Source organism: Primulina eburnea, chromosome 8 (genome assembly GCF_022965805.1).
Source record: "Primulina eburnea isolate SZY01 chromosome 8, ASM2296580v1, whole genome shotgun sequence".
Lineage (NCBI taxonomy): Eukaryota > Viridiplantae > Streptophyta > Magnoliopsida > Lamiales > Gesneriaceae > Primulina > Primulina eburnea.
In genome coordinates, this window is record NC_133108.1 from 44,285,612 (window position 1) to 44,426,994 (window position 141,383).

General features: G+C 34.7%; 18 protein-coding genes, 2 long non-coding RNA genes and 1 pseudogene across 49 annotated transcripts in view; 11 read left to right on the plus strand and 10 right to left on the minus strand.

Moving 5' to 3' along the window:
- The first annotated feature begins 6,388 nt into the window (after positions 1–6,388).
- LOC140840183 (sulfate transporter 3.1-like) lies at positions 6,389–10,713 on the plus strand. The gene is given in 13 exon segments (XM_073207355.1): positions 6,389–6,819; positions 6,911–7,118; positions 7,207–7,378; positions 7,467–7,532; positions 8,432–8,545; positions 8,872–8,988; positions 9,097–9,223; positions 9,313–9,552; positions 9,555–9,598; positions 9,672–9,862; positions 9,973–10,058; positions 10,134–10,210; positions 10,326–10,713. Coding segments are annotated over 13 exon segments (1,986 nt in total). The 5' UTR covers positions 6,389–6,464; the 3' UTR covers positions 10,515–10,713.
- Positions 10,714–10,880: 167 nt separating this feature from the next.
- On the minus strand, positions 10,881–15,299 carry LOC140840182 (protein NETWORKED 1D). The gene is given in 4 exon segments (XM_073207354.1): positions 10,881–12,078; positions 12,184–13,909; positions 13,911–14,766; positions 14,854–15,299. Coding segments are annotated over 4 exon segments (3,795 nt in total). The 5' UTR covers positions 14,948–15,299; the 3' UTR covers positions 10,881–10,959.
- A 10,245-nt stretch (positions 15,300–25,544) lies between these two features.
- Positions 25,545–29,293, plus strand: LOC140840184 (type I inositol polyphosphate 5-phosphatase 4-like). The gene is made up of 10 exons (XM_073207356.1): positions 25,545–26,192; positions 26,302–26,389; positions 26,716–26,784; positions 26,920–27,007; positions 27,111–27,215; positions 27,289–27,913; positions 28,007–28,200; positions 28,333–28,441; positions 28,538–28,686; positions 28,766–29,293. The coding sequence occupies exons 1-10, from the start codon at positions 26,163–26,165 to the stop codon at positions 28,998–29,000; spliced, it is 1,692 nt and encodes a 563-aa protein (XP_073063457.1). The 5' UTR covers positions 25,545–26,162; the 3' UTR covers positions 29,001–29,293.
- Positions 29,294–32,316: 3,023 nt separating this feature from the next.
- LOC140840185 (vicilin Cor a 11.0101-like) lies at positions 32,317–34,770 on the minus strand. The gene is made up of 6 exons (XM_073207358.1): positions 33,964–34,770; positions 33,673–33,848; positions 33,506–33,586; positions 33,138–33,407; positions 32,713–33,040; positions 32,317–32,635 (listed from the first exon to the last, which is right to left on the minus strand). The coding sequence occupies exons 1-6, from the start codon at positions 34,604–34,606 to the stop codon at positions 32,481–32,483; spliced, it is 1,653 nt and encodes a 550-aa protein (XP_073063459.1). The 5' UTR covers positions 34,607–34,770; the 3' UTR covers positions 32,317–32,480.
- A 5,163-nt stretch (positions 34,771–39,933) lies between these two features.
- Positions 39,934–40,486, minus strand: LOC140838073 (uncharacterized). The gene is made up of 2 exons (XR_012119530.1): positions 40,382–40,486; positions 39,934–40,267 (listed from the first exon to the last, which is right to left on the minus strand). It is a non-coding gene; the product is annotated as an uncharacterized lncRNA (long non-coding RNA).
- Positions 40,487–41,411: 925 nt separating this feature from the next.
- Positions 41,412–43,851, minus strand: LOC140840186 (2-methyl-6-phytyl-1,4-hydroquinone methyltransferase, chloroplastic-like; annotated as a pseudogene).
- Positions 43,852–45,370: 1,519 nt separating this feature from the next.
- On the plus strand, positions 45,371–47,267 carry LOC140838074 (ammonium transporter 2 member 5-like). The gene is made up of 2 exons (XM_073204162.1): positions 45,371–45,976; positions 46,330–47,267. Exons 1-2 carry the CDS (start codon positions 45,371–45,373, stop codon positions 47,164–47,166), a joined length of 1,443 nt encoding a protein of 480 aa, XP_073060263.1. The 3' UTR covers positions 47,167–47,267.
- A 4,181-nt stretch (positions 47,268–51,448) lies between these two features.
- LOC140840187 (uncharacterized) lies at positions 51,449–55,035 on the plus strand. The gene is made up of 4 exons (XM_073207359.1): positions 51,449–51,930; positions 52,012–53,349; positions 53,418–53,610; positions 54,338–55,035. The coding sequence occupies exons 1-4, from the start codon at positions 51,802–51,804 to the stop codon at positions 54,925–54,927; spliced, it is 2,250 nt and encodes a 749-aa protein (XP_073063460.1). The 5' UTR covers positions 51,449–51,801; the 3' UTR covers positions 54,928–55,035.
- Positions 55,036–58,732: 3,697 nt separating this feature from the next.
- Positions 58,733–61,683, minus strand: LOC140838075 (beta-carotene isomerase D27, chloroplastic). The gene is made up of 7 exons (XM_073204163.1): positions 61,268–61,683; positions 60,891–61,030; positions 60,279–60,371; positions 60,129–60,190; positions 59,935–60,041; positions 59,141–59,233; positions 58,733–58,987 (listed from the first exon to the last, which is right to left on the minus strand). Exons 1-7 carry the CDS (start codon positions 61,497–61,499, stop codon positions 58,947–58,949), a joined length of 768 nt encoding a protein of 255 aa, XP_073060264.1. The 5' UTR covers positions 61,500–61,683; the 3' UTR covers positions 58,733–58,946.
- Positions 61,684–62,726: 1,043 nt separating this feature from the next.
- LOC140840188 (uncharacterized) lies at positions 62,727–70,141 on the minus strand. Its single transcript, XR_012119871.1, has 4 exons — positions 69,876–70,141; positions 64,461–64,593; positions 63,930–64,322; positions 62,727–63,608 (listed from the first exon to the last, which is right to left on the minus strand). It is a non-coding gene; the product is annotated as an uncharacterized lncRNA (long non-coding RNA).
- Positions 70,142–70,943: 802 nt separating this feature from the next.
- Positions 70,944–73,507, plus strand: LOC140840191 (V-type proton ATPase subunit F-like). 2 transcript variants are annotated; one of them, XM_073207367.1, is made up of 5 exons: positions 70,944–71,057; positions 71,240–71,341; positions 71,818–71,899; positions 72,541–72,623; positions 72,994–73,507. In XM_073207367.1, exons 2-5 carry the CDS (start codon positions 71,279–71,281, stop codon positions 73,156–73,158), a joined length of 393 nt encoding a protein of 130 aa, XP_073063468.1. In that variant the 5' UTR covers positions 70,944–71,057; positions 71,240–71,278; the 3' UTR covers positions 73,159–73,507. The 2 variants fall into 2 exon arrangements, with proteins under 2 accessions (XP_073063468.1, XP_073063467.1); XM_073207366.1 differs by lacking the exon at positions 70,944–71,057 and having other exon boundaries at positions 71,167–71,341.
- A 1,592-nt stretch (positions 73,508–75,099) lies between these two features.
- On the minus strand, positions 75,100–76,295 carry LOC140840189 (auxin-induced protein 22D-like). The gene is made up of 3 exons (XM_073207360.1): positions 75,904–76,295; positions 75,627–75,823; positions 75,100–75,492 (listed from the first exon to the last, which is right to left on the minus strand). Exons 1-3 carry the CDS (start codon positions 76,104–76,106, stop codon positions 75,320–75,322), a joined length of 573 nt encoding a protein of 190 aa, XP_073063461.1. The 5' UTR covers positions 76,107–76,295; the 3' UTR covers positions 75,100–75,319.
- A 5,437-nt stretch (positions 76,296–81,732) lies between these two features.
- LOC140840190 (auxin-responsive protein IAA16-like) lies at positions 81,733–88,599 on the plus strand. Of its 4 annotated transcripts, none has more exons than XM_073207363.1 (5): positions 81,733–82,294; positions 86,740–86,971; positions 87,371–87,507; positions 87,610–87,675; positions 88,349–88,599. In XM_073207363.1, coding segments are annotated over exons 1-5 (678 nt in total). In that variant the 5' UTR covers positions 81,733–82,052; the 3' UTR covers positions 88,350–88,599. The 4 variants fall into 4 exon arrangements, with proteins under 4 accessions (XP_073063464.1, XP_073063466.1, XP_073063462.1 ...); XM_073207361.1 differs by having other exon boundaries at positions 81,742–82,294; positions 87,610–87,671; positions 88,247–88,599; XM_073207362.1 differs by having other exon boundaries at positions 81,745–82,294; positions 86,740–86,972; positions 87,390–87,507; positions 87,610–87,671; positions 88,247–88,599.
- Positions 88,600–93,828: 5,229 nt separating this feature from the next.
- On the plus strand, positions 93,829–105,629 carry LOC140840193 (U3 small nucleolar RNA-associated protein 18 homolog). 7 transcript variants are annotated; one of them, XM_073207378.1, is made up of 3 exons: positions 100,745–100,786; positions 101,737–101,766; positions 103,710–105,629. In XM_073207378.1, the coding sequence occupies exon 3, from the start codon at positions 103,738–103,740 to the stop codon at positions 105,448–105,450; it is 1,713 nt and encodes a 570-aa protein (XP_073063479.1). In that variant the 5' UTR covers positions 100,745–100,786; positions 101,737–101,766; positions 103,710–103,737; the 3' UTR covers positions 105,451–105,629. The 7 variants fall into 7 exon arrangements, with proteins under 7 accessions (XP_073063475.1, XP_073063476.1, XP_073063482.1 ...); XM_073207374.1 differs by lacking the exons at positions 100,745–100,786; positions 101,737–101,766 and adding an exon at positions 93,829–93,992; XM_073207375.1 differs by lacking the exons at positions 100,745–100,786; positions 101,737–101,766 and adding an exon at positions 95,319–95,424.
- Positions 105,630–105,724: 95 nt separating this feature from the next.
- Positions 105,725–111,789, minus strand: LOC140840192 (probable galacturonosyltransferase 6). Of its 5 annotated transcripts, none has more exons than XM_073207368.1 (10): positions 111,413–111,789; positions 111,288–111,322; positions 110,785–110,826; positions 110,542–110,689; positions 110,382–110,446; positions 109,495–109,727; positions 108,488–108,845; positions 107,201–107,722; positions 106,727–106,959; positions 105,725–106,055 (listed from the first exon to the last, which is right to left on the minus strand). In XM_073207368.1, the coding sequence occupies exons 1-10, from the start codon at positions 111,522–111,524 to the stop codon at positions 105,731–105,733; spliced, it is 2,073 nt and encodes a 690-aa protein (XP_073063469.1). In that variant the 5' UTR covers positions 111,525–111,789; the 3' UTR covers positions 105,725–105,730. The 5 variants fall into 5 exon arrangements, with proteins under 5 accessions (XP_073063469.1, XP_073063473.1, XP_073063472.1 ...); XM_073207371.1 differs by having other exon boundaries at positions 105,902–106,055; positions 106,660–106,959; positions 111,413–111,786; XM_073207370.1 differs by having other exon boundaries at positions 105,905–106,055; positions 106,681–106,959; positions 111,413–111,786.
- Positions 111,790–119,094: 7,305 nt separating this feature from the next.
- LOC140840195 (E3 ubiquitin protein ligase DRIP2-like) lies at positions 119,095–124,671 on the plus strand. Of its 2 annotated transcripts, none has more exons than XM_073207382.1 (8): positions 119,095–119,276; positions 119,418–119,665; positions 120,482–120,581; positions 121,339–121,666; positions 121,788–122,227; positions 122,326–122,379; positions 123,732–123,804; positions 124,274–124,671. In XM_073207382.1, exons 2-8 carry the CDS (start codon positions 119,551–119,553, stop codon positions 124,442–124,444), a joined length of 1,281 nt encoding a protein of 426 aa, XP_073063483.1. In that variant the 5' UTR covers positions 119,095–119,276; positions 119,418–119,550; the 3' UTR covers positions 124,445–124,671. The 2 variants fall into 2 exon arrangements, with proteins under 2 accessions (XP_073063483.1, XP_073063484.1); XM_073207383.1 differs by having other exon boundaries at positions 119,096–119,276; positions 119,424–119,665.
- Positions 124,672–124,902: 231 nt separating this feature from the next.
- LOC140840196 (PRA1 family protein F2-like) lies at positions 124,903–125,780 on the minus strand. The gene has a single exon (XM_073207384.1). It carries the CDS (start codon positions 125,576–125,578, stop codon positions 125,030–125,032), a length of 549 nt encoding a protein of 182 aa, XP_073063485.1. The 5' UTR covers positions 125,579–125,780; the 3' UTR covers positions 124,903–125,029.
- A 991-nt stretch (positions 125,781–126,771) lies between these two features.
- On the plus strand, positions 126,772–130,842 carry LOC140840197 (uncharacterized). Of its 5 annotated transcripts, XM_073207390.1 has the most exons (4): positions 126,772–128,612; positions 128,706–129,516; positions 129,585–129,639; positions 130,223–130,842. In XM_073207390.1, exons 1-2 carry the CDS (start codon positions 126,822–126,824, stop codon positions 129,438–129,440), a joined length of 2,526 nt encoding a protein of 841 aa, XP_073063491.1. In that variant the 5' UTR covers positions 126,772–126,821; the 3' UTR covers positions 129,441–129,516; positions 129,585–129,639; positions 130,223–130,842. The 5 variants fall into 5 exon arrangements, with proteins under 5 accessions (XP_073063491.1, XP_073063489.1, XP_073063488.1 ...); XM_073207388.1 differs by having other exon boundaries at positions 126,772–129,516; positions 129,577–129,639; positions 130,176–130,842; XM_073207387.1 differs by having other exon boundaries at positions 126,772–129,516; positions 129,577–129,639.
- Positions 130,843–131,278: 436 nt separating this feature from the next.
- Positions 131,279–135,855, plus strand: LOC140840198 (uncharacterized). Of its 11 annotated transcripts, none has more exons than XR_012119874.1 (6): positions 131,279–131,419; positions 132,149–132,619; positions 133,119–133,409; positions 134,718–134,915; positions 135,181–135,275; positions 135,838–135,855. XR_012119874.1 is itself a non-coding variant. In XM_073207397.1 (6 exons), the coding sequence occupies exons 2-5, from the start codon at positions 132,179–132,181 to the stop codon at positions 135,264–135,266; spliced, it is 1,053 nt and encodes a 350-aa protein (XP_073063498.1). In that variant the 5' UTR covers positions 131,279–131,419; positions 132,149–132,178; the 3' UTR covers positions 135,267–135,275; positions 135,838–135,853. The 11 variants fall into 11 exon arrangements, 8 of the variants coding, with proteins under 8 accessions (XP_073063498.1, XP_073063496.1, XP_073063497.1 ...); XR_012119872.1 differs by lacking the exon at positions 135,838–135,855 and adding an exon at positions 135,350–135,822; XR_012119873.1 differs by lacking the exon at positions 135,838–135,855 and adding an exon at positions 135,583–135,820.
- A 1,595-nt stretch (positions 135,856–137,450) lies between these two features.
- LOC140840199 (probable WRKY transcription factor 21) lies at positions 137,451–140,124 on the plus strand. Its single transcript, XM_073207400.1, has 3 exons — positions 137,451–138,840; positions 139,030–139,155; positions 139,728–140,124. The coding sequence occupies exons 1-3, from the start codon at positions 138,080–138,082 to the stop codon at positions 139,885–139,887; spliced, it is 1,047 nt and encodes a 348-aa protein (XP_073063501.1). The 5' UTR covers positions 137,451–138,079; the 3' UTR covers positions 139,888–140,124.
- A 1,134-nt stretch (positions 140,125–141,258) lies between these two features.
- The window catches only part of LOC140839321 (ethylene-responsive transcription factor 4-like), a 465-nt gene continuing 340 nt past the window's right edge, over positions 141,259–141,383 (minus strand). The window contains exon 1 of the mRNA XM_073205955.1: positions 141,259–141,383. This exon is cut by the window's right edge and continues 340 nt beyond it. Within this exon, the coding sequence (XP_073062056.1) occupies positions 141,259–141,383 (125 nt within the window).

The window sequence follows — 141,383 nt, forward strand, 5'->3', positions numbered from 1 at the left end:
TCACTCAATCGATCTCTTTTCCTCTTTTGCACAAAAGGGAATTATGTAATTGATATTCGAGCATGAAGGGTCAAATTAATTCAATAAAACATTATATTATATGTAAATATTTGGATGTAAAGAGAGTTAAAGGATGTACATTTACTAATTGACAGTATTAGGAATATAAACAGCCATTTTATACTATAAATTAGTAATTGAATTCTTTTACAAATTTAGCAATTAAAGGATTTTTTTAACATGGCAATTAGAGTTCATTACACAAAAATGTCACAATCAATAAAAATAAAATAATTTAAAAGTTAATAATTCCACATTGCATTTAGCAAACTAATGGAAATTGTAATTTAGTACTGAAAAGTTTCATTAATCACGCTCGCACTAATTTAGTACTGAAAAGTTTCATTAACCACGCTCGCACTTTTCACTTATTTTATCAATTTATTTTACTGCATAAATAGTTGAAAATAACTACCAGGGTAATATAAATATATAATAATGTTTATTTTAAAATTATATTGACAGGTTTTATCCGGTAAAATGTTCAACTTGAGTAGGTGTTTTCCCGACTGAAAAGTTAAACATCGAAATAATATCTTCAATAAATTATTAAGGTTAATTGAGACACAAATGATGGGAGTGCACACGTAATTATTCACAAAGTCTTAGAAAGCCAAGATGGATAGTTATAGGTGGTTTTTAGTTATTTTACATATTTTTCATATCAATTATAGTTAGTTGTCTCAAATCGATTGGATAAAATACTTATGGATTTGGACAATCCTCTCCACTTGAGCTAGCTTTTGGGGTTGAATTATGTCCAAGTTTCAATCTTAACATGGTATCAGAGTTCAGGTTCCATCGTTATATGTTGGACTGCCCATAATTGAGTCACCCGTTATGCCTATAATTGGTTGAATTTTAAAATTCACGCTCCAGATATTCATTCATGGGCATGAGAGGGTTGTGATAGTTGTCCTACATCTCCACATCGGTTGGATAAAATACTTGTAAGTTGTATATATAGTCTTGGACAATCATCCCTCCTTGAGCTAACTTTTGGGGTTGAGTTAGATCAAAGTCTCAATCTTAACATGATATCAGAGCTCAGGTTCCACCGTTATGTGTTGGACTGCCCATAGTTGAGTCACTCGTTCTGCCCATTATTGGGTTATTTTTAAACTTCATGCTCCAAATATTCACTGGGCATGAGGGGGATGTGTTAGTTGTCTCACATTTCCACATCGATTGGATAAAATATCTGAGAGTTGTATATATGATCTTGGACAATCCTCCCTCTTGAGCTAGCTTTTGGGGTTGAGTTAGGTCCAAGTCCCAATCTTAACATGGTATCAGAGCTCAGTTGGACTGTCTATAATTGGACCACTCGTTCTACCTATAGTTGGGTCATTTGTGAACTTCACTCTCCAGATGTTCATTCATAGGCGTGAGGAGGGTGTGTTAGTTGTCACACATCGGTTGGATAAAATACCTGAGAGTTACATATATGGACTCAGACAATCCTCCCCATTTGAGCTAACTTTTGAGGTTAAGTTATATCTAATTTCCAATATTAATAACTATTATGATTAGTGAAAGTGGAAAAAAAACACATAAACAAATTTCCAAATAAAAAATTATAGCATGAAAAATACATCTAATTAACCAAGAAGGCTGGCCAACTTAGTAATATTTCAAATTTTTGGCTCTGTTACATCTATTAGATTGTTTTTACCAAAAATATTTGCGAATCACTCCGTTCTACTCGTGCTTCATGTTTAATTTTCGTTCAGTCGGCACTGAGGCTCTCTTCTTTTAGAATGAGAAAAAATATCGCGTATTTTGAAAATATATAGATTTCATACCTCATATCATTGATTTAGCAGATATGTACGAATGTCAAATTAATAGAAAAATCGCTTCTTCGTAATAAAAAAACGTCAAATATAATTTACTAAATCCAATTGTGAATTGACTACGTTTCATAATAAGCAATCATTTCAAAATGAGACTAGAAATTGATGCGCTTTCGTCTTCGATATTGAACTCATTCAATGTAATAATCATTTTTTTATTCACGTTTTCTATAAAAAGTCAAGTCTTACAACTTAAATTATTTAACCTTTTTGTGAGTTTAAGACACTAAATTCTTTGGTTAGGTGCTAACATGCCGTACACAAATTGAATATATATATATATATATATATATATATATATATATATATATATATATATATATATATATATATATATATATATATATAAGACACTAAATTCTTTGGTTAGGTGCTAAGATGCCGCACATATAAATCTTGTACATACAAATATACAATACATAAATGTATTTTTTGTGTTAGAGTGACAACAGTTAAAAATATAATATAATTGTAAATTTATACAATATATATGTATTTTCATGCAAATAATAATTGTAAATTTGCAAGGCACCAAAAAGTATGGTATAATATATACATGATGTAGAGTATTATAAATAAGATTGGGAATTAAATCATAGCAACAATTTTAAAATTTAATCGATACTTTTTAGGTACTATTTGATTTTTGGTGTCCTTTTTGTCAAAGTATGCCCGTGATTTTTTTTTTTTTTTTTATCTATACATAACATTCTTTTCTTGTTGATTTTTCTCCTGAATTGCCAAACACCACCGTTCGAACTTGAATTTTTTTTTATAAAACGAATTCATTATATATTACATAATTTATTTTACTTATAATTAATTGAAAATATTAAATATTAATTCAAAATCGATTTTTTTAAAAGAAAACAAATAACAAGTAAAGTCATTTTTGGATTCTTTTACTTTGTTAACAAGCTGTTCTTACGTGCAATTTTTATTATTTTTTGCCTTTATAAATATAAAGAAACCGATTATTTTATTTAAGTTCGGAAAATGCGTAAGTAGTATGGTCCCATTTAATAAAATAGTCAACAAATTAGAGCTCTTCGTAGAATTCTTTTTCGGGACCTTGCTAAGCAAGTGGTACATATAGTCAACTTACTTTTGTATTTCAAATTGGGCAAAGGTTTTGTGTCTCTTTCTCCTGCTTTATACTTTATTTTATTTAAAGATACATAGTAACACAATTTTATAGAAACTATTGATATTCGATTTTGTAAATTTTACATAAAAAATTCTTCATCCCTTGTAGAACTCAACTCATCATCATGTTATAATTTTTTTTAAGTGTAGTTATTTAAGGATCAAACACTTGTTGATATATAAATAACTATCGTTAGTATTAATAGAGCTAGAGCAATTCAAACACTACTGTTTTAGTTATTTACTCGTCCGAGACAATTATTGTTTTTCAATAATCATGGTTACAATAATTGCATAACTTATAACTCGTATGAATCAAACATATTGTAGGATTAAATATAAGTTGTTTTTAATATTATATATATATATATATATAGTTGATAGTAGTAATACATTATATCTTTTGTTTTACCAAAATATTTATTGTTTTTATCAAAAATATATATTCGATAATATTTTAAAATAGCCCAAAAATCACGGTTAGTTCTTTTTTCTCATCATCATGAGCAAAAGTTGCTCCTAAAAAACTAAGACAAAAATTTGTGTGAGACGGTCTCACGAGTCGTATTTTGTGAGACGGGTCTCTTATTTGAGTCATCCATGAAAAATTATTACTTTTTATGATAAGGGTATTATTTTTTATTGTGAATATCGGTAGGATTGACACGTCTCACAGATAAAGATTTGTGAGTCCGTCTCACAAGAAACCTACTCAAAAATTGATTTTGGAGTTTACAATATAATTAAGATTGTGGTGAATTTCTCCATATATAAGAGAAGCCAAGGAGAAATCGTTTTCCTAAAACAGGAAACCTCAAATAGATGAATGTTTAAATTACTATATATTATTGTATTCCCAGAAATATCCCTAATTTTGAGTCGATTTCGTAAATTCCCCTTCAAATTCGTTATTTCCAGAAATATAACATTTCTTAAAAACTATTTTATGTATTTATTAATTTTTATGTATAAATATTACATAGATTTTAGTATCAAATATGTATCCACTATTCAAAAGCGCGGAATCGGGAACGCCATGCCACACAATCGCGGTGCCGTAAACAAGCACTTTCAATTTTGACCCTTAGTTGACCGCTCATTCCCACGTGATTATTAAAGAATCGGAAATTTTTTAATCATAATTTTATCGTGTTGTGGTCATTTCACAAATTCAAATATTTTAAACATCATGCAAATATATAAGGTAAACTAATTAAGACAAGAAGATAAAATAAATATTTTGATACATGATAAATTGTTACCTTCATAATATCATGTCCTTGATTTTAACACAAAACTCTTATAAAACTGTCTGATTGATTAATTTTATGATACATATCATCTACATGACGTGACATATTAAAATACATTATTTTTATGTCAAAAATATTATTTTTAACTTCAAATATAGATTAAATCGATTCTTCTCACAAATAAAACTTCTCAGACGTACACTTTATTTAATTATTTTGGTAAATCAATTCTCCAAAACTAATTATTAATGATTTGTTATTTACATGAATTGTACGTGGCCCATCAGTTTCAACACATAATAATTTTCAAATATTGCGACCCAAATGAAAGACTAGTTACGTGTTTTTTCGAGTAAAAAATGATTTCAAATTGCTTGCCCAATCACACGATGGCGAGTCAAAATAAAAATAATTATTTTTAGAAAGGAAATAAATAGTAAGAACCCAACAGAAATAAAGGTTGAACTGGAACGGTTTGATATTCCGAAAGGTCAGATATTGAAGGATTGTTATCTGTCCCGACGACCTGCACTGATATTTAGTGTGTGGAATAAATAATAGTCATTAATCAAAATTAGCTGGGATACAAACTAAACAAAATTCGTGAACCGTATTGAAGACTATTAATATAGAGTAGGTATTTTGTGAGACAGTTTCACAAATCTTTACATATGAGACAGATCAACCCTACCGATATTCACAATAAAAAAATAATACTCTTAGCATAAAAAGTAATATTTTAAAAGACATGTTTTACAAATACGACCCGTGAGACCGTCTAACACAAGTTTTTGCCATAAATATGCGACTCTCACATTAATGCGTGAGGATATTCACGTATAGTTTATATTGATATAACATTTCGACCAAAAAAGTTCGTAAGAATCGTCTTGTTTTATATATAGTAAAAGATAATGACGAACGCGATCCCTACTAATCTAATTGGGGCATATGGTAGGAAGCCCAATCAAAAGTAGTTAGTATTCTGTAGTAAACGTGTTTGATAATGTGACACGTTTTGGAGAATCCACCCAATTGACTGCCTACAGTTAAACCCACAATAGAAAGAAGACTGCCCACCTTGCTACAATAATTAACTAAATTAGATTTAAGCTTTTAATTAATCTTCGAATCTGGTCGACATTTAGTTCAAATTAATATGATTAATGATAAAGTAGTTGAATCTCTAAGTGGGATAATTATTCACTTTCAATTTACGAATATTTTATATCAATCATAAAATAATTATTAAATGATAAGAATTGAAGGAGATTCCAAATTATCCAAATCCATATTCTATATATAGATCACGTTTGTTTTTATGTAGTCACTTGTATAAATTAAATACAATTTACTTATATATACTTGGCCAAAGAATATTTAAATTTGATTCGATTAAGCTCGATTTGATGAGACCCCAATCCAATTAAATTATTTGTTATTATTTCACATGTTAAATTGTGTGCCATTACCATTTTTAATTAGAAATATTTCGACCTTAATAATATTTTTGAAGTTGGATGTATTGGGATTGGATTTTAAAAGTTATTATGTGATGTACGTGTGTGGAATCATTTGGTATTGTCTAATAATGATCACATCAAAATGTGAATATTTAATTATTGGCCAAAAAAATAGAGAGAAAATAATGTTTTTAGTGATTTTTTTCCAATTTAATTGGTTGATTATTTTTTTCCAAAAATATTTTATTAAACTGGTTTATCGAAAGAGGCATTATATTGGAGGGGAAATTAATAATGGAAGGCAAGAATTTTCCTTTCTACTAATGTTGTTGGAGGCTAGAAGTTCATTCCTTTCTCCTAAGAGGGGAATCTCCTGGCCCAAGCCCAAGAATAAAAACCTTCCCAGGCGAAGCGGCTCTTGCTCACCCGACACGATCGTACGAGGTCACAATTCACCCAACACGATCATCCGGGGTGAACAAGAATTGGGGATCGGATGCGGCTTGTTCTTAAATATATTATATTATTTTATTTTATTTTATTGTCCCTGCCAAGTAGACACTCCGAAGACACTTATTCCCCCTCCACTATAAATTCACGTCCATGCACCCTTCACTCCACAACTCTCAGATTCTTAAAAATCCCTCTTACAAGTGAATTTTTTTGAACATTTTGCTAAACCTAAAATGGTTAGGGCCGAGTATACTTATCCGTCACCGAACGACGACTATATCCTCGACCCAGTAGGGAGACACCGTGCCGCGGTTCCTCCACCACAACCATTCATAAAGTCGTTAAAGAACACTCTAAAAGAAACGTTTTTCCCCGATGACCCCCTCCGCCAATTCAAAAACCAGCCACCGAGGAAGAAGTTTGCATTAGGGTTACAGTACATCTTTCCAGTATTTGAGTGGGGCCCCCGTTACACATTGGACTTGTTTAAATCTGATCTCATTGCCGGAATAACCATAGCCAGCCTCGCCATCCCTCAAGGGATTAGTTACGCCAAGCTTGCTAACTTGCCTCCAATTCTTGGCCTTTGTGAGCAAAAGTTTATAAATTTTTTTGACTAGAAAATGTTATTATATAAATAAATTTCGTAGCTAACATTTTTTTGACGATTTGTTATTAGATTCAAGCTTTGTTCCGCCATTAATTTATGCTGTAATGGGGAGTTCAAGAGATTTAGCAGTGGGGACTGTGGCCGTCGGATCACTGCTCACAGCCTCTATGTTGAGCGCTGTGGTGAATCCGAACGAGAATCCTACACTCTATCTTCATCTTGCTTTTACTGCTACTCTCTTCGCCGGGCTTTTTGAAGCTTCTTTAGGTGTTTTCAGGTAATGGGATCCTTACCAAATCGTGTTTCAGACAATATTTTGGATCAATGATATAAATTTACTCATGTTTTGCGTACAATTGTTGCAGATTAGGTTTTATCGTGGACTTCCTGTCGCATGCAACGATAGTAGGGTTCATGGGCGGAGCCGCGACGGTGGTGAGCCTCCAGCAGTTGAAAGGGATACTTGGATTATCCCATTTCACTCATTCTACGGATATTATCGACGTTATACGCTCTGTTTTTACCCAGATTCATCAGGTTCTTCTTGTTTATTTATCTTTTTTCTTGAATTTACAGTTGAAATAATCTGTTTATTTAATAGTTTGCTGTATCTGATAATTTGCAGTGGAAATGGGAGAGTGCTGTTCTTGGATTTGTTTTCCTTTTCTACCTCTTGTTATCCAGATACTTCGTAAGTTCATCTCAATGCTACTATATTCGGTGTCGTATTAATATCTCATACAAGAACTGTATATTAATCTTCAAGATTATTTATTTATTTAAAAAAAAAGCATTTCATAGCTTATCCAGTCATGCATACGATATCCAATTTTTATTCAAATTATCGCCAATGTTAAATAATTAAATATATTTAAATTTAAGTCATAATTTTTTTTGAAGGTTAATTTAATTCAAAGTTGAGTACTATATTATATTTGCATGTATATATTTACGTATTGAATTATTTATACTTTTATATTAGTAGAACTTTTACATCTTTCTAGAAGAAGGAATATTTATATATACATGTTTAATTCTTGGAAGGGAATTTTGTTTTCTATGCTCTGTCGTCATCTAAATCCCACTTAGCTATGTAAGAATGCTTTTGTTTATTAAAATATTATTCCTTTCAAGTATTTTCTCCAATCTGGACTTGAATATTTTCAAATTCAGCCAACTCCATAATAAGGAAAGATAAAAGTAGATGCCATTGGGTGGGCGGCTTTGCATTGAGTGCAAAATCAATATTACCTTTATTAATAAATACCTTTTGAGCCTCAAAATATGTATAATAATTAATTACTTGTGAATGTGTACATATAATTACAAACGTCAAACTTGAAACTTGGACAATTTTGTATAACGTCAAATTAATGGTTTGAATATCTTTGTCTGACTTAATTCAATTCTTATAATCAAGTGTCGGACACTTGTACTTTATTCTCTCTCTCTCTCTATATATATATATATATATATATATATATATATATATAGTTTAATTGTGTTTTAAATATTGTAATTAACAGATATAAATTTATTTTGCCAATTAATATTAATGATGTTTTATTGAATTTGGTAATTGAAATACAGAGCAAAAAGAAGCCAAATCTATTCTGGATTTCAGCAATGGCTCCATTGACGTCCGTGATATTGGGAAGCCTTCTTGTATACCTTACCCATGCTGAGAAGCATGGGGTCCAAGTGGTGAGCTAGCCTCACCCTTCCCTTTCATCACTTAATAGTATCGAATTTAATATCCCAATTTTCGGTGCAATCGAGTTAATCCAGTCGTAACTAGTATTGAATCAGTTCTAAAATCCGGTTTAGCCTTACCTGATCATGTGAGTTCGAATTTGGCTTTCTTGAGCTTGCTTCGACTTGAATATTATATACAACCTAATCCATCCTTTATATTTCATTGTGTTATTTGTAATAATCATTGAATTGCTCATGCGTGTCTTCATTGGGCATGTTTAGACAATAATATTTAAATCTGATCTTGCATCGTTCTGAAATAATTTAACTTACAGATTGGACATTTGAAGAAAGGAATAAATCCACCATCCATAATGAATCTAAACTTCGACTCACAGTATCTGCCAACAACTATCAAAACAGGAATAGTCACCGGCATCATCGCCCTCGCCGTAAGTCCTTTTCGCTCCCACATATATAAATAATCTCCCACCCTTTATTGTGTAGCACATGTATATCATTAAAGCTGTAATTAATGTATAATATCTTAATTTGGACAGGAGGGAATAGCAGTGGGTAGAAGCTTTGCAATGTTCAAGAATTACAACATTGATGGAAACAAAGAGATGATTGCTTTTGGAATGATGAATATTGCTGGTTCTTGCACTTCTTGTTACCTCACTACAGGTTTGGGATTTGAATATATTAGAATTTCTAATTAAAATACTAATACAGAAGGAAAATGAGTAACATATTTGTCTGTTGATTGATTTCAGGCCCGTTTTCCCGCTCCGCCGTCAACTTCAACGCCGGATGTAGAACAGCAGTTTCGAACATTGTAATGGCATTTGCAGTCATGTTAACGTTGCTGTTCCTTATCCCATTGTTCCATTATACGCCGATAGTGGTCCTTTCCTCAATCATAATCGCTGCCATGCTTGGCCTCATTGACTATGAAGCGGCCATCCATCTATGGAAGATCGACAAATTCGACTTTGTCGTGTGCATGAGTGCATACTTGGCGTAGTCTTCGCCAGTATCGAAATTGGCTTAGTCATGGCGGTAAGTACGTTAAATTGCACCCCATTCAAAGTTTCGAATACGACGACGTTAATACGTGTAGTTGGATTTGCAGATTGGACTGTCTATTTTGAGAGTACTTCTATTTGTTGCAAGACCAAAGACATTGGTTCTTGGTAATATTCCCAACTCCAAGGTTTACAGAAATGTGGATCAGTATTCCAATACCAGCAGAGTTCCCGGAGTTCTAATTCTTGAAATTGATGCTCCCATTTATTTTGCCAATGCAAGCTACTTGAGAGAAAGGTAACAACAGTACACACAGAAAAAAAAATAAAAGAAACTGTTGTTTGGGTCATTAATTCATCACAATCATCAATCAATTGTGAACTCAAATCATGGTTTTCTTGTTCCAGAATTTCGAGATGGATAGATGATGAGGAAGACCGAATAAAGTCGTTGGGAGAAACGGGATTGCAGTATATTATACTCGATATGAGTGGTGAGTGTTAGAGATATCTAAATTTAGATATATAGGCTTAACATATCAACCAATCGAATTTCTTGAACTTGGCAGCTGTTGGAAACATCGATACAAGTGGAATCAGCATGCTTGACGAGCTAAAGAAGATCATCGATCGAAGAGGGCTCCAGGTAAATTCAAATCAGCTTTGTGTTATCCATTGCTTGTCAAGAAATTACTAATAACTTGGAACAATTTTCAAGATTATTTCAGTTCTTGATTGGAATTTGGTGTGATATTGAGCAGCTAGCACTGGCCAATCCAGGAGCCGAGGTGATGAAGAAGCTAAACAAGTCGAAGTTCCTCGAAACTATAGGCCAGGATTGGATCTTTCTAACTGTGGGAGAAGCTGTTGGGGCATGCAATTACATGCTTCACACTTGCAAGCAAATCATGGCTCCAGATCAACCAGAAAGTTATAGCAGCAATGTATAGGGTATTTATGTGTGTGTGTATATATATATAAGTATGCCCGAGAAACAGCATGCAGTTTATATTTGAGATTTAAACTGTGGAAGCAATTTTGTCCACCAAAATAATCTATGTAGCATAAAAAAAAATAATGTACCGATTACTTGTACAGCTTCAGTGCTTTCCAAAATAAAAAGTTGAAGAAAAATGGTTCTATGCGCTACTGTTGTATCATTTTCACTTGAACCAAAACGCAAAGTATGCAAATTTCAAGTGTAATTTTCACACAAGTTTTAGTGTAAGAAATGTTCCTGGCGGCTAACACTGCATAAAAATCTACTGTAAAGAATGTAAACCGTAAATATGCTGTTCTAGGCCAAGAGCATAAAAGTACCTAAAAGAGGGGTAGCATATACAGATATGATATACGTAGAGCTGTCGAAATATTAAGAGCAGGAATAAAAAGCTCTCAATCTTGAAATGTCTGAGGCTGGGAACACGCACAAAATTGTGTTTTTTTCTGCCTATGGCTCGCTCTTCCTCCTCCATATAGATAGTCTCGCAAAAGAACTCTTCTTTTTGTCTCAGAAACTTCGGTTTTTTCTTCCTTCTCATGGTCGAGTTTATGTAAAACGAACTGTAACTTCTGTATCTCCAGCTGCAACCTTGCAATTTTTTCAGACATTCTTTGTGCCTGCTGCGGCAATCTCCTCCTCCTTGTACTTGCTTCAACTTCGGAAAATGTGCAATTTTCTACGTTTTTAGTCAATCTTGCATTAAGATCAAAGAGCTTCATTATGGTTGTATCGGCTTCTTCAAGCTGTCCTTTCAACGATTCAGATTCAATAACATCTTTGCCCCGTTTCCCCTTCTCTGTAACCTCGAGTTTCCTCTTCAAATCTTGAACTGTAATTCGGAGATTGGCCAGTTTCTGGATATCTGCATCCAGCCTAGCTAAAATTTTCCTCTTGTTCGTTCCTTGAAGGGGATCTTCGTGTTGCTTTGGGATCTCTAACTTGTCCACACTTAACTCCTTCTCAACCAGCGAATCTGAATCAGGAATCAAAACCTCACCTTTCCACTTCCTCATTGATTTAACGTGGTTGATATCAGTCTTATCGAGTGCAGAAGAAGAAGAAGAAACTTTCTTCAATTTTCCAACCATAAGACCAATTGTGCCATTTGGATCAGAAGTTTCCCATAATTCGACTATTTCATTTTCTATGCCAACCGGTTCTTCTCTCTTTCTGATACCGTGAGAAGAATCATCAGAAATTTGATCGAGGACAATGTCTTTTGTCAAAAGAACATTATGATCTGCCTCAGAGATTTCAGATGTAGGCTTGGAATTTCTCTTATATTTCCCACCCTTGGATTTTAACAATTCAACTTGCTTCGTCAAAGCTTCCAGCTTGAAATGTAGATTCGTGTTCTCCTGAACCATTAGTTCCTTCATCTCAACTAATGCCTTTCCAAAAGCTTGAAGCCTAGCACGCACATCCTGCAAGTCAGCAAGCGTGTCTGTCGCTGGGGTTTTCTTTTCTTTGTTCAGATTAATGCTACGGGGAACACTTGTAAATTGAGCACCCTGAATCAAACAAATAAGATAAGAACATAACAGATGTTAAAGCCAGTACTTGTGGACAAAGCAGAGGGAGAAAACTATGTAGAAATCTTAAAATGTACGCAGTACTTGTAATTCCTCGTTTTCGGGGTTCTGAAACTTAATATGTACGTCAGTCTGGTTCTCCAGAGACGATGTGCATTCTTTCAAGGATACAATTTCAGAAGCAATGCACGAAAGTTGAGCTTTGAGAAATTCGTTTTCATTAAAGTAGCCAAGATTTGCTTCATGGAGCTCATGAAACTTCTGCTCATGAAGAAGCTGAGTGACCATAGAGCACTGTAATTGACCAAATACTGACGCAGCCCGAGTCTCAAGCTCGTTTATCTCATTTTTTTTGTTTTGAAGCTCAGAATGCAAATCACCCTCTCGGCCTTTTCTCTTGTTCTTCTCTTGATGCAATTCATGGAGCTCAAGTTCCAGTTCAACAATCCTATTCTTTAGGGAATCTAGACTCTTTTTAATGTCAGTGGATTCTATTCTGAGATCTTTGACTTTTTTTTCCAACTCTAGTTTCTCTTTCTCAGCTGTAATAATCTTCTTTTCTGCTTTCTGAAGTTCTAGCCCCATCTGATGCAGCACGGTTTTCCCATTTTCAATCTCATCCATAAATTGACAGAGAGATTCTTTCATTTTCTTAACGTTATTCAACAGCATGTTGGCATAAAGCTGGTCTTGTTCAGTTTCATCCTTGCATGGATGATCCTCAACAGTGTCAACAAACTTCAATAACCGAAAAGTACTGGCCCTCAGATGATTAACTTGATCAGTTAAAGATTTGATCTCCACTTCTTGATGAAACTGGAATTCCTCCAACTTCGAGATCTTCTTTTCTGAGAGAATGGATTCTTCCACCAGTTTCTGATTGTTCATCAGCAAGTCCCGCTTACTTTCTTCCAGCTCTCGGACCGTTATCCGTAAGACGAATATCTCTAATTCATCATGTATGCCCTTGTCTAGAACTTGAGCAAGTTCTATCTTTCTCCATCGACATTCTTCATTCAAGAGTCCCCTCTCAGCTTCAACACCACATAACTGTGTATGACTCGTTTGAAGGTAACCCGAAAGTTCTTTTCTATTTGCATCCAAAGAAATCTGCAACTCTAGAACTTTGCGGCAATTCGATTCTCTCTCTTTCTTAAGAGTTATGCATCTATGTTCCAGTTCACTACGAATTTTCACAAGTTCTTCTAGTTTTGCCTGCTTGTTTTCCATCTGGTGCTTCAAACCATCCTTTTCATTGATCAGATCGGCTTTTTCATTTACGAGCAACTGGCAGGAATCTTCCAAGATTTTTGATTTAGCCTTTGAAGCTTCAAGCTGATGGCGTGACCCCGAAAGGGATTTAACTAGAACACTGTAGTTTTCCGAGAGGTTTACGAGATTCCCATTTGTTTCCTTAAGTTGAGTCATGAGTGTGGCTCTCTCATCAACAAGAGTGGATTTTTCATTCATAAGAAATTCACAGAACTGTTCCAATGCTTCTACTTTCCCTCCAGCAGCCTCTAGTTCTATATTCAAATCTGACAAGGAGCACTCCAAAATGGAATTTTTCTCAAGAATCTGCTTGTTCTCTTTCTCGATCTTTCGAACTTCATCTTCCAAGCTCCGGACACTGGTCTCTGCAACGGACAAAAGTTGAGCCTTATTCTGTAGCTTAGAAGCCATGGACCGAATTTCTTCCTGAAAAGCTGTTTTAGCCTCCAAAAAGCTCAATCTCTCTTCTTGAACACAAGCCCAGAGTCTTCCCAGTTCCTTCTGTTTCTCAGTAAGCTCTTGTTCTCGATTCATCTCACATCAAAGAATCCAACTCAAAATGAAGAGATTGATTCGATCTTTCTAGCACGACGCATTGTTCTTTTGCACCCTTTAACTTGGATTCTCCATTCTCTATTTCGGAATTGAGACGTTTAGCCTCCACCTGTGCTGATACAAGTGCCTGTTCTAGGCTAGAAATTTTATCCGCTAATTGCTGATATTGCAAAGCTGCAGCTTCTTTTTCCTCGGTCAACTTGGAAATGGTCTGTTCAAGAATTTCGACACCCTGTTCTGCATTTTCTGCACGGTCTCTAAGTACTCGAAAATGCTCCCAAGTTTGAGTATCTTCAGATTCACTTGCATGATCCGGTTCTGGCAATTCTTGATCCTCGACATAAATGTTCCTATTGTTCTGAACCACCCCCTCAAAATTAAGACATTTTCTCACCCGATCAATCGAACCAAATGGATCATTCAATTTCAAAACCTTATTTCTTGTGACATAATCCGATTCACCGGTAAAGTCGCCCTTAGAAAAGATTGAGCCTAGATCCTCATTCTGCATATCACTATCAGCTTCACTTATCATGCATAATGGGGTTGACATCTCAGGTGTTCTAGGATCTGTCCCTGAAACAGAACTCGCATGCGAATCATCAGAAAACGTCAAGGAAACTTGATTCGGAAACGCTTCTGCCATCGTCCTGTGGGCATGCTGAATCACTCCAGTGGCATGATCGTATCTTTCTGCCAAAGCACGATATGCCCTGTAGAATTCCTCGACCAATTTCATGAGCTCGGGCCGTTTCTTATAATACATCTCCGCCCTTCTTGCAAACGAATCGGCGTCCTCTTCAATCAGCTTTATCATAGCTTTGACCTTGGCATCCATATCTACAACAGCACAAAGAAATACTATGTTCTAAACGCATGGAATTTAAGATATCACATATGCGCATAATTAACTATCAGAAGCTACACCTGTGAGATTGTCTTTGAGCCACTTTGAATTCTTCGGGCTAATGTGGCTATCCCACCACCAAGAATACATTCTCCTCGAATCCGTATGCGCCATCTTGACGAGTCACAGACGCGCAATGGCACCGGCTAAGCAAATTTGAAGCTGATCCGGAACTGAATGATACCGATTTCAAGAAACCACTTCAATATAATTAAGAGAGAATATAGAGTTCAAGCTGTCTCTGTTTCTGCAACTAGTGGAAAGAAAATTTATAAGGGATCATGATATTACAATTAAAAACACACAACTTTCGACATGCTTTCAACCAGTAACTGCTCCATAATCTAAATTTCTCAGAATTCACCGGAAGAAGTAAACAAAAATCCCATAATTCAAGAATCCTAAATCATTTAATGATCAAACAAAAATTCTGAACCTCGGATAATCAAAATTTCCCCCAAAAAAAAACTACATACGTCCAGAGACATACAAACTGAGAATCAACTTGAACTAGAAGTTAAAGAATTTATTTTGATAAAAATAAAATGTACTCAGAAATAGAAAAAGAAACGTGAACTTCGGAAGAGGAAAAAGGCACCCCCGCCCACCTCAGCTTCTCCTCGGCCTTTCTACTTTAAAGTGAACCCACTCCATCAACGTTTCAGATCTTTCACTTTGTCCCTCTTTAGCTTTATCTAGATTCTCTATTTATTATTTTTCTGCAGAAAATAATTTTCTTTCATTGTTTGTTGCTGTTGTGTGCTGTGATGTGATGACTTTGCATGAGTAATTGATGAACTGTTCTTTAGAATAGATTTATATATAAAAAAAAAAAAAAAACAAGAAAATGACAAATTTTAGGGACCTTCGAAGTTACTATATTTGTATGCTAATTTCATTTTCCCTATAACGTTTCGATAAACACATGGGTTTAGTTGAATTTTCCTTGAGAGTTCTCCTCATAATAAATCCACTAATTTGGATACAGGATCTTTATTGGATTACCGTATAGCATCTCATTACCGGAGAAATTCGGAGACGGTGGACTTTCTTCACTTTAATTTTTATAGAATTTATAAATATAAATATTTGTGTATCATATAACCACGAAATATATCTCCCATTAAAATTTTATGTCCCATTAAAATTTTCCATAAAATTTTCGAATTTTAATTAATACTTTGCATCCTTTTATGAAAGAATATTGATGAGCATTCAGCCATAGCATAGGGCTATCTATGTATCCCATTTTTTGTAAGTTTGCATGCACGTCTTCGGATAACGATGTGACACTAGGCAAAAATAAGAGGATGACACATTGATAGGCAAATAGCCGTGAAAATAATTTATTTTAATAAAAAAAAAAGTGAATCCATATAAAATTAATGAACTTTCACGTAAAATTAAATATATCTATTTTTTTTAAAAAAAAATTACATAGATATTTTATTTTTTTAAATATCACTAACGTGAAAACTCCTATAAACAGTCTTACAAATTAATTTTATAAAATAGATATCTCATTTGACCTAACTGATGAAAAATATTATGTTTTATGTCAAAAATATTAATTTTATTGTAATATAAATCCGATCTATTTTCGATTGATACATTCGATGAAGTTTTTGGTCAAAAGAGTTTTTATCTCAAATATGTTAGTTGAGAATATTAATGAACATTATATATTTTTAAAATAACAATAAATTTGTTTTTTTTTTTAAATTATAATCTCAAAATATGACCTATATTCAATTTGTCAAATGATCCAGGTCCTTTTATCAATTATTATCATCCATTTAATTTTATGAAAAAGCACAATTAACCATACTGTCTCCAAAGTCCAAACGTCATAATAACTAATAAGGATAACAACGGCTCTCTGGTACGTGTTGCTAAAATGGACGCTCATTAATTTTATAATTAAAATAACAAAACTAGTAAATCTTAAAAAGAATATATATAAATTTTGATTTTATTTATAAAATTTTATCAAAGAATTATTTACACTAAAAGAAACGGAGCAGAGATAAAATTGTAAAAGAAAATGGTAATTAATATTATTTTATTATAAAAATATAGATTATTTTAATTAATAAAGAAATGAATAAAAGCTTTTGCCTGTGAATTGGATAATAATACTTTTCCCTTATTAAAAGCATTAATTAATTTTTCCTATACTTTTAAAAAGTGGTAGGTGCCCTCCACCCGACGAAATTATTGCTTCCCCTCAAAATAATAATGGTTTTTTTTATTGCACAGACAAATAAATTAATATTATTTAATATAATTATTAAAACTCGTACATACTTTTAATTTCAAATAAATATACAATGTTAATAAAAAAAATCCGTAGTACTATGCACATGACAATATTTTTAAAAGCATTAGTAGGTTAAATAAAACATAAGTTTATGTTCGTCAACATTTATAAAAACAGATTAGGTAATATATTAAAATATTTTTCAAACAAATTTTAATTACCTAATTTTTTTATTAAATCACTCATAAAAAAAAAATAAAAAATCATGTCTTATTTTGTGTGTAATTTATATCTTTTTCAATTTGTTAAGCTATGTTATATAAATTTAATTAAAAAATTAAAAAATCATGTCTTATTTTGTGTGTAATTTATATCTTTTTTCAATTTGTTAAGCAATGTTATATAAAGTTTAATTAATTTAACTTTTGATTTCAAGAACATAACATATCGATAAAACATTTGAAATATAACGCATCATCACCGATTGGACCAATATGATATAAATTAAATGACAGTGGACTCATGATACATATAAACTATGACCATATCTAGAATAACCTAGGAGGCGAAACAAAAGGGAAGGTCATTCAATCTTGAAAAGGTCTCTCATGATACGATTTTACGAATTTTTATCTGTAAGACGGGTCAACCTTACCGATATTCATAATAAAAGTAACACTTCTAGCATAAAAAGTAATTTTTTTCATGGATTACTCAAATAAGAGATCTGTCTCACAAAATACGACCCGTAACACCGTCTCACACAAGTTTTTACCTTGAATCTTTAATCAAAAATTTCAATTACCTAATAAAATTAAGCAAAAACTTGTGTGAGACAGTCTCACGGGTCGTATTTGTTAGACGGATGGATATCTTATTTGGATCATCCATGAAAAAGTATCACTTTTTATGTTAAGAGTATTAGTTTTTATTGTGAATATTGGTAGGGTTGACCCGTCTTACCGATTAAGATTCGTGAGACGGTCTCACATGAGACACACTCATAAAATCCTATGTTTTTATTATTCTGAAAAAGATAACAAAAATATTTGAGTTGGCCTCATGACTGTCGCCGCATGTGCCTCAATGATGCTACCAACTTTTAATATTGTAATTACACCACAGTTTAAGTTCCGAAATCATCTCCAATCAAAGCGGAACAAAAAATTTATATATATAATGTTTTTGCTTTGTACTCTTAATTTCATCGTATCCCTCGCTCAATATTGTAGATGAAAGTGTGATACATATACATACCGTAATCTTGTGACATATTGTTATAAGGTAGAAATTTTTTTGGGGGATAAAGAAAAGGTTTTAACGGATTTCGAACTCGAGACTCGTCTAACCTATCTTATTTTTAGGGAAATATGTTACCATATCCCCGTAGGCTTTTGGTGGCATAAATTTTATGTGGAACGCGACGGCTTCGATGCTACTCTCGGGGTATAACACCAAATAAATTGAGGAATACATAGGTGAAAAGTATGAGATCCAGTGATTGACTAGATCTAGTCAAAAGGAATTCAATGCAAAGTAGTCATGTTTTCACTTTTTGGCATTCATTGTGACTTGTGAGGTGGAATGAAAATTCATGTGTTAGGTTTCGATTAAAGTTGAGTATTGGGATGAAAACCATTTTGTTAAAAAATCAGTACAAATCCCAAAATTGTTACTTTTATATATTTTAATTTAATTTCCAAGTTGTAAAATTAAGATCAATATAGATACAGACTCGGAAATATATTCAAAACTCGTTTTGACAGAATATTTGACGTGTGTAAACAATAGATAGCACTTTGATAATTATAAAGGAAATTATTTTATTCTCGATTCGTATAACGCATTATAATATATTTTGGCAACTATGAATTTTTAGCTTCGAGTTAAATTAATTGAAAGCAAAAACCTAGATTAAGTGGACTTGGGATTGAATACTTGAAAATCCGGACAAAAAAACCCAATTCTTCATTGGCCCACACACAGAACAAAAGGACCATGGAGCAAAATATGGCCCATTCAAAAAAAAAAGAACGATTTGGTCATGTTATCGAATCTGTCAATCGCTATGATTTGCTGTTCTCGGGCTGAACTCGGTCGTTTTAAAGAAGGAAAAATAAAAATAAAAATAAAAGAGAGCACGAATTAAATAATATCCTAATCAATTGAAGAAATGGATATCTTGTGACAATGATCCCCACATTAGAGTCAAGAAGGATCACATATAATATACAATACACACATATTTTTTTAAGACAAAAACTTGTGTGAGACGGTCTCACGGGTCGTATTTTATGAGACAGATCTCTTATTTGGGTCATCCATAAAAATTATTATTTTTATGCTAAGAGTATTGTTTTTTATTGTGAATATCGATAGAGTTGACCCATCTCACTGAGACCTGCTCTTTTTTTAAAGATTGAATTTATACAAACATTATTGATTTGTTTGATGGTGCGATAATCACCAGAAATTAGATGAAAGGTACACAATGAATTAAAGTATAGGACTCCTTTTCAAAATTGCTTGTGCCGATTTTTTTAATTCATAAAGATAGCGACAATAAACTCAGATTTTATTATAAGAAAACAAAGATCTTTATTACCATGAAGTGAAACTTATTTTGTTCTTGTATGCCTTCATTTTCGATTTAAAACGATTCAATCTTGTGTTACGATTAATTTGATGTATCGAACACCAGCTCAAATTAGCAACACCAAGAATTTATTTACTTAATAACAATATTTATATATTTGCACCACTTTCGAATAATTCTCCCAATTAATGTCCAGAAATTGAAGACCGTGATTTCTTGCCAAAAAAAGCCACACAAACTGCCTATGATTTGATTTTGCAATTATGTTTAAAAATAATTACTTATATCTATCGTAAATACATGCAATAACTCACGTGAGCACTCGTCCTAATTGGAATTCTCTTCAAAATTACGAGTATAATTAGAGGCAATTATACAATTATCTTACTCCATATAAACAAATTAATTCTAAAATATTTCTGATAGGTAAAAAAAAACTTGAAATTTTACACAGAACCAGATTACTCCATATTCTCTCTTGATAGATCTTACTTTAGACTACTTCATTTGTTCATTCACAGATATATTGGCTTCATAATATTTTGTGAAAAAACGGGTTTCATAGAGACTTCGTCGAGACATCAGATTGATCATCTAATAATATGTCCTCTTTTTTATTTTATTATTCTTTAAAATGGATATCTGATTATCAGTTTGTTTTTATCAATATACAATCATCGTTAATTGGGGTTTTACAATGCCGACATTATTTATAAAAATCAACATTCTATATATCTATGTCGTTCTTTTATGAAGCATGTATGCATATCCTTCCGACATTAATTCATGTTAGTCCCTGTCCTTGAATTGTGAATTGAACAAGTTGAAGAATCAAAGTGGTCCTGGAGTTAATGTTGTTCCTCTTCAGTACCATTCGTCAAAGAGATGTCATTGTAATATTTAAATTTTAGCAACGAAGGTTGTATATATATTGGAGTACGTACTCTCATCCGATCAAATAATAATAATAATAATAATAATAATAATAATAATAATAATAATAATAATAATAATTTATTACATGTTGCTTTACTATTGTCTAGTTTCTATGTGACTCATATTTGATAACTAAATTGAAATATTTTTAATGATTATTATTTTGATTGTCCATTCTAAGAAACATTTATTCTAATGTCCAAATATTTAATTAAGAGGTAATAAATTGAAATATAAAATAACTTGCAAGCTGAATATAGTACTTGGGGTTAAATTTGGCTTGTAAAAAGAATTTCCGCCATAATTAAGTTCAACGTACCCAAATCCGATAATTTCATGTTTGAGTTTATTCAATTCAAGAAATTGATATCTTCGCTCGGGACAAGGTGCGTGGATAAGGGTTCACATATTAAACCAAATTAAATAATTTTCACATAGCAATATAGTCAAATGGCATACTAATTATAATATATATGTCCATAATAACAAGTACAATTTTGAAAAATTGATTTTATATACCTTTTCACGACTAATATTAAAAAATTGCTTGAATAGACTTTCCGAAATTAAATCTTTTGTGGAAAATGAAAGGTACACAATGAATTCAAATTCAGGGACGTTTCATTTTCCAATTTGCTTGTTTATTCGTATATACACCATTTTTTTTAATGGAATGTTACTTTCAGCAACTCATTTCTTTTTTCATAAAGATAGCAATCACAGCCTCAGATTGTATGATGAACAGCGAGACAGACGACGACTCTCATATATATATATATATATATATATATATATATATATATATATGTATGTATGTATATACAAACTACAAATATCTGCAGAAACCTTGGACCACAGTTAGCTGCTATGACCATGTATTCTAGTTGGATCTTTGGACGTCGAAACCCTAATATGACGTCAATAACTGTGCACATATTTCGGAGGTATATTAAAGAAAGATATTCTAAATTTCACAATAAAGAAGGTATATTATTCCTCACACATTCTAACAACCCAAAAAAAAATTATTATTGTTATTATTATGTAAATTGTAATGCTAACAGATGATATGTTTGTACCCGTGTGTACCATTTTTTAGAAGGCAAAAATTTATGTGAGACGATTTCATTGGTCGTATTTTGTGAGACGGATCTCTTATTTGAGTTATCCATAAAAAAATATTACTTTTTATTATAAGAATCACTAGCATTGACCATTCTCATAGATAAAGATTAGTGAGACCGTGTCACAATAGACCCACGGTTTTGATAAATCTCTATAATAATGATTTGAGGGGTCATTAGAAGATCGTGGATCCATTATATGTCTTAATTTCCTTGACCATGAAATTTCATTTTTTTAAAACGTTAAAAGAAAGTGATTTCTTGCCAAAAATAGCTAGCCACGTCGTGAACTGCCTATAATTTAATATTTTGTACCTTTATTTCACGTCATCTTGAGAACTCGCATGCAGTGTACACATATTAATTAAAATAATAATCACAACAATAATCCACTCAAAAAAAATACTTACAGAAATAATTGTTATTTATATTGTCCAATTAGTGAATTCCAATAACCTTTTAAATAATAATGTTTGAATTCTGATTGGTGAAATCATTCCTTATTCCAAAGAATTTTTTTATGAATTCGTTATTATACAATTCCTTGTTCGTCTACAATCTACATGTACTAACATGTCTAAATCCCAATGAACATGACAATAAAAATTAAAGAAGATGGGACATTCCGGCCTAAGTTTAGTTATCAAATGTTATATATGCTTCTATATTTCTCTATAGAATTTTTCGGTTTCCTAATTAATCCGAATTTTAATATTAATGGTAGCAAAAATTTTCGAAAGAAACTCGAGTTCGATGTCAGAAGATAGTATCTTACGACTTTAGTAATATCATGATCTACGTATGAATCAATTAATAATAATATCATTTGGCAAATTCAACTCGTATCTTACCACTTTAATATACTATACTTTAATTAAGTTGTCGACGACCTATTAATATTCAATTTCCACTTGTTACAATTGGACATGGGTGAGTCCACAAAGTTTTCTTAAAATAATATTCCAAAAATAGAAACAATAAATGTAATCAAAACCCCAATGCCTATTAACTTCATATTACATCGAGGTCGTTTTTCTTCTATTTCAATACCATTGGATCATATATATCATTCATATATATAGATAGATGATTTAAGGATTAATATTTGATTATATGAATGGAAAAAAAATACTATAAATATAACATAGAATAATCTCCGTTAACTTACAACTTGCAAAGTAATTAATTAATGCATAAATAAAAACTAAAGAAAAGGACAGAGTGGGGATTTGACAGGCAATACGTAAACCATACAAGGATATTGGGGAAGGGTGGGGAAACGTAAGGCAATAAAGACAGTGACAAGATCTTTGGCTGGTTAAGTCAATGAATTTGATTTTTTTGTTCATTATGTGAAAATTTTAATTACCTTATTTTTACACCCTTTGGGTGAAATATTTCACATCAAATTTAAAATATCAGAGGATAAATTTTAATTTATATTTTATTTTACCCTTCTCTTGGTTACAATAATATGATGTTATTTGATGTTACAAGGACGATCGAGTATGGGTCAAGCGGTGAAGTGCGAGCTTTTTTGCAAAGTTTACGTGCATTGATGGCGGAGACCCATTCCAAATACATATCAATATATCATACCACGTGTGATCTTTTTATAATTTTGGTCACTTTTTTGATCAATTACGGGTAAAATTAATTCTATTTAACAACCTAAGTGTTAAAAATCAGTCACAAATGTTCTACAGATACACGAGTTTTAAAAACACAGATATGCAAAAGCCCACTAATTTTATCTAGAAGAAAAACTTATGTGAAACGGTCTCACATGAGATTCACTCTTTATCTAGAGAATTTTTTTTTATACGAGAGACTGCATGTAAAACGCTATTCACCCGATTTAGTTCATCAATTCAGTAAACACAAAACAAAAAAACGCCTGAATTTGTCTGACTATTTAGAAACAGGTATGAATGATTTGCATGGCCTTAATTTAGTTTGATTCCCTATTAAGCTATTCATGAATAAAAATAGGTTGCAAATCATTGATAATTCACCACAGTTGGATAAATCTTAGGTTCAAATCTTTTTAAGTTAGTTCTGTGGAATAGTAGTGTCTCCTTCCATTTTAGCATTAGAATATTATATATTTGATTTCGAAAGAAAAAAAGTAAATACTCCTAATAAAAATTTACATTAAAAAGGAATTGACTTTTAATGATAAATGAGTGCGGTGAATTGTCATGTCTCCTCAAATCATAATTTACATCAGTAATTAATAATCCCTTATGTTTTCAGATATATTTAGTTTGTGAAACATATAAATCCAATAAATGAAATAAAACGATGACGAATATGAAGTAGTTGTTATAAAGGTTCATTGTGCAGTCACGCAGACGCGGATCCACGAGACATTTGACTCTTAGCCTTTTTTTTTTGTTTAGAAAAGTAACTCTAGTCTTAATCAGTCAAAACGTAAATTCGTACTTGATGAGTTATTACACGTGACTTGGACCCTAATTATAAAAATCTAGTAGCATAGGCTAAAAATAAATATAGGATGCCTAGTGGAAACTTCGTAGGATAAAGTTTAGTGGGATACCAAATAGGGAGATTTGGGCATAGGCTAGATTCACCTTCTTATAACAAAAAGATTAAAAAATAAATAAATTAATTGCAAAGAACCTTGAAAATGTGAAAACTGTGACTTGGTTAAGAAATAGGCACAGTCTCCCACATGTAGCATGTGAATTTTAAGATTAGTCAATTATAATTCCAATAAACTTATTTGTTCCATGCTGCTAAAATATTCCATTCACTCGGAGTTCGCCCAAAAACTCTAGGAGATTGCGTGGTTTGTGGGTCGGTCGGTTCAAAATTAGTGCCATATCATGTTCGATATTTTATATCAACGAAAATAATTTAAATTGAAAAGATTATTCTTGACTTCTCGGTTTGCTAGGTTGGGATATTGGCCATATTGTAATGTACAACTGTTTACTCTATTTAAATTTTATGTATTTGTATGTATATATAATGACAAAAACTTGTGTGAGACGGTCTCACGGGTCGTATTTGTGAGACGGATATCTAATTTGGATCATCCATGAAAAAATATTACTTTTTATGCTAAGAGTATTACTTTTTATTGTGAATATGTGTAGGATTGACCCGTCTCACAGATTAAGATCCATGAGACGGTCTCACATGAGACTCACTCATATATAATTTATATCCCTGCGGCTCTTTTTTGGTTGGTGTAGTTGTTCAGACTTGTTCTTGTTTACACACGGAGAAACAAAATAAAAAGAGGAAGGAATCCCAAACAAAAGTCCTCGAATTGGGACTACATGCCTTGGGGTCCCAAGACACAAGTTTGGTTTGACCCAAAAAGGACTTCTACATATTGCTTTATAAGCAAACATTTTGTTCTAGCATTTTAAAACACTAAAATGTAGCTACAAGTATGCCCCCAAAATATGCATGCTAAGCCCAAAAAATCTACATTGGAAACCTTCCAAAATTTCATTTTATATAAGCAAAACATATCAGAGAGAAGAAAGTGTAGTTCCACGAGACATCTCAGAAAATCCTAATTATGTTTATTTGAAAGGTTTAATTATTTTACAAACTATCCCTGATTTTGGTCATATACCCCCGACTGACCGCAGGCAGTCCGGAAAATTAAAGTAAAAAAAAGTCGGGCAGGTTGGGTGGGGGGTCCTATTGGATATTGTAATCGAAATTTACTGTTCCATGCTGCCCTTAATATGGGGTCAGGGCCCCTTGGAATGGAGCCATAGTCCTCGAGAAACACACACGTTCAGCGTGTGTGGTGTGTGAGAGAGATACAAAGACCACTGTGGGACGCTTATTTGTTTTCTCCTTCTCCTCACCTTCTTTATTCTCTTCAAAATTCGATACACTTGCTGTACTCGAAACTGAGGTTTTTGAGAAGAAATCAAACAACCATCTTCCCCTCTAAAACCCCGTAAATCTCTGGGCTACGTTTCTTCATTCTTGTATCTTTGATCCTTATTTCTGCATTGTCCCGTTTCTGCGTTCATAGTTTGATTGTCTTGTTGTTCCTAATTCGCTAGCTCTTGATTTTTTCCCCTTTTTTCTTGATTGTTTTGGAGTGCATTTTTATCTAGTATTTTTGGAATTCGGCTTGGATTTGCATGTCACTAAATCAAAGTGACAAGAAACTTGTGGATTCTTTTCCTTGGTCTGATTTGTTGTCTCTTTACTGCATAAAAGATATTGCCACCCGCGTTCATCCAATTGTTTTTTGCATCATATTCTTCTGTCGGAATCAATTTTTGCGTTTTTTTGGTTTTGAATCTGTTAACGGAGAGGAAGAGACCATAATTTGTTGAAGAAGACAAGAAAGTTTTCATCTTGCCGTAGTTTCATAGAGTCAAGAAAGTGATTTCTATATGAAGTGGTGAGACAATGAGAGATGGAAACTCAAAGAAAAGCAAGGTTTGTTTTACTGAAAGAAACAGAAGTGCATTAATGAGGTTTCGTGAAACCAACAGTTTTCTGTATTGTTGCAGTCAAGATTTCTGATTTTGTGTGTTTCTTGATCAAGTTTTCATGGCCCAAGACTCTAGTCAAGAAATGGTTCAACATCAAGAGCAGAGCTGAGGATTTTCATGCTGATGACATCATCAATGGAGGTAGTTTACATCTCAATCTAATTTAGGACTTTGAAGAAAATTGATTGTTGAATCCCATATTATTGGTTTTTGTGGTCATTTCTGTCCTTTTTTCTCTTATATCATCATATGAGCATCAATAACTATTCGATTCTGCATTAAAATTATCTGCTCAGATCTCGTATTTGTTGTATTCATTTCTTTGGGAGCTTCCTATTTTTATATTTTATAAAAAATTATGCCCCCAGAGGAAATTATATTTTGTTGTTTTGTGCTGTGCAAATGTGGGTATTCTGTTGCGGCAGTGAATCACACAGCTTTAAAGCTTTAAGTTTTTGCTTTTTCAGGTGTTGATGAAGAATGGAGGAACAACTTCTCAGAGAGGGTGGCGTTCACTACCAAGAAAAGCAAAACAGGTCCAGAATCAAACAATTGGTTCATCATTTGGACCACTGAACTATAATTTTCCATTACCACCATTTTCTACTATAGTTTTCCCTCCATTTCCATCATTCTTGAAACTGCCGATAATTTATTTGTCGAATCCGCAGAGAAATCGAATAGACGAAACACCGAACGGCTGAGACAGAATAAGATTGATCTTGATGCCTCTCAAGTTACAGATGTACACAACTATAGGTGTGTGCTTCTATTAGTTTTTAACTAAAACTCTAAATTTTAGGCATTCATGTGAATAAAAGTGAGTCTCTGATCAAAATGTGATATTTGTTAATTGGGATAGGATCTTTGTGTCAACATGGAATGTGGCTGGAAAATCTCCACCTAGTTATTTGAATCTTGAAGAATGGCTACATACTTCACCTCCTGCTGATATTTATGTTCTTGGGTGAGTTGATTAAACTCAAGTCACCAATTTTTACCTTTGGTTATTAATGAATTGTTTTTTATAATTATTTCAGTTTTCAAGAAATTGTCCCATTAAATGCTGGTAATGTTTTGGGCACTGAAGATAATGGCCCTGCTAAAAAATGGCTAGCAATGGTTCGAAGAACTCTGAATAGTCTTCCCGGAAGCAGTGGTAGTTATCGCACACCTTCCCCTGTTCCTTATCCGATAATTGAATCAGATGATGACTTTGAAGGATCAAATAGAGATAATGGTTCCAATTTCTTCCATCGTCACTCTTTCCAATCATTGAGCCGGAGCATGAGAATGATGGAAAATGACATTTTGGTGCAACAACCTAGACTTGATCGTCGTTTCAGTGTCTGTGATCGGGTGATGTATGGGCATAGACCAAGTGATTATTATGATCCAAAAGTTGGGGATGGTACCTCTGATGAGGAAAACGAGCTTGGTGATTTGCCTTGTACGCATTGCTACTCGCCTCTCTCTTACAGTGGTTACGAGCCTATGGAGGATCGAGATCGAAATTCAGGGCGGTCGAGATATTGTTTAGTTGCAAGCAAGCAAATGGTCGGGATTTTCCTTACTGTGTGGATAAGGAGGGATCTAAGAGACGCTGTTAATAACCTGAAAGTGTCTTGTGTAGGCAGAGGGTTGATGGGATATCTTGGAAACAAGGTATGATTCATTTTTATCAACTTTAGGATTCAAGAGAAAACTTAAATGTATTGCCTAATATCATCATCTCATTGAACTAACTAAACTTGTCAGGGTTCCATTTCCATTAGCATGTCATTGCACCAAACAAGCTTCTGCTTCATTTGTAGCCATTTAACTTCTGGAGAAAAGGAGGGCGACGAGCAGCGAAGAAACTCAGATGTCATGGAGATTTTGAGGAAAACGAGGTTTCCCCGAGTTCATGGAATGGGAAATGAGAACTCCCCTCAAACTATTCTTGAGCATGAGTAAGTTTCTCTCTCTATTACATGGTGCTGTTCTCCTCTACATTTTGTTATCTGGCCGTTCCATTGTTCCAATTTCCCAGTCGTACAAAATGTTGGAAGCTCAGTCAGATTCTTGTGTTCTTTATTTTCCAGTCGAATTATATGGCTGGGTGACTTGAACTACAGAATCGCTCTTTCTTACCGATGTGCAAAGGCTCTAGTAGAGATGCGAAATTGGAGAGCTTTGTTAGAAAACGACCAGGCAAGAAAATTGACTTTGGTTTTGATATCTGTCAGATATTAATGATTGTACTGACTGGTGTTATCTACGTTGTTAAATCTCTTTTTGTGAAAACAGCTGCGAATAGAGCAAAGACAAGGGCGTGTTTTTGTCGGATGGAATGAAGGAAAAATTTATTTCCCTCCTACATACAAGTATTCAAATAACTCCGACAGATATGCCGGTGAGGACATGCATCCTAAGGAGAAACGGAGAACGCCTGCATGGTAAATTCCTTTAAAGATCCAGTCCAAGACGTGACTTTTAAAATGATAACATTTTCTTGACATTGTATTTCAAATGAAGGTGTGATAGGATATTGTGGTGTGGTCGTGGCCTCCAACAAGTGTCGTATGTTCGTGGAGAGTCAAGATTTTCGGATCATAGACCAGTATACAGTATGTTTCTAGCAGAAGTCGAGTCTATCAACCGGGGCCGAATCAGGAAAAGCATGAGTTATTCTAGGGCTAGAGTCGAGGTTGAAGAGTTGCTTCCATATTCATTCGACTATGCACCATATGATCCACCGAATTTCTTCTAAAGATGGATTTGCCGTCGCTTCATCACAGAGATGCATGCTTGGAATCTTTGGCCACATTCTTATTCGATATTGGCTTTTTCTTGCAGGCAAAGTAGAGGAATCAATCTAAGATGCATTGATTGGTGTAGATACTCAATTCTTGTCAGATTAAGATTGTAAATAACAGCAAATTTTGTTGTGATAGTGCTAGTGAAGCTTCTATTCATTCATTTCTAGTCTTCTAGTGAACGTCAATAAAGAATTGAGCTTAGAAAATCTGTACTATATCTCCTCATATACAAATAAACAGTAGAATTGGACCTTAAATTTTCCTTGTTTCTTCGTAGCAACAAATAAATAACATAGAATTTCATCCCCAAAAAAAATAAAAAGGGCGATAATAATTTATTCAAGTTTATTAAACGCCAATAAAATATTCCTTCTTGCAATTCAGATTGGTCCTGAACGTGTTGCGAGAATCTAACAAAGCTGTGGTGTGCTTTGGACACAAACAGAAGTGACATTAGATTTGGCTGTGAAATCCCACTTTTTCGATTTTCTTTGTACAGGGAACTGCCCAGTCCTCCTTGCAGTTTACACCCACTTGCTTCCTTTTGTCCAAAAATTCTTAAAAAAAAAAAAACAAATAATATAAAATTTTGTCTGATAAAAATTATAAAGTTGTATTCGATTTATCATCTCTCTCATCTACGTAAATAACTGAGACAAAAACTTGTGTCAGACGGTCTCATGGGTCGTATTTTGTGAGACATATATCTATTTGGGTCATTAATGAAAAAGTATTATATTTTATGCTGCAAGTATTACTTTTTATTGTGAATAATGAATATGAATAGAGCTGACCCGTCTCACAGATAAAGATATGTGAGACCGTCTCACAAGAGACCTACACGATAACTGGTTATATGTAATATAAACTTCAATACAAAAGTTTATTATTAACTTAAAATGTTAAGTAAAATATATTCTTTTATTAAGATTTTACTAATAATTTAACTATAACTATAAATAGAAAACTTTTTATTTCCACTACTTATAATCTTTTTAAATATCTTACTATCCTAAGCACCGAACAAACCCGTCCCTAATATTTGTTAGTTCCATGATTTTTCCAATTTTTGAAATCAAAATTTTGTATATTCTCGAATATGTTGTTCAAATGAGTTACTTACTATAAAGTGAAATGTGGACTGGTTTTTTTATTTATTTTGGAGCATATTGGTTTAATATGAATCACACTTTCGCAGTAGCACCTTTATTTTAATAAAAGATAAAGAAATAAAGAGAAATATCCAAGTGTTATGGCACTTTGATTTCTATTTCTGATATCTCCTTTGTCTTTAAGTCATGTTTGAAAACCTTTAAATATATCCTTATTTATTTTTCAAGAAGAACTAAATTTATCAAATGGAAGAAAACCAACTCAATATTGATTCATTTGATAGAATCAGGTTAAAAAAAAAATTCATAGAAAAATCTAACGAATGCTCGAAACGAAGAGTCTATCAAATGAAGCCAATCGTTATTTAAGTTTTTTTTCAAAGATTTATTTGATAAATATTATCCTAAATGTTGATTCAATGACTCAAAAGCATCACATAAGAAAAAAATTGTGTACAACGGTCTCACGGGTCGTATTTTATGAGACGAACATCTTATTTGGGTCATTAATGAAAAAAATGTTATTTTTTTATGCTAAGAGTATTATATTTTATTGTGAATATCGGTAGGGTTGATCCGTCTCACAGATAACATTTCAGAAGACATCGATTCTTTCACGTAACAACGAAAAAAAAAATTTACCTTCTTTTTGAGATTAGATCTACCTTTACCATTATTTAATAAAATAAATATACTAAATTTGGAGCATTATAATGGGTCGGTCCGTGTCACAAATAGTTTGCAATTAATAAAATGAGTGTGATTTTGGTGTTAAAATTAAAGAGGGCTTGCTTGTTCTATAAGTCAGTCTGTCAGATTAAACTGCCACTTTCATTTCACATAAATATACATTAATTTCGACTTTCTTAAAGTCAAATATAGAAAAAAAATATTATTTATTAGTGTTTTTTTATATTATTTAATCCCTTCTCAGGACCGAAACTATCTAATATAAAATAAAAAAATATTATATTTTATTATAAATATGAAAATAATTGATTCATATTCTTCAACCAGTCTCACGACCTACTCTTAATATTATCTATCTCGACTCGACAACTAAACTGTATGTACAATTTCATTAATTTTTAGATTTAGACAATTTTGTTTTTCTTCCAATAGCAAGTCCTCATCGCTGATCAAAAAAATAAATGAGTGTTCCTGCACGTGATTGATTGTACATGCAACAGTACCCTCAGAGATTCCAAAATTTCATTAATGATTGGCTTATTAATATTGCTCCAAAAAAGGTGAAATTGCTCGTCTTAGGCGTCCTTCATCTTCCGACCTAACAGGAACGTGAGAGGAGGTAAATCATGGTGACTCAGCCAACCAGCAGCATCTAGACCTTATGCTACGCCGCGCACAAGGATCTCCCCCTCATTGGAGGGAATTTAACTCCCACACTGCCGCTTGCGAGACTCGATCCCTGGTCATTGCTCCAAGATTTACTGCTGCTGATCAACTAAGCTAAGCCATGCAGGCGATTGGCTTATTAATATTGAATTGCGTGTGATCACATCAACAATAACCAATAATAATAACCTTTTTTTTTATGGTCTCTTTGTATTAACAAATAAATTAAGAGTGAGTGTAGATGGGTCAACTGCCAATTTTTTGTAATTAATATACAAAAGAAAAAAGGAACTAAATTCCTTGTGATGAAAATATAGATGTTGGTCCTGCCAATCAACATAACTTCCTGATCAATGTTACGGGAGGAGAATTTGGAGGCCCATTGGGCTTCGGGTAAGACCCAAATTAGGCCTGGGCCTGCATACAACCCTCACTACTCACCCATGGAACATTATCGCATATGCTACCCATTTCCATGCAAAAGATGTAATAAAATATAAATGAGAAGAGGGAGGGGTTAGGGGTATGAATTCTGTCAGATAAGTACCATCCCGTAAACTAATAAAACATTATAATAATTTATTTTGTAAATCTAAAACAGAGGTAAGATACGAAAACATTGTAAAATCTTTTGAAAATTTGGTTTAAAAAATTTAATTTATAAAAATTCTACACGTTTAAAAATTAAAAAAGGTCTTAAAAAGAACATCATTATATATAACTATATATACAGAAAAGAAATCTATTTGAAGAAAAAGCTGGCAGAACAACCAGCGGTGTTTTATTTATTTATATAAGTTGGATACAAATATTTACATCTCAACAGTCAACAGGCAGCGTTTACCGGTGTTATTATTTCTTAATATTATATGTTTTAACTATATTATATATACAAACTCAGTTTAGCTAGTACACAGCAGACGCCAAAATTCCAGGAGATCGATCACCGGTTCAAGATTTTCTTCACATATCGGAAAAGCCCCGGTGTTGCTGGCGAGGTCCCTTGAAGAAGAACTCCTCTTCTTGACTCCTGAACACTTCATCTACCACTCTTTCTGGAACCCCGAAAGCCAGTTCTTTTGCCTCTCTCTCTAGACGATTCATCACGTTTCTCTTCCCTGCACCAACCATTGCAATGATTGTAATCAGCAAATTTTAATTGTATGTGGTGCATAAGATGACGTTGTAGACTTGCCTGCGAGAACATGTTTTTCGTTGTCATTGGCGTGGACTACAAAGCACATGAGCTGCAGATTCTGATTGTTTGAGGCCACAGCCACGAAAGGATGACCTGCCGGTACAACCACCACAGTGCCGCGTTGAAGGCGGGAGCTGATTTTCTGATAGCTGGGGGTGCCACTGGACACGCGGCGGGAGCCCGGCTGCTCGCGCTGGCTGCTGCCCTCGTCGTGGTTCTGTGACTGAGACATGTGGGGACACGCCATTTCATAGTAGCCTGCCCCGTCTTTCACTGTACAGATCTTTGTTGCCCTCGAGTTGTAATACAGAGCCGTCATTGCACCCTAATAATTTGAGGGAAAACACACAATTACTTGATCTGTGGGGAAATGATGAGCAACAAAATCAAGAAACAGCAAAACAAGGGAAAGATGACTTTACCCTTGTGATGTTGGCTAAAGTAATAGCAACATCAAGGTCGTGTAGCGACCTGAAACTGCTAGAATCCACTTCGTAGAGCTGTCCATATTGGTTGGCATGCGTAGCGTGTTGCTGATAAATATTTAAAATGCCCTTCGATTCGCCACCGCCAAACGGCCAGATTCCGCCCTCTTCGTGGTGGCTCATGCCTTGGATTTGCTCCCTGGAAACCTTCAATATCGCACCTTGCTTCTGTTGCCCAAATAACTTTTCGATCCTATCTCTTCTCACCTATAAGAAACACGGAAATTGGATCATTCCAATCGATCTGAGGAAGAAAATTCATTTTTATTCCAGCAATTGAAAGGGTTTATGTAAAAAAAATTTACGTTGAATGCAGTTTCAAGTATTTCATTGCTGAAGACCCTGTAATATGATTCTGGATTCTCCCCTCCAGCGCCGTAAAAAGCCTGTTTAATTTGTCAAAAACCCGCGTCAAATATATTAATAAAACTACACAATTTCCATCAATTCAAGAATCAGTTCATCTTGATACCTGAAAATTACCAGGAGTGGAGACTGGCTGCAACAGCTTCGCTAAGACAAGTCTTTCATTCTCATCCCTATTGATAATATAAGTAGTAGTCCCCGCTTTGATCCTCATTATATCACCTTCTTTAATATTGAAACTTTCCCTCCTGTCTTTCGTCACTAAGCTCACTGTTCCCTTTCCTATATATCACAGGAATTAAGTTAAAATATACAAACAATTTCTACATCAAACATATGTAATTAATAACCTCTTACAGAAGTTATGCTGATACTACTACAAATTAATTAGCAATACCTTTCGCCACAAAGACCAGAGTTTCGGCATCAAAATGATAAGGAACAATGAAAGTCAGAGGATCAGCTTCACAAATCGCGAAACGATAGTTCTCGATGCCTCGGAAGAGTTTCTTTGATCTGTCGGTGAATTTCTGCAGGATCCGAAGGCGGCCGTGTTGAGTCTGCGGTCCGGTGATAAAATGGTGATCCTCGAACACATATGGATTAATCTCCTCATGTTGCTGCTGCTCCTCTCCTTCTTTCTCCTGTCTTTCATTTTCTTCATGCCTTTCTTTCTCCCTTTTGTATTCTTGCTGGCAGCTACGCTGGCAGCGTTCTTTTTGCTCGCCATGTTGGGTTTCGCAGCCCTTCACGCACTCAAGCAGCCGCTCGATCGGGCTCTCGCGATTCCAGTACTGATCCTCTTCACCATAAGAGCCGCGGCCACCACCACCGCCACCTTCACCGCCGCGCTCCCTTTCCTGTTTCTGTCTACTGTATTCCTCGCAGCGTCTCACGCAGGATTCCCTCTGTTTCTCGTCGAATTGTCGCTGGACTTCGCACTGGTGCTTGCACTGCTTCAACTCCGGGTCTTTAACCCCAAACGACGAAACAAGCAACAACGCAAAGACTGCCAAACAGAAGCTCGCTTTGGCACCCATCCTTTTAATTTAGCATTAGTAATTTCTCAGTGATGGACATGAATGGAATCGCACGTACATTTCAGATTTATAGTGTACTCAAATGGGGGTGGTTTTGCATGCAAGGGACGATGCCATGCATGCATAATGACAAGTGTCCGATCTTACGTGTCTCAACAACAGCGAAACTTATCGCCGCGTATTTAGTTCTCTTTTTTTTGGCAACATCATACAAAATATATTACTCATAATATAGAACCCCAAATTTTTTTCGACTAATATCATATCATAAAAATGTCTTATGATTCAAAATTTTCAAACTTTATTTTACGAAACGTAATATGATACATGATTCGGAAAGTTTAAATTTAAACCAATTCAATTTCATTTCAATAACATAAAAGTGTATATATATATATATATATGTATTTTGAGAATTATTTAAATCGATACATTATCGTAAGACAGATAAGTATGAATCAATGAACAAAGGACAAAGGGACGACATGTCTGTACTGTACATAAGCGACGTTTGTTCTCTACATTAATTAATTAGATGTTCAGAAACTGAGATGTGTTATTCTGAAACATGGTTTTGGACTGGACTGAAACTAAATTTGATGGCCATGCATTCCGTACTTATCACAAGCTTCCCTTCCACTTGGAAAACTTCAACGTACCACAACCCATGTACACAACATATAAATTGTACCATACCATTTCTTGTATATATAAAATCAAATTTAGAAACATAAACTCGATTTAAAATGAATCCACTTAAATAGAAATCAACAATTTTAGAGCCGTGCAAAGTGCTACTATGACATACGAGTAGATAATTTTTTTGTACATTAAAAATTATTGTTGGTAAAGTAAAGATAAGTCTGAGTGGAAGAGTAGGATGCGCGCAGCTGGCCACCATACACATACATACTCGGCAGCTTCAACCTTATCTTCATTTGGTTTTCTTTTTTTTTTTTCACGATGAAACTACACAGGAACTCAATTTGGTATCTTGCATGTAATCTTCATGTTATGATCACCATAGAGATGAATGAATTAACTAGGTTGTAACATACAAAAAACAATTGGTAGTAATGAAATATAATCCTATATTCAATGTCGTTTCAAGAAAAATGCAAAGTAACATGCACTTGTATACAAGTTTTATGCATGTGTTGCATGCAATACAACTGCAACGCGCGCAACCACACTCAGGGACGTTGTCGCGCTTCGAGCCCGGGCCAGCGGCTGCGTGACTGCACAATGGGCCAATATAACAACTTTTTCGTATCAGTCATTGCTTTACGAAAATGATTAATCCAAGTTGCTATAGAAGTCCATTGTAAGCCATTTTAAACTCATTTTAAATCTTTAATTTTTTAGATGTGGGACAAGAGTATCACAGACGTAACTAGAAAAAGTTTCGATCCTGAGCTAAAAATTTGTGGGCTAAAATTTGGGCTAAAATTTGTGATATACTCAATGTTATTTTATTTTTTAAATTTGTGGGCTAAAATGTGGGCTAAAATGGACTAATTTTTTTTTTTTTAAAAAAACTCAATCCATATTTTTAAATAAGCCCAAAAATCAAGCCTGGGCTGGAACCCACCCCAGCCTTTGGTGTCACGCCCCGAAACTCGGGATTGACACAGGCGTTGTTTAACAATCACACAATCGAAACAACAAGCCTTTCGTAGCACAGTATAAACCGAACCAGTTTATATATCATAATTTCCTCGAAATAAACATTGTCTTTACAAAACCGAAATAATTTAAACGACAAAACTAAATGCGGAAACGTCTTACAATTTATTTAATCATAAATTTCGAAATATAATCTATTATTATCCGCCTTGCACATCACCAACCCCAAAAGTGCTCGGACTCTTCTTCTTCAACTTGTTCTTCGTTTTTATCTGGGGAGGGTCGTAAGGGGGTGAGTATTTAGGAATACGCAGCAAGTGGGGGAAATATCGAGCACAATAAATACAACATGCATAAAATTCGAATCATAAATCATGAGTTTCATACGTGCTTCATAACACATGCATGAACTTTACCAGCCACTGTGATTTATCTAACTTTCTATGGTTTACTGACGTCAGTCCCTCATTTTTACTTCTCTAAGGGGGCGAGGTCGTATAGCGGTTATATCCCCCACCGCGTAAGGGTACGTCATGGTTGGGATTCCCACCCATATACAGTCGACTCCTCACAGTGCTTAAAACAATATGGCAATTCGACACAAGAAAAGGAGTAGAAAAAACATGTACTCGACTGTATTTTCAAAAACACACGAAGAATGCATCATCGAAATTAATTCTTTAAAACAGCCCACTTACAGTATATAATAGTGCTAAAAACGTGGTGCACAAGTTCGAGGATTGGGTCGCTTTTCGTTCCTCGTCCGGGCAGCGCTTTGGTTCGAATTCTAAGCTAACTTCGGGACGATTTTCTGGCAGATTTTTGGCTAGGGAGTTGCTGAAAATTTCGAGATTTCAGCAAAAAGAATTTCGAAATTGTGGGGTGTGAAGAATGGTGGGGTGATGGGGTATTTATAGGTGAGGGTGGTGGATCTAAACATGGTACTCAAATCATACCAAAATTTGCTCCAAATCTCTCAATATTGACTCCAATATATTGACTCCAATATTCTTTGCTATTTTCGAAAATTCATCTTCCCAAGTTAGGAGATTTATGCTCTAATCCAATGCTTTAGATTAAATCAGAATTTAGACTGCTAGATCCAACGATTTTGGTGTTAGGTTTGATGATTTCCTTCCAACGTACCAAGTATCTAACCATTATAATAATTAGACATTAAATCTAGGGGAATTTCGAAATTTCTAGCAATTATCATGCCTCAATCCTTTTAATTTGTATGATACTCCAATCATGCAAATATTCTTTCCAATATTAAAAAATTAGCATGCCTTAGTGTAGGTATTATTGACTTGGTAAAAAGATTTCCAACAATTATTTCCCATAAGCATATCTCCTTTAATAAATATTAAAAATCTTATACTAAAATTTTCTTACAACTTATTAATTACATATTTCAAAAATTACGGTTCTCACATTGGGGGTGGCTCCGTCCCTGACCACACTCCTATAAGTTACGAATTTTTTTTTCTAAAAACCTCTTTTTTATTACTGAAATGACTCATCTATACTACATCAGAAGGTTAAATGCAATTGTCTATAATTAAAAATACGTACAGAATGAAGCAGCCGATGAGGGTTGGCTTCAGAGATGACACTTCAGGTCGCTTTACTGGAGAGTACACTCGAAGCCACACCATTCTTTTCCCCTCCTACTGGGGCTTCTTTCTCCCACATACCACCTTTCTATTTACGCAGAGGCCGAGAGGTCACACTAACTGAAGAATCAATTTTGTTTTTCACAACTCCATAAGCTGAACCAAGGGAGTCAGGGGTCAACTGATCATATAAGGGCCATTGGAAGTCGGACCTTGGCTCGACGAAAAGATTAATCTCTCTCAACTCATGGTGATGGATACAGCGACCTCCCCACGTCCAATAGAGAACTAGCACTGGGATATACAAAACTAGACTTCCAAGTTACCTCATTTTCCAGAAGCTTGTGAAAACTAAGGATGTCGAAGGGCATCATCAACATGGAGTCTGTCCTCCTGGCATGGTAAAAATTTTACACAATATAAGCATTTTCTCAGAAAAGAATCCCCTAAAAGAAAAGATGGAGATCCCATAAGCATCAGTAAAGTTAAATCGTAATACTTAAATTCCCATTACATTAAGCTTTTCGAGAACAAAACTTACTGGATCCCAGCTCAAAAAGTCTCGTACCAAACGCATTGCTAAGACATTTGGAGACCTAAGAAAATTTTAGGGTAGATAGAAGGTTTAATAAAACAACCGTCAACTCATCGGTCAACAAGAGATGCTAAGTTAAGAGGGAAAGAGAAGCTTAACAGTAAAGACCAACCCTATTTTAAGAGATCTCTACTCTTTATTGTATCAGAAAAGAATTCTTCAGAGCACTTCCAAGGAACGGGTGAATTGTAACCCTGCATCCAATTCAAAGCACAACAAAATCCTTTTGTAATAGGTTCATTCAACGATATCACAGCAATTAACTGTGTAGATGCATGAGATAAATTCATGTAATGAATTCCAGATATTTGGCAGTGGAATAGGTGCATTCAACGAGATCACAGCGACGACTAGAAAAAAATAGTATACCTTGAATTAGAATTAACTTTCATCCTTGAACAATATTACAATAATCTTAACACGTAAAAATTAATGTTCCAGTATACCCGCCAAGAATCATGCTGAAGATCCTTGATATTGGATTTATCATTGAATCAAGAGTATGGAGACAATAAAAACACCGATCCAGCTATGACACAATAGTTCAATGACCAGAGAAAATGGCCTTGGTTTACAATAAATATGTCACTGGCGTCATCTTTCAGCCATGCAGTTCCGAGTTCCGACAGCTACAGATTCCCAGAATATATGAATTTGCTAGTAAATTTTTACCATGAACGCTCTAATTAAGTCTGCCACCAAGGAAACAGCAGGTCACTTGAGATATATACCAATAACCATCTATCAAGGAGGGAATTGATAACTTTACAAATATTTACCATGCGTAAGCAACAGTTCCCGAAACTGTGTGGTGCACATATGTAAGTTAATTATGAAATCAAAAGATCAAACACATAAAAAAATATGCATAGATCAATAGTAGCCACTTGTGAGACCAATATTGGCATCCTTTTTTCACCTCGATATTGGTGCATGTTATTATGCATACGTATAAATGTAAATCACGGTAGTTATAGCATAGACAAACAGATCGAACTAGAAGTCGCAGTGTAACAGAGACTCACCTTGATTTGATTTTGAATTTGTCACGATGTTCTACGTCATAGTCTTCACATTTAATTTAAGGTTTTGAAAATAAAGAAATACCATTAAATAAGAAATGTCAATCGACCCTTTTTGTAATTTTTACTTTATTCTTGTCTGCCCCATTTCCTAGGCAAGTTTTATTAAATTTTCTAACCAGAAATTGACCGACTGAAAATTAAAGGCAATTTGGGTTTGTGACATTTTTTTCTCACCATTAATCCATTTTGAGAAACCTTTGAGATACTTAGGGATCAAAAATCTAATTTTGATCACAAGAATATATATATATATATATATATATATATATATATATATATATATATATATATATATATATATATATATAATTCTCCCGAATTTACTGTCCAATACTTGTTGAGTTTCTTAGTTCCCTAGCTATATTGTAAAAATGACACTAAACATCTGATTAAAAATTGAAAATATTTGACAAATATCCATTGGAAAATGGATGCAATTACCATCTACAATCTTAATTTTAAAAGTAATACAAATGGTTGGACTTTGTAATACAAAAACATGGAAATACAAACAAATTAAACAACTAATACATAACTATATTATTTTAAACAAAGATCAATAAATCTATGAAAAATAATAATAATAATAATAATTTTTTTTATAATACTAAGTTATCATCATCCTCACAAATTCTTCATAACTAACAAAGCCATCTCCGTTAAAATCAGCCTCTCTAATCATCTGCTCGGCTTCTTCATCTGTAAGTCTTTCTCCCAAATTTATCATCACGTTTCTCAACTGCTTATCATATATTAAAAAAATATAAACATCACGTTGATAAAAAGTCAAAGGGATTATTAATTGAATATTGTAATAATATTATAATTAATAACGCGAAGAAAATATGTTCACCTCAAAGGCAGATATGAATCCATCTTGATCTCTGTCAAATACTTGGAAAGCTTCTTTTAGCTCATCCGCCACATTATCCTATCAATTTATTTAGACCATTTTCAACTACAAAATCTATTTTGGTGTAAATTTTATATTAATCCAAATATAACATCCAAATAAAATAAAATATTATATTATTATTTAAATACTATTTATAATTTTTAATACAAATATTTATAATAAATACAAATAAAAATAATAATAATAAAAAAAAGATCCCTCAATAAAAGCTGGCCTTGGAGATGCTCTAATAATCTCTTGGGCATATTAGAATTTAGCTCACTCAAATATATCATCTCCCTAACATTTGTAATATTTTTTATACACATTATTATTAATTTAAACTTACTAAAATCTTATATTTTTTAATCAATAAATAATAACCATTCACATTAAAACAATCTCTTGGGCATATTAGAATTGAGCTCACTCATATATATCATCTCCCTAACATACGTAATATTTTTTATACACATTATTATTAATTTAAACTTACTAAAATCTTATTTTTTAAAATCAAAGAATATTCCTAAAATTTAATATAATTTTTCATATGATTAATATATAAGTAATTTATACATGAAATATTAAATTGAAATTAATTAAAAACAATGAAGAGGTAGTTCCTGTAATAATCACATTCTCAATAATATAGTGGGAAATATAGAATATCAGAACATGTGTAATAAAGTATGAAGAAGACGACAACTTTGTTTTGAGGTATGCATTTATGTTGAGCCAATTTATACTATTATATTATATATAATAAATTTTCAAAAAATCATGGGCCTCAAAAAACAAATGGACTTGAGTTAATGGACTCTCATGTCTCTACATAGTCTCGGCCCTGGATGTGATGTAGCATTATATTCAAAAATACGAACTCGAGTTCGTGCCCACATGCTATACCAGTTTCAATTAAAGCTCAAGCTCAAATATCGATACAACAATGAAACTCTGCAAAATGAAGGTAAATAGATGCTTGGAATGAACTATTTTGAAAACATCTTATTTTTCTGCAGAATACTCCAAAGGTAAGAAATAACGATGTATCATCTTTCGAGAAAACTAAGTTTACCGAGCTCGATTCGAATTGAAACAAGCTTGTTGCTTGGATTCCGCCAATCATCTTAAAGAAAGGTCCACACGATAGGATCGAGGAAAGCTAAGCTGCTGCAACAATGATCAAAAGTTTCCTTAACTCATCCTAAATAGGTTGATCTTTTGGGACAATTTGATCTTTGATCCACATGTAAACTGGAACCAACACGTAGTAAGTTGCTGCCATTGCTCCAAGAATGAAGCGCATAAGAAATACAAATGGATTCACTGGTTTTGACACGTCCTCTGCTTTAGGACCCAGCTGCAGATAAACATAAAGAAAAAAGAGAGATTATTTCAAGATTCAATACTAAAAAAACGCTGTGATCACTTGAAAAAATAATAAGGAAAAAAAAGTATGCCACAGTAGACATTATCACATATATCATATAGAGTAACAAATATCCAAGTTTAGCACACAAATATAATTTGTGTTCTATAACCAAAGTTTAAATTGACCATGAACATTGGCTGTTTGATACTCTGAAACATATACTACATGTTTGGACAACTGTAGAACTCAGATTTTTTGGATACCAGATGTTATTACTTAATAATTTTGCTACATGAATTCAAGGTTCACGGGTTTCTAGCATCCATTATCAACTCAGGTTAGTCGTCTACGCAAATTCTACACAGGAAAGTAACAGAGAAAGTTGTTTCAAAACAGGAAGCAAAGTTCTAGTTTTGCAGAGGAGAAACACAAGTACTTAGCATTAGTATGCTGGAGAACGGTGAAAAATTACCTTCAAAGGCGAATCCCCAGATGCGGGTTTTATGCCTGTAACAGAACATCCCATGATAAGCCCATGTCTGCGAACCCCACGATACCATTTCGGACCAATCCTCTTCAGTCGAACATCCTTAAATCCTGCCTTTTCGAACCACTCAATGTACTCTTCCTCTTTTGGAAAAAGCATCCAAACATCTGCAAAGAAGCGAGACAACCAAAATGTAGGATACACAGGACCAATTATGCAAGCCTTCCCCCCGAGTCGAAGAACTCTGTAAGCCTCCTTGATTCCACGCTGTGGGTCTGGCCAGTACTCGATACTAATAAGATTCACAAAATCGTAGAACTTTTATGAGATTTCCAATGAATTATTTCAAGAGTTTATATGCAAATGCTTTAACTAATTAAGCAACTACACCAATATTTGCCTAGTTTTTCATACACATGTTTCATCAACCCAAAATTATTCATTAAAAGCCATGAACCAGAGCCTTCAATTCACAATATCCAACAGAACCATCAATTCAAGATGCACACAGGACGTCTTGATATAAATAACTTTTGGTGGCTCATACATGATACAAAGTAATTTTTAAAAAAAACACGGTTCAAGCCAACTGAAGTTCAAGTACTCGATCCGATAAAGCTAAATATCACCAAACACACAATATAGCCGCACATTTTAGACCCTTGTGATCGACGAAACATAAAGAACAAACATAAAAAATTATAGAATATACCTCCCAGCGGAAACATATCTATCTATTGAATCTGTCAAAAACGGGAGATCCTCGGCATCTCCTTCAATTATCTTGCATTCTTTCAATGCCTCCTTCTGCTTAGCCTTTGCAAGCTGGTGGGGAGATTGATCGAGAATCGTTACATTCTTGGCATCCACATGCTTCACAATCCCCAAAGTCGTAAACCCCGTGCCTCCACCAACATCAACCACAATCATATTCCTGTTAGTCAAATCCGCTGGCTCTAATGCTTCATCTCTCATGTCCTCGGTCCAGTGCCCAGGGTTTATCACATGGTCATACACAATTGAGAGAAACCTGTAAAACCAGAATGCTTCTTTCTTGTGTTGTATGAATCGCGGCTGTGAAACAGGCCTCGAGGCAGAGGCACTGCATTTGGGGATGAGGGTAGTCCTGATCTTTCTCAGCCCGATTGAAATCTTCCCACAAGGAACTGAATTAAACTGAGCGAATTCTTGCCATGAAAATCTGAGCCAAGACAACACAACCCTTTCGAAGGCGGGCAAAAACTTCTGATGAGTGCGAGATTTTCAACTCCGTTCAGCATTACAGAAGCCATTAAATGACCAAATTGACAGAACCCACAAACAGAAAAATGTGACCTTTGAGTATGTTTCACAAAATTTGAAGCATACTAGCAAAACCCAAGAGCGGAATCTGCATAATTCGACTGTGGGTTTTCTAGGTGAGTGTTGAGCGAGGAGGGACGTTCAGAACCACACCAAATGCCTCGGGTATTGTACCGTTGGTCGGTTATTTAGCCACTAAAAAAATACATATTAAAAATTAAAGGGCTGGAAATTTGTTGTGGACGTGAGAGCGATGTGACTGTGAATTATACTATTGAAGGATTCCGTTGGTTCGAGAAGAAGGCCGCCTTGTATACAAGCTCATCAGTTGTCCAAGCCCACCAAGGATATGTTGGTTTGAGAAGAAGGCCTCATTATTAAGTAAGTTGATTCACGACCCATAATCGATAAACGTGGAAGATGGATAAACTGTCTGGAACAAAGGAACAAAACAAAGAAGAAGAGAATAAACGAAGCTACACACAACTCATCATCAACAAATCAATATATAATTTCCTCCAAATTGCATCAATTCTAGTTCATTCTAATTTGTTTATTTCCGGTTTTCATCAGCTTAATTTTCATAGTTTTAACATATTTTTTTAGCTTTCTAAACTGTAGTTGTAAAAATGTTGAATCACTTCATGATGTCATTATTAAATTTTTAGTTGTTTATGAGCTTTTTTAAATTCTCTGATTTAGTTTCCTAGCTCGTTGCGGTTTATCGAAAGAATTATAACTAACGATCGAATCGGTATCTATAATATACGATCATATAAGTAAAATTGTTCAAAAATTGAACAATTTGACGCGATTATGTTTTTGACATTCCCGCATATGCAAACAATAAATATAACATTAGTACTGGATTTTCACCTATATATAAAATATTTTTTGCTCATCCATTCGATTAAAACATCATTTAAGAATAATTGTAGACTTCCCATTTTTAAGTTTTGACTAAAAAATTGAAAAGATACGAGAAAATTAGTCAAAACAATTAAGAAAATGTTGCAACCACTTAAAAAAGTATTTTTGACATTTTTCCTTAAAATTCAGTTTTATATGTATGTAAAAACCTAAATTTTTAATTAGCAAGTGTCTACTTAATTTAATTGAAATATAATTCAGTAGTACGCGATGCTAATTTTACTTCTACATAAATAATTCTCATAACAAGCTAGTATTATAAGGAATTATTTATCAAACATACACACTTTTGATTTTGAGTTCACACTTTTTAAAAAATACTGCACATTTCTTATTTTTTCTTACTTTTTCACAAATTGTTGCGATCACTCCCTAATTATAGTACTTATCATTCGTTTATATGTAATTAGTAATATATATGTGACAAAAGAATGATCATTAGATTTCTCAGACAATACAAAAACGAAAAAAAATAGTCTTTCATTCATTGGAATCCTCGATGCACAAGAAATTATCTAGACAACCTGTCCTATATTCTCAAGATTTTCACGGCTTCAATTCATCATGTTTCGATTTATTTGGGTTCTCCGTCCACTCAAATACCTACAAACCTGTTTCCCTTGAATCTTCTTGTGATATCACTCATTTACCCTCGATCAACGATGTTTTTGTTGTCTTAAACCTTAAAAAACAAAAAGGGTTTTCGGTACAAACTGAATGATCCTATTTCCAGGCATGCAACAAGAACACAATAATTACTATAGTGTCGGGTCTTCTTTATTTATAGCTTCCATACATTGCTTCATTAAGGGTAATTTACCAAACACTTTTCTTGAATTCCGGGAGTGGAAAGATGGATCCTAAGTATGCCTGGCTACCACCAAATCTCCAGCCTGATGACGCGAACCCTGACTGGATGAACAAAGGAGACAACGCATGGCAGATGACAGCGGCCACGATGGTGGGCCTGCAAAGCATTCCGGGGCTCGTGATACTATACGGCAGCATCGTCAAAAAGAAATGGGCTGTAAACTCTGCTTTCATGGCGCTTTACGCCTTTGCAGCAGTTCTGGTTTGCTGGGTTGGATGGGGGTATCAGTTATCATTTGGAAACTCGTTTTTGCCTTTTCTTGGGAAGATCGATGATGCATTGGATCAGCATGTTCTGTTGAAACAGGCGTTTGCGACTTACAAGTTCGCGAACGCCACGATGGTGTATTTCCAGTTTGTTTTTGCTGCGATCACTTTGATATTGATCGGCGGCGCTTTGCTTGGGAGGATGAATTTTATTGCATGGATGTTGTTTGTGCCTTTGTGGCTCACATTTTCTTACACTGTTGGTGCATTCAGTATCTGGTGTCCGAATGGATGGTTGAGCAAGAGGGGACTTATCGATTACTCCGGCGGCTTCGTCATTCACTTGTCTTCCGGTGTTGCCGGTTTCACCGCAGCTTACTGGGTAGTCACCGTCACTAATACTTAATATTATTCCAAAGCTTCATATCATATGCAACTGATCCAAATATTAATATTAACTCTGAAATCATTTTTAAAAATAAGTTTTTTAGACATACAAAGTTCACCGAAGTTTTATAATAGTTGAAATAAAAAATAATTATATAATCTTTAATTTTCAATTTATCGTTGTATTGTTTGTTATCTCATTTTCTCAAGCAAAACTGTTAGAATTGATTTTGTCCATAATAAATAACTGAATATTTAACCTTTGTATTCTAATGGATATTATTTTTAACATCAATTCTAATAGATATGATAATATTCAATAGTAAGTTCTTTTCCCAAATAATTCAGGTAGGACCTCGGGCACAAAGGGACCGGGAGAGGTTCCCACCAAACAACATCCTTCTGATGCTTGCCGGCGCCGGCCTGCTATGGATGGGATGGACGGGCTTCAACGGCGGAGACCCTTACATGGCCAGCATCGACGCATCACTCGCTGTACTCAACACTCATATATGCGCAGCAACAAGCCTGCTTACTTGGCTCCTACTCGACATCCTTTTCTTCGAAAAACCCTCCGTCATCGGCGCCACACAGGGTATGATCACCGGCCTAGTCTGCATTACCCCAGCCGCCGGGGTCGTGCAAGGCTGGGCCGCCATTATAATGGGCATCCTCTCCGGTTCCATCCCTTGGTTCACTATGATGGTTCTCCACAAAAAGATATGGCTCCTAAAACAAGTAGACGACACGATGGCCGTGTTCCACACGCACGCTGTTGCAGGGACGCTAGGCGGCTTGCTCACCGGATTTTTCGCCAACCCAAAGCTGTGCAGGCTTTTCTACATGATCCCGACTTGGGAAAGGTACATCGGCCTAGCGTACGGCTTCAAGAACGGCAGAGTTGGCGCGGGATTCAGGCAGATGGGGGTTCAGGTTCTTGGAATTGTGTTCATCATAGGAGTAAATGTTGTGGTCACCAGTTTGATTTGTCTGTTGATCGGGCTTGCGGTGCCACTGAGGATGTCCGAAGAAGAGCTCAACGGCGGGGACGAAGTGGTGCATGGGGAGGAAGCGTATGCGCTGTGGGGAGATGGCGAGAAGTTTGATAAATCTGTGCATAACTCGGTGATTAATGGGGCTGAGGATGCCTCAACTCAGCGTAAGAATACGAGGGTTAGCGTTTAATTTGAGCAACTGGCATTAGTTAATGTGTGACGTTTCTTTTGCATTTGTTCTGTTTAATTTAATATTGTAGTTCGGTGTTCACTGTACGAGGATAATTCTACTTCAACTTGTAATAAACAAAAAGGGCTATATTTTAAGAAATATCAAGATTCGAAATTATAAAAAATCTATAATATTGTCGAACGAATGCAAAATAATTTTTATTATACTTTAAAATAAAATAAATTGAAATATTAATGTATATGTAGGACTACAAGTTACGCGGAGAAAATTTTCTTATTCTTTATCAGGGTGAGGGAATTTTCTATTTACATTATATAAAATATTATAAGTTTTAACAAAAAATAAAAATTGGCAATGACAATTTACAGAAGAGGAAATTAAATAGAAGCTTAACGATTTTGATCTTTCAATACTGAATTATTCGCACTAGAATACTAACAGTTTCTCTTGGCTAAATGATACGAGTTCTTTAGAAGTAAACATAATAGATCTGAAGCTGGATCAAAGATTTATCCACATGGTCTAAAAAAACATCATGGTTTTATTTTCCATACCTAGGGAGAATAAAAGTTCTCATATTTCAACGCATAGGATTGACAAATATATATATATATATATATATATATATATATATATATATATATATATATATATATATATATATATATATATATATAATAACCGACCATACTTATCTAAGTGTTTATCGTTGAAATAACAATCACCTATTGGACGTGATAAAATATATTAAAAATTTACATTCACTGGGTAAATGTCATCTCAGCGATGGACACAAACGTAGATATGGTCGGTAAAGCAATTTTTCAAACAAAAATATAAAATATATATTATTCATATTTATTGGTGTAAAATAGCCTTTTTATCTTCTACCTACTCAGAATAGGGTTGTTTTTTGTGCTATTTTGGTTTGATTTAAGTCATTTGAACGCGTGACTAGTTTAGGTTACGGAGTTTTCTCATGTGATAATATAATTATAATTATAATCATATTATATATTAGAGATCGCAAATTATTTTGAATGAAATTATTTCTCATCATCCAAAAAATGTAAAGTAAATATAGAAAATTTTAAGTAATCAGATAAAAATAATAATTTAGAGGCAGCGTGTCAGTTTTGAAAGCAGTCTAACCGTCCAAGTACAAAACCCCAAACAGAAGGGAAGACATGAAACATTCAGATTCTCATCCAATACAACATTTTTAAACCAATCACTCTATATATTCTATAAATAAAAAAAATATTAAAATTCTCTGTGGAGTTCAGAAAAGGATTCCCTAGGCATGTGAAAAATATTATTGGCACATTTCCCCTCTCCCCGAACAAATATTTACATTAATAAATAATCAAGTGATCGATTTGCCTAATTGATTTTTCATATAAACGACTGTTCGATCTGTCTTAACAATCATTCTTTGGATAAATAAATATATATACAATCAGTATGCCAATTCCTGCCCGACGGAATTTAGCCTTAAATTAATCGAGGCAGCAAAGCATTGAAATGAAGACGAAGACCAATTAGTAGTACTAGACGCAAATGCACATGCTCCAACTTCCCGAATTGATAAGTTGATTAGCAGACAAAGTACAAAGTTTTGATGTAAGCTAAAACAAATCAATTTGTAAAGTGGTAGACCTTTTTGGAATGACAGAATTTATTACCTTTCGCGAAAATATTTTTTTTTAGAATATGATGTGAGTTGAAAAAAAAAAATCATTTGACAAAAGATAATAACAAAAATAAAACTATTAATCTTATAAAATTAATCATAATTCATATAGTTATGTAGCTCATAAAATTATGCAATTAAGAATCAAGGCTTTATCATACAAATGAATTTCGTATACGATACCGACCATGGGAGGGAGAATTCGATCCTAACATAAAAACACCGCATTCAAGTAGGATCCAACGATCCGAACATGCATGTGAAGTCCAAAAAAGAACCGAATAATTGATATGAGAGGTGGAAAGCCGGGTTCTTTCGGAATTCGGACCCAATACGGATCGAGTCATTTATTAAAATATATGACATGCGATTACATTTAATAAAATATTTCTGAACAAGTCAAATGAATTTAATTTAAAAACATAAATAAAAATCCAATCAAAATTTTCGTAAAGCTCAGTCAAAAGCTTCCTAAAACTAATTAATTGAGTCAACAGTTCGTTGCACAATAAATTCACGTACAGCTTCTTAAAACATGAGATGATAGCAACATATAACTGCCATTTATTTATATTTCCAATAAGACTTCATAGAATACATAAATTTGTCAATTTTTAAAAGTTTGATTTTTTACTGAAAACAAAGGGAGTATTGTCTCATGATAGTTGTCATATGTCGATTGAATAAAATATATTATATTTATATATAGATTTGGACAATCATCTCTACTTGAATTAGTTTTGAGATTGAATTAGGTAAAAGTTCTGATTTTAACATGATATTAAAGTTCAGGTCACACCGTTAACTATTATAATGTTCATACTTGAGTTACTCGAATGTTCATTTCTAGACATGAAGAAGGTGTTACTTGTTATTTATCACATATAGTTGAATAAAATAATTAAGAATACACATATGAAAACTTGGACAATCTTCTCTCTATTAATCTTTAAATATCAACCTTTAACACCTTCTTATAGATAATAACTATTATATTATCTCTCCTCAAAAAAAAAAACTATTATATTATCTTATCATAGCAGGTAATTCCTCGGAAGTTGGCATATTTTGTCAAGACCAAGGATGTAGTATCTTACGATGGAAATCTAGGCACATTTGTGAGTGGTCCAAAAAACTGAAACTTTAAATTTTCCCCGTCGACATTAATATTTTTGGAGAAAAATGTGAATGAAATTTGGAATTGAATTATAAATGTAACATATATGGAAAGACGATATATATTTATACATAGCAATAAATTCGTTCATACGTACATTATATTATATATTGTTGCAAATTAAACTTCCATTGACACAACGTTTCAAAGTCCAGGTAGCGAGTTTAGGGAAATATGGTGTTCAATAACTTGGCATTTATTACTCTTTCTTTCACTCAAATAGGAAAAAACGTCGTGTGGTTTTACGAGAAAGCTTTGGGTCGAGTCAAACGATACAAGATATTACTGTCGTTCCTATTTTTACAATCAAGTACTATAAGCATATAATTGTGATAAAGTGAATAAGTAAGTTGCTTCGAGGTTCCTAAGTGTATCAACATTCTGAAAAGAACGGGGATTTAAAAAATGGTCAATGTGAACCACAAATTAAGGAAATGGTCACATTTTAACTATACAAAGTTTGCCAGTTGTTTGAGTTGATAATTAAAATATTATCTTGGAATAGAAATTTGAGGCTAGTTGTCAATGTGGGTAGCTGCAAGCCACGGCTATGTACGTACCATATAGAAGGAAGGTGTCAATTTGAGCAATTAAGTTATCATTTAAAACAAATGAATAATTTGTCAAAAACTACGATAAAAGTTTCTATAATATGGTGTGATTCAATCTTGATTATTATTATTATGTGATATTCGATTGAAACAGATGTTCTCTAAGTTGTTCAAGCGATAAAATGCTTTTATATTTGTAGATTAACCTTTTTACAGAAGACATAAGGCGAATGAGCTCAAGTGCACTACCAAGAAAATACCTTTTTTTTTTTTTTAAGATTTCCCTTTCCGGAGTGCATGCGCATGAACTACTGAACTAGTCCGAAAAGTGTTATATATATATATATATATATATATATATATATATATATATATATATATATATAATATTCGGCTAAATTTATATATGTTCAAAATCACAAAAACTATATGTTTTCTTGGTCAAAATGAGTTTGACTCTAAATTTTCAAACTTATTAATGAGCTATTTTAGTTATTACTCGAAAATAAATGCAAGGTTCAAAATATATTTATTCAATATATAATTAAATCATTTTATCGAATAAAATAATTTAGACTCGTGATTTTGAATACAAATCAAACGTTTTTTTTGAGCCGGCTCCGAGCTCCTAACTGAATTAAATGTGAGAGCCTAATGGTTGAAGACATATTTGATAAACAATATGCGCCCAAACACACACACACATATAAATATATATATCTATATATATAATACACGTGCTTAGACCATTTTTAGTTTAACATGTGTAGCACATATCATACATATCATATTTGATACGTATAATTTCATGTGACCGTACATCATTGGGTGATATTATTTTTATTTATAGGTCATATCTGATTAAAGACAATGTAATTAATACGTAGAGTTTAGTGCCCACAAACGGGGACCTGCAGGTGACAACGCTTTATTCAGGAGGAGAACAAACGTCAATGACCCAAGGGTGACAATAGCAAAACCCTTCCACACCCATTGCTCAGTCATACCTTTAAAAGAGCAGAAAGCGGGAGTTAGTTCTCGACAGATGAAAAAATAAGAAAGATAAAAAAAAAAAAGCAAAAGTAGAAGAAGATAGAGAAGGAACTGAATCTGAATCCAAATGGTGACGTTAACTTCACTGGATAAAGAGTGTGTGTGATAGTTGGGAGACTCAAGTGTCGCCTGGAAGTGACGTCATTCATCGGCGAATTATGATGGGCTCCGGGAATGAGAAGAATCTGGAGATACAGGTGCAGAAGCAAATGGGTTGCATGGCTGGCTTCTTCCACCTCTTTAATCGCCACCGCGTCTCTTCCACCAAGCGCCTCCCTTTTTCTGCGGTATGATTTTGTTCTCTGTCAAAGTTTGTCTTTAATGAAGTTTCCTTGGATTTATAGTAATATTTCGCCATTAATTTCTAGGCTGTGGGTACGATTTCGGATCCGAATATGCCAGTTCCCGTGTCACTGGCCGTTTCTAGGGAATTCACAATGCCAAGCCTGGAACCGGCGGAGCAGGTGGTGGTGCCGGAGGTGGTTGAGTTTCCCCCTAAATCACCTCTTCTTCTGCCTATATTCAATTTGAAAGAAGGCAACAAGTCCTCGTGGAAGTTCAACAAAGAAGCCCCGAGGCTGTCGCTCGACAGTAGAGCTACCACGGATGCAAAGGGAGGCCTCCACCCCAAAAAGATCCGAACTTCCGCCTCAATTCTGTCCACGGCGAGTCGATGCGACAGCATCGGAAGTGACACGTCCGATGGCTGCCAGAACAGGTCTCCCAGTGTCATAGCGAGGCTCATGGGTCTGGAGCCATTGCCCAATTCATCCGACTCTGAAACCGAAAAGAAGCCTGAGCTGAGGAGATCCGCCTCCGAATCGAGAGCCTCAAGATATCTGTTTCACTCTCGATTCATCACAGAGCAGCCAAGTGAATCCCTTCTCCACAATGCGCCAATGGCTGCCCATTGTGCAGATCCAAGGGACCATTTATTAAAGAATACTTGCAAGGCCGAACTGTCTAAGGCATCAAACAGGGCCAACTTCAATTCTCCATCTCCATGGAAAGCTCCGCAGCAGCAACGCAGAATCTTCTTTGATTCAGGGGACATTTTCCCAGAACCTAAACAGACTGTATCAGTCTACGGCGAGATTGAGAAGAGATTGAAGGTGAGGGGTATGGACGAGCCGTCGAAAAATTTAGAGAATTTGAAACAGATCCTCGAAGCTTTGCAACTGAAAGGGCTTCTGCACTCCAAGAATCCGAATAAAATCAGCCACCGAATCTTTGTTTACGACGAGTCACCAATCGTGGTAATGCAACCTTCGAACAGAAGAAACGTCAGTGACTATGCACGGCCAAACAGTAGAAGTCAAGCCCGTAGCGATCCCCGTAATCACGGTGTCTACGGTGAAAATCCTCAGTCAATAAGCCCTCGCCGGAACCGCAGCGTGTGGAGTCCAACTCGGGCCGGTGAAAGCCCGAGTCCAGCGGCTCGAAATGAATGCAATGCGGGTCCCCGACGGTCAAACTCCATAGTCAAACCGAAACCGTTGAGCGTTGAAACCCATAGGAAACTGAAGAATCCAGCGGACAATCGCAGAGTCTCTCCCCTCAACTCCCCGAAGCTCAACACCAGAAGAACCAGACCAGATCCAACGGCCAAGATCAACAAGAAAGAGAAGATCACGACCGTTACCACTGACGAAGGCGAATCTTCATCCATCTCTGGAAGCAGCATCACTACATCAACCGATACCGAGGTAATGTACCATTAAAATCATTAATTACCGCTTGTATTGCTGTAGAATAAATGGTTGATTTAATACAGAGGCCGAAGACTGTGGAATACAAAGAAGGAAGGAATTTATTGGAGAGATGTGATAAGCTGCTCCAGAGCATTGCGGAGATGAATGGAACTGATGCGCAGCCGAGTCCCGTGTCAGTTCTTGACTCGTCTCTCTACAAGGACGAACCATTCACCCCTTCACCTGTTACAGCCAGACGTAATCTTGATTTCAAAGGTTGAATTTTTATTCCCATACATATTTTTTTATCAAATTTATATGGTCTTACTAGTTGTATCAAGATTTTGCAGAATATTTCTTATCGGAGTAATGATATACAAAAAAATCAGATTTAATTCATGATGCACTAAAAAAATCTAAGATGGTTTTGTGCTTCATTAATTTATAGATAGATATATGCAAAATAATTGCTCACGCATTCTTGATTCTTGTAATTGGGAAGAAATTAATGAAAGTCGAAGCTCGAGCCAGTGGTACCTAACTGTCTAGTACTTGAATATTATTGCATTACTGGATTGTGCAAGAACTTGGGTAAGTGTTGTGCTACATTTTAGCCACACTTGAATCAATTTTTGTGGATGACTTCTAAATGCTGGCTTGAATAATTGAAATATTTCTGTCCTGAACCTTTACAATATCTGATTTGGATTGTGTTTCTTGGATGTCGTAGCAAATCTGATCTCAATAAATATAATATAGTCCAATTATTTAAGAATGGAGGGACACTGGTGCCCACACTTTCTTCATGTGGTCCTTGTATGCTGAGGGTATGTATGTAGTTGGTTTATCATCGAACTTCAAGAGACATATTACAATGTATGAAGGAATGGATCGTCTGAATTGGAATTTGCGAACACACTTTCCAGCTATTGGAAATGACAAAGTGCCTCCTAATTTTCGTTTAACCGTCATGTTTTTATTTATGTCAAATTTATGCATGCAGACGAATCGGGCGAATTGGAGGAAGAAGTATGGAGCCCATTCGCATCATCAACTAGATTGAAATGGCAAAAAGAAACATGGGGTGACTGCGATTTTATGTACATTTCAGATATCTTAAGGGCATCGGATTCCCTCTTAGAAAACTCGGACATCTTTCTGTTACTAGAAAACCAGCAATATCTTAAAGGAAAGGACACATCCAAGGTCTCCAGGCTCCAGAGAAAGCTAATCTTCGATACTACAAACGAAATTATCGAAAGAAACAGACGACTGCCTCCATGGAAGACTGTTTCTTGGACAAATTACCATGTGACAACACCTTTCCTTGACGATGTTTGGTCCGAATTTCAAAGAATTCGCAACCGCAATGCTGCTGATAATGAAGATTTGTCTGAGGTCATCTGTGGTGTGTTGAGGAAGGACTTAGCCGGGGACGAGTCAACCGGATGGGGGGGAGATCATCCGATGGAGATGTCCGAGGCGGTGTTGGACATCGAACGGCTGATATTCAAAGATTTGGTCAATGGAATGATCCAAGATCTTGCTGCGTTGGCATCTTACACAAGCTCAAGGAGGAAGTTGATTTTCTGAAAAAAATCCTTAAAGAAATAAGTAGGGAAAATGGTATTTGTGGGTCTTTTTGCTTTATATAGTTGTTGTGTACTCGTGTTTACCTTCTTATCAATTATTATTTTTTTATTTTTTCTTTTTTGTTATTGGGATTCATTACTAGCCGTGGATTCATTTAGGCGAATCAATGCTACACCGAGATATCTACTCTCAAGTTTTGTTTTGTATAACGTGATCAGCCAATCATCTAACTTTAAAAAAAAAACATTTTCATCCTTATTTTTTATTTTAAAGTAAGATAATAACTTGATCATTTTATATAAACACATCGAAAATATCATTTCCATTATAGCATAAACTCACTCCTTCACTCTTGCTAGCTGTAAGAAACTAAAAGTTGAAAATAAGTGAAGCTTTTTTCTAGTGAACATCGTATAGAGTGTCATGTGACTCTCTTTATCAGATACATGCCTACAAACCAACCAAGGTAAAAAGGAAAGTGGGGAAAAGTTACAAAAAAAAAAGGGCATCCAAAAAAGAATATAGTACTATATATGTTTGGTTATATATTTTGAAATAAATATACTATCCATATTTAATTTCTTAATTCAAAATATACTATCATATTAATTCTAATTATATAATAATAATATAATACTTACAAAATATTATTTTTTTATTATATGTGATGAGAGAAGTTTTTTTTAGCTATCGTCTGAATGGAGGCAAAATCTCTTCCAAATGGAGAGAAATTTAAGATAATATATTTATAAGTGAGGAGGTGAAACAAATTTAGTCTTTTAATGGAAGTAGTAAAACTACTAAAAACAAAATAATCAAAAGAACGAGTATAGAATAAACACTGATAATGGAATTACCAATGTACTATTAGTTAAATAATTCAAAAATAATTTTTTTTTTCATGTTTTGAAGAACAATAATATTCCCAATTTTTTTTAAAAAAAAACACATGATTTTTGGACATATCGAACCAACGGACCTTGCCAAGTTTGGAGAAGTGTTCCAAATTCCAAGTGGCTCAGAAAATTATGAGTGGTCAAACTGTAGTTTTGACCAAACGGTTGTCCGGAATGATGAACCTTATCGAGATTTTTATAATCATTGATTCTCAGATAACAAAAGCTTCTGACTACAGTATCCAAAAGAGCATCATCTACCTCAATATTCTATATTTCCACCATATATAATAAAATCACTATTCCTCTCTGGCACTAGTAGTGTTCAAGTTGTAAGTGAGATATCGATCCATATTAAAATTTTCTCGGATGAGTGTAGCGTACGGTTTTATACAGTATGATTTACTAGACTAATATGATTTACAGACTGCTACATTAATTTGGTAGATTTTATCTATATGACACATCTACGAGTTCCATTCTCATAAAAAAAATATGTTTGAAATAATTGTATAGCAATTCTTTTTCTCAACTCTTTGAATAAGTATTTGAGTTATAGATGTTAGGATTCAACAAAAATTTCCAGTCGAAAAATATACAAAACTCGATTAACTTTTATTACTGAATGGTATGTTCGTACAGTTTAAAGAAGATAAAAATAGTTGTATGGAGCAAGACTTAAACTGGTTAATTTGTCGTAGAAACCCACTTAAATTTTAATTCCTAATTATGATTTTCTCAATTTTTAAAATAATATTGTTTTAAATGATCTAAGATAAAAATAAAAAAATAAAATGATAAAGAAAGAAAGCAGTGATCCCAAGTAGCTAGTACAATATATATCACTCATTAGAGCTGTCACAATCTTTTCTTCTGAATGCTTCTGATTTTATTTTATGGATCGCAATTAATTTTGTTTACAGATTTGTACTCAAATCACTTCGCAGTGTGTTTCTAGCTCTCTATCGTGCATTCCTATGTATATATATATATATCATTCGTACGCTCAACCACTGCCCTCAGATCGGGGTGAAATTAAATTTTTTTTATGTCCCACATAGGGTTAAATTATGTTTTTTTTTTTAAAAAAAATAATATAACATTTTCATATTTTTAAGATTTAATAACTTGGTTTAAATAATTCTAAAATTTATTCAGAAAAAAAAGATCACATCTTAAGTAACTATAATTATCCAGGTATAAATGGGCGACCTATAACATCAACTAGTGGCACCACAAAAATGGGACTACCATGTGAAGGAAGAAAAATAGTTAGAATGGTGGGGAAGCCATGCACCGGCGCTTTTCAGCTTCATTAATAGTGTCTCGAAATGGGACACAAACAAGGGTTACTTACTGTATATCTCATTTATTCACATTATTTCTATTGCAACGATGTCTTTTCTAATATTCATGTCAGCATATTTAGCCCAGTCGAGTCGAGTCGAGTATGTTTTCAAAACTGATATCTCCACGTTAATTTGGAGTCAGACAATTAATTCGAAATTTATACTAAATGTATAAATTCCTAAATTGGATTTCTCCCATGTCAAAAACAAGCACAAAGCACCTTGAGTTTCTGTAACAAGGTGAGGCATGGGGTGCCCTTGTCTTTCTTTGAGGGCGCAAGCTTATCTGTGTGTTTAGGTACTCTTTGCATTGGCACATGCATGTTTGTGCTTTTGCTTTCATTCAAGGCTTCACGTTTAAAACTCGAATAATTCAATTATATCTATCTCGTGAAATGATCTTAAAATAATTACTTTAATTTATTAACATATTCATTAGATTTAATTTTTAATAATAAAAATAGTATATGCATGTACTTTGTTATATTTTTCAAAATATAATGATGGCTATTAATGATGGGAGCTAAGTTTGTACTATTTTTTTAATAGAAAATTTATCTGAGGTGATTTCAATTTTCACCTATTTGGCGTGAATGCTTTTTATTTGTACATGCACATGGAAGAATCGAATGCCTTGGGAAAGGAAATTTAACATAAGCGCAAAAATTTTCATTTGGGTATTTATTATTACTACTACTACTTTGTCCTTAAAAAGGAAAAAAAAACACCTAGATTTAAAGTCATAATTTTACTCGTGTAGAATTTGTTAGATTTACAGGTCGCAGGTTTTTTGTTTTTGTTTTTGTTTTTTTTAATGGACGCAAAGGGGAGTGGGGGATTTTACGTAAACTTAATTAACTACACATTTCACGCAGCCGACGAAATTTAAATGCAAGAATATTAGGATCTTGGACTTTTGTCGCTGGGCCAAAGGATCTGTCAAGTGCCAAGTTTGTTAAATTCGTAAGCATATGCCTATTTCTTTTAGCTAGTACGAAATGGGCCTGGCTTTAATTGGTCATCAAGCCCAAATTTACTGGGTTGACTAAAATGTCCCTCTTCTCTAATCCGACAAAAGTAGTCAAGTCAAATTTCAGAAATAATTAAATTTCATATTATTTGTTCTTTAGTTGATTAAACTCAATCAAAAAGTCCACTAAATTCTGAACACTAATTTCCCAATGTGCCTCAATAAGATAGAAGAAATTTTAATTTGGTTACTCGTAGTATATCTATCACTTGAAGTGGGAGACATTACTGTGCGTGTCCAATCTTGCTGTCCTTAAACACGACAAACTAATCATGAGTCAAACCACCTCAACAGCCAAGGAATATGGCCAATTCTGTTTAAAAACAAAGGATAATGTCTATTTTGAGTTTTCGGGTCGTGTAAGTATTAAGATTTGGGTTTTGATCTTGGATATGTTTGCATTTTTCGGTGACACATTTATATTTTCTGACACGTTAGTACTTCGACAAAAAATAGACTAAAAGCAACACACAAAATAAGTAAAATCAGATAACAATTTTGGCTATTTCCCTAAAAATAACGAATGCCAATTGTATTTGCAATGCTAGCTCATGGCTAATGGAAAATTTCTAACTTAATTTCAAACCCTTCAAATTCTCTCAACAAATGTTTCATTGTATAACATTGTCATATGAAGAATGAATGATTCAAAAACAATGCGAACAACAAATGTCGATCACCCGAATATTTATGTTTTGTGATGGTTAATTTGGTTTGGATTTCATGGCGATCGCCCCCACATTTCTAGCTTGTGCAGTTCCTGTGATGTTTTCTCACTTCCTTGCCTGGATGAACACCATCATATTTAAGAACAATGAGCATCACAATCCCATAAATTATAAGATATCACGGTTTAGAAACACTACTGCGCTCTTATGGAACATTTTTCGTCATTTTTGATTGGACAAATCTCACATTTTTAGAATAAAAAACATTACATTGCTTGAAGCACGGCTGTATGAAAGCTGGATCACTGGACTGTGACGGAGGTTCTTGACCAAATATCATTTCACAGCTCATATCTTCAAAATCTGCCAAATTTAGTGTTTAAGTGGATATGATTGGAATCACATAAAGAAGATGGATGCAAAATTGAAGATTAAATAACTTTTGCCATAATAACTTCAACTCTCTTGATTTCGTTGCCATCGACACCTGTACGTATATATAATACTTATAAGACCGGAAGTTATAAGTCGCATACGTGATATGTTGTTGGTATACATTACATGATGGAGCTTTCAAATTGGCAATATTGGGTGGGTCTACTTGAAGCCTTGAGTGGCTATAGTAAATGGGGTCCTCCATCGATTTAATTTGCTAGGTCTCTGTTTTTAGTGACATACACTGTTTATCCTCTATGGGTGTGATTGATCCCCTTTTCTCTGTTGTCCTCTAATGTGCTTACACAAAAAAGCTCCTTTTTCGTCACGGGCTTCTTGTCCTAGTGGCACCATGTGTCTTAGAAATGAGAGAGGTCTCGACTTCGAGACACTGTAGATCGACCCTAGCTCGTCCCCAACATAAAGAAAAATCTATTTTCTTGAGCACAAGCATTAACTACCCCTAGCGAAAAATAAATAAATTTCATGTATTGATATTTTTCTGAAATTTTATGTTTACTGCAACAGATTAAAATGATGGGATATGATCAAACACCTATGGGAAACTGATGTGTGCGTGTGTGTGTAACTTGGAAAATAAGCACCACTAGTTATTTTAAACTACTTACTGGGGACCATGTTGATGGGCATTCCCAGTGATTCTTTAATGAATGCTTGGGATGGCATCTTGCAAAGGTTGGTGCACATTCCTACACAATTTGTCCCCTCCAAAAACCTGAGGAAAAAATGGCATCACAATGAGAGGTTTATTTCAAATAATAATCCATTAGTTACATAACACAAATGATGTAACAAAAGACACCTGCATTTCGGTATATACACCACATTTCGCTCTTTTTTCCCTTCGAACTCCGACTCTTTGACCTTTCAATTAGCATACAATGAGATTGGGAATATGTTGATTGTTTCAACAATCTATATATGATTCAATAGTAATTATTACTTATCATACCTCACAGGGACCAACTAGCCATGAGAAGAAAATCGTTGTGAAGACGGCGAAGTATTCCCTTGCAAACTTAGACGGTGGCAGAAATGCTTTGATCTTCTCTACATAAAATAAACTATGTTGATGTTTATGCGTATATTAATTACATGTGAAAATTTTAAAAGTGTCAATGCATCAAATTCAATATTTTCCATTCTGGGGGGTAGAATTTTTAGGAGTTCTTGATATTGGTTTCCTAGTATTGGGTCCTATGGATGGGATTCATGATCTCGACACATCCGAAGACAATTGAATTTTAAATATGTTCAAGTTATTATGATTCTTGATTGTCAAATGTAATATAATTAAAAATGAAAGTGACGTGCAATTATTCTTTAAATAAAATCAAACTTCTAGCTAAGCCCGTCCTGCAGACCTATTTTGGTAAAATTATACATCCAAAACATGTCTAATTATTTGATCTTGGGTGATAAAACAACAAACTAAGCTCTTGAAATAATATTTTTTGTATATCTTCATTATTTGAAGCATTTTTAGTTGTAAGGCGGACCCATCAGAGTCAAATTAATAGCTAGAGACAAAGAACAAATAAGACCGTGGATGATGAGAACTTGCCAAGGACAGTATAGGCTTAGGGAAGGCCGTATCAAGAGTTTGAATCACTAAGCTTCTTTGTTGGATCGGGGTGAAGCGTCGCGACGCCATTGTTGCCGCTTCAATCAGACCATCGTACCCCGTCCTCTCACTTCGCATCCCTTCTCATAAAAAAAATGAACTATCATAAGATATACACATGTTATAGGGTGTTTTTTGTTTATGTTAATTCAAACTTAGAAGCTGTGATTAAAAGATGGATCGGAGGTGAAATAAGCATGCACCTACACGCACGCGTGCATATGTATGTAACATCTAGACACATACATGTATGTACATACATAATGCGTACGTGTGTGTGTGTGTGTTTGAGAGAGGGTGCTGGCCTGTGTGAATACCTGTGGAAGACTGTAAACTGTGAGAGAGATGGCGAATGGCGAGACGATCTAACCAGTTATCATTGTATACAGTTTTCGGTTCACGAGTGGATGAAATCGACGAGTCCACGCTGTTGTCTGTGATCTCCGAGAGAATGGAAAGAGAACGTACGTGACTGTGCATGGCGATTCTCCGGTTGATTCGAGGCGGCCTTAACAGGCTGTTGTGTATTTGAACGAGCGTTACCTCCATGACTAGGCGGCGGCACGGGTGGTGAGAGAGGTGGATTTGTTAGCTCATGAGGTAAAATAAACAAGAGTAAATTGAATGGTTTGTTTGATAGAGAAGAATATGATGGATATTTAGAGTATATAAAACAACAAAAGTTAACAAGAGGGAATATTTTGCCGAAGCTCTTCCCTTTTATGCTCTAAGCAACTGGGAATCTTTACGAGGAGACTTATTTATTTATTTATTTATTTATTTATCAATATCATCGACGAAATCAATAATTATCAATGACGAAAACAAGATCAAAATATGATATTTTCGTTGTTATATAATTGAAATATGGTCTCTCATGTCCTTGTCATCCATAAGCTTCTCGATTGTTTGCTTGCTTGATGCATAATTTTGACGTGAGAAAATTGTTGTGAACTAATTATTATTTTATTAAAAGAGTAACAAAGATGCCAAATGATTCGATATCGTGTTTAAACAAAATATCCAACCATACATAATATATAAATCATAGCCCATAGGGCACATATTAAAAGAAAACTACTGCATGAAGCTGCACAACTAGCTAGTACTTCTAATTTATGTGAAGAATTAATCCATATTAACCAACAACTAGCTAGTACATGATCAAGGCGTGAAGCACTACGATTTACTTGAAAGCATTGTTCGACTCGAGGGAGTTCAATGTCCCTTGTGTAGGTAGGTTGGAAGTCGCTTTTCCGGAGATGGCTGATAGCCGGGAATTGAACCTTATCATCCACGAGCTTACAGATAAAATTTCCCTCATTTTGAAATCAAGTGAGTCAAGTGACTAAGTAATGACATGCAGCACATGAAGGAAGCTAGTCACGCTGAGCAAAAAATAACTGAGAATGCATCCCAAGCACTTAACATGAACTTACTGTTTCATAAGTTTCCAATGCTTTGCCGTCCCCATATATTTTCTTTAAATCAAATGCACAAATCCTCAATCGGACTGCATATTAGAAGTCATGAACGCTTAAAAACATGATTGCCTGAGAAATTTGATAGCTCTGAAAGCCAAATACAAATGTTGTTTTGAGGGTTGGCAACAGTTAAAACAATCATTTTTTGTATTTTTTTTTAACATATTTAATCAAAACAAAAATGCCGTGTTGAAACAATTACAAAAATAGAAAAACAAAGATAGTTAAATGAGACCGAATTCAATAACACTAAAAATAAAAAAATTCGGATCCATGACAAAATTGCAATTTTTATAATGTGTGAGATTAGTCCTCTTAGACGGCGATATTGGTCAAGTTTGAACCAGCTTGATCAACGTTTACTAGCATTGATGGCCGTGTGGAAAACGGAGAGCTGTAAACTTGCCATTATTTTCCAATTTCTCCACCTTTTATACACCCTTCTTCCTCGGTATCATGTGAGGAAGCTGTACTATTTTCTGTATGCAATGAGATTCTCAGCGAAACGGGTATGTTCGTTAGGACTTTTGTTGGTGATAGTACTGAATCTGTGTGCAAACACTGTGGGGAATGAGAATTTTCATGATTGTAGAGTCAACCGGAGAGTCGGCTTATACAGGGGCGGAGGCGGGCATGGAAGGAGCCTCAAGGGAGGTGTGGGTGGAGCAATTGGACCAAATAGGCATGGTGATGTGGGGAGTCAAGTAGGTGACAAAACCGGCGATAAAAAGGACAACGGGATCGGGTGCTTCAAGTGTTGAAGGGCGGCGTGGGCTATGATTTCGGGCAGCGCCGATGACTATCGATAGCAAAAGTGCTCTCATGACTTTTGGTCTTTCCAGTCTTTTTCTAAGCAACTATATTTCATTGTATTAATCGATATATTTTCATGTGTGAAATTCCGTAATTATTTTCCCACTTGTATTTATGCCGAACCAACCAACTTGTATCACCACAAGTCGAATAAGAAATCGATGTAAGTTTCGTCAAACACTAGTGAAAATACATTCCAAGAATTAATCTATAGAGTATAATATTAAATTTCATAAAATACTTCTTGCTCCAAAATTTTAGGTTTTTAAAAACACCAACTCGGTTCCTGATAACTCATCCGACTCGACTCAGCACAACTCAGGATTGGTCTGAGCACAATGTAATTTCAGGAGCCGGGGGCCTAAACAAAAGATAACACACTTTAAATTGCTGTACGACATCGATTCAAAATAATCATAAATAAACAATGATAATAAAGAATGAAAAAATTGAGAGATTTGACTGATAAGCATGGTAAATTTTTTAAGATAAATGAAGGTGCCTGTGTGTGATCTTTACTCACTAATAGGTAAAAAGAAAGACACATAAGGACTGTCGGATAAAATTGAACAAAGGTAGTAACCATCCTTCTTAAGCATATTGTTGCTTGGTTTAAGATCGAAGACTGCTGAGAATCATAAAAATGAAAATTGACACTTTCAAATCTTGAACAGAGAACTACCTTTTAAAGGGTTTCTGTGAGGAGGATGCAATTTAGATGCATGAGATTTGCTAAAACAGCATGATGTGGGAAAGAAGAAAGAACCAAGAAATCTGAGAAACGTTGACATTTAACCACTCCTCTGAGCTCACAATGGTCGTGTCGTGCAAAAGGTCGGCAATCCTAGCACATTTTTTCTGCTTTACACGAAAGTAAAATGAGGAGAAAACACAGATAACGGTGGAAGTTGTCATTCTACAACAGTCAGAAGAACACTTGAATATTATATTAGAAATATGAGGGGAAAAGTATATGCTTGTTTTCCCGTTTCTGTAGACGAAGCAAGTGCAGTTGAAATGCCTCCAGTGGGTAAATCTTCGGTCTCAATTGGGGTTTCTCACGACACGCCTCTTCCTGTAAGAAACTTAGAAAGGAATAGGTAAACACAGATTCTTTTGTATACATACATGGATATAAGTTGAAACACGATCAAATGGGATCGTGAAGAACTAATAATGATGATGAACATGAAGGTATGACGTGACAATTTACCTTTTAACAACACGCTCATGAACTTGAGATTGGAGGACGTATCAGATGTAACTTAATCATGTTTAAGAACATCATACCACAGGTTTCTTTGGTATTTTTGCACTCTGGACTTGCTGCTAAACTCCTTTCGCACCTGAATTTCAAATTTATTCCATAAAAGGTAAAAAAGTAAGGTGTAATGATTTATAGCTTTAAAAAAGGAACATAATTCATCATAAACTTTGAGGAAGCGGCCAATTGTTACTGGCATCCCAACACAGTCTTTCTTTTGACAGTTGACAGTTGAATATGCTCAAAAAATGGTTTGAGAAAGAACAATTTTAAGTAATAAAAAAGAATATTCGTAGTATCATCGCAGGATGAGCAATCACATTTTCTTTCTTATTAGATATCTTCTGGCTAAAATAGATTTCAATTAGCATCAAAGGACCATAAAAACAAAAAATTGGTAGATAAATTTAGTAAATAGTGTTGATGAAACAAATGTAGATGATTGTACTTGACGTAATGTATGAACTAACCGTTGATTAATGAAAAACAAAAAAATTAATATTACGATCAATAAGTAAAGACTAATTTAATCGATACAGATGGATGATACTCATGGACATTTTTCAAGTTGTTTATACTGACTCTTGACGACCACTTCTGAGTTTCCCAAAGTTGACGAACAACCCATCATAAATAAGGCAAGGACTATTGAGATGTTATATAGTAGGGTGCCAAGCAGTTACCATGTATAGCTCATAGAAATAAATTCATTCAAGACAAATACGTGTATCACAACGCCTGCATTTCCTTTTTAATTTACTTGTTAGGTAATGTATATATATTTCCTCCCTTGCTTCAATGGTATATTATTTATCTGGAACACATCTTAGCCGCTAGGAAAGAAACTGCATTAAAAAATTTATCAGAAAACCGTCACGAAAGCAGATTTGCATTTAGATCACATATAAAGGCTATAATCAAAGTCAATCTTATGATTCAAATGACTCTGTAGACTTAATTTGTCTGTATAAGTTATATCAACTAAGCATATTTCCCGAATGTGTTAATATCTAATATCTGCAATTCTCACTAACAGAAAATCCAGTCCTAACATTGTCAAAATTCTATTAAATCAAATATTCCAAAAATGTCACTTTCATAACTGATAAATATTATACCACCATTCAACTCAAAAAATAATAATAATAATTGTACCACCGGGTAGCTTTATAAATTATGCGCTAACTTCGGAATTTTGGCGCATCACACTTTGTGTAGTGCAATTTAGAAGAATGAAATTTTAATACCCAAGTATAAACATGAGAGAAAGAAGAAACAAATACTAATGCAACTACTTTTGCCAAGTCCCTGTATTTCAAAATGTACTACTATTTCGTTTTTTTTTTTTTTGCCGTGAAGCTAATTGAATATTGCTTAGTTTTTCAAATTTAAATTTTCTGTTATTGTAAAAGCATCCAACTCAGACATGACAAAAGCAAGGTATCCTTGATTTCAAGCGGAAACAATAAAATGAAGTCGTTGATCATGATTCTTATCGCTCTTTTTACACATCACAACATTTTTCCCAAATTGAAATTTGATTTTCTTTGACAGGTCAGAATGATGTGCAGTTATAATTGTTACCAAAATGAGAATACAGCCAGAATGATGTGTAGTTATAATTGTTACCAAAATGAGAATACATAATCATCCAGGCTTAAATGTAATAAATGCAACAGCTATATACACACACAGACCAATGAATGCAACAGCCGCCATAAGATTTCCTTCTACTAGGTTTTGCACCCTTTTCAAAAAAAAAATTGCTTGTTTATTGGTTTGTTCTTCTTTTCACATTTGCAGCCGGAAAATGAGTGAAAAAGTGGCAGAAGGTAAGTATTTCAACTTCTATTGGGGAAATGAATCTGTCATTTTCTTGTTCCTACTTGATTATAATCTCCATGCCCGTAGATGTCTGTGAATTGTTCTATGATTTTTTGTGTTTTATGCATGCACATTTTGTGCACAACAAAGTCATAATTTATGATTTCGTGACATGGACTGAGCTGCTCATCAATCTTTTGAACTTTAATAAAGTTGTATTGAACTCGTTATGCTTTTTGTTTGATCTGTTAGAAATACTCAAGTCTAGGTTCATTAGAACACAAATTTGGTGAAGGTGCTTCGATAAAAAAAAATTCCATTCATGGTGAAAATAAATAATTACCAAAAAGAGCCTAAGATTTCTTTAATACTTCAATTTTATGTGTGGGGGAATTTTAAGACTTACGTGGAAATTTCATGCACTCCAAGCATGAGTTTCAACACGTGTATTTGCATTATTATATTTTTCCCCATATTAAAGAAATTTCTTAAAAGTCTCCATGCCTCACAGAAGTCTATGAATTTTGTTACGATTTTTGTGTTTTTAGGTATGCATAGACATGCACAAAAAATTCTTAATTCATGGTCCCACAACAAGGACAAAGAGGCTATCAATCTTTCCAAATTTGTTAAAGTTGTCATGACGTCGTGATGTTTTTGTTTGATACGTTTGAAATACTCAAGATTAGATTAGGTCTAGGCTTCAAGTCATTTAAGATTTTAATGAAGCATGACTTGCTTAGAAACTAATTAACAGGTACCCTCTTCAGAATCTCATATCTAGTTCCATTAGAACACAAATTTAACAATAGTTGCATCATGTCGAAGGTGCTTCCAGTAAAACTTTGTACATTTATGGTTAAAAAACTAATTGTTAAAAGCACATGGTCTATACTTAATCCTTCAATTTCATATGTCTGGGAAATTAAGACTAGCGTGCAACTTTCATGAAGGTAGATCAAACAAGAAAAATGGCTCTTAAGTTGCAAACTTTCCAACTCAAAATAACAGGCATGGGTTGGGGCTCTTAGTACTAACATATTACATCATGCGAGGAAATGATACCTATCATGAAAAGAATTAGTTGACTTTCAATATTTGTAGGACATGTTCTCTGTTTGTTTTCATCTCTCTATTAATAATATTTGCCTATCATGTTTTGGGTCATATTTGCCAAATATTAACACATATACAGGGACCTCGTCACCTACCAAACTGAATCAAGTGAGTGCTGATAATCAGGTATTTTCTGACTTTAGTGATAATTTAACTATGAAGTCACAAATGACTTTCAATTAAAAGATTTCTTTGTCACAATGCTTCAAGGGAACTGACAAAAAAATTGAATTCTAGGAGGCAAATGAAGATCCTGAGCAAAACAATAATTTGACAGTTCAACATGTCATTTTCGACGAGCCAACATCCGCTGATGGTCAACCCCAATGGTAAGAAGCAATATTATTATATTTGAATCACATCAATTACTCGGACTTTATACTTTAAGAAAAGAACAAAGTTTTTTATTCGTATTTCTTATGTAGCTCATGAATTATATTAGAGAATATACTAGATCCAAGGACTTTGGAGACATGTTTCAGTCGGAAGGGCCAACATTAGAGCTGAATTTTTCTTCCATGCTCAAGTTAAACATCGCATCAATAAACATGCACAAATATCTATGAGTCTATATCCCAACAACAATATCTGTTGCTATAATTTACTAATCCCAAATATAATTGTGCTAGCTACATTCATGTTGGTGTTTCCTACAACACGAGCTGCATTCTTTCAATCATCATTAATGATCTCGTGATAATTGCCCTACTTATTTGCATGAATTAACAATGAATTACTCCTTCTAACTTAAGCTTAGTAGATTCAAATCTAAAAATTATATTTCCTATCGCTTCTGACATTTAAACATTCAAATAGGCCACATTTCCCAATTGCGATATTTATGCAGTTTACCATAGCTTCCTTAATGTATATGACATTTATTTACCATTACACACATTCATTTCACATATTTGTAAATCAAGGATTGATGGGAGAGAAGGCAATAATGTAATAAGAAGACTGCAGATTCTTCAACAAACCCTTCCCTTCCAGTAAAGGAAGAAACAACAAGCGCAAATCCAGCAAACCAAAGGAGACAAGGATATAGAGCTTTGAGAATGAGGGCGGATAACCACCCAGATGTGGAACGTGAAACTAAGAAGGAAACCCAACCAAGCCAACACAAAAAAATGATCTGAAGACCAGCAACAATGGATCGATATGCCATATCTGCTACATTTCATTTCTTAAACTACATCTTGAAAATATCAAGAGCCATAGATTCTTTATTTAGAATTAAGTATTTCCTTTCTTTGATTTGGTTTTTAGCAATGACCCTTGGTTTTGGTCTACAAAAACCTGCAGCCTGCAAGACGCAGAAGCACCTCTTTGCTTCACTATTCTATGTTGTTTCAATTTGTTTTGTTAACTAAGATGTTAGACTATAAATGACATTAAAATTGGATGCCATTACAGAACAAGCTTCTCAAAAGAAGTCTTGTCTAAGTTTTCAAAAAGTTCATACTTGGGTCTAAAAAAATTATTTTTCCCTTCACATGAATTATTTTATTTCAAAAGTTGATAGCTAATTTTTTTTCTCATTCTTCCGCGATTTTCTTACTAAAAACCTAGCTTTAACACCCACAACCCCTAACACGACCTTCTTTTTCACTCCTATGCTTCTGCAACATCCACTTACCCTCATCTGATGTGTTAATCATTTTGATAAGATCCAAATTCATATGATGCGACACTTTATCAACCAATTTTGTACTCAAGGAATGAAGAAGAATTAAGGAAGGACACATAGAAGAGAAGGGAGAGCCAAAACATCAATTTCAATCAATTTATAATGAAGACAATAAAATTGTATTTTACACCAGTCACTAATCTTTCAAACTTAGATGACTAAAGAAATCCTTCCTTTATTTCATTACACTATTTATGTAGATTGTATAGGATTTTTATTAGATATTTTTTCAAGTTCTTCCAACTCTTACTCATAATGGAAGCTTTGAAATGCCATTGACAGTTTTCTAAACAGTCAACATCTAGTAAGTGTAGTTGCACTATGGAAGGCCATTCAGCAACCGGCCAAGCTTTTAGCTATTCCACTGCCATCATTTTTTCATTACAAACCCTTTCCTTCGAAAAGGTACACAGGCAAAGAAAGCATGTTGAAAAACATTTACACGTTAACTATTTAGATATAAAAGTCATTGTTTTTTCAGAGAATTTCAGAAAGACTGAAAATGCTTTTCTTTTTCTGATGCACCAATTTTTATCAGAACTCGGGCATTCATAAAGCTTGAATCTTGGCAGCAACAAAATTTACAAAGCTCGTAATAGTTAAATTGGACAGAGTTAATGTGAAGCTATTATTTCCCACTGGAAAATTGAGGTATTTAGAAGCGTGCTAGCCACCAACAAATGTAAGAATCAACTTCAACCATACAGACATTAAACGAGTATTTCAAAACTAACCAATTATCCCCACAAGAAATTTCACCATGGCTAAGCCCTTCTTTCAGGTCCAAGTCTCCATAAAAAAGTAGCAACATTCAGCAGCCAGTGACATCCAAAGAACAGGCACTTGTCAAGATGACTAACGTTTATTGTTTGCCGATTTACAACGTCATTTTCGCCGAATTATCTTCTGGGTAATGGGTACTAAATCGAGATACTGCTGTAACTGTAAGCAATACCTAAAAAAATCGGATATAACAATCATAAGAGGATGGTTTTTCTAAATCTTTAAAAATTGTGTATATATAAACATAAATATTTGTATATTTTGTCTCGTTGAAAGTCATTGAATCTCTACATTGAATACACCTTAGTTTTTTTCACCAATATTATTTGGAGGCAAAAACTTGTGTGAGACGATCTCACGGATCGTATTTGTGAGACGGATCTTTTATTTGGGTCACCCATGAAAAAATATTATTTTTTATGCTAATAGTATTACTTTTTATTGTGAATATGGGTAGGGTTGACCCATCTCACGGATTATGACCCGTGAGACGGTCTCACATGATACTCACTCATATTTGGAAATACACTCTAATCCCATTGTCTTAGTCATTATCTCACTGACTAAGGTAAAAAATTTTGTGAGACGATCTCACGGGTCGTATTTTTAAGACGGATATTTTATTTGGGTCATCCATGAAAAAATATTACTTTTTATGCTAAGAGTATTATTTTTTATTGTGAATATGGGTAGGGTTGACCCGTCTCACAGAATAAGATCCGTGAAACGGTCTTACATAAGACTCACTCCACGACTAAAGTGCTTATTGCATTTTGTCATCGATCTTTCTGAAAACTTGTTCTTTGATTGTTCCTTACCACAATGAAAAATACATGGAAATAATTCAAGAAGGCAAAACAAAATTTCGGATTTAAATCATCATGTTATTTGTTTTCTCGTTGACTTTTCAAACTTTAGTCGGATAATTGTGTATTCGGATTAGTATTAAATTTATTTAATCAAATTGGAAGTCATGACATATGCAATGTGCTCGGCCCGAAGAAATGGGGCCGGGACCCAATCATTTGTGTTTAAAAGTCTAATTACGGCCCATTATTATAAATTAATATTCTATTTCGTCTTTTTCTTTCTTCATCCTCAAGAATCCGAACTCGGTTCCACTGTTTCCAAAGGTGAGTTTCTCAAACTCGGATGTTTTTTTTCTTTCTAATTTTCTTCTGATCGTTTTGGATTTGGACTCCATATCTTCGATTAATTGTGTAAAATTTTCAAAAAATCTTTTAGGCCGATTACACTTTCGTTTGTCTGAATGTATTTTGAACTGTTCAATTCACCGGATCTTTTTCATTTGAAGGCATTGGTGATTGAATTTTGACGAATTTGTCGCGTATAAATGGCTAACAAACCTCAGATCCGCACCAGCAGCTCAGCGCTCATAGCTATGATCGCTGACGAGGTACTGGTTCCAGTTTGCTTTTCTTGCTGAATGACTTATATTTTGAATTGGACGCAATGTTAACACGTATAATTATCCAACTTGTGAATTTTTCCGGTCGTTTTGTTCAGTTGTCCTCGTTGGTTAACTAAACTAAATTAGTTGCGTGAATGATAAAAGATGGTTTAGGGTTTCATTTCAAAATTCAACCTTTTTGTTTTGTCAAACTGAAATGATTGGGTGGTCTTCTGGGCTTCCTGAGCCTAATTGTACCGAAGTTCCCTCTGACAACTGTTAATCGCTCTTCCTTTTTGCCCAAGGTTTCTTTATACCAGTGATACGGAATACCTTATATAGGGATAGATATAGGTGTTACTTTACTTACTTTGCATGATTGATAAATACTTCTACCCAGGTCAGTTATATAGCTTGGTCGCAGTGGTGGATATGTCTTGCTGGTCTCTTCGTTAATTTTATAGATATGTACGTGGGTGTAGGACACAATTACTGGATTTTTACTGGCTGGAGTTGGCAATGTTGATTTAAGGCGGAAAACAAATTACCTCATTGTGGACTCAAGTAAGCAGCTTCATTCCCATTCTCCTACTTTCTTTATTATTAAAATTCTACAATTGATCCCATCAATTTACCCCGAGCCTTTTTCTTATCTTGTGAAATTGTTCATTTTTTATCAATGATTATAACAAAGTTTGGCTCAGTATTATTATATATATATTTTAAGTAAGGCTGAAATATTTTGTTGACATGTTGAAGATTTAAAGCTTGTGGAACTGAAAGAAGTTCTTAATGGTTAAATGTCCACAAAGTGCTTTCTCTTTATTTATTTTCATATTTTTAACATTTCGAGCCTTTTTTTATGAAAGTAACTTTCTTGTGTTTCTAGGTACACAGATTAGTCTTGTCTGGTGTGATTGCTCATCCTTGTATCAAACTTTGTTCTTTTTTCAACATACTAGATAGTGATGGCTAATGATGAAATTAACTTCTTTATTCCCAGCATGGATTTTGATTGTTTCCTTACGAGAAGAAAGGGTAAACAAGTTTTACTAAAATTTCTTTGAGAGTAGTACGAACCATCAAGTGTCTTGATGTCTGACATCTGAATATACTCATCTCACAAAAAGGAATGGTATTTTTTTTGTCTTTGGGTTAGTCTATGCACATATAAGCTCATTGCTGTTCCACACTACTGGTTGCAGAGACAACTGTGAAACAAATTGAAGATGCATTCAAGGAATACACGACAAGAGAAGACATTGCAATTGTATTGATCAGCCAATATGTAAGCTTTTTGCTTTTGTTAGCTATTTGCTATATTTTAGTTTCTGAAGTAAGTTCTACAACGAACGTCTTCTTACATACCGTGGCTGAAAGAAACAGTACATATCATCTGTGTGTATCTAGTTATAACACATGACTAATAAATAACCAGACATGGCCAAAATTTTAGAAAGTTTTTGAAGGCTTTAAGGTTTCATTTTTGTACAACTCATGATAACATCGCATTTATCCAATATTTGCACACATTTGCAGTTGCACATATATCTGAAATCGTTTTGGGTTTTGGAGAACATTAACCCACTACCATAAAATTCTGCTTTCAGACAATTTTGCATCTCGACATTCAAAAAATCTTTTGTGCTTGATTTCAGGTTGCAAATATGATAAGGTTTTTGGTAGACAGCTACAACAATCCAATTCCAGCAATACTTGAAATCCCTTCCAAGGACCATCCATATGATCCTGCGCACGACTCTGTTCTTTCAAGAGTGAAGTACCTCTTCTCTGCAGAATCAGTGGCCTCCTCGAGGTACTAAAAGTGTCGTAAAATATACGAGTCTGTGCTACTGCATCAGCCATTGAGATATCCGTATTTAAGCTGTGTACTGCGTTTTCATCTAAATCATTCCAGAAACTTTTCCTTTTTTTCTTTCCTCTCTGGTTTTTGCAAAGCGGTTTTTAGCTGGAAATATAATTGGAAGACAAGCCACGGTAAACACATCTCTGTCTGAAATAAGTGTATTTTGGTGCTCTCATTAGAGTCTAGCAATTGAGAGACCGGGGAATATAAATCTTGTACCGAATATCAGCATTCGATGAATGTGTTTTCAATAGTTAATCGAAAATGGTGGATATCATGTTGATGGGTAACACTGGAAAGATAAAGAGTGTAAAATGTCTCTGTGATGTGAAATTCACGCAAACCTAGCTTCTTGTTGCACCATAATACTGAATTATCATTCAAAAGTCGCACATTCATTACCTGAAGTAAATAAAAAAACTGCTAGCAAACCCTTCACCATATATTTGCCTGCACCTCTGAATAAAATAGTCACAGTTTAGATTAGTGATAACATTTAACGTAGTCAGCGCTATAATATGGTTAAGAGATCAATTGCCTCACTTTTATGAGGCCATCGTAGGAAACTTCGCTTCACCATAGCACTACCAACAAATACGCCATCTGTTGATTATGTCACGGACTAGTTTTTTTTATGCAATGGGGTGAACCAGAGTCCCTAACTAACTAAAACATCTAAAATATCCCGCAACCGGTGAGATTTGAACTAAAAACCACCAAGGTGTTGGGATCTCGCACTTGTTGCTGGGGCAAGAGATCATTGGCCAATGGACAAGGTTTTTAACAAACCGTTTGTTAAATATTACCTTTTGTTGAAAGAAAAATGGCTTTGGCTTTATAACATGACATCGCACGATTTAATATATTTATTACTTTCTGTAATTATATCTGAAATTTAAATGAGATAATGAAGTCAAGTCATAGTTCCGGTTTTCACTTCACGCAGCTTGCTAATCAAGTTTGAATCAAATTATTAGAGCTGTAATTCGAACGCTAAGCCGAAACAAAGTGAAGCCCAAAATAATTTATTTTTGAAGCTCCAAGTGTGCAAAAAAAATTGAGGAAAACAATCAGATATTCAAGTAGATTTGCACCTAAGTAAACGTCGGTATCAAATATGAAGTAGTGAGTTTAATTTCCCACATGATGAGGACAAGTATCAAGTAGTGAGTCTAATTTCCCACATAAAGAGGGCGTCGTACTACTTTTGGAAGCATAAAATACCCATTACGAGATTTTTTTAGTTGTATAATCGCATGTTCTATACATATTAGAAAAACGTATGTAGAGCACAAAAAAATATAACAGATCTTAGAAAAATGTATGTGCATCCTTGTAATGTTCAAGGATCCCAAATGGGGATTAGGCTTCAAGGATGGTTGGTTTGGGACACCGGGAAGAGTTAAGAACAGGAACAAGGAGAAGTTGTTTCGGTCTGAGTCCGAACGATTTATGGAAAAAAGAATTCCGAAAAGGATAGGTATCCATCGGGCCATTGGTGGGCCGAATAAATTGGGCTTTCTTTTGTTTCCGAATAATCACAATATCGAAAATGTGAACATTGGATTCTTTGAGGCTGAAAATAATAAAAATGGTATGTGTACTGAATCTACATCTTTCAAAATATATAATTACTCAATTTTATATTTTTTTCCGGTAACTTACATATGTTTTTCAAACAATTCATGATTTTATTCCAGTGATTTGTAATTTATTACAGTTTTAGTTTTCACGCTCTAATGAGAAAAAAAAAAGAATTAAAGTTATTTTATAAACCATACAATCATGACACTTGAATGCAATTGAACGTAGATTAAGTTCATCGAGGTCCAAAGAAGTAACAAAGGGGATACAACCTAGATTGCGACTATCAATTATATTGTATCATCTCAAAAAAAAAAAAAAAAAAGTATATATTGTATTGTGTTTCCAGAAGACGGTACGGTACACATTGTTTCTTGAAAGAAAACACGAGAAAGAAAAACAGAAAGTTCTCTGTCAATATTTGTACATAAACTTCCCTCATATTGAAACCAAACTCAATATTTCTTGAAAAACCCTTAATATCAGCCATGGATTCTTCCCTCTTTTTGGATTTTATTTCTAAAGAAAAAAATCTACATGCAACTCAACCCTTTAGCTTCAGATCCTCTCATGATCCTCATCCTTTTGCAGGAAGTAACAAACATATCCCATGGAACATCTCCAACTAGCATCCAATCACCATCCTTGTCTTCATAAGTTGGTTCATATTCAGATCCATTGTATCCTTCCCTCTCTGAGTACCCACCTGAAAATATTCACCAAAAACCCATCAATATTTTATTTCACGTGTACCCAAATTCCCAAGATGATCAAAAATAAAAATTTCTTTTCGAAACATGTATTAATGTTGGGATACATGAACTGATGATGTGTACGCACCTATGGTGCACTTGAACATGTTCTCTAAAGCCTTTAATAGATCCAAGTAATTCTTGTACAATTTGAGGTCGATTTTCCTTAAATAAGGAGCCCCATCCATGCTAACTTTCACAAACATCCCGGAAGCCTCGGATTCAAGCTTCTTGAGGACATTTTTCCGGTATGACTGAACCGGCGGCCAGCCGACAACTTGTGCTCTGAAATCGCAAAGTACCCACAGATCAGCACAATAGTTACGTAGATGATCAACATCTATATATATGGGTGTAGAACTTACTTATGAGCTGGGGCACGATCAGATTCTTGCTTTGATTCACCATTTAGGCGGGGATCCTCCATTTCTGATGAAGATCTTTTGTTGTTATTGTTCTTAACACAAGATGAAGATTGCTTCTCAGATTCATCGCTTCCAGGAAGACCCAATCTTAGCTCGGTAGCCTTGAGATTCAGATCATGATCATTTTCCAAAAACCCTTCCATTTTTACACAAATCCTGGTCACTTTCTTGATCTTCTTCTTGAATATACGTGTAAATACCAGATTACTGAGGAAAGTACTTGATGATATAGTGGCGGGCACTAATTTCTTTGCAGGATTAGAGCGAATCTTTCCGTGTTTAATTAATTCTGAGGACTTTTTTTGAAAGTTGTGAATGGGGCATAAACGTGGCAGAAGAACACAAAGTTTTATAGGGTGGGAGGCAGTCGCATCTGGCTGACTTATTCTCCGTGTGCATGAATTTCATGAGGCTAACCTGGTGGCCCGCGCGTTTGTGTGGTCACGAGCCGGTGAAAATGGGCAAGGGCATGTGTTCGTGAGAGACACTTGCTGAGATAGCGTGTGGTTGTGTGGGTCCTACGTGGGGACATGAATAAATGTGCACATACACATGTTGCTTAAAGGACAGGCAAGTTTTAGTCCAAGTTTGTGGAAAAGGAGACAATGGTGGGACAGCCCACAACTGCCCTGTGGTCCACGAACCAACGGTCGAGATGGGCTTATGTTTTTTGGGCTATTACTAACGTTGGATCACATTTACTGGCTGAAATTTTAAATGAGAAGCAATAAATTATGACAAATTACATAGTATTGAATAAAATGTGTAGCATTGGATGATTCTGTCAAAAGCTCAAACCGATATTTTTCACTATTTAGTAATCACTCCATCGAAATGATTATTAATTTTATTAACAACAATATTCCATCCAATATTTACAATAAAAATATAAGTATTTTTTAATGTTTATCCAAACGCAACACAACTTCGGTTTTCTTTTTTCAAATAAAAGCACTTTAAAAAAAAATATTTAAGTGATTTGTTTAAGCTACAACTTCTGTACTCAAACTCACCCTAAATATCTTATTTTATAATTAAATAAGGCATGACAAAATATAAACTAAAATGTAAAAATTAAGGAAAAATATTATTTGACTAATTATTACACATTAAAAATGTATCATGAAACGGGAAGAGCATGGCATGTGAGGGTGGGTCCAGGTCTTGTCGGTAGATGGGCTTTCGTATGGGCCATTCGAGTATTCATTAGTGGGCCCCAATGTCTAATATTTGATTAAATTAAGTCTGATACAAATCAAATTCCACATCACCCCTGTTTCCTCCTACCGTCACGGCTCTGTTATCTTCTAATGTCCAATTCCATGATTTTAAATTTCATTGTATATCTTATAATTCAATTTATATCATATTTTAAATTTAAGATCAAATTTTTTGATTCGAAATACAATTGTAACAATTTTTTCCTTCAGCTAAAAAAATCCTTTTAAAAAAATTATCTATAATCTCTAAAGTACCAACGAATTTAAAATTCTTATTACTCCAAGAGCTTAAAACGAAGGTTTTCTGTCGTGATATTTTGATAAATATGTAGTTTTTGGATCAATTTTTTCTTATAATTGTCCAGAAATACATGAAATTTACACTAAATAAATAAATATAAATTTATAATATTGTTGGAAATTTTCATTAAAAATTTTAATGAAAATTATTGTTCATGAATATGAGATTGTTATTTGGCTCTCTACAATTTAATCGGAGACTTTTGGTTTTTTATATTCTTAAATTAATTACAAGTTTGATTGAGTTAATAAATAATAATATTGCTTGACTTTTGGTGTATATTTAGAATTTATAAATAGTGTGTTCATTTCCTAAATATTACAGACACATTCAAGATTTTACTTAAGCATTTTCTTGCATTTCATATAACTAGTTATTCTTTTGACATCCGTTAAGTTTTGATGATAAAATGAATGTACGATTTGAGTTCGTCAGAGTAGTGAATTTGTGCTTAATTTGTTACTGGTTCAACGGTTGTATCGAGAAAAACAAAAGTCCATAAATATTGATCCTCAAGCATCTCGTAGAGGAGACAAATCTATTTTAAATAAATTGTACTTTTCACATACCTTAGTTCGTTAGTTTTATTATTTCGTTGCAAATTTATTTTGTTATTTTATATTCATGTTGCTATTTGGAATACTAATATATTTTGCATATGTGTTCTCTTAAAATATTTCCACAAATTACTCAAAAACACTACCAAAGAGCACTCAAGTTTTTCGCATATATTTAAAATTCAATTTTATCAAGAATAATTAAGTTGGCTGCATTTACGAAAACGAAATACATCTAAAAAAGGACTGAAATCATCAATCAAATGAAATGCTGGGCTTTAGCGACATTGTTTAAATATATGTGTCGAATAATGTAGTTTAAATAGCAAGCACCATTAGAAATTGTGAACGTAAGCTACCTACGAACCATTCACTTGCTTGTCCTATCATAAAAACTCTGCATTTACTGCTAAACCCAATAATTCATCCATTATCAATATCTTCAAGTGGACCACAAATTAGGTATCTAGCTAGTTGTTTCCTCTCACATTTCATAAATAAATCTTAAAAATAAATGCACAAATAAACAACCACGTCTTCTTCATTGGTACCATTTGTGTGTGCACTGCAATTTACTCACAGGCACGCATGTATAGTCAGTCCTTCATACATAATTCTAGTCGACCTAACTACGAACATGGACAGTCAGGATGTAGTTTTGAAATTGTTTCGGATGTTTACGTTACAACCGCGAACGAGTTTGCCCCGGAAATGACAGGGGGGGTCGCCTTTCCCGACCATGAAATACTGTTATGTTGATATTTCTACGCAATTAATTGAACCGTAGCTCAGACACAAAGTCAAAATTACATGTTCAAGGAAGATGAGAAACAAAATATTTGATGTGTAAAAAGAAGGAAGGATACATTGCACGATATTGTGTGTATCTTAGGTTCAAGGAATTGGAAACATCACAGTTGTTTGCAAAGCTGTACGTACGTGTGAGGAGGTATTAAATGGTTATGACGAGGTATGGGCCTCGCCACACGTGGGTTTACGTTGGACTTGGACTTTTGGGGGTTCAAATATGGCCCATCCAACAGCTAGAACGAGGCCCTACCCGGCCACCCTCCACCATAATAAGCAATCCACTCTTCAGAGAGTGCTGTATATCCTGGCACATTTTTTTAAAATTTTAGTTTATCTAATCCATCTGATCTTATAGTTTATGTATTAAATAAGACCATGTTCGAGTGATATTTTTGTGTATTAAATATGATCATGTTAGAGCGATATTCTCGGGCACGATAACGTCCTCTGTGACCAAACTAGCATAGCTGATGCGAGGGACTGATCTCAATTAACTACAGAAACAATTGTTCATGCATTGATGTACTGTAAGGCACGGGGTGATACATTTGCAAGCAAGAACTAAATGCAGTGTTGATATAAAAAAATTATATCTATAAATTGGTTTATAAAATACATTTGAAATCACTATTGATATTATAGGCTTAATGAATAAGAAATTAAGCAAGAAAATTAAAGAAATTTGAAACGATAGCTCAGAAGGCTAAACTCGAGCTCCAAACACGCGCAAGAGACGTATGGGCACCCCTGCTCCCAAAGTGCAGCCTGAAAGACTCGCTCTGGTAAATGGCCACCCTAGCACGCCTAAGGCTACCTGGAGTTCTCCAGTCCGCGCTTGGCCGTCCCAGCTCCCGTTTCGCTGCCTGGAGCCTTCCAAGCAGTAAAGTGTGCGGTTGGTCGCACCATTGTTCGGAAATTTGTTTCACGAAAAGTTGTGATGTGTTTTCGAGTCATCTGACATTATTTCTTCTAAATGATGATTGTTGGTGATCCATACAAGTCTCTATTCCCAAGAGACACCCCCCAAATGAAGAATGAACATGTCCTTTGGCTAAGGCATCTTCAAAAGGTTAAGATCCTTTGGCTAAGGCATCGTCAAAAGGAGCTATTGGGATGAGAAGCCCAAGATCCATAACCCAACTCCAGTTGTGGCTTCGAGTTTTTCCCACGTCAATTTAATGTTATATGAAAGTTTATCATCCAAATTCATGAACCAAGCTCACCACATGGATTCACCAAATGATCAAAGAAAACCAACACTACAAGAAATTTATTTCAAATCTCTTTTATTTGTTTTAAATTTTAGTTATATGAAAGTTAGATATCCCAATTACAATTTTGTAAAGTGGAATTTAACAAAATTTAAATAAAACAAACACAAATTGATTCATTTTTTAGACCCCTTGCACCAATTTGGCAACACATGCTACAAAAAAACGGATGGATTAGCGACGGATTCTACACCCCCAAATGAAGAATGAACATGTCCTTTGGCTAAGGCTTCGTCAAAAGGTTAAGATCCTTCATGCATGAGTTCCTTTGATTGATGAAAAATAATTCTCCTACACTAGTCATATTGTCTCTATGTTTTCTTCTATAACTTGATAGCTCTCAACATATATCTTGTTCGTCGATATCTGGAGAATTTGTATGCTGCATTCTCTCTAGATCTTAGTCGTTGTATCTTAGAGACGGTTGTCTTCAAATCGTAAGCACTTTGATAGGGTGGTTTCTTTTTACGGAAAAGAATACAATTCCTGCTTCAACTACTGTCGCTGCTCATAATTTTGAATGATCACGAAGAAGGAGAACAAAACGAAAAAATTACAAATGCACCATTGCACTTTCTTTAGAAATTAAAATATTTTCAAAAGTACATTTAAAATAGTTTTGTAATTTCAAATGCATTTTGTAACATAATGTGTAATTCAATTTGTACACATAGCATAACCCAAAAAAATATGTCAATTGCTTAATGGAGCCCAAACATAAATTGCTCCATATTTTCCGAAATTCCTCTCTTTAACTCAGTCAGAAATGAATTAAAATACATCGTTGCCACGTAAAAGAAAGCAATGCAGAAAATATTACCAAAAATTAATGAAAATCTTGTAAATTGTTTAGACAATTGTTGTATTGTTACACGCATTTTTAATGGTTTACCGGTGCAAATAAACTAAATGAACTCCAGCAGTTGTCTTTTGCAAAAATTAGATGTTTGAATATCCAAATATAAGGAATCCAAATCCAAGTTCAAGAAAAAGCAAAGGTTTGGAGGTATTTGCGATAAATACCAATAATGAATCTTTTGAGACCAAGTATCAATTATTACTAGCTTAAACGTAAAAACAGATGATTAATTTTAATATAATTTTACTGATTTTAAGTTATGAAAAATAAATTGTGGATATCAAATACCAATAATCCTAATCGATTTATTTTGGTAGTATGGACCGTGAACATAACCAAATTTGATCCCTCCATCATACATATCAATATCCCATTATGATTTCCAAACGAAACTAAAAGCATGTAACATGCATCTCTGTACTGATTCAATTTAATTACCAATATTCGTTTCTGACCCATTAAATCTCCTCCTCTATGTGGCGTACAACCGTGGATCGTTGTGTTAAGGTTCTGAAGAAATAAAGAGCGAAACGGCCTAGTCATGCATGAAAAATACTCTCCCTATACAGCGTTTAACATTGGGATGTATGGGTTTTACGTGAAATATATGAAGGAGTCGCGCATGTTGTTATTCGTCCAGTAATAATAATAAATGCCAAGCCTATGTGAAAAGTATTTCTCCGATTCAGCATAAAACAACTTAGAAAAAGGAGGGCAACCAGCAGATTCCAGCAAGTAATCAAGGAAAGTAGGCTACCGTCGTGCACCATGTCCAATGCCTATTCCAGCAAGACTGAATATCTAGATTACTGACTGATGCACGTGTCATATTCCATGCAATCCAACCCATTCGCCTATATTAATAGCCCATTTTGCCCAGTCACGCTCTTTCCCCCGACTTTTCGACCACCTCCATTATTACTCGTTCTCTTTTAGTGTAAACTTTTTCCGTTAACTTTCTCGCATCCAATAAAAACTCATCTCAAAAAGCAAAATCAAGAAGAGATTATGGGAAGAAAAGTGGAGTGAAATATAGGAAAAAAATAAAGAAATTGTCGGTGATTAAAAAATATGGTTGACATTATGTTATGTTATGAGGGAAAGAGCAAAATCATGGATTTTAAAGAAACTGAGCTGAGGCTAGGATTGCCTGGTGGAGAAGAGAAAAATGGTGTTAATTATGGGAAAAGAGGGTATGGAGAAACTGTGGATTTGAAGCTCAATCTCTCGTCCGAGGAGAGTGAATTGTCGCATGGGAAGGAAAATAATCAGCTACCGAGCTCGTCTGATGATCCAGTGAAGCCTCCTGCTAAGCAAGCTATTCTTAATTCATGTTTTACTTGTGTGTGTGTGAAAGGGTAATCCTTCTCAAATATATGTACTTTTTCAGAAAATATCAAACCTTTTTCCTCTATTAGTGCATTATACTTGGGATTCTTTCTAAAAATTTGTCGTTTACATTTTTGTGGTATGCTCAACCGGGTCTCTTCTTCATTTCTTCGTTTTAGTTCTGTTTGTCTAAAGATTACTCCTTTTCAACAAGAAAGGAAGAAATAATAGATATTCAGCGAGAGAAAATAAAAATTCGGAATAAAGAAAAAGCTAAACTGTAACGACCCATTACAGGCCCAGTGGACCGCCCATACGGCCCACTGCCCCGATCGACCCAAGGCTATCCCGATCTTGGGCTCCCTCTATGGGGCCTTTTCCCTCACGGGCTTTCCATAGGCGTCGTACGGGTTACTCATAGAACTCCTCCAGCCCAGGAACTGGAGTCTGTGCCTTCCCAGGATCGAACCTAAGACCACATGGATATATAGGTACTTAGCACAATCCTGGTACCAATTGGTACCAGGATTGTGCTAAGTACCTATATATCCATGTGGTCTTAGGTTCGATCCTGGGAAGGCACAGACTCCAGTTCCTGGGCTGGAGGAGTTCTATGAGTAATTCGTACGACGCCTATAATTGGTACCAGGATTGTGCTAAGTACCTATATATCCATGTGGTCTTAGGTTCGATCCTGGGAAGGCACAGACTCCAGTTCCTGGGCTGGAGGAGTTCTATGAGTAACCCGTACGACACCTATGGAAAGCCCGTGAGGGAAAAGGCCCCATAGAGGGAGCCCAAGATCGGGATAACCTTGGGTCGATCGGGGCAGTGGGCCGTATGGGCGGTCCACTGGGCCTGTAATGGGTCGTTACAATAAAAGGCGCCTTTTTTTGTAATGCACATGGGCTGTTCCCGATTGGGCTGTATCCCTCTCGGTTGTCCCATTACCCATTACTCATAGAACTTCTCCAGCCCAAGAACTGGAGCTTTTGCCTTCCCCAGGATTAGAACCCAAGACCTCCTGGACTTATATAGATCTTGGCAGCAATCCTGGTACCAGTTGAGCTAGCCTTCGCCCAACTTCAACCAAAACCAAAAGTTCAAGAAGCCAGCCTCAAATGGCCAGTACCAAGGGCAAGCACCACCGCAGTACAAGAAAGAAGTCAAAGACTGCCCGAAGTGCAAGAAGAAGCATGTTGGTGAATGCCGGTTCACTGTGGGGGCGTGTTTTCGGTGTGGACAGTTTGGGCACCGCATGAACCAATGCACAAAACCAGAAGAAAAAGAAAGTACCCCAGCATCTACTAGCAATAAGGAGAACAAGGTAGGCACCAACGCACGAGTGTTTGCAATGACAGAGGAGGAAGCTGACGCTTCAAATGACGTGGTGGCAGGTACCATTCTTATTAGCCACTTACCTGCCTATGTGCTATTTGATTGTGGTGCTACTCATTCCTTCATATCAAAGCGATTTGCTAGAAAGTTAAGAAAGGATAGTGAGTTACTAACTGAACCATACAAAGTTGCATCTCCCGGAGGGGATACCTTGGTATCCTACACCATTTATCGAGAATGCGAGATTGACTTGAATGGATGCAAACTCAGCGCCAACCTTATACAACTCAACATGTCGGGTTTTGACGCTATATTAGGGATGGATTGGCTATCAAAGAACAATGCCATTGTGGACTGTAATGGTAAGAGTGTGACACTTAAACGGCCAGATCGTGCAGAAGTTAAGTATCAAGGAAGCATACGAGAACGAAAATCTAAGGAGAAAGTCATTCTCTCCGCCTCTCGAGCATGGAAGATTATGAAAGAAGGAAATGAAGCTTTTATGGCCTTCATCAATGAAGTTAAAGAAAATGAAGAGGTAAAACTCGAAGACATCCCGATAGTACGAGAATTTCCTGACGTTTTTCCTGAAGAATTGCCAGCTCTAACACCCGATCGAGAGATTGAATTTGAGATAAAGCTTATTCCCGAGGCCGCCCCAATTTCCAAGGCACCTTACCGCATGGCTCCAGCAGAAATGAAGGAGCTCAAGGAACAACTTCAGGAACTGCTTGACAAGAAACAGGTCCGACCTATTTCATCACCGTGGGGAGCTCCAGTCTTGTTTGTGAAAAAGAAAGATGGCAGCATGAGATTATGCATAGACTATCGGGAATTGGACAAAATTTTTGGTGGAATGGTATGAAGAAAGATGTGACAGAGTTTGTTGCGCGGTGTTTGGTATGCCAACAGGTTAAAGCGGAACATCAACGACCAGGGGGACTTCTACAACCCTTGAATATTCCAGAATGGAAGTGGGAACATATATCCATGGACTTCGTGGTGGGACTACCGAAGGTCAATCAAGGGCAGGACGCCATTTGGGTGATAGTGGATAGATTGACTAAATCTGCCCACTTCCTACCCGTACGCATGAACTACAACCTGGACAAGCTAGCAACCCTCTACATGGACAACATAGTAATACTTCACGGCGTCCCAGTCAGCATCTTATCTGACAGAGATCCGAGGTTCGCAGCAAAATTTTGGAGGAGCTTCCAACAAGCAATGGGCACGAAGGTGACACTTAGCACTGCCTACCATCCTCAGACGGACGGACGGACAGACTGAAAGAACCATTCAGACATTGGAAGACATGCTGAGAGCATGCGCACTAGATTTCAGTGTCAGCTGGAGCAAGAACCTACCCCTCATTGAATTCGCCTACAACAATAGTTACCACAGTAGCATCGGCATGGCACCGTACGAGGCTCTGTATGGCCGAAAGTGTCGGTCGCCATTATATTGGGACGAAGTTGGAGAAAAAGCAGTCACAAGACCAGAGTTGATCCAAATCACTATAGAGAAGGTTTCAGTCGTCAAGGAACGCCTCAAAGCAGCCCAAGATCGACAAAAGAGTTGGGCCGACACGAAGAGACGACCCTTAGATTTTCAAGTTGGCGAAAAAGCATACTTGAAGGTTTCACCAATGCGAGGAGTCTCAAGATTTGACAAAACCGGTAAGCTGAGTCCAAGATACGTGGGCCCTTTTGAAATTCTAGACAAAGTCGGCACACTTGCATACCGATTAGCTCTACCTCCAAATCTTTCAAGGGTTCACAATGTTTTCCATGTGTCACAATTACGAAGATATATATCAGACTCATCCCACATTCTAGAGGCAGAACCCTTAGTGAGTGAAGGGAAACTAAATGAAGATCTAGTGTATGAGGAAGTCCCAATCCGAATCGTGGACTCGAAAGATCAAGTCCTGAGGCGAAGAACCATCCCTTATGTCAAGGTCCAATGGTCAAATCATACAGCTCGAGAAGCCACGTGGGAACTTGAGGAGAGGATGCGCCAACTCTACCCATACCTCTTTGCAGATTTCTCGGAACCAAGTTTCGAGGACGAAACTTCTTATAAGGAGGGAGGGATGTGAGGCCCAAGCCCTGGAGCCCAATTACAACCTTGGCCCAACTTTGCCCTAGGTATATAAAACTTATAACCCTTCACTTTTCACATTCTACACTACGTTAAAAAAATATATAATTCTCTCAACTCCCAACTCTCTCAAGTTTTCTTGGAGTCAACTTCGATTTCAAGACTAGCAAAAGATAGTAAGTGGAACGTATATTTTCCTGATATGTATAATATTTATCTTCATGGTATGTTAAGATTGAATCTATGATGTATTGCATGTTGATCATTTTCAACAAATATTTTTGATAATGTCTTGATCTTGTTTGTGACCTTGTCTAGTAGGGTAAACTAGACTCTTACGATCCAGTCTGGGGAGTTAAGCCAGACATTCATGATCCAATCTGGGGAGTTAAGCCAGATAAATATGATCCGGTCTGGGGAGTTAAGCCAGATATTATGATCCCAACTGGGGAGTTAAACCAGATATTATGATCCAATCTGGGGAGTTAAGCCAGATATTTGATATTGATTGTTTTATGTTTTAGATCTACTTGTGAATAAGTTTCTAAAGATATGATCTAGTGATAAGACAAATGTTATAATGTTTCTTTTTAAAACTTGAAGATATGCTCCCTCCAATTACTGAGTGACGACCATATCACTCACCCCTTACATTTTATTTCAGATGAGAATGAGATAGAACAGCAGGAATCAGCTGAATTTTGGGGATGGTGATTGGGCTAGACAATTTATAATCATTTGTTTTTGAATAAGTTGTGAACATTAGACTTGATCTTCTGTCATTGGTTTTGTAAGACAATGAATTATTTGAATAAATTCTACTTTGGAATAAGACTGTTGTTTAGGCTTAGTGTTCTTGGTTTATTTAATTATTGAATTTTTAAGAACATTGCCGATGTTCATGCCATGCATCTCGGGGCGTGACATAAACCCAACAAGATTAATTGTGAGAACTCAAGTATATACTCACACGATGCCAATCTTGTAGGGCCCAGGTCGTGGGATGGCCGCCAGTTCGATCGTTTCGGAAAAATATTATGGTTGTACAGAAGAACTCGGAGGACACTGAGAAGGGAACCACTGTTGCTGGCGGAGCATCTGTTTTTATCAAAGTAAGCATGGACGGTGCACCGTACCTCCGCAAAGTTGACTTGAAGATGTACAAGGCATATCAAGAGCTATCTGAGGCATTGTGCAGAATGTTCAGTTCCTTCACCATCGGTAAGTTAATACTTCGTCAAGAAACACAAAATATAACATGGACTCAGGTTTTATTTTTAAGAGTTTACAACATTGATTTTCGAAAGTTTTTTGGGATAATAGAACTTTCAAAACTTGGTTATTTAGTCGATAATATTCACACTTACTGATCAATTTAATTATTCAATATCAAACTTCACAAACTAGTGTCGGTCACATTCAAAATATAGCATCGTCTCATTTTGATCTAGAGATGAAATAGCATGATATTGCTCAAGAGGTCCCTTTTACATGAAAACTTCTGATAGAGTTCAATCTCACGTGAAAAACTTCTAACCCGAACCTTTAAGGGGAAAACTCGAGTAACCTGAAAAAGAACTCATGGTGATTTGCTGTAAGTTTTATAACTCCATTTCTATGGCAAATGTGATTCTCAAGGAATGATGGACTTCATGAATGAGAGCAAGCTCGTGGATCTTTTAAATGGTTCTGATTATGTTCCAACTTATGAAGACAAGGATGGGGACTGGATGCTTGTTGGCGACGTCCCTTGGGAGTAAGTCATCCAAATCTTACTAACTAGTAAAGAAAACAACGGCTTCATTTCATACTAGTCACAAAATTCTAGACAAAGCCTTATTTGATGCATGTCGACTAGGATGTTCGTTGGATCATGCAAGCGTGTACGCATTATGAAAGGAACAGAGGCTATAGGACTCGGTTAGTTTCTTCGAAGCTGTGCTGTTATTTTTTATCATGATTTCACCAGTTTTGAATACTTGAGACGCACAAAATTTCTAACCTAAATTTCAAAACTAACAATATATTGTGATTCACACATCACCAAGCTATACCATTATCTTAAATGAAAATTACCATCGGGCTCCGCTGGTCATTAAGTTCCTAACTTTTTATCCAGTACAACATGTACTCTGGTGTATCACCTGTCAAATGATCAGATACAAAAATACTTAAAAACCCATTACCACAAAAATTCTTAATTAAAACGCTATTTGTGATCTTGCTATGACTAATGTAAAGATTTGTTCTGTAGACGACTTTCAGACCAAGTGCACATGCAAAACACATCAAAAATTCAAAGCAAAAAGGCGTTAATTCTTTAGTGAAAAATACGTGACAGCAATAGATAGATAAGAACACATCCACTCGAACTACTAGTGATGATTTTATATCTCCCAATTGGCCATTTCCTGTTGCTGTCACACTCTGTACATTACCATCCAGTACATTTGTACCAAATCAGTAGTTTGACCAAATTGATTTTTGTGTTTCAGCACCTAGAGCCGTGGAGAAATGCAAGAACAGAAAGTAAGACTCAATAAATTCAACCACAACTTGCTCGTTCGATCTTTGTGTTTGTATGGTCCAACAAGGAGAAATCAAAGGACAAAACACACGAGATAGATGGAGCAGGATGCTGGATTGTGTCTGTACTACTACATGTTTGGTTGGTTGTAATATTAATAGTTTGAAGAATTGTGAAGTATTCATTGTTTTGAACATAAACAAGTACTCCGGTCCCCATTAAGTTTTCTTGTGTGGGCTGCTAAAATCTCAATAATGTGCCCAATAATGTCAACTTCAGATACCTATCTTGTAGTATATTGAAGTGTATGCTTTCCATTCATTCACTAGTCAATTCATTTTTCCATATTAAAGTGTATGTATTTATATTACAGACTTCAATTTTTAAGAGGGTGAGAATAGAAGCAACGTCAGGTGCATAATTAACATATCATTTACTCTCTGCTCCGTTTAGTTGGTTGATTGGTTTGCTAATTAATTTGCAAGGAGTTATATGGGATGAGAAGCCCAAGATCCATAACCTAACTCCAGTTGTGGCTTCGAGTTTTTCCCACGTCAATTTAATGTTATCTGAAAGTTTATCTGCATCCAAATTCATGAACCAAGCACCACATGGATTCACCAAATGATCAAAGAAAACCAAGCACGTCATTAGTTATATGAAAGTTAGATATCCCAATTACAATTTTGTAAAGTGGAATTTAACCAAATTTAAATAAAGCAAACACAAATTGATTCATCTTCTAGACCCCTTGCACCAATTTGGCAACACAGTTCATCTTTCACAATGAATATATGGACCAAATTTCAACGAAAACTATACCAACAGGTTAAATTTCAAAAGTCCATGTATCGATTTGGACAATCAACATAGTTTAAGAAGCAAAATGGATTCGGTTCCGTTTCCCTCTTATGTCATTTATGAGCACTCAGTTTCTCATCAAACGGACCAAACACCACATGCCTTCACATTAGCTTTGCAGGAGACATCCAAAACATTATCAATGGAAAACCTAACTTTTCACATGTTGGAAACTGCTCTATTCAATAATTCAAGAACTACCAACTTTCGGTGTATAATTTAACAACGTTAATGTGATTTCTTAAATTCTAAACAGCGATAAGGGTCCTATCGAACCGATTTGGGCAGCACAACTCGATGAAAAAATCTGCTGAATGCAGAAAGAGTTCTAGTATTAGTCGACACATCTAAGTGCGATTTAGTTCAACCTGAACTCATCACTCATCTCTTATAAGTACAGAAATACAAACCGAATTCAAAAGTATAAGCATGTGCAGATACATAAATCAATCAATAACACAAAGACAAGCTGGTTGTTGCCAAACGTCTGTTAGAGTAGATGCCCTACAGGTTAATAGTTGGCTAGGGACTGTATAATCAAAGACTTTATTGCATCATAAAAAATTATATTATATTAAAATAAAGATTGTTTATTACACTTTAGTCAATAAATTCCCTAGCCAACCATTTACTTACAGGACATCTACTCTAACAACGTCATACATTGGCCGCCGCCACAAGTGAATACAAACAAAACCATCACAGATTAACCGGAATTCATATCCTCCGTAAAAACAAATCATTAAATTTGTAAAATAATATCGCCCATGGAAATTTCCTGATCGGAATGTAATTTCCTGGCATTAAACTCTAGCAGTAATGAGCTTTGTTAGGTTTCAGAAAGAATGGAACCTGATGGAGACTGTTGCCTTGATATGGAGCTGGCTGAAAGCGAAACTTCTGGCTGAAAGCGAAACTTCTACAAAATTAGTTGGTTATTTCAAAATTTCACGAATTTTTGTTTGTGAAACAGGTCATATTGATATTTACAAGTAATACTCTTAGTATAAAAAATAATATTTTTTCATAGATGATCCAAAAAAGTTATACGTCTCACAAATTACGATCCGTGAGACCATCTCACACAAATTTTGTCTTAACAAAATAATTTTGAGGTAACGTTTATTTATTCATTTAATGAAAAGAATAAGCATTTTAATCGTGTATATTATTTATCAGATTTATTTTTACAACACTTACATATTAGATATATAATTTTAATAAGCTTCATCAAATCATATCTTATTTGTGGAAATAGAAGTAGGCACATTTGATTAACATAATAACAAAATTGTATTATCTATTTACAATTTTGATATTATATATTATCAAATTTGTATCTTAATTTGTTATTTTGGTTTTTATAATTTTAAATTTTTCCTACACGGCAACAATGATGCTAATATGATACTGGTATGACGTTGACGCTTGTAATAAAATGTCAACATTTTTTATATCAAAAGACTAAAATTGTAAAAAAAAATGAAGATGCATTGACTAATATTGATATTTTATAACATAAAATACAAAAAGAATATTGTATTATTTTACCAAATAAAAAAAATATTACATGAATAATTACATATACCACCTTTGAGTTTTGTCATCTTTACAAAAAAATATAATTATTTTTACATATAAGGTTTGCACCAAGTAACAAATAAATCCGATGATTTTACAATTATATGGCCCCTTTTTAGTTTGTATTTATCTTACATTGAGCACTCTTAAATTTGTATTTATGTTAAATCTTTAAGAAGTAATTAAAATGAAGATATTAAGTTGTATTAATTAGATCGATGAATTCAAATACATAGAGTTGTATTTTTGTAATTTTAGAGGAAAAATATCGTGAATTTCTGATTCACTCTTGCATTTTTATATGATATTCAATGTTAATTACAATAAATTTCAAATTCACTCAATAATGATGTCATTTAAAATTCATTCTATTTGTGAAATTAATAAATAAATAAATTATATGAATTTAAAATTTGATATATTATTTCATTGTTAATAATAAAATTATAATTAATTTATGCATCCTTGGGTGTTCCATAATAGAGATAATTAATGCTAAATGTTGAGCAGAAGAACCTTAGGATATATAAATAAATTGAAACGTCCAAGCAGCTTGATTCCCAAATGACAAATATTCTACGATCGAGTTTGCAATCACTGTGCATCGGCGTTTCAAGGCTCTTTGCCATTTTTCCTCAGCATCAGCTGGCTGAAGTGAGTTAAAATGATCAGGATCAGAGGCTGATCATAAATATTCAAGCAAATGATGAGCCAAGCCAAATGTGCATATAAGCAATATGTTCCTACTTTTCTACTACCGTTCTTTGCGAGACTGTGAGGGGTAGCAGTTTTAACCTGAGGGCTGTGAAAATATGGAACTTGAACTCTTTTGGAGCCATCGGTAGGCGTTTCTAAGGATTATGATTTTCTACAGACGAAATTTCTCCATGGGCCTGCATATAGTTCATTCAAGTTACTAGTGGTGTTTGCCAGCACGGAAAATGAAGGCATCACATCCGAGTTTCAAGAATATGGAATCATTTGTGTTAATTGTCCCATATCGATTGAATAAATAACCTTTGAGTGATATATATGGGATTGGACAATCCTCCCCCCTTGAGCTAGCTTTTGGGGTTGAGTTAGGTCCAAGTTCCAATCTTAACATGGTATCAGAGCCCGGGTTTCACCGCCACGCTCCAGATGTTCATTCCTGGGCGTGAGAGGTTGGAATAAATAACCTTTGAGTGATATATATGGGATTGGACAATCCTCCCCCCTTAAACTAGCTTTTGGGGTTGAGTTAGGTCCAAGTTCCAATCTTAACAATTTGTCAATCAAATTAAAGCTTGTTTCAGAAATTTCACAAACCTTGTACTTTTGCATGGTCTGACAAGTTAAACATCGGTGTGCAGAATACATCATTGAGAAAGGGGAATTGCGCTAAAACAAAATAAAAAATGTACCAAAAATCTTTTAACGGACTCATAATGGAGAGACTTGATAAGTTTGGCTTATATACCCGAGTCTCGATGGTTTTAACCAGCTTGCTGGGGTAATCTAATACGTGCACACTTTCTAGATCACGGCATTGAAGTAGCAGCCTCTCTGGGATCAAAGACATTAAAGTAGTGAAACTTGTTCAAAGAAACAATTAACTTTCAAAGAGGAGACACCAAGCTAGCCCTAAAGAATTTAAAAAAATACCCTGGATGTAAAATTCCACAAGAGTTAAGATTCAAGTAACTAAGGTTAGGACAATTCGACCACAAGCCCGCACCAAAAACCTCTTATTTAGGCCATAAAAAGAAACTCCATGCCAAGAACAAAAATAGAGAAGTTATAGTTGATAGGAACTCAAGTCCAAACCAGAAAAAACCCATAATTAAGCTTGGTTTCTTCAACTGGCTTTGCTTGATAATTAGCTTTTGGAGCATAAGGTGATGCTTGCTGTCGTGTGTTCTCTGTAATTCCGTGTCATTTTCCTCTGTGTTGGTAGATTTTTCAGGATTGGGATCACAGATGGTCATATCGCAGTCCATAAAGATAAGGCAGCTGGGCTGCAGCAAAGTGAATGCCACCTGTACGTATACAAAAAGCTTGACAATGTACTTAAGAGTCAACCATAAGGGTCTGAAAGAGGGGTATGAGATTACTTGAAAGTGATGATAGGACAAAGAGAAAGTAGAAGCTTCGACAATGTCTCAGGATAGGCATTGCAGATCATCCCTATCCCAGTATCACTAATGCTAGACCTGCAAATGAAATCCAGACGGAAAAACACTTTGTGGTCCTCATAATTGTCATTTCATAGTATGTATTTAGTAAATCGCATTCACTACAAAAAAACGGATCGCATAGCGACGGTTTTACATAAGCCGTCGCTAAATGTGCAACGGTTTTCTTTTAACCGTCGCTATATAGCGACGGTTTTAAATAGAACCGTCGCTAAATAAAATAAGCGACGGTTCACTACCACCCGTCGTTTTTTTAGCGATGGTGTATTGATTACCGTCGCTATTTTTGCAACTGTTTTCTATAAACTGTTGCTAATATTGCGACGGTATCATAAACTGTCGCAATTTATTGCGACGATTTTTAATAAAACCGTCGCTATGCAAAACAAGCGACTGTTGACAAAAAACCGTCGTTCGTGTAGCGACGGTTTACGAAATACTGTCGCTCATTTTGCGACGGTTTACTAAAAACCGTCGCTCATTTAGCGACAGATTCAAAATAACCGTCGCTATTATAGCGACAGTTTAACATAAAATGTCGATAATATTGCGATGTTTTAACCGCTAATAAAAATAAGCGACGGTGTTCTAAAAACCGTCGCTTTTTAGCAACGGTTTATAGTCAACCGTCGCTACTGTAACGACAGTTTTTTGGACAACTGTCGCTAATATTAGGCGACGGGTTTATACATGTCGCCATGTGCGATGGTATAATGCAACCCGTCGCAATATACGGCAACGAATAAACATAAACCGTCGCCGATCTCGAACGGCGACGGTTTTGTATGAACCGTCGCCGATCTAGATCGGAGACGGTTTTTGAAGAAGCCGTCGCTATTAGCGACGGTTAAAGACCTGTCCGTCGCAACTCGCGACGGTTTTCTCATAGCATGTCGCTATGATTCTATATATACCGAGGTTCGCGAACATTTTACATAAGCGATTTTCGTCTATCTCTGGTAGTAACGAATCTCTATAAATTTTCCGAAGTTTCGGTTTTTTATTTTGTACTAACTATTTCGTATTTATTTTGTAGATTTGCTACTCGATGCGATTTTTCAGCGTTACGTGGAATTGCATGTCTTCGCGCAACATCAGGTTTTAAAGCTTTTTTTTTACAGAAAAATAATACATAATTTTATTTTTTGCGTAGTAGTTTATTTGTGTCAATTTAATACATTACTTTTTGCGTAAATTTAATATCTTCGCGCACATCAAGTGCGACTTTCATTAAACACCGTCGCTATATTAAGCGACGGTTTTTATAAAAAAACCGCCGATTAATATAGCGACGGTTTTTATAAAAAAAACCGCCGATTAATATAGCGACGGTTTTTTAAAAACCGTCGCTTAATATAGCGACGAAACCGTCGCTTAATATAGCGACGGTGTGTAAAAACCGTCGCTTCATATAGCGACGATGTACTTATAACAGTCGCTTACATTAGCGACGGTCGGCATATAAACCGTCGCTAATGAGCGACGGTCTTCTTCAACAAAACCGTCGCTTATAGCGACGGGAGTTGATAAATCGTCGCTTTCAGAAAGCGACGCTAACTTCTGTTACGGACCGCCAAACCGTCGCTTTTACCTTTTAGCGACGGTTTATTTTTTTTTGTAGTGATCGAAATTATTAATGAAGAATTTGTGATCAAGTAAACAATCACTTCCACTAGCGACTGAAAAATGCCCACTTAGATCAAGCAAAATGGGAGTACTTGACATACCCAAATTTACCAGTCACGCGAAATAAAAATGCCAACCTCAAATTAGCAGCTGCAAGAGATAGAACTGAAGCATTTGAAAGCCGAATTGAAGTGAAACAATGTGGATATTTTTAAAGACTTATACTTAAATTAAATTTACATATCCACGAGGTTCGAAAGTTTCCATACTTGATTTTAGTTAAATTACGTGGTTGAAAGACTTGTATTTTAAATTAAATTTAATATCTTTTCGATGATATTTGTCATTCTCGTTCTAGAACTTTTAAATTGAACACTTTCCCAATTATAATGGATAAATATCATATTTTTGAAAAAGTAAAATAGTGATTATTTTTGTCTCAATCATCCAAAAACAATATATTTATGCTCTCGTTCCAAATATTTATTTATTATATTTTTCTCGAAAGGATAAAAAAATTAGTTACATATTTTAAAAAAATTAATAAAATAAATTAAATAATTTTGCAAAATAAAATAGTGTATTTAATTTAATTTATAGATGATTATTAGATTTAAATATAATTTAAATCATTAATGAAATTGATTTTTTAATTTCATCATATATCGATTTATAATAATTCACATATATATTAAATCATTTTAGTAATTTATGTACAAGTTATCAATTTATCAAACGTAGTATACCAAAAATAATTTTATTCCTAGATAATATTTTTTTCAAAACAAATTAACAATTTATTTCTTAAGCATCTAAATTTCGTCCCATCTCTCCCTCACTTCACTACATCTAAACCCTAGCTTGAGAGCCGCCGCTTCTGTTCTTCTCGGCAATTTGACCTACGGTAAGTACTTAGGTTCGTATTCATCGATGTCAAGTTTACTATTTTGTATCCGTCGTAATCATGTATTTTAATTTGTGAAGTCGGGGCGCTTGATGTTGTAGATGATGATTTTTGAAATTTTAAATCTGAAAACGGGTTATTAGTACGTACGTGATTGTGTTACCTAGCCTTGTTTCTGTGTTTCCTGGTATTAAATTAGAATTTTAGGTGAAAAATGTAATTTTTTCGTTCAATCTGAATCATGAAGGTGCAATTTATTGCGACGATTTTTAATAAAACAGTCGCTATGCAAAACAAGCGATGGTTGACAAAAAACTGTCGCTCCTGTAGCGACGGTTTACGAAACATCGTCGTTCATTTTACGACTGTTTACTAAAAACCGTCGCTCATTTAGCGACAGATTCAAAATAATCGTCGCTATTGTATCGACAGTTTAACATAAATTGTCGTTAATATTGCGATGTTTTAACCGCTAATAAAAATAAGCGACGGTGTTCTAAAAACCGTCGCTTTTTAGCAACGGTTTATAGTCAACCGTCGCTACTGTAACGACGGTTTTTTGGACAACTGTCGCTAATATTAGGCGACGGGTTTGTACCTGTCGCCATGTGCGACGGTATAATACAACCCGTCGCAATATACGGCGACGAATAAACATAAACCGTCGCCAATCGGCGACGGTGTTTGAAGAAGTCGTCGTTATTAGCGAAGTTGTGTACAACTTATCAATTTATCAAACTTAGTATACCAACAATAATTTTATTCCTAGATAATATTTTTTTTCAAAACAAATTAACAATTTATTTCTTAAGCATCTAAATTTCGTCTCATCTCTCCCTCACTTTACTACATTTAAACCCTAGCTTGAGAGCCGCCGCTTCTATTGTTCTCGGCAATTTGACCTACAATTTGACCTACGGTAAGTACTTAGGTTCGTATTCATCGATGTCAAGTTTACTAATTTGTATCCCTCGTAATCATGTATTTTAATTTGTGAAGTCGTGGCGCTGATTGTTGTAGATGATGATTTTTGAAATTTTAAAACTCGTGAGCTGAAAACGGGTTATTAGTACGTTTGTGAAGTCGGGGCGCTTGATGTTGTAGATGATGATTTTTGAAATTTTAAAACTCGTGAGCTGAAAACGGGTTATTAGTACGTACGTGATTGTGTTACCTAGCCTTGTTTCTCTGTTTCCTGGTATTAACTTAGAATTTTGCGTGAAAAATGTAATTTTTTCGTTCAATCTGAATCATGAAGTTGCAATTGATTGCGACGATTTTTAATAAAAGCGTCGCTATGCAAAACAAGCGACGGTTGACAAAAAACCGTCGTTCCTGTAGCGACGGTTTACGAAACAGCGATGCGACGGTTTACTAAAAATCGTCGCTCATTTAGCGACAGATTTTGAAATAAGCGACGGTGTTCTAAAAACCGTCGCTACTGTAACGACGGTTTTTTGGACAATTGTCGCTAGTATTGGGCGACGGGTTTGTACCTGTCGCCATGTGGTCGGTATAATACAACCCGACGCAATATACGACGACGAATAAACATAGCTTGATGTTATCGAATAAACATAGCTTCATAAACATATATTAGCGAATTTATGTACAAGTTATCAATTTATCAAACTTAGTATACCAAAAATAATTTTATTTTTAGATAATATTTTTTTCAAAACAAATTAACAATTTTTCTTAAGCATCTAAATTTCGTCACATCTCTCCCTCACTTCACTACATCTAAACCCTAGCTTGAGAGCCGTTGCTTCTGTTCTTCTCGGCAATTTGACCTACGGTAAGTACTTAGGTTCGTATTCATCGGTGCCAAGTTTACTATTTTGTATCCGTCGTAATAATGTATTTTAATTTGTGAAGTCGGGGCGCTTGATGTCGTAGATGATGATTTTTGAAATTTTAAAACTCGTGAGCTGAAAACGGGTTATAAATATGTACGTGATTGTGTTATCTAGCCTTGTTTCTGTGTTTCCTGGTATTAACTTAGAATTTTGCGTGAAAAATGTAATTTTTTCGTTCAATCTGAATCATGAAGGTGCAATTTATTGTGACGCTTTTTAATAAAACCGTCGCTATGCAAAACAAGCGACGGTTGACAAAAAACCGTCGCTACTTTAGCGACGGTTTACGAAACACCGTCTCTCATTTTGCAACGGTTTACTAAAAATAGTCGCTCATTTAGCGACAGATTCAAAATAACCGTCGCCATTGTAGCGACAATTTAACAAAAATTGTCGCTAATATTGCGACGTTTTAATCGCTAATAAAAATAAGCAACGGTGTTCTAAAAACCGTCGCTTTTTAGCAACGGTTTATATTCAACCCTCGCTACTGTAACGACGGTTTTTTTTTACAACTGTCGCTAGTATTAGGCGACGGGTTTGTACCTGTCGCCATGTGCGACGGTATAATACAACCCGTCGCAATATACGACGACGATTCGGCGACGGTTTTTATAAACCGTCGCAGATCGGCGACGGTTTTTGAAGAAGCCGTCGCTATTAGCGAATTTATGTACAAGTTATCCATTTATCAAACTTAGTATACCAAAAATAATTTTATTCCTAGATAATATTTTTTTCAAAACAAATTAACAATTTATTTCTGAAGCATCTAAATTTCGTCCCATCTCTCCCTCACTTCACTACATCTAAACCCTAGCTTGAGAGCCGCCGCTTCTGTTCTTCTCGGCAATTTGACCTACAATTTGACCTACGGTAAGTACTTAGGTTCGTATTCATCGGTGTCAAGTTTACTACTTTGTATCAGTCGTAATCATGTATTTTAATTTGTGAAGTCGGGGCGCTGATTGTTGTAGATGATGATTTTTGAAATTTTAAAACTCGTGAGCTGAAAACGGGTTATTAGTACGTACGTGATTGTGTTACCAAGCCTTGTTTCTATGTTTCCTGGTATTAACTTAGAATTTTGCGTGAAAAATGTAATTTTTTCGTTCAATCTGAATCATGAAGGTGCAACGGTTTACGAAACACCGTCGCTCATTTTGCAACGGTTTACTAAAAACCGTTGCTCATTTATCGACAAATTCCAAATAACGTCGCTATTGTAGCGACAGTTTAACATAAACTGTCGCTAATATTGCGACGTTTTAACCGCTATAAAAAATAAGCGACGGTGTTCTAAGAACCGTCGCTTTTTAGCAACGGTTTATAGTCAACCGTCACTACTGTAACGACGGTTTTTTGGACAACTGTCGCTAGTATTAGGCGACGGGTTTGTACATGTCGCCATGTGCGACGGTATAATACAACCCGTCGCAATATACGGCGACGAATAAACATAAACCGTCGCCGTTCGTCGACGGTTTTTGAAGAAACCGTCACTATTAGCGAATTTATTTACAAGTTATCAATTTGTCAACTTATTATACCAAAAATAATTTTATTCCTAGATAATATTTTTTTCAAAACAAATTAACAATTTATTTCTTAAGCATCTAAATTTCGTCACATCTCTCCCTCACTTCACTACATCTAAACCCTAGCTTGAGAGCCGCCGCTTCTGTTCTTCTCGACAATTTGACCTACGGTAAATACTTAGGTTCGTATTCATCGGTGTTAAGTTTACTATTTTGTATCCGTCGTAATCAAATATTTTAATTTGTGAAGTCGGGGAGCTTGATGTTGTAGATGATGATTTTTGAAATTTTACAACTCGTGAGCTGAAAACGGGTTATTAGTACGTACGTGATTGTGTTACCTAGCCTTGTTTCTGTGTTTCCTGGTATTAAGTTAGAATTTTGCGTGAAAAATGTAATTTTTTCGTTCAATCTGAATCATGAAGGTGCAATTTATTGCGACGATTTTTAATAAAATCGTCGCTATGCAAAACAAGCGACGGTTGACAAAAAACCGTCGCTCCTGTAGCGACGGTTTACGAAACACCGTCGCTCATTTTGCGACGGTTTACTAAAAACCGTCGCTCATTTAGCGACAGATTCCAAATAACGTCGCTATTGTAGCGACCGTTTAACATAAACTGTCGCTAATATTGCGACGTTTTAACCGCTATTAAAAATAAGCGACGGTGTTCTAAAAACAGTCGCTTTTTAGCAACAGTTTATAGTCAACCGTCACTACTGTAACGACGGTTTTTTGGACAATTGTCGCTAGTATTAGGCGACGGGTTTGTACATGTCGCCATGTGCGACGGTATAATACAACTCGTCGCAATATACGGCGACGAATAAACATAAACCGTCGCCGTTCGTCGACGGTTTTTGAAGAAACCGTCGCTATTAGCGAATTTATTTACAAGTTATCAATTTATCAGCTTATTATACCAAAAATAATATTATTCCTAGATAATATTTTTTTCAAAACAAATTAACAATTTATTTCTTAAGCATCTAAATTTCGTCACATCTCTCCCTCACTTCACTACGTCTAAACCCTAGCTTGAGAGCCGCCGCTTCTTTTGTTCTCGACAATTTGACCTACGGTAAGTACTTAGGTTCGTATTCATCGGTGCCAAGTTTACTATTTTGTATCCGTCGTAATAATGTATTTTAATTTGTGAAGTCGGGGCGCTTGATGTCGTAGATGATGATTTTTGAAATTTTAAAACTCGTGAGCTGAAAACGGGTTATAAATATGTTCGTGATTGTTTTATCTAGCCTTGTTTCTGTGTTTCCTGGTATTAACTTAGAATTTTGCGTGAAAAATGTAATTTTTTCGTTCAATCTGAATCATGAAGGTGCAATTTATTGCGACGATTTTTAATAAAACCGTCGCTATGCAAAACAAGCGACGGTTGACAAAAAACCGTCGCTCCTGTAGCGACGGTTTACGAAACACCATCGCTCATTTTGCGACGGTTTACTAAAAACCGTCACTCATTTAGCGACATATTCCAAATAACGTCGCTATTGTAGCGACAGTTTAACATAAAATGTCGCTAATATTGCGACGTTTTAACCGCTAATAAAAATTAGCGACGGTGTTCTAAAAACCGTCGCTTTTTAGCCACGGTTTTTAGTCAACCGTCACTACTGTAACGACGGTTTTTTGCACAACTGTCGCTAGTATTAGGCGAAGGGTTTGCACATGTTGCCATGTGCGACGGTATAATACAACCCGTCGCAATATACGGCGACGAATAAACATAAACCGTCGCCGTTCGTCGACGGTTTTTGAAGAAACCTTCGCTATTAGCGAATTTATTTACAAGTTATCAATTTATCAACTTAGTATACCAAAAATAATTTTACTCTTAGATAATATTTTTTTCAAAACAAATTAACAATTTATTTCTTAAGCATCTAAATTTCGTCACATCTCTCCCTCACTTCACTACATCTAAACCCTAGCTTGAGAGCCGCCGCTTCTGTTCTTCTCGACAATTTGACATACGGTAAGTACTTAGGTTCGTATTCATCAGTGTCAAGTTTACTATTTTGTACCCGTCGTAATCATGTATTTTAATTTGTGAAGTCGGGGCGCTTGATGTTGTAGATGATGATTTTTGAAATTTTAAAACTCGTGAGCTGAAAAAGGGTTATTAATATGTAAGTGATTGTGTTATCTAGCCTTGTTTATGTGTTTCCTGGTATTAACTTAGAATTTTGCCTGAAAAATGTAATTTTTTTGTTCAATCTGAATCATGAAGGTGCAATTTATTGCGACGATTTTTAATAAAACCGTCGCTATGCAAAACAAGCGATGGTTGACAAAAAACCGTTGCTCCTGTAGAGACGATTTACGAAACACCGTCGCTCATTTTGCGACAGTTTACTAAAAACCGTCGCTCATTTTGCGACAGATTCAAAATAACCGTCGCTATTATAGCGAAAATTTAACATAATTTGTTGCCAATATTGCGACGTTTTAACCGCTAATAAAAATAAGCAACAGTGTTCTAAAAACCGTCGCTTTTTAGCAACGATTTATAGTCAACCGTCACTACCGTAACGACGGTTTTTTGGACAACTGTCGCTAGTATTCGGCGACGAGTTTGTACCTGTCGCCATGTGCGACGGTATAATACAACCCGTCGCAATATACGGCGACGAATAAACATAAACCGTCGCCGATCTCGAACGGCAACGGTTTTGTATAAACCCTCGCAAATCGGCGACGGTTTTTGAAGAAGCCATCGCTATTAGCGAATTTATGTACAAGTTATCCATTTATCAAACTTAGTATACCAAAAATAATTTTATTCCTAGATAATATTTTTTTCAAACCAAATTAACAATTTATTTCTTAAGCATCTAAATTTCGTCTCATCTCTCCCTCACTTCACTACATCTAAACCCTAGCTTCAGAGCCGCCGCTTCTGTTCTTCTCGGCAATTTGACTTACGGTAAGTACTTAGGTTCGTATTCATCGGTGTCAAGTTTACTATTTTGTATCCGTCGTAATCAAATATTTTAATTTGTAAAGTCGGGGAGCTTGATGTTGTAGATGATGATTTTTGAAATTTTACAACTCGTGAGCTGAAAACGGGTTATTAGTACGTACGTGATTGTGTTACCTAGCCTTGTTTCTGTGTTTCCTGGTATTAACTTAGAATTTTCGTGAAAAATGTAATTTTTTCGTTCAATCTGAATCATGAAGGTGCAATTTATTGCGACGATTTTTAATAAAACCGTCGCTATGCAAAACCAGCGACGGTTGACAAAAAACCGTCGCTCCTGTAGCGACGGTTTACGAAACACCGTCGCTCATTTTGCGACGGTTTACCTTTAGCGACAGATTCAAAATAACAGTCGCTATTGTAGCGATGGTTTAATACAAACTGTCGCTAATATTGTGACGTTTTAACCGCTAATAAAATTAAGAGACGGTGTTCTAAAAACCGTCGCTTTTTAACAACGGTTTATAGTCAACCGTCGCTACTGTAAGGACGGTTTTTTGGACAAATATCGCAAATATTAGGCGACGGGATTGTACCGGTCGCAATGTGCGACGGTATAATGGAACCCGTCGCAATATATGGCGACGAATTTATCGCCCGATCTCGAACAGGGCGACGGTTGTGACAGGCGTCGCTTTTAGCGACGGAACTTACTGTATAAACCGTCGCCGATCTTGGTCGGCGACGGTTTTTGAGATGCGGTCGCTATTCGCGACGGTTATTGTCCTGTCTGTCGCAACTCGCTACGGTTTTCTCGTAGCCGTCGCTATTATTCTTTATATACCGAGGTTCGCGAACATTTTACATAAGCGATTTTCGTCTATCTCTGGTGGTAACGAATCTATAAATTTTTCCAAGTTTCGCTTTTTTATGTTATACTAACTATTTCATATTTATTTTGTAGATTTGCTACTCGGTGTGATTTTTCAGCGTGAAATTGCAAGTCTTCGCGCAACATCAGGTTTTAAATCTTTTTTTACAGAAAATTTAATACATAATTTTAATTTTTGTTAAATTACGTGGTTGAAAGACTTGTACTTTAAATTAAATTTAATATCTTTTCGATGATATTTGTCATTCTCGATCTAGAACTTTTAAATTGAACACTTTCCCAATTATAATGGATAAATATCATATTTTTGAAAAAGTAAAATAATGATTATGTTTGTCTCAATCATCCAAAAACAATATATTTATGCTCTCGTTACAAATATTTATTTATTATATTTTTCTCGATAGGATAAAAATAATTAGTTACATATTTTTAAAAAATTAATAAAATAAATTAAATAATTTTGCTAATAAAATAGTGTATTTAATTGAATTTATAGATGATTATTAGATTTAAATATAATTTAAATCATTAACGAAATTGATTTTTTAATTTCATCATATATATCGATTTATAAATAATTGATATATATATTAAATCATTTTAGTAATTTATGTACAAGTTATCAATTTATCAAACTTAGTATACCAAAAATAATTTTATTCCTAGATAATATTTTTTTTCAAAATAAATTAACAATTTATTTCTTAAGATCACTTCACTACATCTAAACCCTAGCTTGAGAGCCGCCGCTTTTGTTCTTCTCGGCAATTTGACCTACGGTAAGTATTTAGGTTCGTATTCATCGCTGTCAAGTTTACTATTTTGTATACGTCGTAATCATGTATTTTAATTTGTGAAGTCGGGGTACGTATGTGATTGTGTTACCTAGCCTTGTTTCTATGTTTCCTGGTATTAACTTAGAGTTTTGCGTGAAAAAAGTAATTTTTTCGTTCAATCTTAATCATGAAGGTGCACAACATCGAATTATATTTATTGGAGTTATTTCTATCTGTTTGCATTAGTATCTTAGTGTTTGACTTTTTTTTTGACTTAGCTGGATTGGATCTGTTGGCGCATTTTTTATGACGAGTTTGATTTCTCAAAACACTGTTCCCAAGGAGTCAACCAAGAAAAAGAAGAAGAGGGATAAAGATGAGGTTACATTTGCTCAAGCAGAGGAAGAAAGGTTTGAAGGTGGTCAAGAACTTGATTTGGATGTTACAAAGAATCAGAAGAGAAAACGTGGGAGAAAGGAAAAAGATGGCACAACGGAAATTGAACAGGAGAAGGAAATGAAGAAGCTGGAGAATTGTTTGTTTGGCTCCTTGTTCTCACCTCTTGAATTTGGGAAGGACGGTGAAGAAGAAGGCGGAGATGGGGTCGACAATGGCTCCACATTGTTTTTTACTGACAGGTCTGCGAATTGTGTGTTGTCTGTGTATGAAGAGGATGTGGAGATGAGTAAAAGAGGTGTTGAGGGAGGAGAGGGAAACAAGCAAAGAAAACCTGTTTGGGTGGATGAAGAGGAGGAGAAAATTACTGTAGATATATCTAAAGTTAACAGATTGCGCAAACTAAGGAAGGAAGAGAATGAAAGTGTGATTTCTGGATCTGCATACATAGCAAGATTGAGAGCGCAGCATGTTAAAATGAATCCAGGTACTGATTGGGCACGACCCAATGCACAGCTGAGAGATTATAGCTCTGATGATGATTCGGGTAAAGAAAGTGGGGTGGTGATGGCAAGTGGTTACGAGGATCCTGAAGATATTGATAATATCCTGAGAACAAATGGAGATCTTGTTGTAAAGCGGGGTATGAAACTATTACCTGGCCTTCTCGAGTACTCGAAACTGATAGATGCAAATGTGAAGGATCCTTCGAAAGCTCCAATAAATTCCGTTCAGTTCCACAATAACGCACAGTTGCTGCTTGTTGGTGGATTGGATCGGAAATTAAATTTCTTTCAAATTGATGGAAAGAAGAATGAAAAGATCCAAAGCATATTCCTTGAAGACTGTCCAATCAGAAATGCCTCTTTTTTACCCGATGGATCTCAGGTTATCATATCGGGAAGAAGAAAGTTTGCTTATAGCTTTGATTTAATCAAGGCCAGGGTGGATAAAATAGGCCCTCTCACGGGAAGGGAGGAGAAAAGCTTGGAGTCATTTGAAGTTTCCCCTGATTCAAATATCATTGCTTTTCTTGGCCATGAAGGGTATATCTTATTAGTTTCATCCAAGACCAAGGAACTCATCGGAACCCTGAAAATGAATGGAACTGTTCGATCAGTAGCATTCACTAAAGATGGACAGCGATTGCTCAGTTCTGGTGGTGATGGCCGGATTTACCACTGGGATGTAAGAACTATGTCTTGCTTTCATATAGGTATAGATGAAGGTTGCATAAATGGTTCAGCTCTGTGTACTTCCCCAGTTGGAAATTTGTTTGCTGCTGGTTCAGATAGTGGTATCGTTAATGTTTATGATAGAAATGAATTCTTGGGTTCGAAGAAGAAACCACTCAAAGCAATAGAGAACTTGACAACTAAGGTTGATTTTGTGAAATTTAACCCCGATGCCCAAATTCTTGCTATCAGCTCTAGAATGAAGAAGAACAGCTTGAAGCTGATTCATGTTCCATCATTCACTGTTTTCTCAAACTGGCCTCCATCAAACAGGACGTTGCAGTATCCAACCTGTATGGACTTCAGTCCGCATGGGGGTTTTATGGCAATGGGTAATGCTGCTGGAAAAGTGCTGTTGTACAAGCTGCATCACTACCACCAGGCATGATATATTTGGCGGTTGTCGTTCGAACGAGTTTTAATTTTTGTAGGAAGGGTTTTTGCTAGTAATTTATATGGATTCCGAAAATGCTACCTCTTCGAGGTGGTTATCCTTGAAATGTTTTTATTTCCTTGAGTATTCAGAAAATGCTACGGTTCTTTGAAATGATAGTACTTTTACTGATACTTGCCAGAAGGGTTGATCTTGAAATCGTGATATGTTTCATCCCATCTCATTACTTTGAATTCAGTTCAAAGTGGATATTTATGTATTCATGGCTTGCCAACTATTCAAATTTCAATCGTGTGCATAACCTGAGAACTTTAACTATGTATTTCCACTCTGAAAACTGCTGTGGTCCGAATATATATAAAGTCAAAAACATACAAGCAGCAACTTGATTGCTTCTTAACCAGGGACGTGCTCGTCCCTTCCACTCAGACACATTTGATAGGCACGCCATCTCATAACCGCCCGCCCAATGATGGACCGATTCCCCAACCTTAGACCAGCCGACCTCATATGGGTTATTTGAACAGTTTGCTTTGGGTTTCGAAGTCTCGACTCTTGACCTCCGAATTCTCGATAGCCTGCATAGGATAAGCCTGATCCTGTACCCAAGCAAAAAAGTGAGGGCCTAAAACCGATCTGTTGATGAAATCATACTGCCTCAAGAACTTCACATGACATCTCACCTCTATCTTTGAACATCCTATATAATCCCTATATATTATAAGTGTTTTAATTATGATAATTATTAAAAAAGAACATTATATTATGAAATCAACACACAAATTTTTTCTGACATCTTTTTATATCTAAATTAGTTTCAGAGTTTTTTCAGAAATTTTAAAACTAGTCTGTTTAATAAAGTTTTTAAAATTTTTGAAAAGAATAAATAGAAAGGATAATGATAAATATAACATTGTGTATAAATTGTTCGAATCCAAATTAATAAAATTAATTGTAACTAATTATTTACTAATGAATAATTAATAGCGCGATGACATATGAGGATCCACATTACACAACATAGAGGAAGGATAGTACCACCAAATTTTGGCATGTTATGGCTAAAATAAATTCAACGTTAAAAATATGTTACACCCGATTAAAATATATTGTTAAACAAGGAGTGGAAATTTACATTAAAATTGCTTTAAAAAATGAGAAACAAATATGCATAAAAAATGTGACGCTTACAAAATTTCATACATGAAACTTCTGATTCCCGACCTAGTTATTTGTGGATATGCAACTTTGAAGGAAAGGATGCTCATACTTGACGTGTTTTTTCCAGAAGAGCTTGTACTTCTCAAGCCCGATATCTAACCATGGCTTCAAGTTTCCATCATAATGTATGACCGCAGCCTGCTCTATGTCCTCCTGCCTCACATTGGAGTCACAACCCAACCCGAGCAGCTGCCATTTCTTATTTAAAGGAACTGTATGTCCATAGAACGTGATCCATCCAATGGGCAAGCTTCCTGCTTTCCACAATGGCCGATCATTGCCCTGTGAAACGATGTTAATATGTTAAACTTTGTGAACGCCATTGTATTAAAGATTGAGACAGGAAGCAAGCGACCGGGTGCAGGTCCAAATTTTCTAAAGATGGGGATGAGGTGGGGTACGTGAAAAGATTTTGGAGGGCTAACAATTGCAGTTTAAGAAAAAGTGCACATAAAATTTCAAATTTTCTGTCTGGTCGACTTTCTATGACATCTTCCCCTGGTAGTAAGTATTATCTACTCACCAATCGAAGGTACTTGTGATAAACTTGGGTTAAACTTCGTTGTCTCCATTGTTGTAGATCGAACAGGTTCATCCCAAAGGCCCACGTGCATGTGTTGGCATCAAATCTGTTTGCTAGTATGGGGTCTGTGAAATTGATGAACATATCCATACGGCGGAATGAAGGCTCCCCTTCATCGCATGTGCGAACAGCACCGTTTACCCTGCCTCGCATTTTCATGCTCCAGAGTTTTGTTAAATCTTTTCTCACCACCACATCGTGATCAAGAAGGACGATCTTATTCAAATGAGGAAAAATATCTGGTAAATAAAATCGAAGGTGGTTCAGCTCAGAAGTGTATCGTTGATCAACAGAAGCTTCCTTCTTCGTGGTTACATCGTATTTGGTTGATAACCATTGAAAACTGTCTGCGCTCTCAACATGGACGGTAGCTTTGCCGGGAGGATTTGATAAGAACCACATTGACAAAGATGGGAAGTTAAGCGAATCTGTCACTATATGAAATACTATTCTTCCGGGTTCCTGTCAAGTAAAGAAAATTTGGTTGCATTATAGTATCAGATTCATATGCATGACTGAGAAGCAACATCGAGCCATTACTAATAACCCAAGACACCAATAAGCGCTAAACTACTTTGCTGTCACCATCACTTGTTTTCGTGACATTAAGGTTTTGCAGAGCATTCAAATAGTATTTAAAGTATAGTGCATAAACAAAATATAAATGCTTTATATATATTTTATTTTTGCACAAAATGTATTCTAATCAAAATAGCATCAAACCTTCAATTTTTTGAGAAAAAAAACTATCATCATTTTTCTCAAAAATAAAAATACCTATCATCATGGTAGTCAAGTTACTCGGCTCAAGTCTCAACTAATGAATCCCTTTACCAATGAAGTAGTTAAGCGAAGGAATAATATATATAACATGGTTAGTGGTTATTTTTAAAAAATAAAGAAAATATAAAGACAGAGAAACAATAGAAAAAACCGGATATCCTTCTTAGATTAAAAGTTATATTTCCCTGTATAATTTTACAATCAACATGCCATTAAAGATTTTAGTCATGTTACACAGAAGAATTTAAAATTAGAAGAGAGAAGCATGCCCAAAACTATTAGATCTTCCAATTAGACTCTTCCCTTAATTCCAAATTTTCTCCATAACCAGAACATTCCCAATTTTTTTTCAATTAAATTTGCTCAAAGTTTTGAATGAATAATAGGAAAGAAAATGGAAACATGTGTCACCAGGAAGAAAGAGCAGCAAAGCAGACCACTTACCCTAGCCATCGAAACAGTTGAGTTCACAACAACTGAACAAGCCAATATATTGTCAGAGAAAACAGCGAAGTGATAAAGATCAGGATCTTGTCGTTTACGTTTGTTAGGGAACTCCCTCTCCTCGGGTTCCAAAGCATAATATTCAGCAGTCAATCTCATAGAAAGGCAGTGAAGACCTTTAGGGATGGTTCTTCCACCAAGTTCTTTAAGAAAATTTTCTTGAGTCCGGTGTGTCCTGACCTGCTCTTCAGCATTATATGTCATAGCACGAAGTTTTTTCACCATAGCAGTGCAATCAGGGTATATACGACTAGCTTTCAACAAAGTAGAATCCATGGCTTTCATTTTCTGTAAAGCACTGAAGAAGCAGTCTTAATTTATCTTTAACCTTAATGAATTTTCATAGAACAGTAGCTTGTTAGTCCACCAAGTTAAAACCTATTATATATAATTCCATGGAGTGAAATATCATAATAAAACTAACATATAATTTGGTTTATTTATCAGTATAGAAGTTGCTGTTTTAGCTTTTCTGCAAGAGCCTCGAGAGAAAGCACTAACAAGCCAAATATACTATCAATTGACTAAATATTAAAATCTTTTCCAGGATAAATAAGGGAGATCAAAACACCAAGCCAATTTAATGGAGATCTAGAAAAATAAGGAAATAATAGCAATCGCCTTTAAATATGAGGTTTGAGATCTTGAAACTGGTTTAATACATGACCAACTGACTATAAATGGATTGCCAGAAAACAACCATTCTAAAACTACAACTAACATCCAATTCTTGGAAAATGAAAGGCAAAATTTTGTTTGGTATATTAGAACTATAAAATGTTTACCAAGCCATCCAACATCACTTACAAGTTTTCTGAACGATAGTAGTGGCTATCATACATAACAATGAATGTTGCTTGTCACTATCGCAAATCAAGTTATTTCACTCAACTATAAAAAGCTCTTTTGGCATGGATGAAATGTAAAGACTGAGGAAAATGCTATACCTTCGAGACACACGGTAATCTTTAGTGCATTGACTCATGGCTCGCTGAACATCTTTAATTCGAAGTTTCAATTCTTTCACAAAATGAGAACTGCCATTTGCCGGTGAAAAATTTAAGTATGCTTTGGCCTTAACCACCTGGTCTTTCATCTCCTTTAACTTCTCATCTAGTATCCTCCTTGACATGTTAGGTGCATCCGTGTTGTTTGGAACTGTGTCTAAACGGGACATTTCCTTTATCAAGCAAAAGAAAAATGAAGGATTATTTGGGGAACACAATGGAGCTACAAGGAAATGAGAAAGAGAAGGAAAGGAGACACCCCTCCACCCACCCAAAAAATAAAATAAAATAAAATAACAAAATGAAAAGTTATATTACATTTCACAGAGCAACGAGAAGACTTTCTATGAACACGCACCCCCAACGAACAATGGTTAAATAAAGAAATATGCAATGGCTTTTTATGAACAAGCACCCCAACGAACAATGGTTAAATAAAGAAATATACATTGGGGTGAAGGTATGAAAGAACATGAACAAATAAAACAGCATGATCTCATCCTTGAACTCATGGCACCTGAGGCATATAATAAATTTACTACATGGCATGATCCCAGCCATCATAAACGAGACAAAATGGAGCAGTTCAAAGGAGGATCATCAGTGCTTCTTATATCGTAGTGAAAATGTTAGATTCACTGCCCCTTCATGATCCAACTTAAAACAAAATTCCGGAAACTTAAAGCATATGTTATGTGAACTGTAACGAGTGATCCTATATGTATGCCAAGGGTATATGAAATTTTTCATGATCCATAAGTTTAAATAGAACAATGAAACAAAAAATTATGAATATAAAGGCATTTAGATCAACCAGATTATTGTACCTTAGTTCCACGCAAATCCTCCTGCTGCCTTTTCTGCATACCATCTTTTGAATCAGATCTGGCAGCTGAATTTGCAACAAGATCATAGTCAAATGTGATTCAAAATTCTATGAAAAAAACAATATTTAATCTTCAAAAATCACATATGAACAATACCAACCATTATTTACTGAAAAGTCAGCACCATCTGCAGAAACTCTAGAATCAACAGATCTTTTTTCCTCATCAGAACTAAAACTAACTCCAGAATTTGAGGTATTATCTTTGTATACCACTAGGAGTGGTTCTTTCAAGCCTTCACTATCCTCCTAACAACAAGATCACAATTAGGAATAATTAAAAAAAATAAACTAATACATGACATCTGTTAAACGAATTAGGCATACCGCATATAGTTGGTTACCTGCTCTATTAGATTAAGAGTGTGAGCCTCTGCTCGGCGTTTCTGTACAAGAAAAATATGCAGCATAAATTACTTCAGCTTTTTATATATAAAAAAAACTCACATTCAGATGCTAAAATCTTCGAAGTTTGAGACTCGTGAGTGAATTGATGCTGCATACTATTGATGAGGGAAAAAAATAGTGAACCAAATCCAAACACTAAGTCATTTGAAAAAGTGATATCTTGATTCATAATTCTTAAAACTTTCGCAACCTTCGTCAACTGCTAGAAGAAAGTGGGAGAAGAAAGTCAAAGTCTAGGCAACTACGCTTTCAACAGAAGGAATCAAATAACATAATCCACATCAAAGCAAACAAATGCAAGATCAATTCACCAACTGCTACAACAAATATTTTAACACCACAGAGATACATATGCAAAAAAAAAAAAAAAAACCGTCTGCGCATCAGCTAAACAATAATATAACTAATCAGTCAAGCTCCAAATAAGAGAAATTCATACAATGATTGACAAATCTTCCACGAATTCTTTGGACACTGCAACAAGAGAAGAACAGGGAAAATCACAAACCATAATAAACCCCACCAAAAAAAACACACAACACACGTGCCAAAAAAACCACTCGCCTTCGTAATTAATATGCTTGAGCCTATGAGACAGTAGAAAAACATGAACAAAAACAGAAAAACCAAGCAACGAGAGGATCAAAATCCTCGTACATCTACGAAATGCCCTCATCAGTTTCCTCCACACGATCGGGCTAATCAAAAACCACTTGCATCAGAAACCGAAAAATCATCCTACGCATTTGCTTCTCAGATTCCCAAAAAACAGCAAAAACCAAATATATAAAAAAATTCCGATGAAATTAGAGTATTTCCTCGTTTATTCGCGAAAAACAACAAGATCCACGGAGAATACTTGTGTATACTGTCAACTCAAATCAAATGGAATCGAATTGGAAATAAATTTTTTGTATTAAGCGACGAAGGCGGGTAGGCGTGGAGGTGGCACGTTCATATCAAGAAAAGGAATAAATAAATTGTTAATTAACTTTAATTTATTAAATGTATGATTACGTGATATGTCTAAATGTCTATATATATATATATATATAATATATATATATATATATAAATAACATATTAGTTTTGAGTAGGTCTTTTGTGAGACGAAAGATGGGTCAACCCTATCGATATTCACAATAAAAAATAATACTCTTAGAATACAAATTAATATTTTTTCATGAATGACTCAAATAAGATATTTGTATCACAAACTACGACTCGTGACATCGTCTCACACAAGTTTTGTCATCAGTTTTTGTCTACAATAGAATGTTTTCATCAAAATAATAAATCAATAATAAAAATATCACGAATATCGAAATATATGTACTATAATAAATGATTGAAAACATTTAATTTTATACAATTTTTATTCATAAAAAAATCAAATGTGAATCCGAAAATATTTGAAAACATAAATGTCAATTATTGTTCGTACTGATTATATTAATCTTGTATTAGTTTAAAATTGAATTTAATTAATTCTTATATCTATTCAAAAATAATTTATGAATTATATGTTTTTATTTTTTTTATACAAATTGAAACTAAACTCCATTAAAAACATAAAAAATTTTAAATTTTTCCATTAATTTATTTAATTTGTATATGGTTTTGTGTTAATATGATATATTTAGTTTTTATTATAAACTATATAAATAATTCAGTCTGATTTTTACATCACATTCAAACAATCAATTTTCAATCAGAATAATAAAAATGGGTGCAATGTTCAGTATCACCCTTAAGTTGAATCATTCAAAAATATATTTAGAAGTTAAACTCTGATTAGTTCGTTGATATGATCTACCTACATATATAAATAATAGATATTTCACTTTAAAATGTATTTTTCATCATCAAGAAATTATTATTTTTTCTCATACATTTTATTTTTTGATATTAGGGGTATTATTTTCTTTATTTTATAGAATTCATAATATTTGAAACAAATAGGAAATAAATAAGTAACTAAATGTGAATTATTTTTCAATTTATTTTTAAAAATTCAAATTTAAATATGATGTTCTTTGAAAATATAAACGACATTTGAGTATTCATTTATTATATCATTCTATTTAATTTTGATTATGATTTCGAGTTGTGTGTTAACTTTATATATTTAATTTCTACTGCTCTCTATTATACTAAATAAAAGATAAAGTTTTTATATAATATTACGTTTTTCAATTTTTGTAAAGAGTATCGTAGATTTTTATTATACTAACGACTCATAAATTATTATTATTGTTATGTATCTTAATAGAACTTTAATATATGTATCTTAATAAATTTAATATAAATATTTTTACATATCCATAAATTAATTAAATTTTTAATCAAAATTTATTTATCTAACAAATGACAAAAAATTGATTTTTTGAAAAATATTTATTTATTGTTTAAATTCTGATAAACAAAATAATATATGAGTTTTTAAATATTTTTTTCTATTCTTTTTACTAATAATAGTTTCACTTAACTAAGATAAATAAGTCAATTTAACGACATTATATTGTTACCATCATTTGAGTTTTATCTCAAATTACATAAATATGATATAATAATTTTTTATCATATATTTAAAATTTAAATATAGTCATTATATTATTTTTCTAAATAATTTAAAATAATATTCAAATACTAATGCTTATTAATTTTAATAATAAATTATGTAATTCGTACATCGCACTAATTATATTAAAGTTTCAGATAAAATAGAAACAACGAGGCAAATATATGAATATTAAAATTTCAAATAAAGCGGAAACAACTGGCAAATATAAGAGAATCGACTCCACAATGCTGGCATGTGATTTGTATGTCCTTTTTTGTTGGCAAATTAGGTTAAAAGTAATATTTTGATTTGATTTAAATAACTTAATCATAATTTTAATTCAATTGCTTTTGTATTTTATGCTGCACAAATATGAATGTATGATATAACAATTTCAGTTACGAAAGTAATTGCCGTTAATAGATCTTTTGTGATACAGTTTCACATATATTAATCATTTAATTTGAAAATGAGACGATAAATGATGTAAAATATCTGGATAACATAATTATTTATAACTTTAATTAATTGTAGATGTTGGTTGATTAATAATGTGTAAATAATTAATGACTCATCATTCATACCAAACGGTACTAACTTATGCTAGATGTATGTTATTGAGATAATTGTGTGTCATACCCTCGTGAAAATCTCGTTGAGCTAATACCTCATTGTGTAACGGTTTTGAATATTTCAGTCCATTTGTTAATAAGCAAATTGTGTTAATACCTTTGTGAAATTTCGTATTGAGTTAATACCCTTATATAATTTATTTGAAATTTTAGTTCATATGTTATATTTTTTTGAGAATGCATACCTCTGTCTTTACTAGAAAATCATGTCAAATAAATACTCATAAACGTTTTTCGCGTATTTCATTTTTTTCACGTTCAATGCATGAGTAATTGACGCCATTAAATCGAAACAATTGTGACAAAGCATGAGAAACTTTCAAAGGGGTATTGACACAATTTGAGTATTAACAGAGAGGCTGAAATACTCAAATTAGTAGAGTACTAGCTCAACGAGAATTTCACGGGAATATTTGACACAATTATCCCGTATTTATTGGTTGTCTTATAATTGTTCGGGTAATATTGCTTGTAATTCATATATATGTTGTGATTAAATATTTTGTTGATTGTCTGATTTTTTTCATGGAGTATAGCTTTTTATCGTCAATAAATTTTTTATTGTTATATACTTATAGTGTGATACTTAATGATAATGTTGCGTAGTGTCACTCTCGGTCGATACAATCTATAGCTCGATCTTTTTTATTGTTTTGTTTAATTATATTTACATTTACGAGTTTACGATCTTTTTTAAACATAAATCACAAAATTATATGTAATGAATGTCCACCCTCGAACTTCTTTCCATTTTTTAATGCATGCTCAATTGCTTACTAGCTAACATGTAAGGGCGAAGACAGGATTCAAAAATACTTCTGAACATGTCCTGGGTTAGACACTAATATAGATGAATATTTGATTAAAATTGAAATAATCGGATTTTTTTCGGCAAACCGAACCGAACAAACTTTACTACAAAAACCTAATAAACCAAACCGAACTTTTATTTTTTTAAAAAATCAAGTTTTAATGAAAAAATGCATTATAAAATCGAATTAAATAAAGTTAAATTTTGTTTATTAAAAAAAATATTTTTAAGTCTAGTTCAATTGTCTAGTAAAATTTTATTAGAAATTTATAATATTTATATACTAATAAATTTATTATAAAATTTAATAATATAATATATATACATATTTTTTTATTATAAAAGTTTAATCTGTTTGATTAACAAAAATTTATATTAAAATCTAAAACCAAATCGAACCTAACTAACAAATGTTTTAAAAAACTAAATTGGAACTTCCAAATAATCTGAAACCACTTTAAAAATTAATCCACTTTGATCCATTATTCTGTTGAAAACTATATTTTGCTTACCTCTTGATCTGAATTGTATCTGTCCTTACTTTGAATCCAAACTTGAATTTTCAAATTTTTTTAATTCTTAAGAATCATTCATATCAAAGACAAAACTCAGTTAACATCAGTTTTTAAAACCAATTGTTAAAAAAGTCAAAGTTAATTTTAAATTTCAACTTATATTAAGTCTTTCAACTCTTTGATCGAAATGCGACAAAAATCACATTTAATTATATGTATTTCTAGAAGACCGTTTTTTAAATTCTTCATAGTTTAAAATTTTTTTCCCATATTTACATCATTACGGTAGGGCTAAAAAATACTAAAAAAATAAAATAAAACTAAAAAAATAACCAAAAATTAAAACTACTAATTTTTTTATTAAAAAATAATTGGATGGGGCTCGAGCCCTCAAGGGTGACTCCGCCGTCGCTAACATGTTATTTCTATATATATATTAATAACCATTTTTCAACCATATTTTTTGAAATCTTCATAATCTATTCTATCAATAATAATTAAATCTCGTGAACCGTTTGTATCGATCTATAGTTTGTAATTAATAATATTGGTAGAATTCATGCGTCATACATGCTGAATAAGAATTTTATATCTTTTAATTGATTAATTATGTAAGACCTCGAAAATAAAATAGTATTGATGGTATTTTCGTAAATAATTTGAAAAATATTCAATTTATTTTGATGGTATTTTTGTAAATAAGTTGAAAAATAATGAATTGATTTAAGGACAAAATGATAATTCATGACATATTTTTGTCTTATGAAGTTCAAGTGATTTGAAATTTGGATATAACGTAGAAAACTCAAAGATATAGAAGTTTCGTGTTTCGAGTTTTGGAAAATTTGATCGTTTGAATGATCCAAAAGGATATATCGATGTTAAAATGTTAAATATTATATATATTATATTATATTATTAATATTAAAATAAATAAATAAATTAAAAAGAAAGATAAGTGAGAAAACTTAGTGAATGAACTCATTTCATTCACAGTAAGTTTCCATCAAAAGGAAAAGAGAGAAAAGATTTTGATTTTTTTTTTCGATCGTGCGATTTATCAGATTATCTAATCGACGAATCAATTTCAGTTTTGAGATCGTTGATACGGGGTCTTCGATTTGAGATATAAATTTTATAGTTTTGGTAATGTTTGAAATTCGTCGGTTTTTGGAATAAATCCGATAAATTGTTAAATCATACAGAAATTGAAGATTGTTGATTAATGTATGATTTTAACGAAGAAGAGATGATTATGGGGATGTTATTTTGAATTATTCTTAATTTATTATAATTAGAGAATTTTTATGTTGGATTGAGATTCAAGAATTAATTTTCAGTTGTTATTAATTATGATAAATATATGCGGTAGAATAACCGACAAGAAACTAAGTTTTAAAGTCGGGATTGAATTATGCTATGATTTGAATTTGATATGAATTTTCGAAATTTCAAAAGATATTTGAAACTTATATTGTTGATATTGAATGATGTTATTGATTGAAATAAATATGTTATTGATGTAGATAGATTATTGTACTGATATATTCAAGCTACATCGATTGGAACGAAGAATTGAGGTATGTTGCGACCGGATAACATACGACAGGTATCTGTATCATATGATATATGTTTGATTGATTTGATTGAGAATATGTGTCTATATGCCTTATGTGATGTGATGACTTGATGTGGCATACATGACATTGTGATTGAAATATCGATGTATAAAATAAATATTTTGTTAACACACATTGTTTGATGCATACATCGATACATGACATGCACGTTGAGCTATGATCCTTGGATACCCTGATATGATTTGATTTGATTCTGGGGTTTGTGAACACAATGCTATATTTGGTATTACATGACCCTTAAAGTATAGTCATGTGGGCCCGATGATTGATTGAGATTTGGGATTTGATGGCGCTTCGTCGACGCTATCATACGAGTATCCCTGATTGAGGTCGGTGTGCCATCTCGAGCATTGATTTGATAGCGATTCGTTTGATTCTGACATGTGCTCAGTGGATGAGCATTTGACCTGATACCTCCATGACATACATGCATTGCATATCATATATCATCGTGTAGATATCTGTTGTATATATGATGGTTATTCTATACAGAGCTTTGCTCATCTCCAAAGGGGGCTGTTATTGTCTTTGTGTGTGGACAATGACAGATACTCCAGAATATCAGGAAACCAGAGAGTGTGCTTCTGGAGGGAGTCACTGTTGAGTTGAGGTTTTATGCTTTGTTTCCCAGTATATATGTATATGTATCTATATACCGGGGCATGTCCCGAGGATATGAGTTGTTTGTATGTGATTGATTTTGATTATGTGTGAGCGTGTTTTATGATATGAAATTAAATGCTATTTTTAGTATTCAAATAATAGAAGAGATATTTTGGGCTCATTATAAAGAAAATTTAAACTTGTGTTCCGCTGTAATTAATTAACTATAATCAGATTGGGTTGTAACAACGATTAGGAGCTAAGGGCCCCACAAATTCTTTAGTCGGTGCATTTAAAATATAAATCGATCCACCATTTGATTAGTTGATTATTATGAATAAGTCTTTTGTGAGACAGTCTCACAAATCTTTATCCGTGAGACGAGTCAACCATATCGATATTCATAATAAAAAGTAATACTCTTAGCATAAAAAGTAATATTTTTGCATGGATGTCCCAAATAAGAGATCTGTCTCACAAAATACGACTCGTGAACCGTCTCACATAAGTTTTTGCACATTATTATTGTGCAAACACATGATATGATAACAACAAACATGTACATATGTTGCTCAAACCCGCCCGAAAAATATTGGAAACGTGCATAATGGTGTTCATACATCTCTAATCGTGCCATGATTTGTTATTAATTTGGTTTAGAGTCAGGTGGTTGGGCGTTTGTTGAGCGGTCCCAATTCTTAATAGCCCACCAAGGGTTTGGTCACTTAATAGATAATAATAATAATAATAATAATAATAATAATAATAATAATAATATATAATAATAATAATAATTCCTAAATGAACTGAAAACCCATAATATTGGATTTATGCTCAATATAAAATTCTTGGATGTTAAAGAGGAAATTGACATATCTCAAATTATTATTTTTAGTATATTATTATTATTATTATTATTTCTACTATACAATAAAAAAATATAGAGAGAAAGTAAACTAAACATTATTGTAAAGTAATTTATGCTCAATATATAAATCTCGACCAAATATTTGAACCCAGCCACGTGATTTGGAGGATAAAAATGTCCAACAGAAATTATAAAAGTTTCCTATTTATTTGGTTTTTTTAGTCAACATGTTAAAATGAGCCCTAAGTCCTAACTCGGAGGCATGCCTCACACAACGCCGTCGCCCGCACGAACGATAATAATGTGCAACGGCACAGTTGCACTCATGCGATGTTTTGACGTAATGCTAATGTTTGTGAAATTGAAGATGAATTTGTGAACACTAATAATGAAAATCGAAAAAACAAGCTAAATAATATTGCAGTTTTTCATAAATATGTTGTTTACATTGTGTTATATATTGTATGTGCTATAATTTGGGTTATGAAATTAGCTTCTTTTTTTTTTTTTTAATTTCAAATTATATTTCGAATAATCCATGTGGTAAAGGATTACTAGTAAATCTAATAATTAATTGATTTTACTTAGAAACTAATTACAGGAATATGGTTCATATACGAAGCCCCCTCCGACCCCTCTCTCTCTCTCTCTCGATTTCGACTCCAAACCCCCACACACAGACACACACTCATACACGCAGAGGGAGAGATCGTCGACGAGACCCCATCGGCTCTAGCCCACGTTCTATTTTCCCCCAAATCTCATTTCACCAATTCCCCTTTCCTCAGATTTACGGGTCCGTATAACTATAATCCCTTTCACATCTGTGTGTGACCGTGTGTTCCTCCTAGATTTTGTGTGTGTTTATTATCCAGGTACTCGTGGTCAACTGATTTTGTGGTGTTAATCGTGGGTTTGTTATGTGGGCTTAATGCAGATGCAGATGTAGCAACAAGTAGTGGACGTAAATCTCATCCTTTCACAAGATGGCGCCAGCATGCACCGAATAAGATACGTGGGTTCAAGAGCTGTGGTTTTATATCGTTTATTTAGGTGAATTGGGTCATACGATGTCGCATCAGGTGGTGAAGGTGAGTCGGGAGGCGGTGGTGCCATGCATGACATGCCCCCTCTGCCACAAGCTCTTCCGCGACGCAACCACTATTGTAGAATGTCTCCACACGTGTGAGTGCTGCTCGATGGTGTTTTTTCAATCGTGTTTTTTCTTGTATTCGTGGAAGGGTATTCCAATTTTGACTTGCTTTTTAGCGTTTTTGTGTTTCTTGGTGATCTGGGTTTCGCTGGCATCTGGGATTGTCGTTCAGATTGCGCGTTAATTATCAGGGTAATTGGATTTTTTCGTGGGTAAATTGAGCTTGTTTTTATGCTTTGGTGCTTCCGAGCGAGTTTCTGTCTGGTCTGAACTGTCGCATTATGTAAACGTTTGATTGAGTTTGTCAGTGGAGAAATTTATATGCTTGTTGAGCTGAATTTCTTGATGGGTTTCCTGTTCTAATGGTCTGATTCATATGTCCTAGAACATTGTAACGGTGATAGTCTTGGAAATAGGAATGCCTTTAATTTACTAAATGGGGACGTTTATCTGCTTTGGTTTTGATGCACTAGCGGACCAACATAGTATCTGATTGGGGACACATGGCTTTCTATTGTCCTTTGCCTACCCCACTTGATATGATTGAAGTCTTGAACCACTGTGACTAAAGATCTTGATAAAAATTTGGGCGGCATTAACTATGGGTTATCAGGCAACTAATGTAATTCGTTTTTGTGACAAGCACTTTGCTGTGTTTGGAGAAAGATACAAAAATTTGCACATAAAAGTAATTTGTTTTTTATGTCTCAGACTCTCAATGACATCTTTTAACCATTCCTAGTTTGGACTTTTTGTGCTTCAATAAGTTTTTTATATGTTTTCTCCGCGTTGTTTTATGAATTTTTCTTTTAATGTGAACTTGATGTTCTTTTGTGAATATCATATAGTTTGCCAGAAATGTATATACAAGAAGCTGTCAGACGAAGAAATGGAATGCTGCCCCGTATGCAATATAGATTTGGGTTGTGTTCCATTGGAGAAATTGAGGTCAGGTCTTCAAACTTATCGTTTCTTTCCCCAGTTGTGCATTATTGCCATCTATCTCTCTCACATACATGTATGTGAAGACATAAACATGCTTAAGGACCCACAAACCTCACAAGAAATATGTTGGTCCATTATAGTCCTTCCTCGACTAGTTAGTGAAGAATTATGCAGCACATTGCATTCCTTCACGTGTTTAACTCATACTTTTTATTTCACTTTTATTCCCACCTCAAAATCTGACAGGTTAGAATTCATTGACAGTTGTAATTTTGGGGACACATGGTTTTGTTTTCTGTGTGAAGTCATTGAAATCTGATATTTGAAATGAAAATGACGTGCTTCTTGTTGTCATGTGTACGGCATGCTTCTGATGATCATACATCCAGTTGACATGGACTTGTTAGCTGCTCAACAGCAGTCCCTGCCAAATACACAGAGGAATTGGATTCGTTGTTGTGCACTTCTTTGCAGTGAAAGAATAGAGAGTCCATGTCAAATGAAATAGGAACCTTGAAAGTTGAAACCAAAACATGATAACTTCTATGTTTAGTAATGCTTGCATGTTATCGTGAATGGATTTGTTTGTACACTTCAATAGCGGCCTCATTTTGTGTTTATTTTGGATGTGTGACTGTGTTGTCACTGTATAATATTGTAATTGTGTTTATTTTGGATGTGTGGCTGTGTTGTCGCTGTATAATTATCTACAAGGAACATTTTTTATTAAGCATGTCGTTAATTTGTTCGACACTAACAGGCCGGATCATAATTTGCAAGATGTAAGGGCAAAAATATTTCCTTACAAGAGGATAAAAGTGAAGTCCCCCGAAATTGCAACTCCTATTTCATTACCTGCGAAGAGAAAGGAAAGGTCTCTCTCATCATTGGTGGTTAGCACTCCCAGAGTATCAGCACAGAGTGGAATGACTGGAAGAAGGTCAAAATTCACTGCAAGAAAAGCATCACGAGGTTCTAGTTTTACTATTGAGAAGCCAGTTAAGAAAGATGATGACTCCACCGAGGACCATCCTGAAAGCTCTAGCTCTCCAGAGACATTAAACAAACTTACTCAAAATACGAGGCAGGTATGAGATATAGTTCTGAAGCTTATGACCGTTAGTACAGCTTTCCTGCAGTGGGGGCCTCAAATTCCCTGTTTTTGTCGATAGACGTCGCTGTTCATGCTTACTGATATTGTTGCTGCAGAACAATGCTGCTGTGGAGCCATCAAATAACCATATTTCTGATAAGGGAAGAGAAAATGGTTCTTCGCCTTGGGAAGGGAAAGCTGATATCTGGAAGCCTTTAACTTGTTTGGTGGAGGCAGCAAACAGGAGCAAATCTTCAAAGTATGGAGCCCAAGGTTCAGTTGCTAAATCATCGGCTGTGCAATCCCATGACAGTGATGGACTTCTTAATAAAGCCAAGAACAAGGAACACAGGCAGAAATTAAAAGCTCAAGATGAGAATGACTATATTCCTCCAGAATCAGAAAAGCCTAAAAAGCTGCGTAGAATTCGGCAAAAGAAGGCTCCAAATTTTGGAGAATGCAGGATTACTCCCCAGGCTCTGATCGACGCCACAAGTGCTAGATTTGAGAGAAAAAATCATCCAATTTGGTTCTCGTTGATGGCAGCTGATGAACAGTAAGCAGTTTTAGTGTAATCTTCTTACTGACCATGCTAAAATTATTGACGTTGACTACATCTATATTTCTCTAATTATTTGCGATATATATGTTTAGGGAAGGAGATGCAGCACCCTTGCCTCAGATTTCTGCAAGTTACTTGAGAATTAAGTAAGATTCCTTGAAGCTTACACCTTTTTAAAATTTAACAGTGTCTTTTGTATTGCTGTCTTCTTACATCTGCCGGATATAGCATGCGTTAGTTACTTATGACAAATTCACTCAGTTGATACAAAACAAAGTGATTTGGCAAGTTACTCTTCTCTTTGAATCCAGCATGCCGTCACCTGCGGGTTTTGTTGGAGTTCGTATAATTACTTAGTAACAAAGTGATTTGACATCTTTTTTTATGCATTGGATGTTGTTACTGGTATCAGATATTACTCTCTTTTGCTTTAACTGTTCATTTTAAGCATCTCGTCTTTTGTTTTCCCCCATTTCTTTCAAAGATCTAGTCATTCCTTGCGCACAGAGTAATAGTTTTTCAGTGAACCACACCCTTTACACTGGGGGGTTTGTGGATGATAGGTGGTGTGGGGTGGTCTGAAATGGGTATTATTTGTTGGAATTGATTTTGCTGCTGGGTTTTTGATCGCCAATTTCGTTGCATCCATTTGCACATCCATATTTCATAAATTCCTGTAATAACCGTAGTTTTTCGTAATGTTCTTAGGAAATATTATTTTACATCCAACCTTCCTGCACCTCACATGTAATCATTTATAGATTACATTGGAACGTCATTAATACGAACTGTCAGTTTCAGCAACTCTCTTGTGGTATAAACTTAGTGGCTGCTGACAATAAATGGTTGGAAGTTACCGCTGGACAATTTTGGATTGCATGTATCGAATAACTCTAATTAGTGGACATAGGATGAGCTTTAGAGCTGAACAAGTCTCATCTGTAATGTAGGAAGCTTCTGCTCTCAATTGAATCACACAATAATATGTCTCAAATATAACACCTAAGTATCATGGGCGAGAGCAATCAAGTTGCATTCACCCACCCATCCTATGGTATCTCTGTCACTTACGTTATTGTGTATAGCTGAATGATGTAAACCGTTTGTTTTCTTCTTGATTTTCTATCAGCTGCCTTTTGGTCTTTATCCTCCGAATCAGTGGCAATTTTTTTTTGAGGTTTTACATAAATATATTGGTAACTGGTTGCATTCACAAATCTGAGATGGTTTCTTTCCATCCCTTTTAAAAATGTTGGAAAGTCTTGAGGTTTTAGGATTTTAGTTTGTTGGATGACTTCAGAGTTCTCTGGATTTCCTTTTTTCTTGACAAATAAATACTTTACATTTCCATGATGTATGCTTCGATTGTTTCACAAAGTCTCGTACACTTTCCCTGATTCAGCTGGATTACTCTAATAGAGCACGCGTACTTATGTTTAAAAAGTGTTCTAGTTATCATGCAAGTAATTGTCTTTTTTACCAAATCCAAAATTTGCAGGGATGGGAATATTCCGGTTTCTTCTATTCAGAAGTATCTCACGAGGAAGTTAGACCTCACTAGAGAAGACGAGGTAACTTCATTCACCCCATTTGTTACAACTTACTTCTGATACAAATCTAGCTTATATCATATCTAGTCAGTGAGCATGTTTCATTCAATTCAGTGAAAAGTCTGTCATTAAAAAAAGCACTTGCGGTGAAAAAAATTGGCATTTAAATAACGCTCTTGAAAAGCTTGAAGCCAGAAAGAAAAATTCGTACTTTGAGCTCGCTCCTACTCTTAAAAAAATTAAACCTCTTTTTTATCCAAATATAAAACTGCTTCTTTTCTTTTGAAATTACTCTAAAAGGTTAACGAAACATTTTTTAAATACATAAAAAGATCAATTTTTTTAGTTCACATGTTTGTGTATCTAATCTGGTCCATATTTTAAACCATATTCATTGCACATTTATTGCATAGAAGATGGAGTCTTTAAGGTGCCAGGGTTATTTTTGCAGCAACGATACTGTATCATATTTTCTGCTAAATTATTGTAGGTTGAAATCAAATGCATGGGACAGCCAATCATCCCCACATTGACACTGAACAATCTTGTTGATCTATGGCTTCAAGCTACGTCTACCGAGAGAGTATCAGCCACTATCGGTTCGTCTGCAAAGGATTTCGTGATGGTATTGGGCTACGCTCGTAAAGTTCCTGATCCTTGAATGGCCCCCAACCCCTTTTCACAATGATTTTCACATGGTCTGAGTTCCGTCGCCCGTGTTTTCTTTACACCTGCCCCTATGAGTTTTTAACATTTGTGCTATATTCGTTACATTTTAAGTATGGACAGTTATTGTACTCGGCAATGAACTCCTTGGAGGATTATATCGGCTGACATTTTCGGACATCAAGATCGAGTTTTTATTACAATTTATACTCTTTACATCAAGATTGGTATTGTAAGCCTTAGCTTTTCTTTGTAGTGAAGCCTTTGGATTCATTTTTCGTGGTTCTTTTGTTCAATATACTCTTTAATCACCATAATTTCTTGATCCACAAACTTAAAAAACTTGAAGAGTAAACCACTCGCCGACACACAAATCTCGTCTTATGACAACCATACATCCATTCTTACCCAAAAAAGAATCGACTCCAAAACCTAAATTTCGATTATCAGATATGAAAAACCCAAAAAAAATATTAAAAATGAGATGGGATAATATCAGACATTTGATATGATTTTTTTTAGCAACACTGCTCGAAATTCAACCAAAAAACCTAATTCACCATGTGATTCTGCAAAAAAATCAAAACCTAGCGTTTCTACCTCCTACCACGGAGTGCAATCCACTGTCAGCGGCAGCTTCTTCATCCAAAAACAAATCCTCGGTAACCCGAAAAGTCCCGTGCAATATTACGACAACTGCTCCGATCAAACCCGAGACCAAAACATTCAACCAAACATGTGTGAGAACCAAACCCACCATCGTCAAGATTCCGAGCGTAATCAACACCACGCGGTCATCCACCATCCGACCGAACACCACGATCGGCTCGTCGCGAAAGAAATAGAGGAGGAACCAGAACGCGAAGATCACAATAAAGACGATCATCGAAACGGGGTGGTACAATAAGCTAAGGAAGAGGATGAAAAGCACAATCATAGAGTAATTGACGCGGAAGTGATTGAGGTTGCGCTTCAGGCGGGAGGAGAAATCTCCGAAGCTGAACGGTATGGAATATGACGACGGGTGAGCGAGGAGCTCGCGCCATGGGCGGCGCGTGGCGAAGAGAGACTGGGTGCGGGACCTGTATCGCGAGAAGGCACCGGCTTCCCCGCCGGAGTAGGCTGACATTTCTCTGTTTATTAGGATTTGCAGATGAAAACTAGTAGAGCATGGAAATGTAATAAGAAAGGAGGCTTGTGTAGTGTATATACGCCGCCGTTTGGGGCTAATCTGAGCGACGCTAGCGCGGCGGTCGACGCCAAATAAAGGCGAAGTGGGAAAAAGGCCTGTGGGCTGGAAATGCCAGCTTTCGATAAATATAGATAACACGAAAAATCGCATTCAGTCTAAAAGACTTAAGAGACACGATTTAGGGGGTAACTCGACGATACGAAGTTGAAGTCGTGTGACAACAATATAGATATCTTTGTTTGCCCTTGGCAGAATTAGGATCTAGATTCCCATGGGGGGGATTTAATCAACAAGAATCCACCTCTTTTACAGACTTGCTAACAATTATAGCTCATTTGGACTTTATTTTTTAGTAAATGATCGAGAGTGAGTCTCATGTGAGACCGTCTCACGGATATTAATCTGTGAGACGGATCAATCCTACTCATATTCACAATAAAAAGTAGTACTTTTAGCATAAAAACAATATTTTTTTAATGGATGACCCAAATAAGAGATCCGTCTTACAAATACGACTTGTGAGACCGTTTCACACAAGTTTTTGCTAATGATTGATTTCGTAAAATCGCAAAAAATATTTTATTTGAAGAATTATATGGAAAAAAAATCAGCTACAAAAATAACCATAAAAATTAAATAGTTATAATATATTACTTTCATTTTATTTTATTACAATTAGGTGAAGATTATGCTTTAATGCTCATACCTTCTTCTCTTGGGTGAGGTTTGAATGTTACCTTTCTTGTCAAACATTTCACAATGATAAATTTGTTCCGTTTGATTAAAGAGAAACAAATACACTTTAAATTACATAATTAACTTTTTTAAAAAAAATTATAAATAAATCAGGTTCTGTTTGAACAAGTAATCTAAAAATATTTTTGTATAAAAAATTTATGATTTTTTTAAAAAAAATTGTTATCCAAATATTTTTTTTATGGTTTTAAAATAATAAATAAAATCTATGCTGTAAATTTTATAAAATTTTTGAAAAATTTAAATTTTAAAAAAATATTTGTAAGTACTTGTCTAAATTGTTGTTCAAATGGTTTGAATTCATGAAACCAGAAACAAAGTACTATCAAAGCTATTAATCCCGATTTCACCTTGGGGGAGGGGGGGGGGGGGGGGGGTCGGTAAGGTGTGTGCGGCCTGTGAATTGGGGGTCCTTGTTCCGAAAATGAAAAGCTTCGTCTCCTCTTCTTCATCGATTCCTCAAAGATCATTTTTTTCGTTGGTTCCCCTCAAATCTCTATCATCTCTATCATCATCATCATCATCATCATCATCATCAGCAGCAGCAGCATCTTCTTCTTCTTCCTCTTATTCCAAATTCACCGTTTATCAAACACCTCTTCCGCACTTGGACTCTGTTAAGCCACATTCAACTCCAGAATCCCAGAACTTGATCAAAATCCAAACTTTTCAAGCCCCCATTTTAGAGAACTCAGATTTGAGCGAGACCCAGGTCATAGAAACTCTTTTAGCTCACAGGGCGGATCCCGCTTATGCTCTCAGTTATTTCAATTGGGCCGAGAAGCAGCGCGGTTTCATGCGTGGAATACCCGACCCTTTCTGTATCTTGGTTCATATACTTGTGAGTTCCCGGGGACATTGTTTTGTAGCTAGGAATTTGCTGAATCGTTATTTATCTGATGGTTTTCCCACCTCATCCGATGCGCTTGTGGATCGATTGATTAATTGTGCCAAGAGATTTAGTTTTGAACTGAACCCGCGTGTTTTTAATTACTTGTTGGATGGATACGTTAGAGCTGAGCGACTGAAAGATGCAATGAATTGTTACAATGTAATGAGTTCCAATGGTATAATGCCTGATGTCTTTGTTTTGAATAACTTTTTGAGCGCACTGGTCATGGCAAGTATGATTGATTCTGCCCGGGAATTTTTTGATGACTTGGGGGTGAAGAATGTTAGTTATGATTGTGGCACTGTGAATGTGATGATGTCTAGGTGTTTGAAAGACGGTAAAGCAGATGAGGCTGAGAAATACTTTTTGGAGGCGAAGGATAGAGGTATTAAGCTAGACAAACGTGTGTATTCTGCTGCGATTAGAGCTGCTTGTATGAAATTAAATTCGTCCATAGCATGTGGCTTGTTAAATGAGATGGAGGAAAAGGGTTGGGTTCCTTCCGTGGGTATATTTACAAACGTGATTTGTACATGTGTAAAGCAAAGAAACATGATAGAGGCGTTGAAGTTGAAGGATGATATGATCAGAAGTGGGTATCCCCTGAATTTGGTTGTTGCCACTAGCTTGATTAAGGGGTATTATCAACAGGGTGCTTTGGAGAGTGCATTGGAATTGTTTTATAAAGTTGTTGAAGATGGACTTACCCCGAAGGAAGTCACCTACACAGTCTTGATAGAAGGATGCTGTATAAATGGGAATATGGGGAAAGCGCGAGATCTCTATTCCCTAATGAAATTGAATGGCATTTTTCCCACTGTTTACATTGTAAATTCTCTGATTAAAGGATATGTGAGAGCTCACTTAATAGAGGAAGCACTCAAGCTATTTGATGAAGCTATTGAGGCTCGAATTGCCAATGCTTTCACTTACAATACTCTAATATCCTGGTTTTGTAAAGGAGCTAGGGTAGATGAAGCTCAGAAAATATGGGACGGAATGATTGATCAGGGATTCGAACCAACTGTCTTTTCATATAACAATATGATTCTTGGAAATTGCAAAATGGGGAACACAATGAGAGCAGGAACCTTACTCTCTGAAATGGGGGAAAGGAATTTGAAAGCAAATGTTGTTACATACAGTGTATTGGTCAACGGGTATTTCAAGAAAGGCGAAACTGAAAAGGCTCTTGGAACATTTGACCGCATGGTGAACTTGGGAATCACACCCAACAATTTCATGTACAACACACTTGTCAGTGGCTTATGCAAAGCTGGCAGAACCATCGAAGCAAAAGAACAAATGAAAAAGTTTGTGGAGGTCGGTTTTAGTCCCATGTGCATGACTTACAATAGCATCATCGATGGGTTTATAAAGGAAGGTAACATAAACTCTGCATTTGATGTTTATCAGGAGATGTCGAAAACTGGAACTGTTCCCGATGTAATCACTCATACCACTTTGATTGACGGCTTTTGCAAAAACAAAAAGGTGGGCAGTGCTTTGAAAATGCTGAATGAGATGCAAGCAAAAGGTGTCAAGATGGATATAACTGCATATGGTGCCCTTATCAACGCATTTAGCAAAAGAAATGACATGAATAGTGCATCCAAACTTTTTGATGAAATCCTACAAGTGGGACTATCTCCAAATGGTGTTATTTACAACACCATGATCAGTGGCTTCAAAAACCTTCGGAATATGGAAGGAGCTCTTGAATTCTATGAGAAAATGAAGACAGATGGGATCGAGTGTGATTTGGAAACTTACACCACTTTGATAGATGGGCTGCTAAAGGAGAGAAATATAGTTCTCGCAACAGATTTGTATCAAGCAATGCTTGCCAAAAATATAGTGCCGGATGTTATCACATTATCGGTTCTAGTACAAGGCCTTTGTAACAAAGGACAAGTGGAAAATGCTGCCAAGATTCTCAAAGAGATGAAGAAAAAGAATGTCACGCCCAATGTACTTATTTACAACACTTTAATTGCTGGATATTTTAGGGATGGAAATTTGATGGAGGCTTTTAGATTGCACGATGAAATGCTTGATAGGGGTCTCACTCCTGATGATGCAACATATGATCTTCTTGTGAGTGGAAAGTTGAAACAGAACAATGTCCCTGTCAAACCTTCATGTACATGAGCCTTCATCTTGGAATTACCGATACAACAGTTTGCTTCTTAAAAGGAGAAATTCCTTTGTAAATGCTGTCTAGATGGTAAATCCATTCATCATCTTATTTTTAAATTTTATTTATGTCCTCAAAGTTCCTCTGTCCTTGTGCAGTTGTGCTTTGATGGGAACTAAAGCCTCCAGAATGAGCAGGATTTACGAAGTTGAGGTACTCAACAGTTCATGTGTCCTTAATCTGGTTTCACTTGCAGTGAGCTTTCACTTTGAACTAGTTACACCTCAAAGCTTTCTCAAAAATCAAGTTATATATTTAGTCTTGTCTCTTAGTAACATTCTGAATAACTCAGTTTTCGCTGAGAATTTTGTTTCTTGGAACAAAATGCCTACATGTAAAAAGAAAATTGATGTAGCATCATCTTGTGTCCATAAGAACATGACACATTTCTAAAATTGGTATTATCTTCAACACAGCTTTTTTTTTAACATGAGCAATTCTGACCTTTACCAGCATTTTAGACATCTGGTGCAGAATTAACGTTAGAATCTGCTACTGTTATTCCTGGATTCTTTTAAATCTTTTATACCTTTTTATTTAGCTTGAAAGGTTTTGCTTGAGACATCCGGCTCCTGAATTTTTAGTTAAAAATTGTTAATATTTTTATTTCTTTTCGGCTTAATGACTGTTCCGTAGTGTTTACTCAATATGCATGTGATTTATGTCAATATCCTATCAATGGGTATTAGGAAACATACAACAAATAAACTTTGTTGTGGAATGCTTTTCCTCGCAGGCCTGAAGGAAGAGAGAAAATTGCATTTTGTCCTATAGTTCCCTGGCCTGATGTTCAAATAAGGGTGAAATCACGAACGAAGAACAATTGAGATATCGTCCATTTTCTCTCTTAAAGTTCTCAAGCATTTGCAAACTTCCAGAAATCATTCTTGTTATGCAGAAGGAACCCACGTAATGTACAGTTGTGACACTCTTCAAGATTTGAACCCATCTATGAGCAATGCTTGCTCCGATCTTCAAAAATAACAAGCTGTGGAAAACTGGTTGGTATTCAGAAGTTTTATTCTTCTGAATTTTGAGTATCCTCACGGCTAGCAAGCATCTACAAGCACCAGAAGCTGTATACATGTCATAGGGCCTTCTAAAAACGACTGATTTGCACTATTAGTTCAAGTGGCTCTTGGTCTTTTGGAAACCAATGGAGCGTGAAAGACTTGCTTCCAAAGTTGGGGGTATAAATTAAAACGTCAGAATATCAAGGGTGTTTTCGCTATTATACGTTTCTTATAAATATTTGTTTCAAGTGTTCATTGTATAATTTGTTTTACGTGATTCTCTACATTAATAACGTTGTTTTACTTTACCATTGTTATTTTTACATGAATTGCTATATAATTTTGTAACACAATATAGTATTATATACGACTTCTTTTGTGATTGTAAGTTGGTCTTAAAAAACAGAAAAACTCTTGTGAGACGGTCTCACAGATCAATTTTGCGGGTCGAATATCTTATTTGGATCATCAATGAAAAAGTATTATTTTTTATGCTAAGAGTATTAATTTTTATTGTGAATATAGTTAGGATTGACCTGTTTTACAGATAAAAATTCGAAAGACCGTCTCTATTATTTATTTTTATTAAGAACTGTCGAAATATATTATCAAATCTTTTATGATATCTATCATTTATATATATATTTTAAATTTCCTGAAGTTAATTTATATCTAAAAGATAATAATATAGAATATATAATTAATGCTTTGTTACTATAAAAAATAAGAAATTGAAGATTAGAGCACTGTTCTATATATTATATTAATGTTACGTGGCACTTCATATTGATTTTTTTTTTATAAAAACCCTAGAATATAATAAGTGAAATTCTGAAATTTTGTTTCTATCAGCATTAAAGGAATCAAAGCTACAGCAATTCGATAATCCAGATCAAAATTCGGCTTAATTTGAAGAATAGGTGAGTATTATTCAGTTTTAGGGTTTCAGTTTCGATTATCTCATTCCAGAAAGTTGATAAAATATATTTGTTTTAATTTGGGCATTTTGATAAAAATCGTTGTTTTCCGTTATTTCTAATTTATTTACGTCTTTTTTTTTTTCTGAAGAAGAAGGATAGTTTTATAAGTTTTTTTTTTTGAGAAGATATCAATAATTTTTGCAGCCTTTTAATTTTTTTTTTATATTGAGTTGAGTTTTAAGATATTGAATTAATGTAATTGTTGCGTTATTATATCCATCTATCGATAAACTGGTGAATATCTACTAATTTTATGTGATTTGTTTTTTTGAAAATTTTGCAGTAAATTAATATTTTTCAAACTGATTTGAAATAATTTTATGAAAACTATGGGTGATATCCTTGGTGACCTGGGAATTTTTTCAAGAACCTATAGAATTTAGAATTCTACAGTGCAGATACTAAAAAAGCCTTTTTAACTTTAGAAATCTATATCAATATGTAGCTGCGATGTTATTTAAACTTGCTTATAATATGTAGGTGGTTATGGTTGTCCTTTGTGTTTAATCTGATCATGTTTTTAGATGCCAATTTGTTTTTAATCTCTTTCCTAGTGTTTAATCTGATCGTGTTTTTAGATGCCAATTTGTTTTTAATCTCTTTCCAACGGACATTAATATTTATTCAGTTTGATAGATAGGCATCAAATTATTTCTTTTCTTAATACAGGACATTCATATCTATCTTACATCAGTTATAATGAGATTCAGAAAAGGAGATAAAGTGGAGGTTATCAGTAAAAAAGAGGGGTCAGTTTCATGGCGTCTGGCTGAGGTGTTATCATGCAATGACCGCTCTTTATGCCTTCTATATAATCCATCTCCTGGCGGGGAAAAGGAACTGATGGTGGAGACTGTATCAAGGGAGTTTGTGAGACCAGACCCTCCTCCAGTCCAAGGTTTAGAGAACTGCATCTCTGGTGACATCGTGGAGGTGTTCCATCAGTTTTCCTGGAATATCGCTGCAATTGTGAAGATTATGGGTTCCAAACGAGAAAAAATGAGCAATCGTGCAGCTGCCACATTTCAAAATAAATATTTAGTTAGGATAATCGGGTCTTCAAAGGAGTTAATCATCGACCAATCTAACCTAAGGTTGAGACAAACATGGCATCATGACAAATGGACTTTAATGGGAAAGGTATTTACCATTTTTCTCATTTTAATGTTATTGGTGCTATTCAATTTTTTTCTACTGAGTGTAAATTTTGATTAGGTGGATGGGCTCATGTTAGGGCATAAAATTCTCTCTGTCACTGATTTCTTTGACTATTGTTTTTTTTTTGTTGTTGCATTTTTTGGTTCCATATTAAATTGTCTTGTCTCCGAATGCTATTTCTTGATATTGCTACCTTCCTGGTCATTCAAGATTTCTGCTTTGGCCTCGAAAGGAGTAAGTGCTACCCATTTGACTGGAATTTGGAATGCAACTACTGAAATTTGTGGATAACTTATCTCTCAGACCAAAGTCCATGATGTTATATAATTTTTGTAGAAGTGTTTATTCTGAAGTTGTGTCTAGCAATGAATTCCAGTTTGATTATTTTTATACTTTGATCATTCTTTTCTGTTAATGCATTGATATATCTGAACAGTTTTCAGATTTTCAATATCTAATCTCTAGTTTTTTCCTGCTTCAGATTGCCCAAAGTTGTGAGGGCACAAGAGCTAGCAAGCCATCAACTTCAAATTGTTACCAGAAGAACTTTCAGATGTCATTATCCAATGCATGTCCTACAACCCAAAAAGATTTTATTGGCAATGATGTTGGCTTTAGGAAGTCTCCTGCAATCTCTGCAATGTCTTTAAAGAGGATATCCCCCAACGGCGACACAATGGCTGAAGCCCATAATGGACCTGTCTGTAAATTCAAAGCAGTTGAAAAGGATGGACGAAGGCAGAGAACAATTACTGCCCCAGTGCTCGAAAAGGTAGATGCTGTTGCTTACCCAAGAGAGATTTTGGGTAAAAAAAACATGCATGCTTCCTTTAAAAATATATCATATAGATCTAATCAAGCCAAGAGAGCAAAACAAAATGATGATCTTGGATGTTCTAGGGCCAGGATCTCCGAGTCAAGTAATTCTCAGAGTGAGGCCTCTTCTGTAGGTAGTTGTAGTGTGACTAATCAGAAGACAAACAACATGTTTGGTCATTTTATACCATTGTCTTGCCAAGTGACAGATGCCCTTTGTAGTGATGCAGAGTCATGTTATGGCTCAGATTCTGTGAGAGAAAGTTGTCCACCTCCTTCAAAAGAGGAACTAGAAGTTAGTATTCATAGGTTTGAGTTGCATGCTTATAGCAACACTCTGGAAGCTTTATATGCTTCTGGTCCCTTAAGTTGGGAGCGTGAAGCATTGTTGACAAATCTCCGCTCCATGCTCAACATTTCAAATGATGAACATTTGATGGAGCTGAAACACTTAATTTCTGCTAAAACTGATATCCATGTCAGATGATATTTGAAGAGAAGCTGTTTTCATGTCTTTCTTTCATAGATTCATTTATGCTTTTCCTTCTCTATTTCAAATTGTAAGATAAGAATGCTACCTTCTTCATTTTCAGTCTTGGTTATCATATCTTTTGCCAGATTAAGCAGTGGGCACATTGTAACTAATTAATTGATATATAGCAAACTTTTGTTCCTCTATTCAATGTATATACTCTTCCAATGAAATACTTATATTTCTTTTATTATGTTTTAGTCGTGATTTATTGTTTTTTATTTTAGTTCTCTGAGAATAGGTTACAAATAGTCTTAATCTCTTGCTGCTACCCAGAGGTTGGTCAATGTTCCATGAAATCGTTGTCTGCGTGATAAATATAACTTTTATTTGCTCTATATGATTTCAGATTCCTTATGAATTCATTTTCGTTTCTGCTTCTTTCCTTCAATATTGTATATTATTATGAACTCCAGTATGTAAATTCATATTCCACGACAAATTACAAAGTGCAGCCGTGTGTACCTGAAAATCAGCCTGTAAGAGTCGCATCTAGATCTTGGATCTAGATTTCCAAGATTACAAATTTTTCATACTGAATTTGTTCAGTTCAGGACATCTTGACATTGGCTTCTTGATATTTCATTAGATTTACTAAATCTCGACAATGGGAAGCTAACTGTTTTTCACATCTATTTATATTGAGTTTGACTGGTATACTGCCGGTTAGCACTCTTTATTGATAATCTGTTGCAGTGATGTACGTTAGTTTTGTCCATGCACCTTTGGCAGGGCATAAATTTCTGTTTAAGGATGTATTTGATCAATCTTCAATCCCCTGCATTCTCCAGGGCCTCTGTTGGAGGCACGATCATTTACCTCAAAAGGTTTAAAGATGATACCTGGATTTGCCAGCGTTCTCTTGGCATATACTATTGGATGATAAGTCATCTGCTCCAAATAGATGCATCAATTTATGGCTGCTCCCTGGTATCAAACGTTGGAATCTGTATAATTATTTTTCCAAGTGAGGCTCAATCTAAATATTCTTCTCCCCTACCCATGCAAATTCATGATTTCCAGTATGCATACATTGATATCAGTAACTGTTGACTTTAAACTGTGTAAAAGATGTGTCGCCCTGTTCTGATTCAGCCTTTAAAGCATCAAATAGTGATAGTGATTCTTGCTTATTTTCAAGAACCTATCTTAATCTTTGGTTATTTTTATATCTCAAATCTTCTGTGCTGTAAAGATCCGAAGAACAAAAGAAGTGGATGGTGTGTACCTCATCTGAGAAAGGAATTTGTAGCTTGTCAGCCACTTCAGAATGGGCTTTGAACCGTATAGGTAACCAACTGCTTGATTTGGAACTCCTGACGTGCATGTAACTTGATATGTTACAATCATCCTTATAGTCATAGGAATATCCTTGGGGTCGCTGCTGAAATCTTTGGTTGCAATCGTTATTTGTTTTGTATGCATGGTTTGCGGTATTTGGGGCATTCTTTTGCATGGGAAGACCATGATTTTTATGGGGGGCCAGTTGATGTAATTTTGGAAGCGAAACTCGTAATCTGGGACGACTGAGAACACAAAAAAGTAAAATGATTTTAATTTGGCTGCACTCAATGTAAATTATTTATATGTTTCACAGGGCTTTGTTGCATGTCAAACTTGTGATCCGGAATCTGAGGGGCAAGATGGAGTACATCCATGTGAAACTAGAAAATGCTTTGACCTTACTTGAACGATCACTTGTTACTTTGTTCGACACCGAATTCGGTGTCAATTAAAGTTGTTTACATCCTGAAGCATTGCTTGTTCTATGTCAAAACACTTGATTTATGTCATCGAAACTCTAGTTCAAGAACATCTCCAGATATTCCATTTAGTTCTCTATGAAATGCAGCGTGTTCGGTAAGCGGTGTGGAGCTGGGAATGTAAATGTTTATTTGAGCGTAAGAGGGAGAAGTTGGTAGGTGAAGAAAAAACTAACGCGTGGGATGATAGGAAACTCTCTGGATTTTGCATCATTTAAACTCCTTGTTTATGCCCACAGTTCTTAAAGTTATTTGGCATCAAACACGCCTCCCGACAAAAGTCTTGGTTCATACAGGTTATACTTTTGATATTTAATTTAGTATCAATTTAGTATTCGACTGTTTTGTTAACATTTTTCGAACATTTAATTCTTTATTATTGTTCATCACAAACTACTGAGCAACTCATTATATTTTTGGAAATTAGTAAATATTGTATTATAACTTAAATTTTGTAAAGTCATCGAATGATATAAAATTGAAATGAATTCTATGATTGGCAAAATCACAAAATTGATGAAATTATCTCTAATTTAAAAACATAATCTCCATCGGATCCCAAATTCATGATTTCTCTTTAAAGCTTTTTAGTATGTAATAAAAGATGATGCAATGCCTCAAAAGTTGCAATCTTTCCTTACCCTGTTTCCCGCAAGCCTTCTCAAATTAGTATTATAAAGTCCCGAATGATTAATATAATGATGCTAAAAAAAGCAGCAATTTTGTTTTAAACAATTATACTGGAATGCATATTGCGTGTTATTAAAGTATATATTTTATATAACGAAAAAATATTTCTGAATTTTTTTATTTAATTTGATTGAATAGTTTGTATTTTTATATAGTTGGAGATGAGATTATTATAATTGGATTTAGAATATAAAATCCATCCGAATTTTGTATAAAAGATTATTACAATCAGATCTGGAAATCTAGTCCCAAGCTTTCGATACAAACGATCAGCCTAAGTATTTATTATATGATGGAAGGAAAAATAAAATAAATAAAGTCACATTTATTAGGCAGGTGGGCCAGTCTCAGATACTCTTCAAAGCAAAAGGACAAGCCGCAAAATGTCGAATTGGAACTTGGAAGTAGCAAATTTGTGAAAGAATTACCAACAAGGGTTTTCAAATTAGAGTGAGTCTCATGTGAGACTGTTTCACGGATAATAATATATGAGACGGGTCAATCCTACTCATATTCATAATAAAAAGTAATGCTCTTAGTATAAAAAATTGTACTTTTTCATGGATGACCCAAATAAAAGACCCGTCTCACAAATTCGACCCGTGAGACCGTCTCACACAATTTTTTGCCTTTCAATTATTGTTGATAAATATTTTAAACAAACTTCTTGGCAAATAAGCGATTGATTTCTTTACATTTTTTTTGACAAATATATGTGTTTTTAAGTATATTTATTGAATTTGATTGGATGGTTTGCTTTATTAAAATTGAATTTGATTGGATGGTTTGCTTTATTTTTAATAAAATATATTTAAAATGTTTTTATTCATTTTAAAGATTATATATTAACCCTTATAATAATCTGATTATCGAGTCATTTTATGAATTTTTCGACGAAATTACATGAATATATATTCCAATTAGTGGACCCCACTTTTGAAAAGACGGCAATTTAGCTCCTGCCTCCTGGAGCGCAGGTTTATTTTTAATGCGCCTCCTCGTAGTACCACTACACGGCTACACCACTCTCTCTCTATCTAGAATCCAATTTATGTTTCTGATGATTATATAATAAATAAAGATTGCATTTTGTAATATATTTTTTTAATGGTTCTGTCAGTTTTCAGGCTGAGTAAAGCAAAGTCTTCTCTTTCACACCTTTCAATTCGTTTTGCTCTTTCTTTCATGAGCATAAATTCTTTATGGGCATTGAAAGAATCTAGGTTTGACAGCATTTTTGCTCACAAATCGAATCACAGTGCCATTCTTTAATTGCTTTTGGCCCTTTATCTTTTGACCCTTCCGCCTTCTTGTTTTGGCATTTGAGTTTTTATCTGGGTTTTGTTGTTCTTGATTTATTTTAGGCTTGTGTGATCCAAAATGAATCTTTTTGTGGGTGTATATTTGATAATCTCGCGATTGATATTAGGAAAGGATGTATTTGGTGCTTGCCAAAAATGGGTTAGGTTTTGATTTTTGTCTCATATGGGGTGGTTGGAGATCTGTTGAATCAGTGGATTTGGACCTTTTTTTCCCTTTCGAATTCCAACCTTTTGCTCATCTTCTTTTGTTGACTAGAATCTGGTGTGCCTGTCTTGGGAATTAGGGTTTTGTTTCTTGGGTTAATTTGAGGAGAGTGAGATGGAGATGGAGATTGAGATGGAGAGGGCAAATAGTGCAGCAGTTGAGAGTTGCCATAGAGTGATTAATCTGTTATCTCAGCCGCAAGATCATCGTCTGTATAGAAATTTCGTAGAACAAACTGGAGATGCTGTGTGCAAATTCAAGAAAGTTGTCTCTCTTCTTGATTCTACACGTGGCCATGCTAGAGTGAGGAAACTCGAGAAAATTCAAGCTCCTTCACCCCTCAATATTTTCTTGGAAAATCCTATCTGTAGATCAAATGAGCAGATCACCAAGCCCCTTCAAATCAACAGTTCTGTTCGAGAAATCTCTCCGGACGTGAAAAATGCCCACACTTTAGGTATCCCTTCTCTTGAATTGAGTTCAAATGGCAAAACTTCACTTCCATTAGCCCAACAAGCACCATTGCCGAGCTACCATTTTCTCGAGCAACAGCAGCAGCAGCAAAGGTTTCAACTTCAGCAGCAGCAATTGAAACATCAGGCTGAAATGATGTATAGGCTCAGCAATAGTGGCGTCAGCTTGAATTTCGATAGCTCTACATGCACTCCCACCATGTCATCAACCAGGTCATTTATCTCTTCATTAAGTATGGATGGGAGTGTTGCTAATGCGAATTCCAGCTCCTTCGGTTTGATTGGGGCGGCTCGGTCTGCGGATCAGAGCTTCTTCCATCACAAGAAAAGGTGCTCTGGAAGGGGAGAAGGCGGAAGTTCGAAATGTGGTGGCGGTGGTAGATGCCATTGTTCTAAGAAGAGGTGGTTGTTCTAGCTTCTTGATTTTTACTTTTCTTTAATATGGCATGTTTAAAATTAGAACTGTGAATCGAGCCTGGGATTTTTAGGCTTGAGAAATGAACTTATCTGCCACTGATATGTTTGGTTATCCGATGTAATTGCCATATATTTCTTGGAATAGTTTTGATTTTTTTAATGCATTTTGAGTAGGAAGCATAGGGTAAAGACGTCTATCAAAGTACCTGCTATTAGTAACAAGTTGGCTGATATTCCCCCTGATGAGTACTCTTGGAGGAAATATGGCCAGAAACCAATCAAAGGCTCTCCTTACCCCCGGTATGGCTAAACTGATTGCACACAATACCGTGGTTTTGCCACATGTTGTCTCGTATAAAATATCTTAATATTGCCTTACGGGAGTTGTAAACTGCTGCTATATGAGATTGGAATATCTTGATTAATTATTTTTGTTATATCATGCTTAGTTTCATAGCTAGTGTTGTCTGGAACTCTGTTTGATACTCGTTTCATACTTGGAAAGTGAATGCAAGTTACATGAACGGTAATGTTTTTGTTCCCCTTTGGCATGTCAAATCTGTAGAGATATATAATTTTGTGACAGATTTTATTTAATCCGCAACAAGCAAATAAATCTAATATTACCATCCCTATGTTTTTTTCTTGGTATATTTGGAGTCCTATATATCTCATTTTGTTCATTGAGGAGTAAGTGACTCTTATTATTTGCCACCAGAAGATCGAAATCTCACCCCAAAAATTTTAAATTTTTTTTGGGTTGTAGTATGAAAAGAGATGTTTCGCATTTTTAGAAACTTGATGTTGCCTCAAACACAGGTTGGGAATTTGCATTTATTGTTGTTTTAATCTTGTTCTAAAATTTGTTGCAGGGGATACTACAAATGTAGTAGCATGAGAGGCTGTCCAGCCCGTAAACATGTGGAAAGATGCTTGGAGGATCCTACCATGCTCATTGTGACATACGAAGGGGAACATAACCACCCGAGATTGCCTTCACAATCAGCTAACTCATTAATCATGGCACTATGATGTGGATCGTGTACATACTTTTCAGGGAGGAACTACAGGTGGATCCCAGATGTTTTTGTGTGTTGAGATCTTTGGTTTGTGAGAGGCCTTCTGGCGACAGACGTTGATTAGCAAAAATCAAAACTAGGAAGATATTCTAGCAAGAAAGAATCTGAATCCGAACTAACTTTTTGTTTTTAAAGATTGTAGAACATTCTGACATTACTCTTTATTTACAGCATTTGCTTGTGATTTTCTCAGTTTTTTTGCTTCATTTAGTACCTAAGTTTACAGAAAATAGATAAGATAAACATATGCACGAGAGACGAGTCACATTCGGGAAATGTGTGCCGAGTACTCTAGCATTATAGTAGATATTGGGAGTTTACTAGCAACCGAATTATTCAATTTAGCAGTTTGAAGGTAGTCATGCACTCTTTAATAGTGGTGCCAAAAACCTATTGTTGTCGAGTTGGATCAATACAACTACTATTCTAACCGCAAACACGCGTATCTTGACTGTAATGAGTGGAACACAGTACAAAACTAGCAAAATCTCTTTCCAAGCTTTGTGATAAGAGTAAAACACAATATCTAGGTGTTCGCGTATGGCAGATTGAGCTGACACCATATTAATCAATCCCCTGGTTGCCTTTTGCAAGTGAACCACTGTTTCTGAGACAATCTTATACAACCGAAGACGTGATGAGCTTCTACTTAGGCACCCTTTCCGGCATCAACTTGTCATAGATATGGCCATGTTGGTCACCTTTTCCTTCTACTTACCCTTGCTCCCTTGTTTATATATATATATATATATATATATATATATATATATATATATATATATATATATATATATATATATATATATTAATTTTTAGTTATTCATCTAAAATTGAATTTGAAAAAAATATGTATATCAAAATTCAGATTTTATTTACTCGTATTATAGAAGTTAGAAGAGGCTAGTACGAAGGAAACTATGTTAATTTATCTGCCATTTTAGTTCCCTGTTTATTGAAATTAAATATAGATTTATATCTTTCAGTTTTTAAGCATTTAAAATATATATTTATATCAATTATTGGGAAAAAAAATTTAATTAAATTATAACTTAAATAGTATCCCACAATGAAAGAAACCAAGCAGCCTACGGCGAAAAAGAAATTATCCTAGTAAGCAAATTATGTATGTAGTCGTTAAAATATCATATCAAATATATTTTAATTACAAAATTAATAGACAAAAATGCCATCGTCATATTTTCCTAATTATCGACTATACATAACATGAAAACAGTGGCATCCCCATATCGGGGGCAAAAGTGGAAAACGGATTAAAAATACTTCACCCGCCAACTACATTAACACCGCCCAACCGTCGGCTAAGTCAAAATAGCGGCGCCGGAAGATTCAGGTCGAACAGAAACGGTTTCTTATCCATCCTCTTCTGTTTCTCCTGATCGTTCATCACCACCGCGCCTAACTCCTCTATCTTGTACCCGGTGGTTTCCG

Coding starts and splice junctions, on each gene's coding strand:
- LOC140840184 (XM_073207356.1), top strand. CDS start 26,163: ATGAGAGATGGAAACTCAAAGAAAAGCAAG. Junction 26,193..26,301: donor GAAACTCAAAGAAAAGCAAG/GTTTGTTTTACT, acceptor TTCTTGATCAAG/TTTTCATGGCCCAAGACTCT. Junction 27,914..28,006: donor TGGGATATCTTGGAAACAAG/GTATGATTCATT, acceptor TAAACTTGTCAG/GGTTCCATTTCCATTAGCAT.
- LOC140840185 (XM_073207358.1), bottom strand. CDS start 34,606: ATGGGTGCCAAAGCGAGCTTCTGTTTGGCAGTCTTTGCGTTGTTGCTT. Junction 33,849..33,963: donor TCTGGTCTTTGTGGCGAAAG/GTATTGCTAATT, acceptor TGTGATATATAG/GAAAGGGAACAGTGAGCTTA. Junction 32,636..32,712: donor CGAAAAACATGTTCTCGCAG/GCAAGTCTACAA, acceptor TGGTTGGTGCAG/GGAAGAGAAACGTGATGAAT.
- LOC140838074 (XM_073204162.1), top strand. CDS start 45,371: ATGGATCCTAAGTATGCCTGGCTACCACCAAATCTCCAGCCTGATGAC. Junction 45,977..46,329: donor GTTTCACCGCAGCTTACTGG/GTAGTCACCGTC, acceptor CAAATAATTCAG/GTAGGACCTCGGGCACAAAG.
- LOC140840187 (XM_073207359.1), top strand. CDS start 51,802: ATGATGGGCTCCGGGAATGAGAAGAATCTGGAGATACAGGTGCAGAAG. Junction 51,931..52,011: donor AGCGCCTCCCTTTTTCTGCG/GTATGATTTTGT, acceptor ATTAATTTCTAG/GCTGTGGGTACGATTTCGGA. Junction 53,611..54,337: donor ACGTAATCTTGATTTCAAAG/GTTGAATTTTTA, acceptor TTATGCATGCAG/ACGAATCGGGCGAATTGGAG.
- LOC140838075 (XM_073204163.1), bottom strand. CDS start 61,499: ATGGAGGTAACGCTCGTTCAAATACACAACAGCCTGTTAAGGCCGCCT. Junction 60,042..60,128: donor GTGTATATACCGAAATGCAG/GTGTCTTTTGTT, acceptor TTTTTTCCTCAG/GTTTTTGGAGGGGACAAATT. Junction 58,988..59,140: donor ACAGCCGTGCTTCAAGCAAT/GTAATGTTTTTT, acceptor GTGTTCATCCAG/GCAAGGAAGTGAGAAAACAT.
- LOC140840191 (XM_073207367.1), top strand. CDS start 71,279: ATGGCTAACAAACCTCAGATCCGCACCAGCAGCTCAGCGCTCATAGCT. Junction 71,342..71,817: donor TAGCTATGATCGCTGACGAG/GTACTGGTTCCA, acceptor ACGTGGGTGTAG/GACACAATTACTGGATTTTT. Junction 71,900..72,540: donor TTACCTCATTGTGGACTCAA/GTAAGCAGCTTC, acceptor TACTGGTTGCAG/AGACAACTGTGAAACAAATT.
- LOC140840189 (XM_073207360.1), bottom strand. CDS start 76,106: ATGGAAGGGTTTTTGGAAAATGATCATGATCTGAATCTCAAGGCTACC. Junction 75,824..75,903: donor GATCGTGCCCCAGCTCATAA/GTAAGTTCTACA, acceptor TTGCGATTTCAG/AGCACAAGTTGTCGGCTGGC. Junction 75,493..75,626: donor CATGTTCAAGTGCACCATAG/GTGCGTACACAT, acceptor GAATATTTTCAG/GTGGGTACTCAGAGAGGGAA.
- LOC140840190 (XM_073207361.1), top strand. CDS start 82,053: ATGGTTGACATTATGTTATGTTATGAGGGAAAGAGCAAAATCATGGAT. Junction 82,295..86,739: donor CCAGTGAAGCCTCCTGCTAA/GCAAGCTATTCT, acceptor CCAATCTTGTAG/GGCCCAGGTCGTGGGATGGC. Junction 86,972..87,370: donor TGTTCAGTTCCTTCACCATC/GGTAAGTTAATA, acceptor CTCCATTTCTAT/GGCAAATGTGATTCTCAAGG.
- LOC140840193 (XM_073207374.1), top strand. CDS start 93,943: ATGCGATTTTTCAGCGTTACGTGGAATTGCATGTCTTCGCGCAACATC. Junction 93,993..103,709: donor ATGTCTTCGCGCAACATCAG/GTTTTAAAGCTT, acceptor TTTTTGACTTAG/CTGGATTGGATCTGTTGGCG.
- LOC140840192 (XM_073207368.1), bottom strand. CDS start 111,524: ATGAGGGCATTTCGTAGATGTACGAGGATTTTGATCCTCTCGTTGCTT. Junction 111,323..111,412: donor CAAGCATATTAATTACGAAG/GCGAGTGGTTTT, acceptor CTCTTGTTGCAG/TGTCCAAAGAATTCGTGGAA. Junction 106,056..106,726: donor TTCTGGAAAAAACACGTCAA/GTATGAGCATCC, acceptor GCTTGGGTACAG/GATCAGGCTTATCCTATGCA.
- LOC140840195 (XM_073207382.1), top strand. CDS start 119,551: ATGTCGCATCAGGTGGTGAAGGTGAGTCGGGAGGCGGTGGTGCCATGC. Junction 121,667..121,787: donor TTACTCAAAATACGAGGCAG/GTATGAGATATA, acceptor TTGTTGCTGCAG/AACAATGCTGCTGTGGAGCC. Junction 122,228..122,325: donor TTGATGGCAGCTGATGAACA/GTAAGCAGTTTT, acceptor ATATATGTTTAG/GGAAGGAGATGCAGCACCCT.
- LOC140840196 (XM_073207384.1), bottom strand. CDS start 125,578: ATGTCAGCCTACTCCGGCGGGGAAGCCGGTGCCTTCTCGCGATACAGG.
- LOC140840197 (XM_073207388.1), top strand. CDS start 126,822: ATGAAAAGCTTCGTCTCCTCTTCTTCATCGATTCCTCAAAGATCATTT.
- LOC140840198 (XM_073207391.1), top strand. CDS start 132,179: ATGAGATTCAGAAAAGGAGATAAAGTGGAGGTTATCAGTAAAAAAGAG. Junction 132,620..133,118: donor AATGGACTTTAATGGGAAAG/GTATTTACCATT, acceptor TTCCTGCTTCAG/ATTGCCCAAAGTTGTGAGGG.
- LOC140840199 (XM_073207400.1), top strand. CDS start 138,080: ATGGAGATGGAGATTGAGATGGAGAGGGCAAATAGTGCAGCAGTTGAG. Junction 138,841..139,029: donor TGCCATTGTTCTAAGAAGAG/GTGGTTGTTCTA, acceptor CATTTTGAGTAG/GAAGCATAGGGTAAAGACGT. Junction 139,156..139,727: donor AAAGGCTCTCCTTACCCCCG/GTATGGCTAAAC, acceptor AATTTGTTGCAG/GGGATACTACAAATGTAGTA.